At 32.5% G+C, this 126,150-nt stretch overlaps 12 protein-coding genes, 2 long non-coding RNA genes and 5 other non-coding genes across 27 annotated transcripts; 11 read left to right on the top strand and 8 right to left on the bottom strand.

The window, feature by feature from the left end:
• Positions 1-492: 492 nt before the first annotated feature.
• LOC123916550 (DNA replication licensing factor MCM4) lies at positions 493-5,910 on the top strand. 3 transcript variants are annotated; one of them, XM_045968025.1, is made up of 18 exons: positions 493-815; positions 890-1,558; positions 1,654-1,782; positions 1,878-1,959; positions 2,622-2,754; positions 2,849-2,920; positions 3,022-3,144; positions 3,223-3,336; positions 3,415-3,627; positions 3,707-3,805; positions 3,965-4,125; positions 4,435-4,531; positions 4,623-4,784; positions 4,918-4,998; positions 5,081-5,159; positions 5,243-5,379; positions 5,465-5,518; positions 5,617-5,910. In XM_045968025.1, exons 1-18 carry the CDS (start codon positions 779-781, stop codon positions 5,689-5,691), a joined length of 2,517 nt encoding a protein of 838 aa, XP_045823981.1. In that variant the 5' UTR covers positions 493-778; the 3' UTR covers positions 5,692-5,910. The 3 variants fall into 3 exon arrangements, with proteins under 3 accessions (XP_045823981.1, XP_045823979.1, XP_045823980.1); XM_045968023.1 differs by having other exon boundaries at positions 695-815; positions 3,223-3,627; XM_045968024.1 differs by having other exon boundaries at positions 695-815; positions 3,022-3,336.
• Positions 5,911-32,211: 26,301 nt separating this feature from the next.
• On the top strand, positions 32,212-43,540 carry LOC123914401 (V-type proton ATPase subunit a3-like). 2 transcript variants are annotated; one of them, XM_045965539.1, is made up of 18 exons: positions 32,212-32,664; positions 33,510-33,554; positions 34,342-34,461; positions 34,542-34,649; positions 35,684-35,794; positions 35,893-36,066; positions 36,735-36,872; positions 37,775-37,882; positions 38,335-38,442; positions 38,573-38,721; positions 39,320-39,473; positions 41,144-41,304; positions 41,398-41,604; positions 41,791-41,974; positions 42,068-42,151; positions 42,239-42,432; positions 42,593-42,652; positions 43,015-43,540. In XM_045965539.1, exons 1-18 carry the CDS (start codon positions 32,512-32,514, stop codon positions 43,223-43,225), a joined length of 2,469 nt encoding a protein of 822 aa, XP_045821495.1. In that variant the 5' UTR covers positions 32,212-32,511; the 3' UTR covers positions 43,226-43,540. The 2 variants fall into 2 exon arrangements, with proteins under 2 accessions (XP_045821495.1, XP_045821494.1); XM_045965538.1 differs by having other exon boundaries at positions 32,321-32,664; positions 42,068-42,432.
• Positions 43,541-45,680: 2,140 nt separating this feature from the next.
• Positions 45,681-47,644, bottom strand: LOC123918363 (probable cysteine protease RD19B). The gene is made up of 4 exons (XM_045970387.1): positions 47,111-47,644; positions 46,861-46,980; positions 46,170-46,416; positions 45,681-46,074 (listed from the first exon to the last, which is right to left on the bottom strand). Exons 1-4 carry the CDS (start codon positions 47,582-47,584, stop codon positions 45,797-45,799), a joined length of 1,119 nt encoding a protein of 372 aa, XP_045826343.1. The 5' UTR covers positions 47,585-47,644; the 3' UTR covers positions 45,681-45,796.
• Positions 47,645-51,782: 4,138 nt separating this feature from the next.
• On the top strand, positions 51,783-53,746 carry LOC123915779. 2 transcript variants are annotated; one of them, XM_045967016.1, is made up of 5 exons: positions 51,783-52,021; positions 52,222-52,502; positions 52,810-52,928; positions 53,020-53,141; positions 53,259-53,746. In XM_045967016.1, exons 2-5 carry the CDS (start codon positions 52,388-52,390, stop codon positions 53,566-53,568), a joined length of 666 nt encoding a protein of 221 aa, XP_045822972.1. In that variant the 5' UTR covers positions 51,783-52,021; positions 52,222-52,387; the 3' UTR covers positions 53,569-53,746. The 2 variants fall into 2 exon arrangements, with proteins under 2 accessions (XP_045822972.1, XP_045822971.1); XM_045967015.1 differs by having other exon boundaries at positions 51,785-52,021; positions 52,388-52,502.
• An 807-nt stretch (positions 53,747-54,553) lies between these two features.
• On the bottom strand, positions 54,554-57,734 carry LOC123916582. Its single transcript, XM_045968062.1, has one exon. It carries the CDS (start codon positions 57,240-57,242, stop codon positions 55,014-55,016), a length of 2,229 nt encoding a protein of 742 aa, XP_045824018.1. The 5' UTR covers positions 57,243-57,734; the 3' UTR covers positions 54,554-55,013.
• Positions 57,735-61,333: 3,599 nt separating this feature from the next.
• On the bottom strand, positions 61,334-62,444 carry LOC123916763. Its single transcript, XM_045968293.1, has 2 exons — positions 61,692-62,444; positions 61,334-61,579 (listed from the first exon to the last, which is right to left on the bottom strand). The coding sequence occupies exon 1, from the start codon at positions 62,323-62,325 to the stop codon at positions 61,711-61,713; it is 615 nt and encodes a 204-aa protein (XP_045824249.1). The 5' UTR covers positions 62,326-62,444; the 3' UTR covers positions 61,334-61,579; positions 61,692-61,710.
• A 1,953-nt stretch (positions 62,445-64,397) lies between these two features.
• Positions 64,398-70,797, bottom strand: LOC123916425. Of its 2 annotated transcripts, XM_045967882.1 has the most exons (9): positions 70,355-70,797; positions 69,577-69,735; positions 68,835-69,083; positions 67,723-68,063; positions 67,455-67,607; positions 66,595-66,687; positions 66,223-66,281; positions 65,632-65,725; positions 64,398-64,876 (listed from the first exon to the last, which is right to left on the bottom strand). In XM_045967882.1, the coding sequence occupies exons 1-9, from the start codon at positions 70,788-70,790 to the stop codon at positions 64,652-64,654; spliced, it is 1,809 nt and encodes a 602-aa protein (XP_045823838.1). In that variant the 5' UTR covers positions 70,791-70,797; the 3' UTR covers positions 64,398-64,651. The 2 variants fall into 2 exon arrangements, with proteins under 2 accessions (XP_045823838.1, XP_045823839.1); XM_045967883.1 differs by lacking the exons at positions 64,398-64,876; positions 65,632-65,725 and having other exon boundaries at positions 66,223-66,340; positions 70,355-70,790.
• Positions 70,798-70,968: 171 nt separating this feature from the next.
• On the top strand, positions 70,969-73,431 carry LOC123913923 (basic transcription factor 3-like). The gene is made up of 6 exons (XM_045964840.1): positions 70,969-71,107; positions 71,958-72,025; positions 72,381-72,529; positions 72,642-72,698; positions 72,942-72,980; positions 73,079-73,431. Exons 2-6 carry the CDS (start codon positions 71,958-71,960, stop codon positions 73,249-73,251), a joined length of 486 nt encoding a protein of 161 aa, XP_045820796.1. The 5' UTR covers positions 70,969-71,107; the 3' UTR covers positions 73,252-73,431.
• Positions 71,349-71,440, top strand: LOC123919202. Its single transcript, XR_006813114.1, has one exon. It is a non-coding gene; the product is annotated as a small nucleolar RNA Z159/U59 (small nucleolar RNA).
• Positions 73,432-74,822: 1,391 nt separating the features above from the next.
• Positions 74,823-74,893, top strand: TRNAG-GCC. The gene has a single exon. It is a non-coding gene; the product is annotated as a tRNA-Gly (tRNA).
• Positions 74,894-74,897: 4 nt separating this feature from the next.
• Positions 74,898-74,984, top strand: LOC123919249. The gene has a single exon (XR_006813157.1). It is a non-coding gene; the product is annotated as a small nucleolar RNA snoR114 (small nucleolar RNA).
• A 380-nt stretch (positions 74,985-75,364) lies between these two features.
• On the top strand, positions 75,365-75,435 carry TRNAG-GCC. The gene has a single exon. It is a non-coding gene; the product is annotated as a tRNA-Gly (tRNA).
• A 4-nt stretch (positions 75,436-75,439) lies between these two features.
• Positions 75,440-75,528, top strand: LOC123919250. Its single transcript, XR_006813158.1, has one exon. It is a non-coding gene; the product is annotated as a small nucleolar RNA snoR114 (small nucleolar RNA).
• Positions 75,529-76,798: 1,270 nt separating this feature from the next.
• Positions 76,799-80,530, bottom strand: LOC123913922 (leucine-rich repeat receptor-like kinase protein SUNN). Its single transcript, XM_045964839.1, has 2 exons — positions 77,675-80,530; positions 76,799-77,375 (listed from the first exon to the last, which is right to left on the bottom strand). The coding sequence occupies exons 1-2, from the start codon at positions 80,307-80,309 to the stop codon at positions 77,020-77,022; spliced, it is 2,991 nt and encodes a 996-aa protein (XP_045820795.1). The 5' UTR covers positions 80,310-80,530; the 3' UTR covers positions 76,799-77,019.
• Positions 80,531-92,995: 12,465 nt separating this feature from the next.
• Positions 92,996-94,531, bottom strand: LOC123914780. Its single transcript, XM_045965953.1, has one exon. It carries the CDS (start codon positions 94,529-94,531, stop codon positions 92,996-92,998), a length of 1,536 nt encoding a protein of 511 aa, XP_045821909.1.
• A 2,075-nt stretch (positions 94,532-96,606) lies between these two features.
• Positions 96,607-98,791, top strand: LOC123916391. The gene is made up of 4 exons (XR_006812120.1): positions 96,607-96,671; positions 96,826-96,931; positions 97,521-97,707; positions 98,482-98,791. It is a non-coding gene; the product is annotated as an uncharacterized LOC123916391 (long non-coding RNA).
• Positions 98,792-99,570: 779 nt separating this feature from the next.
• LOC123914779 (probable nucleolar protein 5-1) lies at positions 99,571-101,651 on the bottom strand. The gene is made up of 6 exons (XM_045965952.1): positions 101,592-101,651; positions 101,005-101,046; positions 100,730-100,912; positions 100,473-100,637; positions 99,996-100,196; positions 99,571-99,909 (listed from the first exon to the last, which is right to left on the bottom strand). The coding sequence occupies exons 1-6, from the start codon at positions 101,649-101,651 to the stop codon at positions 99,571-99,573; spliced, it is 990 nt and encodes a 329-aa protein (XP_045821908.1).
• A 6,388-nt stretch (positions 101,652-108,039) lies between these two features.
• LOC123917883 lies at positions 108,040-110,579 on the top strand. 4 transcript variants are annotated; one of them, XR_006812586.1, is made up of 4 exons: positions 108,040-108,195; positions 108,537-108,637; positions 109,280-109,923; positions 110,332-110,579. It is a non-coding gene; the product is annotated as an uncharacterized LOC123917883 (long non-coding RNA). The 4 variants fall into 4 exon arrangements; XR_006812589.1 differs by having other exon boundaries at positions 108,041-108,199; XR_006812588.1 differs by having other exon boundaries at positions 108,042-108,195; positions 108,525-108,637.
• Positions 110,580-118,221: 7,642 nt separating this feature from the next.
• Positions 118,222-119,690, bottom strand: LOC123917457 (bZIP transcription factor 11-like). The gene has a single exon (XM_045969183.1). The coding sequence runs from the start codon at positions 119,133-119,135 to the stop codon at positions 118,665-118,667; it is 471 nt and encodes a 156-aa protein (XP_045825139.1). The 5' UTR covers positions 119,136-119,690; the 3' UTR covers positions 118,222-118,664.
• Positions 119,691-126,150: the final 6,460 nt, after the last annotated feature.

Raw genomic sequence — 126,150 nt, 5'->3', positions numbered from 1 at the left:
CTTCTTCTCTTAAATAAAAACATTAGGTATAAAGTAAGTATGCAATAATATGAAATCTAAAATTTAAGCTTGAATTGAAGTATACTTATGTACAAGAAAAAAAAATTAAGTATACTTTCACATAGTTATTTTATACCAAAATCAATTTAACTCATATCATTAATCAAATAGATACAAAGAGAGATAAACTCAAAATTATAAAGTATAAAGACTACTCTAAGAAATGACCACAATTGCAAGGGTATGAGAAACCATATTTATTTGTCTTATAACAAATTTAACCTCAAAGTTTAAATTTGACGACATCAAATTAACAATACTAAAAACCATTCGCTCAAAACCTTTGTTATTAGCAATTCACATTGCCTCAATAAACGCAATTGTTTCGCCTTCAATAGTAGATAGTTTAGTGTGTTGTCATCCTATCTGAACCAACATGAAATGTTTGTCGTGATCTCTAAAACAACTTGCTACGTTGTAACAACTTCCTTCATTCTATCTGAACCAACATGAAATATTTTAGAGGTATTTTAGTTTTTGAGGGGAGGGGGTAAGAAGATTAGATACAGGGAGTATAGAAAGAAGGAAAATAAAAACTTCCGTTCCTTTTACTGTGCAAATTTAAATTTGAAAGCCCAAATGAAAGCCCAATAAGCCCACAAACTTCTGGCGGGAAAACAAGTACTCTTTCCGCGCCATATCTTGCAGTTTCATTGCATCTACTCATTGCTATACTCTCCATCTTCATTTCTTCCAATTTTCTGCACAAACCAAATCCATGGCTTCCGATTCTACTCCCATGGATACCAACAACGGTTAGTATCACTTCCACATTCTTATCATAATTTCTAATTTTCAATTTTCTCAAACCCTATTTTTCATTTTTCAGGTCCTTCCTCACCGGACAATTCTCTTTCAAGTCCGATCGCCAACACTTACTCATCTCCCAGCCGGAGACGCCGCCGTCAATCTTCTACTCCTTCAGGAACTCCACAGCCAAACAGATCTCGATTTGCTTCATCCGATGCCACACCGACACCGTCTCGCCACCGTGCTAGAGGCGGTGGTATCCCCTCAGGCCGTCGTGTTCCCGCTACTCCGACCTCTACTTCGGAGGATGTACCAATGTCGTCGGAAGGTGGTGACGGTTACGACATGGATGATGCTGGTCCTACTTACGTTTGGGGGACTAATATAAGTGTGGAAGATGTGAACGATGCGATTCAGAGGTTTTTGAAGCATTTTAGGGAAAAGTCTAGTTCGCAGGGTGGTGATGCTGATGATTTGGATTTGGATGTTGATGGGAAGTATGAGAAATTGATTAAACAGGTTATTGAATTAGAAGGTGAATCTATTGATGTTGATGCTCGTGATGTGTTTGATCATGATCCTGATTTGTATAATAAGATGGTGAGGTATCCTCTTGAGGTTCTTGCAATTTTTGATATGGTTTTGATGAATATGGTTACTAGAATGAAACCAATGTTTGAGAAACATGTTCAAACGAGGATTTACAATCTCAAAAGCTCAACTTCTATGAGAAATTTGAACCCTTCTGGTGAGATTTTATTGTTATTCAACCATGTGTGTGTGATTGTTAGCTATTAGATCGATATATACTGATTATATGTGGATTTTATTTTTGTTTTGAAGATATTGAGAGGATGGTATCAATGAAAGGTATGATTATTCGAAGTAGTTCAATTATACCAGAAATTAGGGAAGCTATATTTAGGTGTCTTGTGTGTGGATTCTGCTCTGACCCGGTTCCTGTGGAGAGAGGTACTTATATGAGTCATTTTCGGTTATTTGCTTAGTTAGCTGTCAGTGTTTATAAATTATATATGTAATGTTTTGCCGGCTATTTTGATTTTTAGGACGAATTGCTGAACCTACTGTATGCTTGAGGGAAGAGTGTCAGTCCAGGAATTCGATGACACTTGTTCACAACCGATGCAAGTAAGCCTGTTGGTTATATTTGCTTAAAGAAGTGATTTTTGAGTTGACGATTTAGAATTTTTAGTACTATATTTTGACTGTTGGATAGTGTTGTAACTTGCAAGCATGATATTTGATATTGAAGAGGCTATATTTTGAAGCAAGTTTCTTTTAACTTTTTTCCTTTTACCCATATGCTATGTATGATGGTTAGTTAGTTCCTTGTTCTTTCTGATTTTTTATTGTGAGCAATCGGTGGCAGAACTGAAAATTTTCCTGCAAAGTAAAAGATAGGCAAGAAACTGGACATGGAAGTTAACCTTTTGAACCCGTTTACAACTAATATCTTTCTATTAACAAATTAAATTAGCATGCTGTCAATTTAGATTTAAGTTGACCGTGTGTTAAGTCCAGTATGGTGACTCAATAATGTCTTCCTAAAATCAGGTAATTATTTACAAAGATCAATTCAATCTAGACGATGAGGACAATTTGAAATTTAATTATTTGAACTGTACTGGGTAGATTTTAGGGACACGTGATAAATGGGATGATGGCCATGATTATTAGTCCCTATTTTGAATATTTTTGATAATGTGACTATATTGTGTAGAAGTTTTTCACTTGGGGTTTCAGATCCAGAATCCTTGAAACCGCAATTAATATATTTGCCCTGAAATCAGGTTTACTGATAAACAAATTGTGAGGCTCCAGGAGACACCTGACGAGATTCCCGAAGGAGGAACACCTCATACTGTTAGCTTGCTGTTGCATGACAAACTGGTGGATACTGGAAAGCCAGGTGACAGAGTTGAGGTGAGACTATACCATGACATGCTTTGTGATAAATAGATGTTCGTATGCTTGTTCAATGTTCATTCATCTCATCAAGTGTTTTCTTTTACATCAGGTGACTGGTATATACAGGGCCATGAGTGTCAGGGTGGGACCAACTCAGAGAACTGTTAAGTCATTGTTCAAAGTATGGGTTACCTTCTCAAACTCATGTGCATTTAGAGGTTCACCTTTGCATTTTTCATCTTGTCTAATTGACATATTTGTTCTGCCACCTTCATGCTGTAGACGTATATTGATTGTCTTCACATAAAAAAGACATCAAAGTCCCGGATGCTAGTTGAGGATGATATGGAGGTTGACAATGGACTGGGCAGAAATGCCGAAGAAGTTATATTTAATGAAGAAAAGGTACAGTTTGTATATCTCTTGAATGAATTATCTGCTTGTTTTATTCTCCTGCTAATTGCATGCTTGTCTGAGTTTCAGGTTGCTCAACTGAAGGAGCTCTCCAAACAACCAGATATATATGAAAGACTGACAAAGTCATTGGCGCCAAACATCTGGGAGCTAGATGATGTAAAAAAAGGTCTTCTTTGCCAGGTAACACACCTTTCTGGCCACTCTTTCCTTTGTTGTTTGACAAATATTCTGAGGATTCTAGTTTTTATTTTCTTGCAGCTTTTTGGTGGCAATGCTTTGAAGTTGGCATCTGGTGCTAGCTTTCGTGGTGATATAAACATTCTCCTTGTTGGTGATCCTGGTACAAGTAAGTCGCAGCTACTTCAGTACATACACAAACTATCTCCACGTGGCATTTACACCAGTGGAAGGGGGAGCTCAGCTGTTGGATTGACTGCTTATGTGGCCAAAGATCCTGAAACAGGCGAAACTGTAAAGACCAAGTCCCTGATCTTTGTGTCTACTGTACAATAAACATGATGGAACCTAATTATTTCTGCTAAATCTTCAGGTTCTTGAGAGTGGTGCCCTTGTTTTGAGTGACCGAGGTATTTGCTGCATAGATGAATTTGACAAGATGTCTGACAATGCAAGGAGCATGTTACATGAGGTTGGTTTAATTTTTGTCTGCATGTATTTCTGCAGTCATATCTGTTTGTTCTTTCTTAAAACTTTGCATGGTTTAAAATATATACACTGACATTTCCTGTGTTACCATATTAGCTTTGTACTTTTGAGTAACTAATACACCTGTCTCTGTTTTTTCCAGGTGATGGAACAACAAACCGTCTCAATAGCAAAGGCGGGCATTATTGCTTCCCTCAATGCTAGGACTTCAGTTTTGGCTTGTGCAAACCCTAGTGGGTCACGATATAATCCCCGCTTGTCTGTCATTGACAACATACACCTTCCTCCCACTCTTTTATCCAGGTTAGTTGTTGGACATAAGCCATGATAACTAGGTTATGACTCTGGCTACATATTAATGCAATTGCTCATAGGCAACTAGATATTAATCATATTATTATCCATTTTATACCTTGGGCCTTACCTCTATATTTTAGGGTTTTCATTGTCATGCAATATAAGATTGAATCTGTTGCTGATTCTCTTTATCAAACCTAGTGTGAGGAGTAGGGGAGGAAATAAAGCAAAATTTCTCTTAAAAATATAAATGGAAGCTACTGACAGTTTTGCAAGTATTCCTGTGATTTGAGTTTATCTTTTTTTTTCTGGCAGGTTTGATTTGATTTACTTAATGCTTGACAAGGCTGATGAACAGACTGACAGACGACTTGCCAAACATATTGTTTCCCTACACTTTAAGGATTATGAGGTCTGGTTATAATCTTGTGATCATCTTATACAAGGTTAAGTTCCAAAGTGTTTCTGTATACTCACTTGGAATGATGTGACCATAATTGCAGAACATGGAGCACGATGTATTGGACCTTTCTACACTAACTGATTATGTTAGCTATGCCCGAAAGCACATACACCCACAGCTATCAGATGAAGCTGCTGATGAATTGATTACAGGCTATGTAAAAATAAGGGGCAGGGGAAAATTTACCGGAAGTAGCAAAAAGGTGATACAAAGTCTGATACAAATTGAATTACCTCTTGATATTGGAATATGCTGATTTTCAATTTTTCTTTTCTTTCTTTCTTTCATGTTTCTCTGTTTTGTATGCTGATCTTTCCTATCAATCAATTAAACAGGTAATAACAGCAACTCCGAGGCAGATTGAGAGTCTATTGCGCCTTAGTGAAGCATTGGCTCGGATTCGCTTCTCAGAATGGGTTAGTTAAGGTTGCTCAGTTTCTTCCTGATTTGTAGATATAAAATGGCATGCAGAATTATTAAGTAACTTGTTGCACACAGGTCGAAAAGCATGATGTAGTGGAGGCATTTCGGCTTCTGGAAGTTGCGATGCAGCAGTCTGCAATGGATATCAGAACTGGTAGTTATCCAAACAAGCTCCGTTACTCTATTGTATTTCACCAAACAAACTATATATCTGACCATATCCTTTTCTCTTCACAGGAACTATTGACATGGATCTTATTACTACTGGAGTTTCGTCAAGCGAAAGGATGAGACGAGAAAGTTTGATTCAAGATACTCGCAACTTAATCATGGAAAAGATGCAAATTGGGGGACGTTCCATGCGATTATTGGAGGTATTACCGTGCTTTCTAAAACCATTAAGTATAGACCATGTTCAGTTTGAGACAGTGATCTAATATAATTTAAATGATCACGTAGATATTGGAAGAATTGAAGAATCAGAGCCCTGGCAGCGAAATTCATCTTAATGATGTAAGCTTTTTCCCTTTGTAAAATAATTTTTTTACCGTTTATATGTTCTCCATCTCTAAAGATAAGTGAACAAATGAGCTAATTCATGTTCAATGCAGCTAAGAAGTGCAGTTGCTACTCTCGCCAGCGAGGGATTTCTTTCGATGCAGGGTGACAGTGTAAAAAGAACATGATACTATAAGGCAGGGACATCATTGGTTTTAGTGGACTGTTTGATACTAGCTAGTTTCATGTATTAATGTATTAAGTAACTGCAACAATTTTAGCTATCAATTCTCTACCCGGTTCCAGTGATGATACATGTATACATTCACACAGTAAATTAGTATTTAGTAATGTGTAACCCGTTTATTTTCTTGTGGTTTTTGAAAATGTCATTTGGTTTTCTTAAAGGCCCTTATCTTTGTTTTCCAGTGTAGCTTCTCACTCTTTAGGTTTATTACATTTAAACGTGTTTTAAGTTCAAGTTGAGTACGAAAATCTGTCAAACAAAAAGTATGATGATAGGGGGTTGACAATGATTTTCATAGGATTGGATTCTCGTGTTAAAAGTAACATAAAGAAATAACCTTTGGATATCTTGACACTTAAAATATTATTTTACTTCTTAAAAATAGACATAATTTAGTAACTTTTATGTATTTATTGTTTTTTTAAGGATTATTTTATTGTGTTATGTGTTAAAAAAAGTATTTATTTTATTAACATTAATATTATATATTATTAATGTATCGTTTTATAATAGAGTAATAAAGAAATGTAAAACTATCCAAATAATCAATGAAATAGATCACGAAAGCACAAATTTATTCATAGGGGCTTAATTAGTAAAATGGTCCCTTAAAGATATTTTTGGTTTCAGATTGGTCCCTTAAAGAAAAAAAAGTCCAAATAGGTCCCTTAAAGAAAAAAAAGTCCGAATAGGTCCCTTAAAGACATCTCCGTTAATCAGTTTGGTCCTATTTAGACCACTTTTTAGGGACCAAACTGATTAACGGAGATGTCTTTAAGGGACTTATTCGGACTTTTTTTTCTTTAAGGGACCTATTTGGACCTTTTTTTTTTTAAGGGACCAATCTGAAACCAAAAATATCTTTAAGGGACCATTTTACTAATTAAGCCTAAATAAATATTATGATGAGTAAATCCAAGTCTTGGGACATTGATAAAATCAGTAGCATGTTTGATAGCATCACTGTTAAACTCTCCGTAGATATTCTTCTCTTTATGAACTCTTTTTTGGAGTGGTGAATTGGTCAGATTTATACTTGGGTTGATGATGTGATCTTCAAGTACCAAGGGGGAAATGATACCTACAACAATTTTAACACTCCAACGTTCAAGTTAATATTTGCTTAAGGTGAGAGAAGCGTTAAATTGGATAAGAATGTGTATATCTTGAGAGTGAGTTTAGTGCGGTCCTCCATGTGCAAAGAATGAGTCAAAAATATCTCCTATGAGAGTCATGTTGATGTTTTCTCTTCCGTCCCCCGGTGTTTCTTTTATACCCCTAAATTTCCATTTTTTTCCTTGCAAAAAACTTCGGTTTCTAGAAACCGAATTTTTTTTTTCGGTTTCTAAAAACCGAAATTTACTCTGAATTTGAACTAGAAAAAAATCGGTTTCTACGAACCGAATTTTTCTGCAAGGGCAAAATTGGAATGTTGGGAGTATAAAAGAATCACGGGGGGTCGGAAGAGAAAACATCTTCAATGTTTGGTAACATGTATTAGAGCAATGCACTTCAACGTCTAATTGGGCTTTGGCCAACCCATAACACCTTGCATATGTTTGTATTGATAAGTTAGTTTGGAAACTAGTCGGCTCCCCGTGCGTTGCACAAGGTTTTGTGGAACGTTATTTATATGTCAATCATGGTTGTTGTCAATCATGGATATTGTTGATCATGGTAAATTAAACATAATTAAGTGGACTAAGTAGTAATATTCAAGAGATAATATAAAAGGTTCACAAAAGTCATGCCAAATTTTACAGTGGAGCTTTCGAAACACGTGACATGTATAAATTAAGTTGGTCAAATATTCTTATGAATAGTATGTTTACATGATGAAATTAAAAATCATTCATATAATCATTGATAATAAGATCAAGAAGTACATTGCATAATCGTTACATCCAAAAGAGTAAACAAACTTAAAAACCAAATCATGAGTACAATACAAAAGTGAACCACCATATTGTCGGATCGCTCGGTCAATTATAAATTTTACTCAGTAATAATTCATAATAGTGATTGTAAAACTTTTATCAGCAAAAAAAAATTGTCATCTCGTGAATTATAAATTTTTATAAGTAATACCATATATATTTCAATCATGGATGTTGTTAATCAAGTGAGTTAGGTATAATATATTATTGTAAATATAGATGCAAATCATATGAACACAACAAAATTAGGATAAGTATTCAAAAGATAATAGAAGTCAAGTTGGATACTAACATAAACAACATAAAATTAAAAACAAACAAACACATTTCTTCGTAAGAATGATACTTTGAATTTGATATAGAGGAAAACCTACAACATAAAAAGACCGTCATAATAACGTGAATCAAGTGAAGCATCACACCGAATTTTACAATGGAGTCTTCAAGACCCGTGACATGTATAAAAAATTTACACTGACAACGCATAAAATTAAACTTTTATTTTAAAATTTATATAAGTTAAGAAGGAGAGTTGAGTGAATATGGCTTAGAGAATTTGGGATAGAAAGATGTTTGGTTTATGGAAAAAGAGGGATAAATTAATAGTCAATGCATGTAAAGCTTGTGATGTCAATTTTACTCAAGGAAGTAGAGGAATCTACATTTTGCAAATGGCCATTAGTGAATAGATGAATATGTGAGACCGGTTAGAATGACATAACATGATTGGAACACTGTATTTATTTGGCACAAATTTTTATTAGCGATAAAAAATAGCATCTCTCCGGTAAATTATAAATTTTTTATCAGTAATAACTTGTTATAGTTATTCTAAAACTTTTGTTAGCGATCAAAATTGTCATCTCCCCGTGAATAATAATTTTTTATAAACAATAACTTGTAATAGTGATTTTAAAAGTTTTATTAGCGACCAAAATTGTCATCTACCCGTGAATAATAATTTTTTATCAGTAATAACTTGTAATGGTGATTTTATCAAAATTATCATCTCTCAGTGAAGGCAATAGTTGTGATGGAGATGATGATTGTTGATTTAAATTGGAGATTAGTTAATTTACCGAAGCACTTACTCTATGTATTTTCTTGTTTAATCAAATCTTGCTCATTTATACATAGAAATCATCTTGTTCATAAAAATAGTCTCAATTCAATTTTTTACAAACCACTCATATATTTCATGTTTATCAAAAGAAGCTAAAAAAAAATGACAAACAAAACACTTGCACTATGAAACTCGAACTCATAGGTTTCCATCTTAGAAAGTATGCATGACTCTCTTTTCATTGATTTCATGCTAATCCAATATGTTCAAAAAATAGGGAAGATTCTTTTTTCTCTTGTCAATGGTTTCAAGCTGTAACAAATATACAAATTTATTAGTATTAGCAAAAATAAAGCCACAATATTGTACTCAAAGTTAAAATAAAGTCATAATATATTAGCATATGATAGTTAAAAAAATTGTTAAGACTTGATATAAGATTTTATTTATAAAAATGTTAATATTAATATGTGTCCTAAAGGGACATATTATATAGCAACATTTTTTTTCAAAATTGTGTAATTAACTTTTTAAAAATGGACTTTTTATATTGTTTAATGCAAATTCATATCCAATAAGTAGAGACTATTCACATAACAAACACATCATAATAATTAATATTACTTTAATTTATATAATAATTATAATATTTTGCTATAAAAAAAATAATTATAATATTTTATTTGATTAAAATATATGTTAAAAAATTTAAAAATAGACAGCAGCTGCAGAAGCAGCGCTGCCCCCTCCCCTAATTTCAGTTTCTTGTTTTTTTTTATAATTATTAATAATCATAAATAATTAACAGATTAAAGAGAAAAAAAAGGAAAAAAGCAAGAACAACAACAATAAGCATAAAAAAAATAGGAAGCAACACTAAAAAATAGCAACAGATTAAATTCTGTTACATAAATAATTAGCTACAAAACATGAAATACCAATAAAAAAATAAAAACAGCAACATATTCAATGAATAAAAACATTAACTTGCAAGACAACAAAACAGCAAACATGCATAAAAAAACTGGCCCAGCAAGGGTAGAAAAATAGCAAGCAGCACTGCAAAATCTGGCACAAGAAGCACTGCAAAACAACATAAAAAATAGAAACAAACAGGATGAATTTTTTTTTACTAAAACAGAAAAGAAAGAAAAAAATCAAGCATGTGTTTGTGTTTATGGGGAGTACTCTTGAAAGTAACATCATTCTTACCAACCATAAATTTTTCAAAAACACTAGTAATAGACCCGTGCTATCGCACGGGTCGTAACGTTACGCCTATTTTTTTTTTTTAGTTCGACTTTGATAAGTCGACATTTGTAAAGTAACATTAATATATTAACACTAAAATTAACTTAATATTGAATCTCAAATCAAACATTTCAAATAAAACATCAATGTTTAACTGAATTACAAGATTGTTGTCAATGTATACTACAATTGAAAGGCAAACTTGAAAATAAAAATTAAACATTTAGGTACCATACATATGGATATCATATATATGAATCCAATTAAGTTGTAACCTTAAAAACTTTTCCAACATTGGGATAAACATGTTTGAATTCAATTCGAAGCCTATCACCGAATTGTATTCCGTTGTCAAAGCAAAAGTTTTTCCATCCTCCAACAATTTGGACATTTTCAGAAGGATTACTTGGATACCTTAAATGTACCTTCGAACTGTTTGTTCCTGGCACTTCAAGAATGAGGCTTTGCAACTTGAAATCACGAACATATGTTGATAATTCATTTGGCAAAGTCTATAATTCATTTGGCACTTCAATTAAAATTACAGATAATAAATATGATAGACATTTTAAAAAACAAACTTCAGATGTGAAAAATGAATAGAAAATTCATTTATTCTTTGCAAATGACCACTTCTTTTATGCATGATTATATCTCTTTCTGCGGCAGAGTCAATATCTCCCACTATGAGAGCAGCCACTTCGGAAACAGTTGGTTTATTATAAATCCTACCATTTGTAGTCCTCTCAGAAATTAATTTGAACTTTAGCTCTTGGAAAAAATTATTCTGCAATGTATGTCTAGCCATTCTAAATGATCTTGCATGGACATTGTGTTCATCAAGCATAACCTTCAACTTTCGTACTATATTTTCATCAAGTTCTTTGTTATCTCTGAAATTATAATAATTGAACAATATAAATGCTACAAATATTGAATGCAACACCATCATGATAACTAACATTGCGTAATGTAATTGTTAATTTCAATACCTGAAATTGTTCATTCTGTTTTTAATTTCGTTTTCAGTATCATAAATATATAGTTGTGCAAATTTAGGAGGTTGACCCTCGACTGGAAACATGCTCCCAATTCGATGACAAACCTATCCTTGAATTCTTAATGTTGGTGGACCTCTACCAATTCTCTTTTTGTCATCCAATTTCATTCCAGGAGATGTGAAAGCAAACATTGAATTATATATCCTTGTGTGTGCTTGGTAATTTTTGTTGTCTGCATTGTGATAGTTAAACAAAAGATGTTGAAGAAGTTCTGGTGGTTGGTCCAACAATGGCAGTTGAGCTTTACCTCCATGGCAACATTGTTGGAATTCAGGTGTAAGGGAATGTCTGCTTTTATTCTTTCTTTCTTGATACCACTTTAATGCACCACATTGTTGGCATTCCCATATAGGATCACCTATATCAAAATACCCTAGAAAATAAAAAATAACATATGCAATTAAGCAGTAACTAATTTAAGTTGTGACATTGTTGATGACAATAAATAAAACCAAAATTTCAACCTTGTTGATCATCTTCTTCTAAATCTTGCTCATCATCAGATTCTGAATACTCATCACTGCTACACCTGTCTTCTGATCCAGACTCATCAGAAGAAGATTCAATGACATGATTATCAAAAAGTGTGGAATATTGGGATTTTGTTTTGGTTCCAACTTCAGTATTCCCTAAAGATGTGTAATTTTGATTGAGTGTGGCAGTGAACTTGTTGTAGAGATTAACTCCTCTAGTTTGATAATGAGTTTTTTTGCAGGAGGTTCAATAATGTTGTTCAAGTCACATGCTTGTGTACCATTTGAAGTGCAGGTATGTCTTTTTGAACTTCTATTCATTTTAATTCCTGAAGAAGTTTCCCCTTGCATAGAGTTGGAGGATTGATGAGTTGGTTGTTTATCTTGTTGAGAGCTTGGCTGGTTCATTTCATCAAAACCTCTGTTTAGGGTTTTGAGGGTTGTTCTTCCTTTGATCCATTTGATATACTTAAGTTGCTATCATGTTTCAATGTTTGATTGACTATTATAGTATAATGTTAAGTAAAAGGACAAACATTATAAAACTGACTTATCTTTAAGTGTGTTTTGAGAAACCAAAATTTGAAATTTCAAATTGGAAATGGTATTCAAAATTCAAAATTTGGTGGGAAAAAATTAGGTTTTGATTTCACTTGTTGGTTCACGAATTCAAGCTGCAATATTTTTTAAAAATTAATAAGTGAAAAACGAATATAAACAATCACTATCATGCTATGTCTACATTGCATCTTGAAGTGGGTGATGTTTATTGAAGTTTACTTGTATAATACACTAAGTTGGTAGGAGCATTAAATGCACATCCCTTTCATTCACCTATATTGATCATATCATGGTGTAAAAGGAAGTCAAAACCTATGATGTAGGTTGTCCTTCAAAACTGCTACTCACAACTTGATGTACTAAGTTAATAATATAAAATTGGAACCACTTTAATGTGATTATGCAGAAATTGATCTAATCGATGCAAACTTAGTATCACAATAGCTGGATATGGGTAAGAGTGTATTACTTGTATGAACAGCAATGAAATAAGAGGAAACCTATTATTAATTTAGAATGAAAACCTCTTCATTAAGGAAACTAAATGACCGAATTACTATTAAACATGAAAACATGATTCTGCTAAACTATGAAAACAACATGTTGATTAAGTTGCAGTCAAAGAAGGAGTGATATTCATGTATGGATGTTCTTGAAACCTGTTGTGCAGAGATTGTGATACTAAGTTTCATTGCAACTACAACTATAAAGTATGGATGGTTATTATACAATAGTTCTTCCATTCGATGCAAAGTTAACATCAACAATAAATGGATATAGGTGAGACTTGATGTTTATGGACACAGGAACCCAAATCAATTTAAACTACAAACTAATAAATCTTCATTAATCAAATGCAATAACATCTTCATTAACCAAACACAATAACATAAAATCATAATTAAACATATCACTAATAATTATCCTTAAGTAGGGCAAGACTGTTTCATGATGCTAGATTAAAACAAATCATTAGAACACACAATAACATACCTAATAAGATGTTGTATTAATGACTAACCCAATCAACATCAACCTTATTACTATTCTCAATATCAAAGAAAGTGAACTTGACAATATCTCCATGACTGAAATAGTTTTCCCTGCAGAAAATAGGCCAACTATCCACTTCATATCTTGTGACTTGGTCTTGATCTACAGACTTAATTATCGGAGATAACATTGGCTCAGCTACTGGTCCTTCAAGCAGCAAGGAATCGTGATAAGAAGTAATGTATTCAACCAACTCTTTGTTTAGTATCTGAAAGGGGAAAAATTGAAAGGAGTTTAAAAATAATCCAGTTGATAAATTTGCTACTTATTATGTAAATTTCAATAATAATCAACTAATTGTATTGTGTTGTTAGGGTCATTAGGAATAGCAATTTCAAAACTCAATGAATCCTTTGGTTTAGCACTTAGAGAGTGAAATGAGGGTAATCCATAGGTTGATGAATCCCTAGTTGGATTAAGCACCAAATGAAATATGTTGTCACCATAATACTCTAAACCAATAAGATGATAATGGAACTGCAAATCCAAATGTTCACGAATCTCTGTCCATCCAGTTGTTAGTTTAGGTTGATTTACATCGCGATTCCAAGCAACTAAATACATGTAGTTGCAACACAAAATTTTCCATTGATCATCTAACTCATCAGAGTATTCTTGTGCAAAGCACAGATCAATTTCACCGTATGGCTGAACAATATCAGATGCAAATAACATAAGCATGAGAATTTCAAAACGGAACTTGGAAATAAAAGACATAAAAATAAACAATGTTACTTGAACTTACAACATTTTTGACATGAACTGTATAAGTAATGCTTTTTTGCATCCTTCTACCAAGAATGGTATTGATATCCTCTCATAATATGTTGGCATGTTCTATTCAGGTGAAGTGTATAATGAGTGAGCATACAATGTTATGAAAGTGTATTTAAAGGCAAAATTGGCATGTGATAGTCATAAATAAGTTGTTGTAGTTGGTATACTGTCTTTAAATGTTGGAGGTTGAATAAGCAATTAATATGGAGACACCATAAAGGGAGCAATAACTGATATAATGATATTATAGTTAATTGATGCATAATGTGTTTAAGTTCAGAGACAAAACATTCTCAAAACATAGGTACCTAAACCATAATATCATACACAACACATGCAGTGTTGGTATATGACAAAACATCAACAAATTAGTTAAGTAGCTACAACCATCAAGTTTTTTCAGCATAATAGTTAAACTAAATACTTAAGCTATCCAAAATACATTAAGTTGATTCACTCCTTTTTTGGAACTTTGAGACCCTTTTTGCTTGATGCCTTTCCTCCAACTTTCAACATTTTTGTGGATGATGCATTTGCTCCAATGATTTCTTCAAGTTCAGCATTCTGGGAAGTAGACATAAGGTCGTTCCCTGACCTCTTTGATGGTGTCTTCATTCCCAATATATCAAGATCAATTTCATCAGAAGCAGACAGAGAAAACTGAAATCATGATTTAAAGAAAACTGAATTCAATAACAATGTCAAGTATAAATAGTCGAACTATAATAAGTTAAGAGATAAACTTCATTGGACGTACAGTTGGGATAACAATATCATCACCATCGGCAACATCTGCATCAGTATGAGTAGGCTGCAATGAATCATGTAATTGTATTTAAGTTTGAATTAATGTTCTTACTAAGATAATAACCAATATTTGAAATTATTGTTTAAGATTTTTACTAACCTCGGCCTCATTTTTCTTTTGGACTACAGATTCAGCAGTGTTATGGTTCTGGAATCACAAACAACAATTGCATTATAAGATTGTAGATGTTTATGATACCAATATAATGAACAGTTAAGAATGACATGGTGAATTAATTTGTTACCTCAATACAAAATTTAGATTTATCATGTTGTAGTTGTTCTTGTGGACCCTTCAAAATTGCAACATACAAATGAGAGTTGCTTCATTTAATATGAATTCCAAGATGATGGTAAAACAAAAATGACAAAAGAGATATATAATATTAGATGGAAACATAGTAATAGACTTACATCAGCAGGTGAGAACATTGCAGAAATTTCATTGATAAATTCATCTCCTTGGTTGATTTGGATCACTGATCAAGTTTTCCACTTGGGTTGCCACTTAACTTTGACAGCCAATATTTTCGCAGTCATTAGATCGATGTCCTCAGGATAATCCAGAGGATCCGTTATTCCATCCTATTAAATTGAATAATATTAAATATAATCGGTATATACGTAGTTGACAAAATCATATAATCGGTATATATGTAGTTGACAAAAACAACTAAATAACAAAATCATATGGTATGTAAGTATAATTTTGACCTGCAACATTTGAGCACGTAGCACAGTCGCACTTTTGCCAATCAATTGCTCACACTCGCGGTCCCAGAAAACAAATGTTGCCTTAACATCTCCATCACCAACCTTAACATCCAACTTGTACCTGTAATATAGTAACTAATCAACTTTTGACAATACAATTTTATTCATGTATAATGTTTGATATTATACAGGGTGTTGATTAATTGACATACATAAGCTTTACCTCAGAATTTCTGCTTCAGTTTCATGACCATCTCCACATATAAAAGGAGGAGCAGCACCAAAACATTGTTTAGGCCATTTGAAGCAAGTCATATAGTACCATCCATACTTTGTAGGCCTAATCTTAATTGTGTTGACAATTGTCACACATTTGGTTTCCTGCCCAATTTAGAGTTACCCAATTGTCATACATAACTTTAATCTAAACTTTTACAAAAACTAAATCATCGTCGGTGTTACATAAAAATAGGGTACCTGTGGTAGTTGCACCATTTTCTTCAGAGTAATTAGTTCAGCATTGTTCATGAATGTTTGTTGTGGTGTGTACTGCGAACTTCCATATGATTGGCTGATCATTTGCGTTGGAGTTTCAGCAAAGCGATCAACAGTACCATTTTCAATCCCAGCAAGTAACCTATATAATATAACATATAGCATTTGTAAATAGTTTGTTCAAAATTCTATAAACTTAATCAAAGTAACACATAATTAGATAGACCTTTTCTTGAACTCAACAATTTCTGGAACTTCTTCATTGATGAAAAGCTTTGTGGTGCTCCATGTGTTTGAAATTGTCAATGGCCATTTGCCTACAAATATTATGTATCTATCAATAATGATTCATATTTGTTAAAATTTACAGAAATATACTGTAATATATTGTACCTTCTTTTTTGATTTTAGCATATTTCATGAAAACAATAATTGGATCACCCTTAGCTTCATTCTGAACATTGAAGAACTTAAGTGCATAGTTTTCCCATAGAGTGCAGGCAATCAGGGGCGGCCTAGGCCCATGTGCGACATGGGCCGTGGCACAAGGTCTCTTAAAATCGAGGGCCTCAAAAAAAAATTTATAGGGTAGTAGTATTTGTAAGTTAGGGGGTGTAAAAATTAATTATGTATGTTAGAAAATGTTGTAAAGGCCCAGCCCAACAATGTTTTCCTAACGGAATAAAAAAGCAACAATAGAAGCCTGCTTTTGCGTTTTTGCGTTTTGCGTTCTTTCAGAAAACCTACGACCTGCACCTGCCTCCATTAATTCACCACCAGGCCGGCGTCGACCTGCCTCCTGCCACCATCACCAGACGTCGGTTAACCACTTAACCTCTTTCCTTCTATTCTCAAAGGTAAAAACTAAATTTTACAAGTTAGGGTTTGTAAAATTTGCAATGTAAAATCACAATTTTGCTATTTTAATTGTGTTTCCCAATTCCCAATTCTCATCATTCTTTTTCTCCCAAAGTTAATTTTGCTATTTTAGTAATGATACCAATAGTGTTCCCATATAATTACCAATAGCCGTAGACTGTAGTTATGCAGTATAACGCCGGTAGCTACTGATTTAATTAAAACACAAAGTATAAAATTTTGGTATAAATTATAATCTACTTTCATCCTTATTATAAAATTTTGGTATTAAATTATAATCTACTTTGATAGAGTATTTGCAGAGGATTTAATTTCATTTTATGCATGTGTTGTCATTATGTGCAGTAGAAGTTACTAATACAGACAAAGCTACTGATTTTCTTTTAATTTCCACTAATGCTGAAACTATAGTAGCTATAATGTTAATCACAAATCCTACTCCCATTCTTTGTAAACATGTGATTCCAGCCGGAGATTCCTAGTTTCAACATGATAATGTTTTAATGTTTATTGTCCTATTTGGTTTGATAATGTGTTGTTCTATTTGGATTGTTTTAATTGCTAATTACGTTCTTTTTTTCTTCTTTTACCGGTTCAACTTCAATGTTGTCTATTTGGTTCTACTTCAATGTTGCGGTCCTGCGGAATCGATCCAGAACAGTGAGAATTTTCAGGTTCTATTTTTTTCCCTCAATGCCTCCTAAGTCACTTCCTAAGGGTAGGAAATATGATTGTGGATATGTAAAGCGTAAGAAAAAGATAAGACTTGAGAAATTAACTCAATCTCAATCAGGAGCTATCGAAAAATTTATAATAAAAGAACCACAAAATGTTGAAAATATTGATGTTGATATTGTTGATGTTCAAACTGTTGATATTGAAAATGCTGAAAATGTTAATAATAGTATTGATGTTGAAAATGTTGTTGATGATAATGAAAGTGTTGATGTTGAAAATGAAAATGTTGATGATGATAATGAAATTGTTCGTGCCGAAAATGTTGATGTGAATGATATTGGTCATGATATATTTGATCCAACTATTTGGGATTCACTTGATTCTAGAATGCGAGATTTGTTAGTTACAAAAGGTCATAAAAGAGATTGTTCTATTGTGAAGGGTCCTAAGGATAAATTTTCTAGACGCTTTTTAGCTAATTGGTATACTAGAGTTTTGCCAAATGGAGAGACATGTGATAGAGATTGGCTTGTTTATTCAAAAGAGCTTGATAGAGTATTTTGCTTTTGTTGTAAAGTTTTTAAAAGAGGGATTGCTATTGGTCAATTAGTAAATGAGGGTTTTAGTGATTGGATACATGTTAATCAAAGACTGAAAGAGCATGAGACTTGCATGGAACATGTTAAGAATATGACTACTTGGTATGAGTTGTAGGATATTTTATAATTTATTTTTTAAAGTTTATTATTATTATTATTGATTGGTCATACATGTTTCTAATTAATTGGTTACTTAGTGAAGATAGCTGTTGCTATTTTATTAGCATTATTACTCATCAATCCTATTTACTTGTGCACAATTCGGTTACCGTCTTAATAAATAAAATCATGATTTGGCTTGAAGATTAATATAGTGCAACGTTAACATATCATAGGAGGTATGACCTATATATAAGGGTTCTCTAGAAGCAGAACAAGATATATGATTATAAACCACACAAATATAATATAATACTAAGTTCCCATAAGCATCCAAAAAGTGGTTCTTGAGACCTTGCTAATTCACGTGCAGTGCTAGCAAGAAGTGATTGTTGTATCCTGGAGGGTATTAGCTATGAGACCAACTGTACCGGGTAACTTACCTGTGGTGGCGAAATACTCTTAAGCCCAGTGCATTGCACGCCTCAGTCATCAAATCGATAAGTTCTCCTTGTTCTAAATTATTTTATTATAAGTCTATTTATCTGTAATGATAATTTCTCTTATTTATTTATTTGATAATAATTATATGTCATAATATTTTTCCAACAATCTTAAGAGTATTTCTTTTGGCATAGAATTATTGTGAATTTTATTTTGATTTGTTAACCCAAACCAAATTATTGATTAAAGGACAAATTTTATTAGGTTCTAACTTACCTTTGAATTTGATTGGTGATACGAGTAAAGATTTTGGTTTTGTCATATACGTGGTTTTCAAACCAAAACATGGACACCGCATTGCTCAATATAGATTCAAAAACGGAAACAACCAGCCTGTTAATCCTAAATTTGATTTAGCTTTGATGGATGATATATTTGCGAAAGTTGTTTATGAAACTATACATGCGATGAAGGACAATTCATGGGTGGTAGACTCAGGGGCTACCACACATATATGTGTAAATAAAAATGTGTTTACTTCCTATAAAACTATAGGGAATGGAGAGGAATGTGTGACTTCAAGTGATTGTTGTTCTTGGTAAAGGAAAAGTGATTTTGAAACTCACTTCAGGAAAAATCCTCTCATTGAGTAATGTTCTTCATGTGCCTGATATGAATTATAATTTGGTGTCGGTATCTATTGAGCAAAGCAGGTATAAGAGTTATTTTTTATTCAGATAAAGTCTTACTCTCAAAATGTGGGGGTTTTATATGCAAATGTTTCTATATATAGTAATGGTTTAATTGTGTTAGATGTCTCTAACGTTATGAATGAAAATGTTTCTAATGCTTATCTAGCTGATTCTGTTGATTTATGGCATAGTGTGATTGACTAGATGCAAATTCTACACTCCTCTTTCCTTGAAACCATCCACAAGGGATAAGGTACATTTTTCTAATCTCTAAATCCTAGAAGTTTTGTTTTTGTGTATGTTGAAACCATGACTATGAGTTTAATTCTTATGGGAATTTCTTGAGTATATATTTTAATTGCCACTAAATCTCTTGCTGTAATTTATTCCGGTAGTTATTGACTCATTCGTTAGACTTGGAACACTTTGAGCTTATGTGATATAATTTTTAACTATGCTGGAAAAATTGTTGATACACTTGTTTTCAATATGTGATGAATGATGATCTTTGAATGTAGTTGGAGTTGGAAATTTTTGAAGAAAATCAATAGGCTTAATTTATTCTCAAATGTTGAACATATTTTTGTGTAGATTTGTATTACTGTAGAGTAATTCATTCTCTCGTGGTAATGAATATGATCTTATAAATTAATTAAACTTTGTTTGGTATGTGATCATGTGATTGAGTCTATTTCAAGTATTTTATTTATTAAAAAAAAAAAATTATTTTGTCAATGATGAATTATGATTTATATATTTATATTCGCGGGTGCTCTTCAAATATAAAATATATCAATATCAATGTTGTGGTTTTTAGAAGATCAGTTGTGAAATATTATTTTTATTCCTTAAAAGCAAATTGATGGAAAAATATAAATAAAAGTTTGTGTAATTCTTTACACTCGTGCTAGGTTTTTATTGTGCTTGTTTGTGTATTTCATTGTTATTTGCCCTCAATAGTTTAATTGATTTAATTGTGCAAAATTGATAATAAATTTATGGTTGAAATTTTATTGAGTAGAAATTAAATTGATGTTCACTTGAATTTGTGTGAAATATATTTTGATGTGGGGGCATATTTATATTGGAGAATTAAAGTTAATGTGTGTGTATATCAAAAGTATTGTTTGATAAAATATTATTTTATCATGAAAAATTATTTTGCCTAATATCTATTGTCTGCACTAATCATAATTTGAGTGATGCAGTAAGTTTTAGTTGCCACCGAAGCATAGCAATATTGAAATTTGGCAACGTTGAGTCTCTCCCTATTTAAAGAAAGGATAATTGCATCTGTTATGTATTGAAAAACCATTGGGCATATTTGAGCCCAAGATTTTAATATTTGAGAGATATTATGAAATATAGAAAAATATATATATTGTGGATTTATCCATTGTATATTAAAATAATACAATGATGATCAAATAAATTTTCGATAAGAAAATAAATATTTGTGTGGATTAATTTTTCCAATGTGGGGGTTTCTCGCTTGAAATTTTTTCAAGTAGACTTGGATAAATAATTTGTTTGGAAAATTAATTCTACCAATTGTGGGGCGTTGTCACTTGGAAATTTTCAAGTAGACATGTGCCAATAAATCTAAATATAGATTTAATTTCTCCCTTAGTGGAGGTGTTGTTGCTTAGGATTTATCTAAGTAAGCCTATGATAATATATCATAGATGTACATTTGAAAATAAATGATGAAATATTGATTAAAAGACGTCTTAGTCAATGTATTGTGATTTTGTGAAACAACGCGTTGTGAGTGATATATATAAAGGATCCTGTGATAATCCCACTGAGCAAGAAACTAGTGGATGATATATACATCGAGGGGGATGGATTTATGTCCAATACAAAAATTGAGAGTGATGGTAACCCAACATAGATTGTGAAAATTCGCAAGGCTATGTTCATATGGGTAAGAACAAGTCACTTGTCAATTTGAGGAGACACTATCCAATTTCTATTTGAGTTCATCCCTATGGTGTAGGATAGTGTATACTACAGCGATGAAGGTTGAGTTTTTCTCTTAATGAATCTATAGCTCATGAATGAGTGGTGTGCTTGACTGTGGTGTACACTTGATAGATTCACCTATATGAGTGTTGAGGTGAGGCCGCTTCTATGAAAGCTTGGGCAGACTTTCTAGAGCCACTCATGAAATCCAGGAATAGGTGCAAGGCCAAAATGCACCACACCGCGTTGAACAACTTTGGACGAAAGATCAAGGTGAGTGACGAAGTCACTGTTTCACATACGGAATGAGGTTCATAGAGGTTATAATCTCACCGACATTCTAGTGGATCAAATTTCATATGCTCTATGTGCTAGTTCATAGTCCAAAAGACACTAGTGCTTATGCGTTGATTTTTCACGCTCTTGGGAACATCTAAAACTTAAAACTTTAAAATAAATTGTGGGGGATTGTAGGATATTTTATAATTTATTTTTTAAAGTTTATTATTATTATTATTATTATTATTATTGATTGGTCATACATGTTTCTAATTAATTGGTTACTTAGTGAAGATAGCTGTTGCTATTTTATTAGCATTATTACTCATCAATCCTATTTACTTGTGCACAATTCGGTTACCGTCTTAATAAATAAAGGAGAATGTTAACTTGTGCCCTTAGGGCACATGTTAAGGAAGTAAAAATAGAAATTATTAAATGCTTATTTGTGTATTTTGACTTTTGAATCATTAAATTTATTGTATCATTAAATGTTGAATTTCTATTTTGGTATATCTTATCATGTGCCCTTAGGGCACATGTTAACAAGACCCATAAATAAAATTATGATTTGGCTTGAAGATTAATATAGTGCAACGTTAACATATCATAGGAGGTATGACCTATATATAAGGGTTCTCTAGAAGCAGAACAAGATATATGATTATTAGGGTTGGGAACAGGCCAGGCCAGGCCTTGACAGGCCTAAGTCTGGCCTACGATTTTTTTTCAGGCCTGAGCCTGGCCTGCGACCTATCAAATGTTAATTTTTTTTGCCTGGCCTGAGCCTTTTAAAAGCCTGGCCTGGCCTTGTAGCCTGTTTAAAAGTCTGTGTTACATTAAATCTCCTCTATATAGTTTTTTTAAATAGGCTAAACAGGCCTTAAAAAGTTCACATTTAAATTTTTATAATTTCTACAACATTAAGAAAAAGCTAATAATATGATTAACACAATAATTAAACACTAATAAAATAACAAATACGATTACGAAAAATAATAATTATTATAAATAATATTTTTTTTATAAGATATAAATAATAATATTATATAAATAATAATTATTATAAACAGGCCGGCCTATCAGGCTTCGTAGGCCTTTTTAGAAGCCTAAGCCTGGCCTATTTATGTAAACAGGCCGTTTTCAAAGCCTAAGCCTGACATTTTTAATAACCAGGCCAGGCTAGGCCAAGCTTATACAGGCCAGGCCGAAGGCCCCTGTAGGCCGTCTGGCCTATTCCCAACCCTAATGATTATAAACCACACAAATATAATATAATACTAAGTTCCCATAAGCATCCAAAAAGTGGTTCTTGAGACCTTGCTAATTCACGTGCAGTGCTAGCAAGAAGTGACTGTTGTATCCTGGAGGGTATTAGCTATGAGACCAACTGTACCGGGTAACTTACCTGTGGTGGCGAAATACTCTTAAGGCCAGTGCATTGCACGCCTCAGTCATCAAATCGATAAGTTCTCCTTGTTCTAAATTATTTTATTATAAGTCTATTTATCTGTAATGATAATTTCTCTTATTTATTTATTTGATAATAATTCTATGTCATAATATTTTTCCAACATGAGTTGCGTCAAAAGTTGAAAATTTTTCAAACTATTGATAAATCAATTCAAATATTGATTGATAAAGAAAAGGATCACTGGAAAAATGTTTTAAAAAGAATTATTTCAATAGTGAAATTCCTTGGTAGAAAAAATTTGGCCTTCCGTGGTCATAATGAGAAATTGTACCAAAATAGCAATGGTAATTTTTTAGGTTTAATTGAAATGGTAGCTGAATTTGACCAAATTGTCCAAGAACATGTAAGACGTATTACAGATGACAATCTTCATGTTCACTATCTTGGGCATAATATCCAAAATGAACTAATACTTTTGCTTGCTTCTGAAATTAAAAATGAAATTATTAGAAAAATAAAACAAGCAAAGTATTTTTCAGTGATACTTGATTGTACCCCTGATGTTAGTCATCAAGAACAAATGTCTTTGATAATACGATATGTGAATGTTTCTTCAAATAGGATTGAGGAATCTTTCTTAGGATTTTTGAATGTGGATGATACAACAGGGCAGGGTCTTTTTGATGTTTTACAAGATGAATTGAAAAAGCTTGATCTAGACCTATTTGATGTGCGAGGACAAGGTTATGACAATGGGTCGAATATGAAAGGAAAACATCAAGGTGTACAAAAGAGGTTTTTAGATATAAATCCAAGAGCCTTTTATACTCCTTGTGGTTGTCATAGTCTCAATTTGGTATTGTGTGATATGGCAAACTCTTGTCGCAAAGCTAAAGATTTTTTTGGAGTTGTTCAACGCATTTATACTATTTTTGCCAATTCTACCAAGAGATGGCAAATCTTAAAAGATAATGTAAAAGGGTTGACTCCGAAATCATTGTCATCCACTCGTTGGGAGAGTCATATAGATAGTGTCAAAGCTATAAGACTTCAAATGTCAGATTTTAGAGAAGCTTTACCTGAAGTGTCGGAAAATGATTCAGATTCTAAAATAGAAAGTGAAGCCAAATCCTTAGCAATTACAAATGAGCTTGGTGATTTTAAGTTTTTAGTGGCGATAGTTATTTGGTATGAAATATTATTTGCAATTAATACGGTTAGCAAACTCTTACAGTCAAGTGATATGCTTATTGATTTTGCTATGGAAAAAATAAAGGGGTTGATTTCATTTTTTGAGGAATATAGAGAAACTGGTTTTAAAAATGCCTTGAATTATGCTACGGAAATTGCTCTTGAATTGAACATTGATCCAGTATTTTCTCAAAAGCGTAAAATTCAAAGAAAAAGACAATTTGATGAGAATTTGAGTACCGCGTCAGTTGAGCTATCTGAAGAGGAATCTTTTAGGGTTAATTATTTTCTTTACCTTGTTGATCAAGCTGTTGTATCTCTTAAAACGAGATTTGAGCAATACCAACAATATGAAAGTGTTTTTGGTTTCTTGTTTAGTTCTCAAAATTTACAATTGTTGGATGATGCAACTTTGAACTCTTGTTGTAGTAATTTAGAGGAAAGGTTGAAACATAATGAGCAGTTTGATGTTGTTGGGAAAGAACTATGTGTGGAGTTAAGGTTACTAAGAAATATGTTGCCTGGAGGAAAGATGGGGCCTATTGATATATTAAATTTTTTGAAAGGCATGAATTGTTTTCCTAATACAATTATTGCATATAGAATTTTATTAACTATTCCTGTGACAGTTGCCTCTGCAGAAAGAAGCTTTTCAAAATTGAAGTTGTTGAAGTCTTACTTGCGGTCTACCATGTTACAAGAAAGACTTAACGGCTTAGCATTGATAGAAATTGAGAATAATCTCTTGGATGACATACAATATGAAGACTTGATTGATGAATTTGCTTCAAAAAATGCAGCAAGAATGAGTCGATTTAAGTAGCGAGAATTTTTTTTTATAAGCAAAGTAACTATAATGTATATTTTGTTGTTATTGTTAGACTATGAATCTTTTTTATGTTAATTACAAGAATGATTATAATTTTATGTTATTTGCAATTTAAATCGATGATGATTTTTTTATAAAAAAAAGTTACGTTTTTTTTTATTAAAGGCCCACTTTCATATTTCGCACAGAGCCCCCAAAAACTCAGAGACGCCACTGCAGGCAATTGGAGTGTTGCTACCAATAATACCATAGGAAAGTTAGTATACAATCAAGTCTAACATATCACAGTATATACAATAAAAAGTGGAAAAAATATCCAAGGTCTCGAAGAGTAAGGTTAACTTGAACTTTCCTATTTCCAGAAGTAGGTTGTGAATAACCAACTTGATCCACCAGTCCAATAACATCTGAACACAAAGAACAAAAGTTTTAAACCCTACAAATTGTTTTAATAAATAAATGTAAACAAATATGATAATATATCATATAATAGATCTTCATGAAAGTCAAGGTTGGCAATTTCAGTGAAAGGTTTAATGTTTGTGACTGGATCACCAATTTTACGAACATTGACATCCTTAACTATAGTTCCACCATTGAACCTCAGTTTGTACACATGATGTGATGCTTTGTAAAGGTCATCATTCTTTGAAACTTGAAAATTTTGCATTGTGTAGGTGTTGTTCACACTTAAATCATTTAGTTGTTCAGTATTTGTAATAACCTCATGAGGAATGAAAATGGAAATGTCATCACCCTGAAATACAAAGAAAAGGCTTTGTAATAATACTTGTTTGATAGTTTGATGTACCTAATGATTTGTAACTTAATAATTTGTTGATGAACACAGAAAATTCATTGATGTACAAAAATTTATCTATAAATCATTTCAGAAATTTAGTAAACTCAGAGATCAACAACTTGTTTTGATGAACACATACTTTTTTACAATGAGATTTTGAATACATACATTTTTTTAATAAGATTTTGAACACATACACTTTTGAACACATACTCAAAATACACTAATTTTTCAATGAGATGTTGAAGACATACTCTTGAACACATATTCAACTGTAATACCAACTGATTTTTTAGATTGCGTAACAATAGAAGTAAAAAATAGCAGACAAACTTTAATGTTTTATAAAATTTAATACCAACACATAACCACACAAATACTGTAATAAAGTAACAGTGTTAAATGTTAACCTTATCATCAACAACCAGCAGCTCAATGGACTGTTTTCCATCCTTATTGTTAGTCCATTTTTCTTTGACCTTAACTGAAATCTTCCAAAGATCTTTGCCATCGTTGATATCTTTCACACTTTCGAACTTTCTTGCCATTTTCCTGACCAAAACATCACCAAAACTTACATTAATCATTGTTCGTTGGTGTTATACAAAGAACATGAACTTTAAAATGATGTTTTAGTCAGTTTTAACAAACAATAATTTCATTAAGTTGTATCAAAATTGAAAGCATTGATCGTATAACATGAAGCATGAAGAAGATGATGAAGACTTGAAGAAGATGAAGAAGTATATGATGATGAAGACTTATTACCTTTTTTGAAAGGACACAAAAGATTTTCGGAGAGGAGAGATCAATTTGGTATTGGGCGATGTGAAGATAATATGAATGGAGAGGGAAGTAAGTAATACAGTTTTGTCAGTTTTGTTTTTTTGAAAGGAAAAGTTATGATGTGACATAAAGCCACCAATTGAAATCCAATTGGTATAGTTTAAGTGGAACCATTGCTTGCAATAAAGTGGTATTTTGTCTCACAAAATAGCTATTTGGCTTAGTTAGCCAGCAATATGGCTTGGTTAGGTAGAGATCTGGTTCCATTACCTAATTTTTGGACTCAAAATACCCTTCAAAAGGACAGGTGGCATTTTATTAAGCAAGGGCAAAACTGATTTTACCATTGTCATTAGTTTGCTTATATTGTAATAGATAAGCACATCCTTCTTCAAGTTGATCCTTAAATTGGGAGATCAAATTTTTCCTAACAGTTGCATGAATTGAGTCACCCTATATAAAAATAAAGAGATTCATAGAAACTTAGATTAATTGAAACTAAATTGGCAAAGAAAGCATAAGAATGAAATCGTAAATCTACCCTTTCATCAAGATAAATCATATGCATAAAAGATGTTCACCTGAGTTAGCCATCTTTGTGTCAAGAGAGATGATAGTTGATTTGTTGATGATAGATGAGTAGATTGGTGGTATTTATAGAGAAACATTGATACAATATGTTGGACAGATGAAATGTTGCATGAAAGATACAAGGAGAAATCTTCCATAGAAGACACATGGAAGACTGCATGAAAGGAATTTGCAGGTCTTCTGATCTGATAAATAGAATTTTTAGATTTTTAATTTTAGATAAGAGGGGACACATGGAAGATTGCATGAAAGGAATGTGAAGATCTCTGACTCTGAAATTTGCAGGTCTTCTCATCTGATCTGATAAATAAAATTTTCAGATTTTTAGAGTGGTATATATTTTACCGAGAAATCAAAGAAGGTGAGTAGGGTTAGAATTAGGTTTTGTATTATAGGGTTAGAATTAGGTTTGGTATTAGGTTTGGAAAAATGGGTTATTAGGTTTGGTATTAGGTTTGGGTGAATTAGGCTTGGATGGGTTCATAATTTATAAAGATGGAAGATGGTGTATATATGGTGCGCAATAGTGTAGGAAGTCGGGATAGTTTTGGTAGTGTAGGCAATTGGCACCAAATTTGGTGAACCAAAATCCCACCAAAAGTGAAGAATTTATTGTGGAGGATAGACCGTAATTTGTTACCCACACATGTAAGACTGAATAACTGAGGCGTACAATGTCTGAAGCATTGTGTTGTTTGTCATGACAGTGCATAAGGCAACATACATGTGTTGTTTCTCTGTCCACGTAGCATGGAATGTTGGCAGCAAATAGGGTTGTGGAATCACATTAATGTAGGCCTGAACACAAGTAATAATATTGCAGACATCTTGTTTTCCATTATGCAAAATTTTATCAAGGAACAACAAGAAATTTTCAGTGTTTTAGTGTGGAGCATTTGGAAGCGTATGAATAACAAAGTGTGGAATAATATCACTGAGTCTAACACAACCGTGTGTGAACGAGCTCGACAGTCGACACTTAATCACAAGCTGGAAATAAGCACAACAGATTAGCTCTTTTGCAAATACTCCACAGTCAATACATCAACATACCAATTGAGAAAAACCAAGTCACAAATACAAATGTAACATCGTATTTCTTCTACTTGCAACAAAGTGGGAATAAGTATGTGTATAAGGAACAATCATGGAAGATACGTGGCTGCAAAAAATGAATGGTTAGAAACTATTCTTATGTGGAGATTGGAGAAGCTATAAGGCTATTAAGCGCATTGAAGTGGGTGGATAAGTTACAATTAAAAGATATGAATTTTGAGATGAATTGCGAAAAAGCAGTTTACTGTCGTTACAGTAGCAAAACCTACCACTCAGACGTTGGTGATATTTTAAGAGATTGTAAATTCATTCTAGTTACAAACCTTTGTGAATTTCTATGTTAAGAGGTTGTAGTAGGGATGGGAAAAATATCCACACCCGCAAATATCTGCGGATAAAATCCGCCATTGATATGGGCGGATAACTTAATGGATATCCACGGATGAGATAAATGAATATTTTAATTACCCAATACTTAATGGATATAGATACAGATTTAATGGTATCCACGCCCGCGGATATCCGTACCCGCTAATAAATAATAAAATTACTTAAATATCCTTAGTTATTAAATATAAAAGAGGCTTTTATATTTCGCATAACTTTGTGATGCATTTTAAAGTGCTTGCTAATAGGTTGAAGATTTGTCTCGACAAATGTGTTTCCCAGGAGCAGTCAGCATTTGTGGAAGGTAGATCGATTCTTGATAATGCTATTATTGCGATCGAAGTGATTCATGCTTTGAAGAGGAAAACTACAGGGCATAGAGGCGAGTTAGCACTAAAGATTGATATTAGCAAAGCTTATGATAAGGTGGACTGGGGTTTTCTCCGTGGAGTTCTGACTAGAATGGGATTTGGTGACGTTTGGATACGCTGGATAATGATGTGTGTAAGCTCTGTCAATTACTCGGTACTCATGAATTATGACAGAGTTGGACCGATTATACCGGGTCGTGGGTTGCGACAAGGAGACCCTCTTTCTCCTTATCTGTTTATTCTGGTAGCAGAAGGCTTGACTTCTCTTATTCACCAGGCGGTTGGGAGGGGTGATGTTCATGGAGCGAGAATTTGTCGTGGCGCCCCAGAGGCGTCTCACCTTCTATTTGTGAATGATTGTTTCTTGTTTTGCTGGGCAAGTATAGCAGAGGTAAATCAGCTTATGAGCATTCTTCACACTTATGAACTAGCCTCTGGTCAGGAAATTAATTTGGCCAAATTCGAAGTATTTTTTAGTCGCAATATGTCTCCTGCCGATAAAGAAGACCTATCCCGTATACTTGGTGTCCGTCATGTTTTAGGAACAGGTATATATCTTGGTCTTCTGTCTATGATAGGAAGGAGCAAGAAAGTAATATTCTCTTACATTAAGGATCGTATCTGGAAGAAAATGAATTCTTGGCGAGGAAGAGCATTGTCTAAGGCCGGTAAGGAGGTTATGATAAAATCTGTGCTTCAAGCCATCCCATCATATGTTATGAGTATGTTTATCCTTCCTTCCTCACTCATTAACGATATCGAGAAAATGTTGAATGCCTTTTGGTGGGGAGGCGGAGGTAATAACAATAAGGGGATCCACTGGTTAGCTTGGGACAGACTCGCATGCCCTAAGGCGAAGGGTGGTTTAGGCTTTCGTAATTTTGAAGCGTTCAATATGGCTATGGTGGCTAAACAAGCATGGAACATCATTCAAAATCCGGACTCGTTGGTGGCTAAACTAGTTAAAGCAAGGTATTTCCCACGCTCATCGTTACTCGAAGCATCTTTGGGTTATAATCCTAGCTTTGCGTGGCGTAGCATTTGGAAGGCTAGACAAATTCTCTTACGTGGGTGTAGGTGACGGATTGGTAGTGGCGACAGAATCCATGTTATGTATGATCCATGGCTGCGTGGAAAGGTTGATCGATGGGTGTCCTCACCTCAAGTGGAAGATGTTTATCATTTAGTTGTTAAAGACTTGTTACTTGAGAATTATAAAGCGTGGGATATAGCCAAGATTCGTAGCTTGTTTACAGGTCAGGTAGTGGGCGAGATTATTGCAACCCCTCTTATTGGTTCGGTTAAAGAGGATAACGTGGTTTGGGAGGAGGAAAAGAATGGGTCTTATTCAGTTAAATCTGGTTACAATCTAGCCATGAGATATATTATTCGAAGCGATAGGCACCATGTAGAGGGCAATTGGAATGATATTTGGAAAGCTCAATCTCCTCACAAAACGTGACACTTACTATGGAGGTTGTGTAGGGGGTGCCTGCCGACGAGAGTTCGCTTGAGACAGCGTTATGTAGAATGTGAACTAAGTTATCCTGTGTGCAATGTTGAGGTCGAAGATGATACTCATGTGTTTTTTGGATGCGTAGCAACTCGCGAATGTTGGTCGGTCGCAGGCTTGTCACAGTTGCTTCATAATGCAACTTACCAGCATGGGACTGTCGCAGACATGGTATTTCGAATGTGCAGAAACGAGGACAGTGCAATGATAGGACGGGTTGCATCGTTATTTTGGTGCATTTGGCATAATCGAAATGACAAGATTTGGAATGATAATATTCAGTCCCCGAGCCAAGTTGGAAACATGGCGTTTGTCGTCTGGAATGAATGGTTTTCTGTCCACCAACTGCAGCGTCATACCGTTGCTCCGATTGAGGACCCTAGCCCGGTTCGGTAGAAGAAACCAGAAGCGGGATGGATAAAGTGTAATGTTGATGCTACGTTTGTGGTTGGGTCAGGTGTTACTTCTATAGGTCTTTGCTTTCGTGATACCAATGAGCATTTTGTGGCTGGCTTGACTCAATAGGAGCAGTCTTTTTATTCCATAGTAGAAGGCGAAGTATTGACACTATTACATGCAATGAAAGAGGCTATCCATCGTGGATTTGAGCGAGTCCAATTTGAAAGTGACTCAAAGTTGTTGGTTGACGCCATCCATTCGAGAAGACAGGGTAGTTCGGAATTTAGTTTAATTGTTAACGACATTATTCTTCTTATGTCATCTTCTGTAAACTTTGAGGTTAAGTTTGTTAGGAGACAAACGAATTTGGTTGCTCATACTCTTGCTAGGGCGGCCAATGTTTTGGCTAGTTTCCATAGATTTGAGAGTATTCCCTTATGTATTGAACATTTATTAGTTAATGATATGAATTAAGTTTGTTTGGTTAAAAAAAAAAAAAACTTTGTGATGATTTTTTTATTTTTTTTAGTTAGAAATGTATGTATATTATTCTTTTAAAGAAAAATATATGGATATTATATTAAGTTTTGAATTTTGTCAAAAAAAAAATAATCAAGTTTTGGTAAAAACAAGAAAAATGAATGTGGTGACATTGTTGTTAAATTGGAAGTGAAATGTATCAATATTATTATGTGTTAATATTTTTTTTTTACTTCTTTTAAGAAATTTTAGGTAATTAGAAAAAAATATTTTTTTTTAAAAAATTATCATCCATGGATATCTGTTAATATCCGCGGATACCTAAAAATCCGCGGATTACCCGTTCAGTGGATACCCGCACGGATATGGAGCGGATACGGATATTGTATTTATCTAATGGAATGGACATGAATATCATACTATTACTATACGCGTCCATGTATATCCATTGACATCCCTAGGTTGTAGATTCATTCTAGCCATAATCTTCTCTATTTTTTGAGCTTTGATGTTTCAACCCTGGGCTCGTTTGCCCCAACTTTTTTTAAAGCTTATGCAAACAGTTTATGCAATATAAATTAGATTTTATGTTATTTTATAAATTCACATTAGTGAAAATTGTATTTTTACAAGCTGTTTTATCATCAACTACACTGAAAAACTTATAATAATATATAAAAATATATAAAAATTGCATAATACTAATTTGAATGATCTAAATTCCACGTTATTTTCTCCATTCTCATCTTATGCACATACATACACCGAACATGTACGGTATTTAGCCCGTGGGTGAAAAAAGAGCAATTTAAGATGAACTTAAAAAACTAAAAACAGTATTATTATTAATTATTTTTAAAACAATATTGTTAATTTTGTGTCCAGGTGTCCAATAAAAAAAGCTGAAACATTTTCTACCAAAAAAAAAATCTGAAAAATAAAATCAATCTGATCAACAACGAAAGGAAATAATAAGAGAGAGAGAAAGGAAGGAACAATAAGAAGACGAAGAAGGAGAGAAAGTGTCGCTCTATATAGTTGAGACTGAGATCGTGTTCGTCTCGATCCTCCGTCTTATCTAAAATCATCATCAATCGAAATTCACAGCGGAGATAATGGGAGAGGTAGCGCCTGGAGGAGGTTGTTTACCTCCGATGGATCTATTCCGTTCGGAGCCGATGCAACTCATTCAGCTCATCATTCCCATCGAATCCGCTCATCGCACTGTTTCTTACCTCGGTGACCTTGGCCTCCTTCAGTTTAAAGATGTTAGTATTCATATATTCATCCATTCGATAAACCCTTCGTTTCAGAATTCAGATTCATTTTTTTATTTGTTTTTTCATAATTGTTACTATCTCATGATTAGGGTTCATGATTCTGTTTATTGATTGCTCGTTTGAGATTGTTATTATTTTTTGATCTGAATATGATGCAACTTGTTTTTCACGTTAAGGAGTTCAAATGCTCTGTCGTACTTAATTGGCGTATATGAAAACTTAATTATGATTTTTTTTTCATTAGAATTGATTAGTTCCGTTGAACTTCATCGCGGTGCTTCTGAAATTGTTGATTATAATTCATAATTGTCTTTGATAATAGAATTTTCACTGTTGGAGATCTTAATTTTGCATCATACTGTTATTGTACTTTGTTTGAGATTATTATCAATCTGCTTATATATATTTTTTTTATCTAAATAAGCTGCAACTTTTTTTTTCATGTTAAGGAGTTCAAATGTTCTGTTGTACTTAATTGGCGTATGTGAAAACTTAATTGTAATGTTTTTCATTAAAAATGATTAGTTCATTGAACTTTATTGTGGTGCTTATTAAATTGTTGATGAAAATTGTCTTTGATGATATAATTTTCACGTTAGAAGATCTTAATTTCGCATCATACTGTTATTGCAGTTTTTTTATAAATTTTTTTTTAGGTATATTTATATTTGATCGAGTTAAATAGGTCAGCGTAGAATATATATAATGCAAGTATGAATTTTTTCAGCAATCAATTATGCAATCCTGTTTCTTAATTTCTCTAAATTGAAGCACGGTGGTGTGCTGGTTTGAGAGGTTTTTCTAAGCTTAATGTGTTCTTATGATATTTTCAGCTCAATTCAGAGAAGAGCCCTTTTCAAAGGACTTATGCAGCTCAGGTGTGTTTTTTCTGCTATCATTAGTCACTTCTTCTTTTGCTTGCTTCTGGAGTCTGAATATAATGCTTTTCTTGTGGAGAGGATTTAAGTGATCTTGATAAATAATGCTTATTAAGTATTGCTAGCTTTGTCTGCATTACATGCCATCTTGCTGCCTCACGAGTCAGAAAACCTTTTGGAAGTCAATTAGTAATCAGCTGACCCACGCTGACGTTTTATGCGGAAATGTTCTGAATTTTTCTGTCAGCTCTGGTTTTGGATAGAGCTTTGATATTTGAAAATGGCATTCCATTTTTCCTTTACGTTGCACACTATTATCATTTCATTTTTATTATGGTGCTAAGAATTCTCCATAGGAATAATGACCAAGGTAGCATGTACTGATAGTATGATTGGAGCATAACTTGTATTTTTGGAGTGATTATAGACAAGCTTGTAGAGATGTTTCTTTGAAGTGATTATTTCAAACACATCCCTATAATTTGGAGTTTTGCTTTTGCTACATGTATTGATTGTATGGTTGGAGCGTAACTTGTATTTTTAAGGAGGCTTATTTGGCGCAACAGCTGAGCTGATATGACATGATATATGAGGAATCGGGATGCTGTTCAACAATGATGTTTTCTTTTGCTTTTGTATTTGTTCTTCCACTAAGGAGGATTTGTTGCCCTCCAAACTCATTTTATTTCCTTCTCTATATTACAATAATTTTTTATTTTTTATATACGAAAATACTGATATATTGCTTTTGAACATGTTTGGGGGGTAAATGTTGATTCTTGTGAAGATTAAAAGATGTGGAGAGATGGCTCGTAAATTGCGTTTTTTCAAGGAACAAATGATTAAGGCAGGTGTTTCACCAAAAGGTTCCACAACAGAGTTTGATGCGAACATCGATAACATTGAGGTATGTGAATACATTATTGACAAGGTTGTTTTCCCCATTTAATTTATTGTGTAAGTTGACTTATTGTGTGCTTGTAATAGATAAAACTTGCAGAAATTGAGTCAGAGTTATCTGAGATGAATGCAAATGGTGAAAAGTTGCAACGCACGTACAATGAACTTGTTGAGTACAAGCTTGTTTTGCAGAAGGTACAGTCTGTCTCTACTTATGCCACAAACTATTATGTGTCGTTTATTCAAGTATTGTGCTAGTAATGAGAGCGCAATGGTAATTATCTGCTGCATCATGCATTTAGCCTGATTGTTCTTTAAAGTGGCTCAGATTGTTACTTTGACCTTTCGAGATGCATATTTAAGGAAAGTAACAGAAAAAGAGGAAGTTGACGACATTTCCCTAATCTTATAAATGTTGAACTCTAATATATAAGCTTAACCCACTGTGTGTTTAGATTGTCTTACTTCTATCTATCCAGAAAAGCTTATCAAAATGCTGCAGAAATAGATATTCACTGAAAAACTATTTTTGTAAGAAAGAAAGGGCAACCTGGTGCTATAAAGCTTGTGCCATGGTGGGATCCAAAAAAGGATGAATGTCAATGTGGGTCTTTTCTGAAGGCCATTTTCGCGATCTCAAACCTATGACTTCCCAATCACATAAGAGCAATTTCATTCGTTGTACCAAGGCTCCCTTTCTTTTGTTGAAATTACGCAAAATTAAATATGCTTAATTGAGACACTTCCAGAATTTTTTTTTCTTCTTCCCTTTGTAGTCCTAAGTCAAACTCAATTTATTTCCATATGATTGCTTGCGGGTTTCCTAACTTACGATATTTGCAATCGTTGTTTAAATTGATGTGCTGAAGATAAATTTCACATAAGTAATGTTAGAAGGTTGTGTGAAACTAGGACGATAGAAGGCAAAATGAAGTTGACAATGTGCCGAGGCATGTATTTCTGCAAGCTAAAAAGAGATACTAAATATTGAATAATGCTTATAATATCTACCTGATTGTTTCTGTATATTGACTTGGGTATTAGCTAAGGAGATATTATCAATATTTCTCCGAATTCTAAAGTTTAATATGTTGACTCCAAATATAAGTGCATATGGTTTATATGATATTGTATACTTGTTATTTCATAGAATTGAAATCTTCGTCTTTTAGATATAGAGATCTTAATTATGGCAGGTTAATCAATGAATAGTTGTTCCCCCTTTTCAGGCTGGTGACTTTTTCCACTCAGCTCAAAGCCGTGCCGTAGAGCAGCAAAGAGAATATGAATCACGCCATCTGAGTGGGGAATCTATGGAAACACCTTTATTACAGGACCAAGTAGATACCTTACCTGCTCATATCTAACTTTTTTCTCATATGATGTTGGACAACCTTCATTTAAGAAATCTAATCCTGCAATATGTTTTGTTATAAAGGAATTACCAGGTGATTCATCAAAGCCGGTTAAGTTGGGGTTTTTAGCAGGTCTTGTTCCCAGGGAAAAATCGGTGGCATTTGAGAGAATTTTATTTCGTGCTACTAGAGGCAATGTGTTTTTGAGGCAGACTGCTGTTGAGAATCCGGTCACGGACCCTGTTTCTGGAGAAAAGGTTTGTACATATGTTCCTCCTGTCCAGATAAAATATATGAAATATCGAGTTGTGCTGCTGCAGACCATATTTAATGTTCATGTATTGTTGCTTTCATTAATGGTAATAGGTAGGTCATATTGAAATCTTGTCAAGAGGCAAGTTGGTTTAGATGCATTCAATGGTGATACTGTTAGTTTGTATCCATGATGTATGCTATCATACATAACTTCATAAAACAGACCAAATCAGGGTTCTTGTTTGTCTAATTACTTAGGTTTGTTGGCTGATGTTTTCTATTGATGACTTATTGTACACACATATATCACAGCTTGCCCTGCGCTTTTATCGACCACAGACTCTGTTAATATTGAAGTTTCAGTTGAAAATGAATCAGTGATCAAGTTCTTCAACTGTACTGTATCTGGGATATTCCAATTGTATTTAACGATCAGTTGATATACCTGTGTGTTTGGCCTGTTGGAATTGAAAAATTTGAGACGGAGGTGATCATTGAGTGATAAAGTTTAATCTCTAATTTTAATATGAAACTGACTATATGTTTCTCTGTATTATGCATCTAATTTTTGTGAGCACTGCATTTTCTTTTGAATAATTTTTTGCTCATTGCAATATATTCTCCTGTTATGTTTTCTATTATTTGCTCACTTATGGATGTTGATCTGCAGACTGAGAAAAATGTCTTTGTCGTCTTTTATGCTGGTGAAAAAGTGAAAGGCAAGATTCTAAAAATCTGTGATGCCTTTGGTGCTAATCGATACCCGTTTGCTGAGGAACTTGGAAAACAAGCTCAAATGATTTCTGAGGTATGCATATTGGTTGCTATTTCTCTTGAAGAAAAGTTTGTTTATCTGCCCCCATGTCACTCTAACTTTTTATCTCAAGCTTCCGCTGTACTACTGCTTTACTACAGTACATATGAATTTCTCGGAATCAAATGGATATAACTTCCTAGGTTAAGTATGGACAACACTGGCTTTACATTTTAATTGTTGGAGTGGGGGATATGGTTTAGTAATAGAGTACTGACTTTGATATTAGAAATTTGTGGCCTTCCTTTACTTAAACTACATGAAAATAAAGGGACTACCCTTCACGAAAAAGTACCCTTGTAACCCTGAACATTAACCTCATCTGTGTCCCTGGAGTCTGGCGAAGAGAGGATAGGCTCAATTTCTAAGTTTTTTTTGAGACATCTTCTTTTAACTGTCAGACATTGAGTGCATGTAGATTAGCCATTATCCAAAATGTAGTTAAGAATTATTTCCTTAAATATATCTTCCATAACCATCCTTGCTTACTGTGAATACTGAGTACTGGTAATATGTTATTGATTGTGTTGTTTACAAATGCTACTTTTTCGGTTCACAAGCATAGTCATGTTATTTGAATGTGCTGAATTAGTCAGAGCAATTTCTGATGGACTGATTATAATACTTAGATATTTCTTCCTTGACAGTTGCATTGCTCTGATTTTGTGTTCTTTAAATGATATGTACCAGTGAAAGAGATTGTTGAGAAATAATATTTCATCAATATAGTTTCTTGCAGATAATTATCTTTTCAGTTTGTTATGTGTAACAGTGACATTTATCTAGCTAGGTTGCTTTCGTATGATTCATTTACAAGAAGTCTTATCCTTTATTTGTTTCTGCAACTTTACAACTTTAACTATATGACTAAACAATCATAACAAATGAACCTGCAGGTTTCTGGAAAACTTGCAGAATTGAAGACCACCATAGATGCTGGACTTTTGCACCGAGTTAACTTGCTGCAAAATATTGGGACTCAATACGAGCAATGGAATCTTTTGGTATGTCAAAAAATGAACTAAAAATATTCTGTGTTATACGCCTAATGAACATAGTCTGATCGCCTACTTTTTCATCACATTTTTATTAATCGTTAATTGTTAATTTTTATCCTCCAATAGTCTCCATCTCACAATGAGTGTAATTTTAAACAAATTATCTTTATTAAGCATTGATGTATACACCATTGTGATAAATACAAAGTGAAATTTAATAATTTGGGAGTGATGCACATAATATTAAATTATTAATTAGAGGGTACAATTGGAAAAAATAATTTATATTACATTGAAAGTGAGATCGACATTCATTTTGGGACCATTTTTTCTTTACAAATGTGACACTCATTGCGGGACAGAGGGAGAAAATTATTTGTAGATTAATATTTTTCTTCTGTTGGCTTTAATGATTCATTTTTCTCTAGTCTTGACAATATTTCTTCAAACTCATGAAGGTGAGGAAGGAGAAATCCATTCACCATACCCTGAACATGCTAAGCCTTGATGTGACAAAAAAATGTCTTGTGGCTGAGGGGTGGAGTCCTGTTTTTGCAACAAAGCAGGTATTTGTTGTTCCTGTGTTCCATTGTTCTATAATTGATTTTCATTTTTAATTCTATCTAGCCAGCGTTAATACTGCCTATATGGTTACTGTAAAATAGTTTTAGCAAGAAAGTTACCTTGATATTTCAGGTCCAGGATGCGTTAAAGCGGGCTGCAAAGGACTCTAATTCTCAAGTCAGTGCCATTTTGCAAGTTTTGCATACCAGGGAGTCACCACCTACCTACTTTCGCACGAACAAATTTACGTCTCCGTATCAAGGAATTATAGACTCATATGGGTGAGTATTGTACTTCTTTTTTCCCTTTATCTGTATTTTGCATGTCCAACGAGGATGCATACTTTATTTATATTATGTGAGATGGTCTGGACTCTGGACAAGGGTTTATAAGTAAGAGGCAATCCTCACCTTACAAGCCGGTTTTGTAAGGATGAGTTAGACCCAATATCAAAATCTAAGATGGTATCAGAGCCTCTCCAAGATCCATTGGGCCACCCACCATTTATATCCACGCACCAAGCCCAATAGTGCTGGGCGTGAGGGGGTGTGTTAAGAAGTCCCACATCGGATGTGAGATGGTTTGGACAAGGGTTTATAAGTAAGAGGCAATCCTCACCTTACAAGTCGGTTTTGTAATGATGAGTTAGACCCAATATCAAAATCTAAGACAATATAATGTGCAGTGCAACATAGATTTGCATGATCACATTTTTGTTATATGTTTTAGTATTGAGCTAGCGGATGGTGTAATTATCTCAACAAATAATGTATTTTTTTTTATCAAAACAAATAATGTATTTGGTTTATTATTTGTTTTTACTTCTGTTTTTGAAAGACATGAATCTTATATTTTGAATGTTTTATATGAACATTTCAGGGTTGCCAAGTATCAAGAGGCGAATCCTACTGTGTTTACTGTTGTTACCTTTCCATTTCTTTTCGCCGTAATGTTTGGTGATTGGGGGCATGGAATATGTTTACTGCTTGCAGCTCTATATTTCATAGTCAGGGAGAAGAAACTTTCTAGCCAGGTACTCTTTTAGTTTGCATTGTAAATCAGTCCTTTTAAAAATATAAAAGGTAAGATTTTGTACTTCAATGGAGAAAATTAACTAGATTGTCTCCACATTTCTAGAAAATGTATGAGTATCTATCATGTGCTTTGCATGGTGAGTGTATATGTTGAAACATTTAGGGAGCACAGCACAATGGGCAGGATTTTGATAGGGTACTCTACAGTACTCATCTCCACACTCAAATTTAAGAAAAGGACCTTGATTTGAATCAAAATCCTCGTAAACTTTAGTGCCTACAGTCCTGTCCAATGGGTACCTATGTACCTGATCTGTTACACATTTTTGTTTAATGGAGTATTTTTTCCCTTTAATATGTTGTTTTTACAAACTAGTGAAATAATGCTAAAATTAAGTATGCATTTTTTTTCAGTTGACTAGTGAAAATCTCATGCAACCCCAAAAAATTTCCAAACTCTTAAATCCTAATTATAAAACAGAATTGACCTAGTAGATTGCTTGGGTATTTTAGTAATCAAGTCTATGCCGAAGCCCAAAAATTTTCGGCGGGTTGGACCTAAACCATTTGAAGCTGGTTTGAATTCAAATTACATTCCTAGAAACATTACATTGTTGATTAATGGAAAACCTTATGTAGCCTCGTTTGTGTTAATGTTGTCTTTATTAACTGTTTTTTCAAGTAGGCATTTGAGCTTATAGCTTTTTTCCATTTTCTTCCATATTTAATCTTATTCTTTTTTAAAATAAAATAACTACCAACTAACTTCAATCATAACCGTACACGCTCCTATGTACAACATAAAATTTTCTTCATCTTCTCTATTATCAGTATCACAGAAGGAACCAAAAATACTTGAACCAACTCAGTTTCTCAAACTGTTCAAGAAGCTCCATATCTCAATTTCTCTGCAATTTCTTCGGATCTTCAGCAAAGAACATACAAAGCTAGTAATAGACTCATGCCTCAGCTCCAATAAATCCGCACTAGAACACATAATAATTTAATCTGAAGTATGGATACGACAAATAATTCAACACTCACATGCAGAATCTTTAAAACCAAAAAATCTCCAACATTCATGAAAAACACACTCTCTCCAACCAGAAAAATGAAAACACATACATTGGATTGAAGTGAGGAAGTGGACATTGGATCAAAGTATTTTTTATTTTTTTTTACATTATATACTTTTCTGTCATTTTATATTTACAACAGCCAAATTTACCAAACATTTTAAATTCAATCGACTAGTTTTTCAGCTATAAGTCATCAGCTAGCTTGTAGCTTAGTTTTACTGAATGGAGCCCCAATCATTGAAGTGAACATTTTTACTGTAGAAGACGCATTTTTTGGTATATTAGTGCATAAGGTAGTCATTTCCCTCCTTAATGAAGGTCCTTTTAATCCTTGCAAATGACTTCACCAACAAAGGCAACTAAGACTTTTGACTACAGTTTCTTTTTTGCTGTTTTTCTAGAAACTTTTTTAATTTTGTTGATCAACAGTGAAAACTTTTTAGATTAATATTACAATTTATACTTCTCCATCAATCTCTGCTGGCCGCTGGGTGATATGTGTTACTTCTGCTCCTCTTTGCATAAATATTTCATGAACGCATGTGAGGTTTTACAACAGTCTTCTAACATGGAATCTTTGGGTGAAACAGAAGCTTGATGACATCACGGAGATGACTTTTGGAGGTCGTTATATTATTTTCATGATGGCACTCTTCTCAATCTACACTGGCTTTATCTATAATGAGTTCTTCTCTGTCCCTTTTCCACTCTTCGCCCCCTCTGCATATGAGTGCCGTGACCTTTCTTGCAGGTGAATCAAATCCCATAATTTGTAAATTCAATATTATCCTCTACGATTAGAAATTTAGTTACTGTTCTTTTATTCACACTCTTTTTGATGCAGGGATTCTACAACAATAGGACTGATAAAAACGGGTCCTACTTACCCTTTTGGATTGGATCCTGTATGGCATGGTACACGTAGTGAATTACCATTCCTGAACTCATTGAAAATGAAAATGTCAATTCTTCTTGGAGTTGCTCAAATGAACCTTGGAATTATAATGAGCTATTGCAATGCCAGGTTCTTCAAGAACAGCGTAAATGTATGGTAAGTTAATATGTATTTGAACGGTAACATTTATCACGGGTAATGGTTTTGAAAATTTTCTCATGCAGTTTTGCAGTTATTCTCATCTGCAATCATCATGAGTCGTTCTATTACTATGAGCTTGCTTTTGTATTTTAAATTGATGTATATAATTTTTATTTTTATTTCAATGTATCACCCTTTCAGGTTTCAATTTATCCCCCAGATGATATTTCTTAACAGTCTATTCGGCTACCTATCCCTTCTTATTATTGTGAAGTGGTGCACGGGTTCTCAAGCTGATTTGTACCACGTAATGATCTACATGTTCCTGAGCCCAACAGATGATTTGGGTGAGAACCAACTCTTTGCGGGTCAGAAAAATCTTCAGGTTGGTTAGCTCCTAAAACCCCCTCCCAAAAAAACACTTTTATTAGTCTGTCTACATGAACAATACTTACATGTTCTGTTCTGTTTGTACCAGCTCGTGCTTTTGCTTCTGGCCGGTGTTGCTGTGCCCTGGATGCTGTTGCCAAAACCCTTTATTTTGAAGAAGCAACATGAAGCTGTATGCTTGCTTTTATTATCTGAGTTTTCAATTTGTTCTTTCCGAAACATTCATTTTGTTCTCGATCTAATAGTTATGTTACTTCAGAGGCACGGGGATGAATCATATGCACCACTTCCAAACACAGAGGAGAGCTTGCAAGTGGAGTCAAATCATGATTCCCATGGTCATGAGGAGTTTGAGTTCAGTGAAATTTTTGTACATCAACTCATCCACACCATAGAATTTGTACTTGGAGCAGTATCTAATACAGCATCTTACCTTCGTCTGTGGGCCCTTAGGTATGTCTATAATTGGCTCAGTTGTTCTATTCTATTAATAATATGCTGGATCCCTGCAAGAGATACAAGATTAGAACCTTGCATGATTTTTGTGTATCTGCCTACCTATGGTTTTTATACTACAACTATGCATTTACTAATATTTTCCTTTTCGTGCCAGTCTTGCTCATTCAGAGTTATCAAGTGTATTCTACGAGAAGGTTCTGATGTTGGCATGGGGGTATGTCGAGTTTAGAAATTTCTGTTGCTTTTTCTTTTGTTTCATGATATGATTAAGGAAGGTCAGTGTTAGTATTCAACACATGATGAACCAATGGAAATTATTCAGAACATCTGGGCTATTACAAGACATATATGAGTAGAAACTCCCCCACCTTTTTTAAAATGTATCAGTATTTTTTTAAAAATCAAATGAAAATAGTATGCATTGGGCTTACTGAGTTACTGGTCCTGAGGCTCCCTGGTTGTTGATGCTCATTGTTCATTCTCTAGGATCAATTTGTTATCCTTAAGATTTGACTGTAGTTTGTCCTGATAATTAATGTGAGGAATAACTGGTAATCGCTCTGTCTGATGTTGCAGGTACAATAATGTGATTATCCTCATAGTTGGTTTAATTGTTTTCATTTTTGCTACCGTTGGAGTTTTACTTGTCATGGAAACTCTGAGTGCCTTCTTGCATGCATTGCGTCTTCACTGGGTGGAGTACCAAAACAAGTTTTATGAGGGTGATGGCTACTTGTTCCATCCTTTCTCGTTCTCATTGCTAGATGAAGAGGATGACGTGCTTTAAAATCACATAAATAAGAATGAGGAGTTATATAGCTTCGAACATGTATTGATTCTTTCATTTGCTGTAACTAGTCAGTGACTACCCGATTGGTATGCGGTATTGTTTTTGTATATGGTGGAATCCTGGGAGCCTTTCTTCCAACATCATGCCGTTTCTTGTCTATTTATCCGTTTAGGGAATAAATATATCCCAATTAGGGGAGTAACTTTCTACCAGCTACTAGGCAGGTTTGTTTAAAACAAAAAAGATACTTAGGCCGTTGTGGCCAAGTGTAATAATTATTACTCAATAAAATGATATGTTTATTTATTTTTATATTTTACCTAAAAATAGTGTTACATGCCATGATGTCTTATTTATTTTTTATATTTCTAGAAATTTTATTCTAAAAGGGTTGAGAAAAAAATATTTTCCTGGACTGAGAGAAAATATATTTTTAATTCCCATTAGTATCTCAACCTCACTTTTACACTAAAATATTAGCAATACTAAAGTTGTATTTGGATTCTTTGTTTTTTTGAAAATTAATTTCCAAAGTCAAAACAAAAAGTTCCTCATGTTATAGTTTTGTTATCTCGTTGTTTCAAACTGGTCATTACGAGACTACAATTTAAATATAAATAGACTCCTCTCAAATGTAAATTCTTGTTCATAAATAATAAAATTTAGAAATTGTTGTATACAAATTGCAACACTAATTTAAAACAAGAATATTTCGTTCTTTGCAAATCTTTGTAATATCCATTTTCTTCTTGGTTCTTGTCTCATGAGTTTTTAATCATCAATATGGCTTCTCCTTCATCCTAGTAGGCTCCAAAACCATATCCCACTAGTAACACTCCATGATCCAACTTCATTCTTTAGATATACTTATTTTTTTACAATAGTATATGTTAATGATATTTTTTATTTAATTTATTTTGTACATAACATTTTAAATTTTTGGTTTTTTTTACATAATATATTAAAAGAGAAAGTGTGTGAAAAAAAGAAAGAAATTTACTGGTGGATTAAAAAGTGGGTATAATAGGAAGATAAGTGCAAAAATACACTTTGTTAATTTGATGTTACTATTCTAAAAAGACTCTTAAAAAGAAACGGAGGAAATAATAAGTTACTACCTCCGTTTCTTTTTAAGTGTCTTTTCACATCGGATTTAACATTCCTATTTAATTGCCACTCTTTGTCAATTTTTTTAAGAGTACGATTTGTCAAGCGGGGTGGGCTAACTAGTGGTGGTGGGTTGAAAATCTCACCCCGCCGATTTTCTCGGTAGATGGCGGGTTGGCGGGAGTGCTCCGTCAATAAAATTAAAAAAATAAATCGATAAATTTGTAAAAATGTCGTAAAATTTTGTAAATAAAATAAAAACCATCCAAGGAAATCAAAATATAATAATCAACCAATAAGGTGACCAAAAAATAAAATTATCAATTCAAACTTCAAACATGATTTATAAAACCAAAGAAACCATAATAAAAACTTAAGAAAACACTCAATTTAAATAAAAAAACAAACAAAACTTGAATTCCATTTAAATCCACAAAAATGAGAAAGAAAAGTGAATATATATTAACCCTATTAGGTTAATTGAGATGATTTTCTATTTTTTGATATATGGACCAAAAATAGAAGATTAATTTATAATCGGTTGAGATTTTTTTTTTAAAAATAAAATTTAATTAGATCCGACGGGCCAACACGCGCTACCCCGTCGTCGTCCCGTGTTTTTGCGGGTTAGGCAGGATCGGACCCGCTACTTTTATGGATTGAAAATGTCAACTACCCCGCTAAAAATGACGAGTTAAACGGGCCGACCCGATGGGCTTGACCGGTTTGTCATCCCTGCATAACATATTAAATTTGTTTTTTTCCTCCATAATATATTAAATTTATCGAAAAGAGAAAATGTGTGCAAAAAATAGAAATTTACTGGTGAATTAAAACGAGAGTATAATAAGAAAATAAGGTGCAAAAATACACTTCGTTAATTTGGTGTTACTATTCTAAAAAGACAATTAAAAAGGAACAGAGTGAGTATTTAATAAATAATCAATCATATATATAATATTCAATCTCACATGACATGCATGATTCAAATAGTTATATTTAATACGTAAGATATTATTTCTTTACAAGATATATTGATGGACATATAATTGTTGTATTATTTGTTATTGAAATGCATGACTATAGTCATATTTAACCAATGAAAATAAAAGAAAATCAAAGAAGTGTGAATTGTCTAATATTTTAAATTTATTTCTAATTTAAAATTAATAAAATATTAATTTTGTCATCAAATAACTTAGTGGCTATAAATTTGAACCTTAAGGTGGATAAATGGAATGACCGAGATTCAAACTCTAGCCCTCTATATAATGCAATGTCACTTAGTTAAGCTCAAGTGACTTATTTTTCTTTAGTTAATATTCATAACATTTAAATTTTTAAATTAAAAATAAAATTATTAATTTCATATTAAATTCAAAATTAAACAAGTTAAATATATATTACATATGTTTGTTTAAGATATAAGAGAAACAAATGTCATTGGAAAAAAAGATCACACTACTGAGCAGTAGTGTGAACAGCGGCGACGGTAGACACCATGGAGTCCACTCCACAAACGTTTCTTCCTCTGCAGATCTTGTAATAGCCATTTTCTCCCCAGTTCTCACCCCATGAGTTTTTGATAATCCAGTACGGCTTCTCCTTCATCCTAATCGGTGAATAAGCTCCGGAACCATACCCCACCAACAAGACTCCATGATCCAGCTTTCTTGAACATATGTATGGACATGATACTCCACCCACATATGTCTGCATATATACTGCATTTATGGCAACTGCATTTGTACACATTGAAATTTACATAAATCAATATCCACACAACAATTAAACAGAAAAACAAAAATTGTTCAGACTATGAAGTAGTACTCACCAGCAAGAGGTCCATTTTTGACAAGATTGGCAGCAATCTGGTCTTCATCAAGTGAAACAACACTGAAATTTGCAACTGATGCTGCAATCTTTTTCTTATCAAATTTGCATGCGCCACGATCAGTGCCGGAATAAGGATAGTCTTCCTCTCGCATAACCCCACCAGATTTTAAAATATACTCAAAAGCACTATTCATCAATCCACCATTGCAACCGGCATCGCAAGAACCCTTCTCCTCTGGATCACACTGCACAAGAGAGTAAATCCAAGCCAATTAACACAACATCATAATTCAATAAGAAAAAGAAAATAAAAATTTCTGTAGCCCCAAATAGTAAATAGCACTCTTTTCCCTTTTTCTGTTTCTTAAATCTTTCCAATTATATGAAAGTTCAATCATGTTCCCACCAGAAATCTAACTAATTATATGACATAAGTGCCGAGATAAGTAAAATCGGACAAAAAATTGTTCCCATGTTCCCACCAGAAATCTAACTAATTTAATTAGACCTCTTACCATATGAGAGTTTGGTTACTAAATATAATCTTTCTTACTAATAATATTTCTAGAACGATTAATTAATTTAAAAAACACAGAACATATCAAACATAGTTCCTTAAAATCAAACATGTAATATCATGATATTTTCATGAATAATTAACAAGAAAATAGAAAAAGAAAGAGAAAAACCTCATGGTCACAATCAACAAGCTGTTGCTCACTAAGACTGACAAGCTTTCCGGTAGATAGGAAGTGAGCACCTTCAAGTGCACCAGTTGTGCTGAAACTCCAACATGATCCACAAGAACCCTAATTCATAATTACAAAAATCAAAATCAAAATCAAATAAATAACATCTAAACAAAACAATAATAAACATATAAATAACAATCATAGTAATAATCATATATATATATATATATTTAGAAACAAACAATACCTGATTCTTAACACCAGTAACCGCTCCATGTTCTCTCCAATCAAAATCAGCAGGAAGATTATCGGTAGGAAGAATCGGCGCGGCATTCGCATCAGAAGGCAACTTCACCCTTCTCAATCCCAAAACAGTCTCCCGAAACTCCCTCCCAGTCAAATCAGAGAATCTGGTAATACCATGAACCGCTGAAGGATCCATTCTCTGATGTCTCTTAGCACGGTGCAAATTAACCTTAAATATGAAAAACCTATAATCATGTTCTTCCTTGGAAGAATACACCTTCCCAAACCTATGCTTAAATTCATTAAAGTGATGCTCTGCTCCCAACCGCACTCCTCCATCACCGACCACCTGACGAATTAATGGATCTTCTTCTCCGTTGGGCGTAGATGAGATCGATGAGAACGTCGGCTTAAACGCCGAGGCGGAGAAGATGAAGAAGAAAAGAAACGAGAGAATGAAAGTTTGGTGATCCATGAGTTTAGGAGGAGAGGAGTATGGTGTGGTTGGTTAGTAAGGTATTTGGTGTGTAAGTCTATATATAAATAATAAAAGGTTACTTTTACGTTAAGAAAAGAATTTGTTTTGAAAGTACCGTAATTTAATGTTATCTATTAGTTTTGAAATTTTATCTTAATTGTTTTGATTTGATGATAAGATAAAGTTTTGAGAGAAAAAAAAAAAAAAGATAATAAGATTGAATAGAATTGAGTTGAGTACCGGCTAGCGGTTACTTAGGAGAGAGGCAAGGTTTGATAACCAATAGGTAAGTGACACGTGTGTTTAGATTTTCGTTCAAATTTGAATGACGGTTAAGAGAAACTGGTAGTTAGGATATGTGTTGGGTTGTTTTTTTGACAGTGTGTTGGGTTGTTGTTTCATCGGTGTGATATGAAGAAAAGCCCAATTTAGTTATGGGATTTTTTTTTGTCCCGAGATCGCGCCTATTTAATTTTATTCTTCTGTTATTTAAATAGTAAACGTTATCGTCTTATTTTTTTAAAGATTTAAAAGCTACTTTAAGAATAAAATTGAAAATAAAATCTTTAAGCTTAAAGTTGTTTGATATTCCCTCCGTTTCTTTTTATTTGTCATTTTAGAATAGTAACAACAAATTAAGAAAGTTGATTTTTGCACATTATCTTCGTATCTCTTATATTCTAAGCTTATTTCGATAAGCTAACCTTAAACCTAATAATTTTTCCTCTCTTTTTATTGCAGTTTTATATTAAAAAAAAATTAATCAAACCCGCATCTTTTGCTTACAATAAAGTTTTTCAACCACTAGAACATGTGCTTTAATTGTAATCAAAGTTAAAAATCCTAATATGTTAACCTAATATTAAATGCATTTATAATCTTCTCTTATCTCTTATCTTATAAGCTTGTATACACAAGCAGTGGCGGAGCCAGGACCTTAGGACAGGGGGTGCAAAAAAAAATTCTGGTAGAAGTGTAAAAATAATTTTAAATAATACTATTTTTTTTTTGAAAATTTGGTATTCGGCCCTATGACCGACTAATTCAAGGGGACCAATCCCACCGTCCACTTGCAGGAGCCCATTTAAATATTACTAGTAATAAATATTTTTAATATTTATTATTATATGTGGAGAAAAGTAAAATAGAAATGGGTCAAACAACGAAGTAAGCAAATTCATGACATTGAACCATGTTAATGAGATAAAATATCTTTGAGTTGGGTGCAACACAACAAACTCAGGGGGTTCAAATAGTAATAAAAGAGGATAATTGGTGTAAATGTTAAAGGTTCACGGGGTGCACTTGCATACCCTCAAAGGTATGTGGCTCCGCCTCTGTACACAAGCAAACCCTAAACCTAATTTGTTTTTACTCCACTTTTATATTACAATTTTGTCTTGACTAGGATTCGAACCCCCAACCTTTCGTTACAATACAACACTTTCAACCACTATGAAAAGTAAACCAGTCGTAATTAAAATTATGTTCACAAAATGTTAAACACTATCAATTTTCATAGCAAACATTTCATACGACAATTAAACACCATCAATTTTCATTGCACAGTTTAAACAATTAAAAACCGATAATTAGAAATCTATAGCAAATCATCAAATCTCTATTCCGATACGCTAACCCTAAACCTAATCCTTTTCCCGCTCATATTCTCTCTCATTTTAACCTTAATTTAATTCAAATAAAATGTTAAAAACTACCTCAACAAGAATCGAACCCATGATCTTTAAGATTTACTTGGTGAATTTGCCACGAAGCTATATGAATCAATCTAATATAATTTGGTAATCTACATGTAATAAATATGAAATCAATGCTTAATTTTGTTTAAATAGAAATCAACCCCGTTTTTTTTATACAACTCCAATTTTTTTTATGTAATACACAATCAATTTCTTTTTATACAATTTTTTTTTGTTTAAATAGAATTCAATTAATTTTTTTACTCTCATTTTTTTCCCAGTTTTTACATTAATTAATTTTCCATTGGATTTTTGTAACATTCAGTTCCAAATTAATTTAAATAAGATGCGTTATAGATTTGCATTTGAGTTATATCTCTTATATATTATAAGCTTGCTAACATAAGCTAACCCTAAACCTATTTTTTCCCCCTCTAATTTTCCCTATCTTTTTATTGTGGCTTTATATTTTAAAAAATATATAAATTTGTCTACAATAAAAATCGAATATGCATTTGCTTACAACAAAGTCTTTACCACTAGAATATGTGCTTCAATCGTGATAAAAGTTAGGAATTCTAATATGTTAACCCTGTTTTTCAATAAATTTGAACGGCGACATTCGTTATCTCTTATATTATAAGCTTGCTAACATAAGTTAACCGCAAACCAATTATAAAAAAAATTGGGATATGACGAAATGTGTATATAATTTTTACACGTCCGATTACAAAAAAATATTTACTCAATTTTAAAATTTTTTTTTTTACAAAACATGTCTCCTTTTTTTTTTCTTCGTTGCCACTATTTTTTTATGCAAAAAAAATCATAATTCAATTTAAGATCACAATGTGAACTTTTAATATTTAATCAAAATTTAAAATAAGAGTAAAGACAATCTCTTAAACATGTTAAGATATAACTTTCGTCGTCATTGTTTTCACATGGTCTTGCAACTTCAAAAGTTACTTCTAGAGAATGATTGAAGATTCTGATTATCGACAAATACAGTGAAGATGCAAATAAAATTTCTAGTGTAGTTTATAAGGAAGTATTTCATAATATATCATAATTTTCGTTGTATGAAAATTTATCCAAATTTATGGTTAATATTACTCCAATTTTTCATATACCTTTTAATCAGAGCTGTGCGTGCACGGGTCGGACGTTTTAGTTATACCCTAGTTTTTAATCCACCAATAAATATCTATGTTTTTGCACACACTTTTTCTTTTCAATAAATTTAATATTCAGTATTATGTAAAAAAAAATATTAATATGTTATGTAAAAAAAACAGTTTTCCAAATATATAGCATTAATTAGTTTTATTGAAAAAAATAAGAGTAATTGACAATGAGTATAATAGACAAAATATAACCTTAAATTATCAAAACGACAAATCACTTGAAACAAGTTTTTTTCTTGCTAAAACGACAAATAAAAGGAACGGAGGAAGTATTTAATATTTTTTCAACTTAATTACAATATCACTTTTAAATTAAATCTGTTTGGTAAAATATTTTTATAAAATTTTTGAAATTTTAATACAAATTTATCATAAATAATAGGATTATGAATTTTTTTTTTGATAAAAATATATTATATTATGTAGATAGGTGATTTTTAAAAGATTATGTTAATAATAACAAACTTATTGCTCAAAAAAATAAATAATAACAAACTTAAAAAGCGATGTAATATAGACAAAGATAATAATAACAAAGATAAAAAAGATAATAACATATAATTATACCAATCACAAACTTAAAAAATATAATAAAAACTTAATAAAGATTACAGTAAAAAAAACTTAAAAAAGATAATTATCATAAAAAAATAATAATAATTAAGTCTCTTATATTGTGTTTTTTCATTAAAAATTGATGCTTAGTATTATTTTAAGAAATTTATCAAAATTGCGTTTGGCCTTACTTCTCCTTAAAAGAAGTAGAAAAGTAGAAAATAAGTAGGGTCAAACGCACACTAAAAAATATATTTTGGAAATACCGTCCACTACATAATAAACTAACCAGACGGTGGTCAAATCTATTGCTATAGTTAAAGACCTTTCAAGTGGTCAATTTTGATTGGCCACCGGTGCGACTTGATATGACACTGGTAAATTAAAAGATTTCAAAAATCTACAAATACCACGTCTTTCTTGTTCATTTCACTTAAGGTCGGTCCTCTTATTTTTTCTATTTATATTCTTTATTTAAAAAAATTATATTGTAAAAAAAAATAGTTTTCAACTTTTACCCTTTTTATAATAAAAAATTACCAAAACTTAACTAAGTTTATATGGAAGTGAGACGGAATGAGAATACCCGAAATCGTTGAACATGAGTTTGAAGTTGTATTTTTCACATCCGTTGAAAATTGGAACAAGTTTGAAAAAACTCGAACTTTATGATTTTAGATTTGAGTTTGAGAAATGCAAAAGCCTCTTATCTATTTCAAACGGATCGTGTCATCAAAATAGAAAAATTCACATTGGGTTTAGGGATAATCTTATCTTATAAATAAAATAATTAAAACAGAGAAACCCAAAATAAATAAAAAAACTACGACCTCTCCTTTCCTTTCATTCCTCTGCCGCGCCGTTTACTGTTCACAGGAAAAAAGAGCTGGACAGTTGGTCGATCAGACGGACACGGTTACTGCTCCGGCGGCCGCTTTCTGGAAAATATTTGAACTGTTTTTGTTGATTTCAGTTTAACGATATTCTTACTGGTATTGTTATTATTATAATCTTTTCCCTCTCTTTAATTTGTTATCTACTTTTAATTACTAATATATATATGCGGATTTAGTTTTCCTTGTTACCCTTGTAAAGAGCATAACCCTATCAATATTGTGAGTTTATGGTTACAGAACATTTAAAGAGAAAATTTATTGTAATATAAAATTAACTATACTCCACCTATGGTTAGTTGGATCAGTGATGATTGACGCTCAACTTGATAAGGAGGACCACAGTTCGATCACCCGCAACTGCGATCGGGAGGGGCTGGAACCGGGACTGACCCTGGACCAATTAACTATTATTAACTATAGCCCTTTTGTTAGCTTATTGATGATAATTTGCTTACATTGCAGATGGAGGATACTGAGGGTAGGCTTGCTCAGGAACTGTATGCTGAAAGTTTACAATTCTCAAAATTGGAATTGAGTTCAAATCATGCTGATGACGAGCACCAAGATAAGTTAAAGGGTAAAAATATTCTGTATGATTCAATGATTGAATTAATTTGGACAATCTACTAAATGCATTAAATGGTTTATTTGGTCTATCCCATACAAAGGGTGTTGTAGTATTATATATAAATTATTGAAATTGGTTTGGTTTAGTCCAAAAAGCATTAAACAAATACATTATCTTTTTAATTACAAAAGGATGAATTATAGAATTTGCGGTGTTATGTAAAGTATCGAAGTTGGTTTTCTAAATGCATCCGAGTTATTGTTTTCCAGTATGTTGCTTTAACTTTAAGGCATCTAATTGTATGTTATGCTTTCAGCTTGTGATGATGGTGATAATTCGAACCTTGATGATTCTCCGTGGTATGATTCTGATGACGAGTTACATACGGAGTGGCAGAAGAGGCGTGACGAGATTATGACTAACGAGTTCCATACGGTATTTTAACAATTTAGAACTCATTTTCCTTTTTAATTTCTTACATCTATAGAATGATTAACTAGTAATTTTCATTCCTCATATGCTTTAGATTGGGTATCGGGAAGGTCTTATGGCAGCGAAAGAAACTTCTGCACAAGAGGGATTCAATATCGGTTTTAAACAATCAGTCCACGCTGGTTATCGCTGGGGTGTTGTAAGAGGTGTAGCCAGGTATTTGAGAGGCAATACATAAAGATGATTATTAATTTTAATTGAATTCAATACTGTTACTAGTTCACTAACTTATTTTTTGATTATTTTCTTTTACACTTTTTGGTCCCTATGAAGTGCTTTTGCTCATCTTCCAGACCAGTTAAAAGAGAAGTTGGTTGAAAAACTAGAGAAGAGAAATGAATTTCAAGGGCTGTATCATTCAGTGCAATCTTTGACGACAACAGATTCCCTTAAGTTGTTTCATGAAGACATCATAGCACAAGAAGCTTCGGAACAAAATGTACACGTAGATGTTAGCTGCAACACAGTAAGTTTGCAGGAGAAAACTTCACACAACTCTCCTCTGGTAAAGTATCGTGAACAACTTGAATCTCTGATTAGTGATTCTCCTGCCATTGACAGTCATTTACCTGAACCCAAGTAAATGGTTATACCTTGTATGTAAAACACTTTAGCCTAGAATGGTAATGGCTTCTTGTGGAAAAAATATCTTCTATTTACATGATTGTAAAAACTTTTAAGTTGCTGTAATTGAGCTCCATTCAAATACTCTTTTTTGGTAATGAAAGTCGGACTTTTTATACAAACAAGTGTTTCTCTTACCTTTTTCTTGACTTTAGTTGTAATCATATACTCGGTAACTAATCTTAAATGGTAGAAACAAAAGATGTGTTGTTAGCTTTTACTTTTCATCAAGTCTACCATTGTTATCAAGTAAACAAATAATGTTTAACCTGTAATCTCTGCTTAATTTAAACACAGTCGAACTCAACTAAACAAGTTGGAATTCAGTTGTAAATTTCTTTGTCATCCATAGTTAACAAAACTATATTGCCAGTGTAGTTCATTATCATGTTGGTTTTTCATTTTTTTCATAAATATATTTACTTTTATAAGTCTATATAGAAAAAATTATAGCTTACGATGCCCCCTATTGGATTATCTGTATATTTATTGCTGTTTGTTCATTAGTAGGAGCTTAATAAGATATGGTTTTTGTTGTTTACTTCATGTCATCACATCAAGCTCATCACGAATTAATATATTTTAACTTGTGGATTAGAAAAGGTTTGTTATTTATTGATCTCTACAAATATTAAGTCGCTATGGTTTATAATTTCTAGCTGCACATATATGTGAACTAAACTACCTATCAGAATTTGAGCAACGAAAGCTGAATATTGTTATATTTTACGTTTTTACTTGGATCCGGATTCCGTGCAGTCGGTTTGTTGGTGCAGTCATGAATTCACGCTATTTATAGCCGTCCGATCAAGATCGGATGGTCATGATTTAAAATTTGTATTAATTGACTGAATTTGTTTAAACCGTCCGATCATGATCGGATGGCTATAAAGTGACTGCATAGAAAAATCAACTGCACAGAATCCATTTCCTTTTTACTTGCTATAGATTCTTCCATTGGTAATGTAACCTCGAAACTGTTCACTTGAATTTATCATTGAAGGCAGCATTCACCAGTCGTATTTCAGTATTCTATTAGTTTTTGATAATGAGCCATAGAAGAAAAATAAAAACAAAAGTATATATAGCATATAATTAAAACACCAGAATACAGCAAACCAATTGGTGGAGAAAGTCCACAAAGCTTAGTGGAAATCACAAACTCCCATTCTTATGTTTCTGTTTCCATATAAAAAATTGTCAGACATTCTTCCCTTAATTCTGCAAGCTGAATTTTCTCTATGCTTCGGAATGGAGTTGTAGAACATGGTACTAATTGTAATAGGCTTGCAAATTTCTCCTGGAGATTGGCTTTCTCTTGGTTGCCTTACTCCTTTGCTTCCTGAGCAAGACAACACTTTCAAAAAAGAATTAGGCCTATTTTTTTTATCTCGGCAGCATACATTAGCTACAAGCTTGAATAGGTCTTGCATGCACTAAGGGTGAATTGTTTCTCGTATGAGTTTCACATTCCGGTGTTGACATTACTGTTTCAAAAGCTTCAACAAGTAATGCAACCTTCTTTTTCCTGGCTGGAGCAAGTTTTGTGACAGCTTGTCTGAGTGAAAAATCAAGCATCCATTCCTCTGCATTTTTTCTATCGTCCATCATTTGATGCTTCAATTCAACCCTCTCTGGTTCTGCGTCGGGAACAAAGGGCAGGAAATTTGGCTTTCTAGGGTTGATCTTTCTCATTTGCTCAGAATCTTTCATAGGTCTCTTGTTCTTAGCTGGCCATTGCCTATTATTGCTCGTATTCTGCCCTTCACCACCTATGCTGCTTATGATCTGGAACTCAGTAGATGCAACTTGAGCTTCCTCCAGAAATTCATGGTCCTGAACAATAATGGTTCTCTCTTTAGGCACATTAGATAAGGGAATTTGGTTTCTTTGGCTAATTTCTTTTTCATTACTCTCTAGGTTTGTGTTGCTGTCTTCACGACTCTCTTCAATCTTGCGAGTTTCACAGATATTGTGAACTTCACTAGTGTCAATTGTATCTTCATCAAGTACCACCGAGGCACAAATGACCTCCTTATCCACATGCTTTTCAATTTCTCTATTATTGTCTTCTGTGTTTCTCAGATACTGCAATTCTTCCTCTTCCAAATAAGATTGGTCATACTCGTGATCTATGCTCTTAGATGGATAGTCAGTCTGTATGCTTTCACTTGTGCTTTCCTGGACAGAGTTTGTGTCATGATGTTGTGCATCAAAATCTGTGATTTTCTCTTCTTTGCCGTGCAATGATTTTTCAACTATAATGTTTGCATAATGGTTGCTAGGGATGTCACCTAGCCACATTTCAAATATATCATGTGAACCCTCTGATAAGGACTTAAATTTTGAGTCAGTCTCATGTGTGATGACAGAAGAGCCAATATCCTCTTTATGGTTGATTGGACAAAATTGTTTCTCCTCCCACTCCATATCAGCACCTTGGGATTCAGAATCATCCAATTCAATATTCTCCACATGTTCCTCGTCGTCACTAACCTCATGGCAGTAGCTTCCGGTGCATATTTCTTCATGAAAACAGCTAGGTGGGTGGTTTTTGTGTGCATCTTCAGAGTTTAGTTCATGGTGAAAGCTTTCCTTGGTATCTACTTCAATTTCAGAAGTGTCAAAGTAGTTTTTGAATTCCACCTTGGGATTGATCTCAGACTTCGTAAGATCATCACAAGGCAAACATGGAGTTACTTGACAAATACCTTCCTTTTCTGCTATGTTGCCATCCACCGCCATTGCAAACTTGATACCTTCTTGATCCTCAAGGTGCTTGGCAGTGTCAGATTTTCCCACTTTGTATGCTTTTTCCCTTTCCTCGGCATATACTTCATTCAAAAAATCTATACCAATTTCTGGTATTAAGGGAATGATTATTGGATTACCCTTACCAGCTTCATCGCATGCAGGTTTTCCATCATAGTCAGTCTGTTCAATATCAAAGTTCTTCCTCTTCTCACAAGGCACCTTCAATCTTTCAGAAGCTTCCAGCTTTATACTTTTTCGATTCTCCAGAAAGCGCCTCCTTCCATGAGCACGGTGGTTTCCATTGAGAGAGCAATATGTATATGGACAAACCTTCATGACCGAAACTCCCTCTGACTCACTTCCTCCAGTATTAAGCACAAGGTGTGCAGGGAACTTGGAATCTTTCAATGTTGAAGAGCAGGTAGCTCTGTATGTTGCATTAATATCTGCACGCAGCACTGCCGTTGGACTTGGCTTAAAACTAGTCTTTGCTAATGTTCTCACCAATTTCATACTAGATGATTTTGACATAGTTTTTGCCGTGTTTTTGTTAGAAACAGAACTAGATTTTGAACTACTCGAACATTTTGGTCGCAGATTCTTACTATCTGAACCACATTGGTTATTCTGAAGAGTCACTGGCAAAAGCACCTTTTTTGCATCTGAACTTCTGGTGGGTTTCATATAATTGACCGACTTTCTCATCGAAGGCTTCTGCTTTTGTGGGGCTGCTGCAGTGGTTGGAACATGAAGTGGTAACAACTTTCTTGATTGAGATAAGCTCCTCCTTGGAAGTGATGATTGTATAGCCTCCAAATCCGAAAGCTTAACCGAATTCGACCTTTTCATTTTCTTTATTCCATCCGTTCCTCTTCCCATGTCAGATTTGACACGATCAGCTAAAATACCAAGTTCACTGCAAACCTTTTATTGGACCATATTCTAACAATAATCACAAGAAGAAACATTCTTATGATTTTGCTTTCATAAAAAGGAAGTTCACATTGCAAAGAGAAGAGTCGATGAAATCAAACCAGAAATATTCTCCCTTATTTGTTTAGTTTGCTTTGTTTGCAGAGGTTTTTTTTTTTTTGCTTATTCTCAATTGTTTGACTGATGTTGAAATTTGAATGAAGCTAATATGTTTCATTCTGACAAGTACTAACAGAGGGTTTAGGGACCCTTTCTGCTTGAGCATTATTAGTATTTGTAACATGGGAACACTCTATTTGAATGTGGCTTGTTTCTTATATTTAAAACATAATATTGTTGTTGGTTTGCTAATAAAACATCACTAAATTATGCCTTTTTTGATTCCACAACTCATCAATATCCAAATGACTGAATTACCCTCTTGATTTGGATAATGAAAACCTTGAGGCCTTTTCTAGGTGATAGATGAATGAATACCTAATACATTTTCCACTTACTTTCTCATACTATTATTTATTGGTAATCAATTTCTATTAAGGCAACCCTTTTGTTGGGAAATACTTCAGCTGTTTTTGCCTTCCAATCAATTTGCTAATAATGTTACATAAATAATAAAATAAATATTATAGCACTGGGAAGAAATCACATTGCGTCAACATCCGCAGGGACCATCGCAATACTTTGTTTTAATTAAACAACCGGATTCCCCTTGTCCGTACTAATTATGAGTTGACTGTTCGATGCCCGGGGAAGAGGCCCCGAAGGGCCCGTTCCCAATCCGTCCAAGTTTCACATCTGTTGCGAGATTGTCCATGTTTATAAGTGGGGACACCGATCAAATGAGTGTCAAAGTAAAAGAAAAATTGGATTTTTTCTGACACCGATATGAGCTATCCGACACGTGTCTGACGAGTGTCATACAAGTGTCGGACACCGCGACACGCCTAATCATAGAGGTGTCGGTGCTTCATAGCTAGTAAAAGATAAGATAATTAATGACACAAGACTTTAACATCATGACAAATTTTTAAGGATTGAACAATTTTTTATCTTATAAGATGTTTGGTAGATAAAAATTACTATTTTGATATTTAAAACAATTTGTAGTTGTTACGTAATTTAGGGCTCGTTTGGCCCAATTTTGTTAGAGCTTATGCAAACAGTTTATGCAATATAAATTAAATTTTATGTTATTTTATAAGTTCACATTAGTGAAAATTGTATTTCTATAAACTATTTTATCGTAAACTACATTGAAAAACTTATAATAATATATAAAAATTGCACAAACTGTTTACATAAGCTCTAAAAAAAGCCGAGCCAAACAGGCCTTTAGTGTGGACAAAAATCATTTGGTTCACAGTTTGTCCAATTCCAATAATATATAAAAATGAAAATTTCTCAACGCACCCACCCACTTTCTCCCCCACTCCCCAAAAAATTCGGAAAACGTTTTCCGAATTTTTTATAGTGTAAATTTTACACTAAAAAACAGTTCGGAACGTATTTTCCGAATTTTTTTAGGTGCGCTAGGGAGTGGGGGAGAAATGTTGAGGTGCGTTGAGAAATTTTCTATAAAAATTGCACAAACTGATTGCATAAGCTCTAAAAAAAGCCAAGCCAAACGGGCCTTTAGTGTGGACAAAAATCATTTGGTTCACAGTTTGTCCAATTCCACACACAATTTAAAATCAAACTTATATCAAATCTCTTATAATTAAACTTACCCTTGGAGTCAAAATGATTGTTCATACGATAATTATTCCTAACAGAAATCTCCATTAATTGTTTGTACTTCTCGATTAATTTTTCCTTTGGAAAATTCTTGCATAAAAATCCAGTGATCGGCATTGTTTAACGCTTTGTACAGCTATTTGCGAACATGACAAATTCAAATAAATAATTGAATATATAATGGAAAAAGAACATCAACGTTGATCCTTATGCTATAATAATTTTTAAAATTAAGAGTTGGGTTCAACTTAAATCTACAAAATCGACTTTTAATTAATAATTGTCTCTATTTTATAAACATATGTTCGGTTTAGGTCAGTTTAGGTTATTACTTATTACCTAACAATGTTGAAAGACTTTGTCTAACATGCACCACTTGATTAAGTGGTGCATGGTGCACAATTTATCATTTATACTATAACGAATGTGAATTTTATAAAATCTATCGTCGGATTGAAAGTTTATATCATATAGATTATCCATGAAAATTTTGAAAGAAATTGAAAATATTTTTATGTTTTATTTAGACTCATCAAGATTAATGATATTCATTAAAAACTCATAAACCGTTAAACTTGATGAGTCTTAATAACATATAAAATGATTTTCAATTTTTTATAATTTTTTTTATGGATGATCTATATGATATAAAGTTTCAATCCAACGATGAATTTTGTAAAATTCTTATTCAGTATAATGTTATTTATAACTTGGGTACCATGAACCATTTAACCAAGTGGTGCACCATAGACATCGCTTGAAATAGATAAAAAAGGTAAATAAATAACTTTTTGGGTCATGTAACATGTGTCCATGACACACGTTAAAGATGTTTTAAATATAGTAATTATATCTTAAATAAAACAATTTTTAACTTCTAAACAAATGAATACACAATTTTCAACACAAAATTACTGCTAGTTGGTGTCATTTGATTTATAGCACACTAATAAATGTCATAGACTACCTTGATAAACTTATAATAATACATAAAAATTGTATAGGCTGGTTGCATAAGCTCAAAAATAAGCTAATTCAAACGGGACCTTAAAGACACATGTTAGCTTTTGGCACAACTTTTAAATGAATTAGAAAAATCTTTAAAATTTCTTATGTTTGGTTTCACTCTTATCATTTTGATCATTTGCTTGACTTAATGTCATCTATGAATTCAACCGTATAACTCTTTCACAATCCAACAAAGCCTACACTCTGTCACTATTGATGGCCACACCCTTCCTTTCCATCTCAGCTTATACATTTGCACCACTAAAAAGCTGCTTACTTCTCCATCAATAATGACTGAAACCACCCGTTGCTCTACCCTAATATTTAGAATGAATAAAACACTAGACGCTTACCCGTGCGATGCACGGGTCTTATGTTATGCTCTATTTTATATTATAATGTCAAAAAAGTATTTGTATAAGTAGTAATTTCAAATTGAAATAATTGGTATTATCAAAATAATAGTAACAATAAAAGTTATCTAAATGTGATATAGATGTTAAATATGTGTTTATACATTTAAAAAACTTATTTATTTATACATCACATTTGAAGTTACTTTGGTATTTTCTTCGTTAACATTGGTTAGCAATATCTTTAACTCATTCTTTAAAATAACTTTGGAAATGACAACATATAATTGACCATGAAAAACAATTGACGTTGAATAAGGCATGATTATGAGTTGGATAAACTACTTTATTATTGAATTTGTCATTTATATTAATTTGAAACTCATTGGAGCAACGATAAATCAACTTAACTCATACTCAAAATCGAATATGATAAAAATCATGCGATGCATACCAACCATTAGTATTTTTTTTTTTACTAACATTAGGAAGTAGTCCTAACAATCGACCAACTCCTTATATACACAAAGAATAGACAAATTTTGAACATTAACTATTTTGAAAAAAAAACAATAAAATACACAAAATAATAAAATTTAAAAAAATTAAAATGGATAAAAACCCAAAACAATAATAATAATAATAATAATAATAATAATAATAATAATTATTATTATTATTATTATTATTATAATTATAATTAGTACCACACATTAAATGGATGTAAGTGATGTGGCTAAATGAAAGGTTTTGATTGGTTTGTGGATTAGGGTTTAGATAGACAATTGGACAACTATCTAGGATTTATATATATAGATATTTGCAATGAACATTGAACAACCCTAATATTTATAATGAATACAACATATTTGCAATGAATATTTGTAACGTTAGGAATTATATAAATAAATTACTATGTTTAATAACTCTTCTCATCCAGTCATAAAAATAACTATAGATTATATTAAAAAAACTTTGTTTCTAATACAACAAAAAAGAAAAGCAATGCAAAGCAAAGCAGAAAAACAAGCTAGGCTCGAAGGTGAACAACACCTAAAGCATAAGCTATCAAAACATTATTAAGCTTAAGGGAATAACTATGCCAAATCTTCAGAGACATTTGAGGTAGCGCCCTTTTTGGCAAGCCAATCTGCACACCCGTTGTCTTCTCTAAAAGTATGATGTAAACTACAATGTTGAATAAATCTCAGAAATTTGTAATTATTAAGACAAATTAGAAAACAAATATCAACAAGATTAAGAGAAAAGCAAAAGATGATGTAATGTAAATTTATTTTACCTTCAAAGGGCATCTTTAATCAATTCAGCAGGGGCCTGAAAGTTTGTTGGGACGGCACCTGGGCTTGTCCCGGGGCTTGGCCTAGGGCTTGAGAATCTTTGGTCATAGCCTTACTAATGGCAACAGCAATTTCGCACAATTGACGAAAAACTACACTCTGTTTAGATATAATATCATCATCACCAGGAATTGAAGCATCACATGTATCAATTGCAGCCAAAGCTGCTTTCAGCCATACTTGAGCATCCTGTTTTGACTTCGACAAAAGAGCAGCCATGGTATCCTCAAGCTGACTTTCCGCATCTAATAACGTCGCCTTGCAATCAGCCAAACCTTGTTGAATTCCAGGGTTCAAATCCGGATCATTGATCATCAATTTCACCTCGGTTAGTATCCCGGTCGCATTTGCAGAGGCCACCTTTAGCGATATCATACCCAAGTCTTGTAGAGACGCGTGTTGGCTCAATGGGTCTGATGTAAGGACCTGGACACATAGATCCTTGTTTGGTACTCGTGCACATACTTTGTTAATATTGTCATTGGGTACAATTTCATATGCAATGGTGATTTGGTGATGTAGTAAAATAAGGTAGATAGCCAAGAGAGGTAAGTATTTTGTAGTAATGACTTCCATTTTTATTTTCTTCTATGTGAATTTAGTTTAATTTTATGAAACTGATTATTTCATGTTTCTGTTTATAAAGTAGTGTTAGGAAATCCAATAGAGGGATTAAATGGTTTGTAATGTGAGAAATGCGCTTGACCTCAATTTTATTGGATGGTTATCCCTTCATGTTGTTGCTAAATTTAGAATGTTAATTTAGTGATAGATATGTAGTTCACTAATTGCTTTTCTATTTTGGGATAAACTACCATACTTTTTGTGGTGCTTCTTTCTTCTTTTACAACTTGACTTAGGTCTGTATAGAGTCACATGTTTGTTTGCGATCATTATTTAACAATATTATATACCTATGCTTATTTGTTTTGTTTATAAGTAGCCTCGATTAACACGCATTTAGGGTAGGTGGAGAATTTCGGGTTTAAACATAGGTTTATGTATATTAATTTCTCTATAATTATCAACTGAGTTGTACTTACAAAACATATGCTAATGATTTTTTAACTATTTTAAGACTGTTGTTTTCAATCATGATACATAAACATATGTCTCCTATACACGTGATAAAATAAAATAATATATACTTCAAACCATTCTTTCGTAGAAATAAAAATTGAGTGGTGATTGACACTAAATTTGATAGGAAGAACCACAGTTCGATCCCCGCAACTGCGATCGGGAGGGGGTTGGAATCACTTGATGTCAGAATTGACCCCCGAACCAGATTAAACCGGTGGTGAAAAGCCAAAATAAAAAAAATTGAATTTGGTACCAATGAAACATTTAAAATATTAAGTGTTCTTATGGTTAATAATATTAGTAACACAATACATCCAAAATAATGTAGTTGTACCTTGTCTTTTTGGGCAGTTGGTAATGGTCAAAGCAATGCTTGGGAGGATTGTTGGATTCAACATGAGATAAAAGTTGCAGAATTAGAAGTTAATATTCAGGATGGCTCCCGGAGAATATCACCGACTAAACTGCTTGCTATTAGTCTTCGAAATGATCTTAATGGTGATGATGTGCGGCTTTGCCACGATGGTAAGTCTAGCCCCTTTCGGCTTACTTTTTGTTATGCAACTATAATGGAGTAGTGGACAGTGGTTGAGTGGTTTTGTAAAATGTTTGAAAAGTTGCAGTGCGTTGGTGGTAGAGTTGTGGGGGTGTTTTTGGAAGATTTACGTTGTGCTTAGAGATTGAGGTATCAATTAGTGGAGTTTAAGGTTGATTTGTAAGTAATGGTGGCCATGCTCAATAAAGGAAATATAAAGTTGTCCATCTGGGTGAAGTGTAGTGTTTTTCCCTCTGGACTTCATCCTTTTTTTTTTTTTTGCAGTTTTATCTTACATTAGATTTATTTTTTTTTGAAGACATCCGTAGTCTTGTTTATCTTGGTTTGGATGTGCAAAATTATTCATTGTTAGTTTTAACTTCTTTTTTCTTTCTTGAATCTATTTTTAACTCCCAAATATCACAATTGAATGTAAATATTAGAAAATAAATAGAAAGACTACTAAATTATAAGCTTAAATAATGAGGGGTCAAAATTTGCACAATTGTGATACTTAGAACTTAGAAGATTATTAGTTCATTTAAGCTTAAAAACAACAGTGTTAAAATCCACTTTTGAGACTACCTATCACTATTGAACGTAAATTTTAGAAGAAAAAAAAATAGTGACTACTAAATTATACGCTAAAAAAATGAGGGTCAGTATTGCACAATCGTAATAATTAGAGGGCTAACGGTGCATTTTAAACTTAAAAATAACAATATTAAAATAAGATTTAAACAAACATCTATTCGTATTTCATCATGGTATTGAACAATTTATACACTTTATAAAATTTCTACATAAATATATACAATAAGATATAATTTGACGATTATATGATTTCATTTGTGCTTAAAAGCACAGTTATTAAAACTAATTTTTTACTTAAGCTATGCATACATTTTTGCTAAAACTGTTTATAAACACATCATACATTATTTTTATAAATTATTTCAAACATTTTTACAAGTACTTAAATTATCATATAAACTCTTCCAAACGTGCATTGATCCGACAAAAAATATTCTGAATAAAAACTAAAAGGATCTCAACATTTTTTGTTTCCAGGTGAGAGGTTGAAATGGTACCTGCATGATTCTTACATCTTCCATCCAATCTTATGTCATATCCTACCATATACATATTTTCTATAAAAAAAAAAAGAAGAAAAAAAAAATACCTATACATTATATCTATTACTAATCTTGTATTCCAAGGACTTGATCATTAGCAATTAAAATAAAGAAATATTGTACTTGTATACAAACAAAAGAAAGAAATTTATATTCTTTTCTGCACTGCAAGAAGTAGTACAACAAAAATAGGAGAAATGAGAAAAAGAATATACAGAAAAACCTGATTCATATCACTTTCTTGAGCCACTTCATCTTTAACTTTAAGGGGGTAGTATGATTTATTTTCTACAAATGCATCAAAATAACTCTGGTAGAATGTGTTCTTTGTATAACGCGAAGATCCTCCCTTCACCTTCATCATTTCCATAGCCTGCAAGAGTTCATATATAAGCAATATTCAAAAAAACAGTGTAGCAAAAAATTCATTACTGTGGAAAGAATCAAAGCTTAAGCACAAGGTGTGCAGAAGCAAGCAATACAGAGGTAGATTCAAATGCATTTAGATGCAGGAAAAAATATACGATTTTCCTTTCTAAGAATTTCACATTTTAACTTCTATCATTTGCAAAGTTAAATTGGATAATGGATGTCAACTTACAAGCTTTCATGTAAAAAAAAGGAATCAACATTATAAAATTGCCTATTAATTTTATGCTATACACTGTTAAGACTCTTACACTTTATCTTCTTAAAAGATTATCCATTTGTTAATAAATATTTTTCTCATTAAAATTATACTCTTATATTCTATGTTCCATTATGTTAATTTTGTAATAATACCATTTTATTTTATTTTATTTGCCAATTTTATAAAAATATGATGATTTAATATATTTTATATTTTTAATTAACTTAGATTTAATTTTACCATCTAATGTACTAATATTGGATGAAGACAATCACATTTCTTCCTATGAGTAATTGAGTATGCACCGACAGTATAAAAAAGTTTTGCACGTGTGTCCAATGACATCTCATCACAATGTTACTTGGGTATATGATTGAATACACACATAAAATTGTTTTATGCATGATCAGCGAGCTCAATAAAGAAAGAGTTAGGTTTTACTGTTATTTCTCAAATCATTTTACATAAATTCCCAAACTCAATCAATCAGAAATTACCTGAAAGCTGTACGCGAAGTGTCTTGCTTTCTTGCCTACTTTAACACTTGGGTGAGATTTTAGCTTTTCATACATACTTTGAGCTTCTTTAGGCCTGTCAATCATCAAAATATATGGAATTAACAAGTCCCCTTTACGTGTATGCAGTATTCAACAATGGATAAGTGGAATTAATTACTTCTCATAGTATCAAGATCTTTTGAAAATTCACACCCCATTCTTTCAAAGCATTAAAGACAAATGAGAGCTTTTCAATAGTCAAAATAATATTTCCAATAAAGAACAGGAGATAAACAAATTTGAATCCAAATTTTCCGAGTTAAGCCTGATTGTGACAACAAGGCAACACAATATAAACATATTGAACTGAACACAATGCAATATTATGACCTGTTTTAGAAACAACTCAGTTTTTTAACCTTTTAAGTAAAACTATAGGCATTATAGATAGTTTTAAGACAAAAAACAGCTGTGAACATATCATAACCTTGCATATGCATATTAGGGAGTCTTCAATTCTATGTAAAAGTAGAACACAACATGGTAGATTCCATGAGAATTTTAGATATGTCAAGAGCTTTGCAAACATACCTACTAAGAGAGTCTTGACAAATCGCCCATTGTAAAGCAGCTAATCCATGGATCTCACTCTGCACAAACATTTCAATCTCATACATAATTTCTCCATATATATCTTTTCCTAGTTTTCCTGTTAGAGTATATTGCATGACATTCAAAATTCGAAATATTAAACATAAAATGCAATGCTCAATAAAGCTAAAAAGAATAAAAAAAGGGTAATCAAAATGCCCTTTTGGTTTGAAGAAAAAATAAGTTCATCTCATTCCACTGGTGCTTGTGTCTACCTTCAACAAGCATGATATTACATTCTTACTGAAAAGATATGCATTTCTGCCATCTCTAAACAACTGGTACGTAAGTAATTTCAATTTAAAAGTTTACCTGGAAAGGTAATTTGTCGATAACCTTCTCATAGTAGGGTAATGCATCCCTCAGTTTTCCCGCATCCATTAACAAGTCACCGTCCTTCAATATCTATAAGTATTATATATATTACCACATTAGCATTTTGAAGTTGTTTAATTTCATATAAGCCAGGCAAAAAGAATTGGAAAAGAAATAATGTTTCCTTAAAAGCACGATTTTATGACTGCTTTGAGATGAAAACAGTTAAAAGGCTCAAAATAACAGTCAACTTTTATGACCACTTCTGGAGCATTTTAGGAACATGAGGAAAGTTGAATGTCAATCTAGCGTGTGTTTGGTTCTGCGGCGGAGAGAATTGATTTTGGCAGAATTGATTCTGTAAAATTGATTCTGGCCAAAATTGATTTTAAGCTGAAGTGGTTTATGTTTGGATATATTCATGAAAAAGTGAGTTGAACAAAAAATTTGAGTGTAAAAATCAATTCTAGAATCAGAAGCTACGATTTCTAGCTTCAAGTAGAATCAATTCTGGAGGCAGAATCAATTCTACTTTTGAGAAACCAAACAAGTCAGAATCAATTCTACACGTCCAGAATCAATTCTGGATGCTCCAGAATTGAAACCAAACATACACCTAATGATCTATCTCATTCTATATCATCCAAGTGAATGACTTCATTTCAATAAACCAAGAAACTTTATCAGCTTGAGCCATCAAATTATTTTCCCTATTGGCAATTGCCCTACAATCAAGGACTATAAAATAAAAAATATACTCACATGCATACAAACATTGCAAAGAAGAAAAAAGCACACATGCTTAAAAGAAGGAAATGATGGAAGTAATATTTTGGCATAGCAAAAGGTATGCTTACCTCCTCACACTCGGATTTTAGCTTTGGGTCAATATATAATCCATATTTTTTCTTGTAAGCAGCAAGCTGCGTCTTTGTGCGCTCTTCTTTAGCAGCTTTTTCTTCATCAGTCTCTAAAATATCTCCAGGACGTATAACTCTTCCACCTCCAAACTGAATAGGTCAACAAAAAAAGGTAAATTTGAAAGAGATATCATATCACAAACAATTGAACTATGTAGGAATCCATTTTGAAAGATGATGATTTGGCAAACACTAAATACCATACTGTTTTTGAAATATTGGCAGGTCTAGGGAATACACCCCATGTAGAAACTTTTGGCTTGTACAGTTCTGACTCATCTTCCATTGTCTGTTCAGGTTGTGGAGCTGTTGTTTTTGCATTGAAGTTGTCTGCATTTCCAACAATAAGCTCCACCTCAGGCAAATCACTATCTAAAAAGGAGTCTGTAAAAGGAACCAATCCAGGTGGCAATCCCCTTGTCTTCTTATTATCCGCAAAGTCAAGCCCCACAAAATCAATCCTTGAAACAGACAGTCCTCCCTTCTTGCCAACATTATTGTCATTCACGTTTTCTTCCCAAGTCCTCTCACTCCCTCCTGGCAATCCTAAAATTGAATTAACATACCCATTTTAGCACGAACCACATGACCAAAATTGCACACTTTATCATTATAAAGGTTTTTTAAAAATGGCCTGCAACCACAAATGTCGATGCGACTTAGGTTGTTGATGAATCTGCGACTTCATTTATTTAAGGTTGCATCAGAACGATGGCATAGTCACACCTAAATCCTTAATTGTAGATAGGTAGACTTCTGCGATCATCTGTATTTAACTACAATTTTTTGTAATATAAGAATAGCAATGCGACCTCAAAGACATCAACTAACACTGAACTAATCAAAGACATCAACTAAAACTCCCTTACAGTAATACAATACTCCCTAAGGCTTGAAACATACATAATGTCACTCTAGGTTGTTTTTATTTTCATTTTTTTTTTTTAGTTTTAAAATAATGGAAGAAGAAATCAAAACACATCAATGACTTAATTTTATAATATACTGTATAACATTACCCTGTTTGGAAAACAACTTAAATTCTTCATTAAACACTTGTAGCATAAGCAAAGCAGGTGCTTATTTATAATTATAAGCTATTTCTATAACAAAAAATAAAGTAAAATCAAACTATTCACATATAAGCTTATAAGTTGTTTTCACTAGCTATCATCAAGAACTTATGCAAATAAGCTGAAAACAACTAATGTACATGTCAACACGTCATAACCAGTTTTCATAAGTTAACATATTCACAAGTGCTAAGTTCAGTGGATAAACTCAAATAAACCAATTCAAACCGACCATAAGTATTACCTTCATTTGTTTCACTAACTTCAACTCCTTTATTCTGCTTATACTTTTTCGCCTTCTCCATAGCAATCTTCAAAGCAACCGGCACATCCTTTTTCCCTCCATCAACTGCATTACTCTCTTTAACTGAATTTTCTTCGCCAACAACACTTTGCTCAACTCCCAAATCGGAATTAGATTTAATCGTTTCTTTATAAGCTTTAGCCTTATTAAATGCGAGCTTTATAGGATCAACGTCACTTGTTTTTTCAGCTTCAAAGCACAACAATAACATTATTTTATAGTAAATAGATAATGCCTACTACCTAGCTTGCTTTTTTTCAACTTTTTTGTTTTGAAATAAGAAAGCAAAAATCAAAGCACAGCAATAACATTATTTTATAATAAATAAAATGATATAACCATGTACCAATTTTTTTTTTAATATAACCCGGTTTAGAAAACTAACTTAATTGAGCTATTATAGCATAAGCAAGTGCTTATATATGTATGTATAAGCTATTTCAATAACAAACCATAAACACAACTTAAAGTCAAACTATCTTGATATAAGCTTATAAGTTGTTCTCATTAGCTATCATAAAGAACTTATGCAAACAAGTTGAAAATAACTAAGGTACATGTCAATATGTCATAACCTATTTTCATAAGTTCTTTCAAACATATTCACAAACATATATTCACAAGTGTTAGAGCTCAGTAGATAAGCTCAAATAAATCAATTCAAACCGACCATAAGTATTACCTTGATTTGTTTCACTAATTTCAACTCCTTTATTCTGCTTATACTTTTTCGCCTTCTCCATAGCAATCTTTAGAGAAACCGGCATATCCTTTTTCCCTCCATCAACAGCATTACTCTCTTTAACCGAATTTTCTTCCCCAACACCACTTTTCTCAACTCCTAAAATGAATTCACATACCTATTTTAGCATGAACCAAATGACAAAAAAAAATACACCTTTTCATCATCAAGGTTTTTGAAAACCGCCTGCAACCACAATTGCAGCTGCGACTGCGATTGAGGTGACATCAGCTGTATTTAAGTACAATTGAGGTGACATTATTGTAATATGAAGGATATCAATGCGACCTCAAAGGTATCAACTAACACTGAAATAATCAAAGACATAAACCAAAACACTTCCTTACAGTTACACAATACTCACTAAGGCTTGAAAAATAGCTGATTTCGTAAGTTCTGGTTTCACAAGTGTTAATACTATATAATCTCAAATAATCCATTTCAAAAGGACTATTACATACCTGTTTGGATAAACAACTTCTTTGCAACTTATAGCACAAATAAGTGCTTATGTAATATGTATAAACTTACATAAACTATTTTTATAACAAAAAATAATGTTTTTATTATTTTATATATGCCAAAAACTGTTTTTATAAGCTATATTGACAAACTTTTGAAAGTAAGCTGAAAATCTTTTATGACAATTGTCATAAGCCATTTTCATAAGTTCTACCAAAGAGTCTCACAAAAGTATATAAGCTCAAATAAGTGTTACCTAGATCAGTTTCACTAACAACTACTCCTTTATTTTGCTTATACTTTTTCGCCTTCTCCATAGCAATCTTTAAAGAATCCGGCACTTCCTTTTTCACTCCATCAACAACATTACTCTCTTTAACTAAACTATCTCCATCAGCACCATTTTGCTTAATTCCAAACCCGTCCTTAGATTTAATCGATTCTTTATAAGCTTTAGCTTTATTAAATGCAAGCTTAATAGGATCAACACCACTCGTTTTTTCACCTTCATTCGAATTAACTTCAGAAAACTCTTCTTTATCTGAGCTCATAACACAACACAGCTTCACAGGTTTCAACGTTGATGGAGAAAATGGCATCACCACCATTCCCACGTTTACGTTTGGTTTCATCCTCAATGAAGAGAACCATGAACACGATGAAGAAGAAGATTGTAACAAAGAAGAAGCCATTAAAATATAATTCAAAAAAATAATAATAATATTCATCCTTTTATTGTTGCTGTTAGATAATTCGGATTCGGGTTTTTGATAATAACCACACATTTCGGTTCGGGTAATGGACTTTTATTATTGGGCCTACAAACCCGGCCCAACTTTATAAGTTTTTTATTTTTTGAGTTATAAAAATCAAATAAAAAATTGAACTAGGGTTTTGTAGGTATAAGAAGGTCCTTATCTTGTTTCGTTGTTCTTCTTCTTCTTCATTCACACTGAGGCTTACCCTTTTGTCCTAAATCATCACTCACCTTAAACCAACTTCACCAAAGGTACTTTCTTTACTTCTACATAATTTCATTTCACTCATTTTTAGTTTCGTTGAATCTTGCAATTGGTTTTTTGATTGTTTTTCTTTCAACTTTTCAGATTTTGACCTATTTAATATGTCTTGTGTTGATTTGAAGTTCTATCAATTTTTTTGTTTCATTTTTATTATCAATTTAGGTTTTTAGGTTTCTATTTTCCCAAATCAATCATTTTTTGTTTTAGTTGGAGTTTACTGTTGATATTCTCTCTGATGATGAATAATAAAGATATAACTTTCGTTCTTCTGAGATTTTTCTATGCGGAAGAAAATTATTGGAGACCTGAACTGAGGAGACTTTTTAGGATTTTATATTTTGTGAGATTTTAGGTTTCTTTTTTATTATTTTTTTTATTGTATGCTGTGGTTTTTTATGTGGCATAGGATTTTCGGCTGTATTTTTTTTTAAATGGATTTAGAGAAATATGTATATGTATGTGTGAACTGAATTTAGCTTCATTTCACTTGGATTTTCGGTTGCCGTTAAATGATTTTGATTTAGTTCAATTTATGTAATGGATGTTCGGCTTGTCCCACTAATCGGCTAGTGATGTTATTGTTGTGCCTTGATATGAAATATGTTTTGTTGTGCTATTAGCAATTGTTTCATGCATATTTTAATTATACAGTACATGTAATCTTTTTAGCCTTTCCATTGATCGCTGTTGTGTTTCTATTGTGACTATTTAACCAACTTAGATTTCTTAACATTTTTCTGTAAATTTCTTCTAGTTTTGTTACAAATAATTTTGCATCTTTTATTTGGTGTAGTTTGTTGGCATGAAATTTATGTTTTTCTTTTACTTTTTACTCAGATGAATCGTGAAAAGTTGATGAAGATGGCCGGTTCAGTTCGAACTGGTGGAAAGGGTACAGTTAGAAGGTACTATATTGTAATATAACTTGGTTTACTTAGTGATTGCCAATGTTATTTATATAACATTGCTTTGTTCTTCTTATTGTTTGGATTGATCTGTCGTTTGTTGTTGGAGTTACTAGCAATATGTTAACTTGATTCTTGAGCTTATATTAATGTTGAAGCTTTCCCCATTTCCTCTTAATGCATATGTATTTAATGATGTACAATCAACACTTCACAATTTCTTATTCTTTCTTTTTTATTGTACTAATTATTCATTTTGTTGTGAATCCATTGTTTAAAGAATGTTTCTTCAACACAGAATGCTTTTATTGAGTTGAATTATTTCTTGATGTTCTGTGACTTCTGTTTACCTTAGAAAGAAGAAGGCTGTCCACAAGACAACAACTACCGATGACAAAAGGCTTCAGAGCACCCTTAAGAGAATAGGTGTGAATGCCATCCCTCAAATTGAGGAAGTCAATATCTTTAAGGATGATGTTGTTATCCAGTTCTTAAACCCCAAAGGTAATATCAGTCCGTAATATGTAAATCATTTATTTTCTATACATCAGTTTATGCATTTATATATGGCTTTTCAAATTTTGCTGATTATTATGTTGGATTGTTTTCTTTCCAGTTCAAGCATCTATTGCTGCTAATACATGGGTTGTTAGTGGTACTCCTCAAACAAAGAGTAAGAAACTACATCCTTTTTCTTCATTTATTTATTTGCTGTAGTCTATTACACGAGAGATTACTTAGATAGCATACATGTTTCCAAAGTGTATCCAAATGATAACTCGAGTTGCATCAATCTTACATTAGGGATTTTCCTGCAATTTATGGACAACTAGACTTTCTATAATGTGTAGTTTTTTTCTTGGCCGATTATTTACTGTTTTGTCATAAAAAACTGACATAGATTTCCTTTCTACAGAGTTGCAGGATATTCTCCCTAGCATTATCCATCAATTAGGTACGTGATTTGAACTTTTTCAAAGTTGTGTTTGGTGTTTCTAATTTCTTCCGATAACACACTCTAATGTAACACTCTAATATATTATTCAAATACAGGACCAGATAATTTGGAAAATTTGAAGAAGCTAGCGGAGCAATACCAGAAGCAAGCTCCTGAAGCAGGTGCTGCTGGTTCAGCCACAGCACAAGAGGAGAATGATGATGATGTTCCAGAGCTTGTCCCAGGAGAGACTTTTGAGACAGCTGCTGAGGAGGCCAAGGATAGTTAGAGTGTGTTATTGTGCCATCTGTTTTTTTTTTTTTTTCAAAAAAAAAAAGAAAATCTTGATTTTCATATTTAAGTATTTCAGGTTGTTTAGTTCTCCTGTCATATACTTTTAAACAGTCCGAATACTTGAATTAAATCTGTTTTCCTTCATTTAATTTGAAGTATTGCTTATTCGACCACACTTGATATCTTCATCCATCTCTTAGGTGCTTCTGGTATAGCTGTATCCTTCCGGAAGTGACACGAGAAATGAACTTTCTTATAATTGGTATACCTAAAAAAATCTTAGGTACACGAACATAGTATCTGGAGAATATGACTTTGTAAGCTGTAGTTTGATTCACCTTTATAATCAGTACAGTACCTTTTTGGGTTTTAATACAGCAGCTTTGCATGGCTTGGTTGTCATTGTCAGTATAGTCATTTATGGTTTTGCATAAATGAATTCATGAGGATGCGTTTTCATTTTAAATTTAGTTAAAACTGTGTTAACTTATAAAGTTAGAACACACATGGGCAATAGAGAATGGTGTATGAATGAATATATAGTTAAGTAACATCCATTGATGAAGTAAAGACTTGAAAGTCATAATATGATTGTTTCCTCTTACTAAAGCAAGAACTGAACTACTGCAAATAGAAGGCCAATGAATCAAGGCCCTCAATTTGAGTTCCAGCAACATGAAATTAGTATGGTGATTGAGATTCTCAAGTTGAGAATTGGTGTACCATGTTGCATAATATAAGGACAAAATTGGCAGCGACAAAATGGTGGAACAGTGTTTATAACACTAAACTTTGCTTTAGTTTCTATTGTGGTCACATAAATTCCTCTCTACAACTCATAAATTAAGAACCGACGATAAGGTCTACTTGACATACCATAACTTACAAGTTAATAAAACTTTTTACAAATGATCAATCAACTAATATTATTAATTAATCCAAATGGTTCGTAGTTCAATTTAACCATAGTATTTGATTTGGCAAATCCATCATTGTTTCATACTCTCTTGCACATATATGGCACAACTTAATCTTTTCGTTTTTTCAAATTTTGAGTCTCTTACTCTTTTTTAAGAATTTTTTTAATTGAATTTTCTAATCTAAATAACAAAAATGTACTCATAACCTTGACTGTGATATATATTGTATATGTAAATCGTATTGATGTAAAATTGAATAGTAAACAAAGTTTAGGTTGGAATTTCATTGATAATATGGATAGTCTGGTCTATATCTATGATCTATGATGATAGATAAAAGACTTGCAAAAGATACATGTTCTAAATACATATATTGCTAGTAATTACATTATCTTTATAATCATTAATTAATCATGCTTTGGATAGTCCTATCATACTTAAGTGAACTGATGTTAGTTATAAAGTGGATGCTTTGATACAAGTTGTTGCCCATAGAAAGGAAAAAGCATCCATGATTCTCTATCTATATATTCTCATTTCTGAAGTTGTTCTCCTCAACATTTTCCACTAAAATTGCCGCACATATGAGGGTTTTAGACGGAGTATAAAGTATCTATAGCGAGAAGTATCTAAAATTAACATCAAAGCACCAGTGGTCTAGTGGTAGAATAGTACCCTGCCACGGTACAGACCCGGGTTCGATTCCCGGCTGGTGCAAAATTAGCTGTGACGATAATTGTGTCAAATGTGGTAATGGGTTTATCACAAATAGTTCATTTCGGTGGCTAAAACTGGCACATCTGAGCTTAATTTTTTGTTATTTTTGTTTTACTCTTTTAATGTCATCATTGGAAGCAACAATAATACATCCAATATTCCAAGAGAAAATAATTATAAGTCGAAAACAATAAAACATTTCATCATTATTTCCGGATTATATCTCAATACTTGTTAGTGTTTTGAAAGATACCAGTACCAAGTAATTCTCCACATATCCCACCACATAATTTGTTTTCTGGGTCCTCCAAACTCCACTAAATAACATCCATTATGCACATCAAGTGCTTAATTATGAGAGTATGAGAATGACAAGAGCTATAGCCATATTCCTAATAATCATATCAATAGAGTTTTGTATATATTTTCAGACGGAGTATATAGAGAGCAGTATCTAACATTAACATTAAAGCACCAGTGGTCTAGTGGTAGAATGGTACCCTGCCACGGTACAGACCCGGGTTTGATTCCCGGCTGGTGCAAAATTAGCTGTGATGATATTTGTGTCAAATGGTGGTAACGGGTTTATCACATAAATGTCCCCTTTGGTGGCTAAAACTGGCACATCTGAGCTTATTTTTTTGTTAATTGTTATTTTTGTTTTAGTCTTTTTAATGTCTTCATTGGAAGCAAGAATAATACAACCAATATTCCAAGAGAAAATAATTATAAGTGGAAAATAATAACACTTTTCATCATCATTTCCGGATTATATCTCCATAGTTGTTAGTGTTTTGAAAGATACTAGTACTAAGTAATTCTCCACATATTTTGTTTTCTGGGTCCTCCACTTTCCACTAAATAACATCCATTATGCACATCTAGGGATGACAACGGGCGCCCATGGGTGCGGGTTTGACACTTATCAAACCCACACCCGAAATCATCACCCAAACCCAAACCCAAAGGTTGTTCGGGTGGCAAAACAACACCCACGCCCACACCCATTGAGTTCGGGTTTTTTCCACCCAAACCCAAACCCGCAGCACATTTGAAAATAATTTGAAAATTTAAGAAATTAAATTTCAACATAGACTTTGAATTAAATTACAACTAAAATTAAGGTCTTCCAAGAAAATTCAAACATAGACTTTCAAGAAATTACAACATAGACTTTCAAGAAATTAAATTACAACTAAAATTTAAGGTCTCCAAGGAAATTGAGGGAGACTATGGGGGTAATTAGGTAATTATAAAATATTTCGGGTGGGTGTATGGGTTTCGGGTGTGGGTTTGACTGATACCAAACCCACACCCATATTATCGGGTGTCACCCGAACCCAAACCCAAACCCAAACCCAGTCAAATCGGGTTTCGCCCGTTGACTTGGGTTTGGGTTCGGGTGGGTCTCTCGGGTTTGGGTTTTTTTGCCATCCCTATGCACATCAAGTGCTTAATTATGAGAGTATGAGAATGACCCCTAAATATGCTTCCAATAATCATATCAGTATAGTTTTGTATTTATTTTTTGAAAACAACCAGAGCCAGCAGCTAGGTAGCATAATGCAACTATGCAACCAATAACTTCGAATCTCCTTTTAATTTAATAAAGGCAAGGTCGAATAATTTGTATATCAATGAACAAATATTGTTGCACAAGATTTTTGCCACTTTATGCCTCCCACACTTTATCTATTGTCCTTTATGTTATGTCCTTTATGTTATGTCATCTCTGCTGCTCTTCATACAATGACTAATAGTAAAAGAAACAGTTTTAAAGAGAAAGAAAAAACATGAATGAACGGTTGAAATGATGGTAGAACGAATAACCGGAGAAAATGAGCCGGAGATGGTCCAGGTCCACAAATTTTATATTTTGGAAAAGAAAAAAAAAAAAAACAGTAATACCACTCAAAACCCATTTTCAAATAATAATCCTATTATACAAAATTTCTTCAAACACAATGTGGAAAATATTTCCTATAACTCAACATCAATGTGAAACTCAAACTTGATTTGTTCATTCACTTCTAACAAACTACTAAATACATATGCAAATTATTTGCACACTTTTTTCTCTATTAATTTATTTTCAAAGAAGTGAACTTTGTTCATCTAATCTAATTCTAGAGATTAATTAAATTTTGAGTGATAGAGTGAGGTGGATTAGTGAGCATATGAACAACTTCTCTCATGGTAGGTCTTGCAGGTCCCATTTCTTTAACACACATCATAGCTATGTTGAACATGTAGATAACACTTGTTAATGGGTATCCAGTGAGTCGCGGGTCTACTACAGCCGATACTAATGCTTTATCGGACGGCTGATAAAGTTCTAGTTCAGTTTTATTGATCCATCCAACGATGTCTACACCATCTCCAAATTCACCCACTGGTTTTCTTCCTATAATCAGCTCCAATAGGACCACTCCAAAACTATACACATCACTTTTCTCATCCACTTTCAATGTGTATGCATACTCTGTTTATCCATTCAACATTTCCATTATTAGAAATAATGTAAATCATATCATCATATATATGGCACGAATAGAAATACTTATATTGTTTTGACAAAAAAAAAAAAATACGTATATTGTCACGAGTATTTTGTCACTCTATTTAGTCACACTCACGTAAAAATATATATATCATTCAATTAATTATATAAAAATATAAATTATTTAATTATTTTCTTTTTCTAGCTTTTATCAAACATGTATGTGTGACCAAATAGAGTTAACTATCTTTGTGAATGATAATAGAATGTAAGGAATTAACCTGGAGCAATGTAGCCGTAGGAGCCTGCAATAGAGGACATGGATTGAGAAGCACCAGGATCATACAAGAACTTAGCAAGTCCAAAATCAGCAACATGAGCCTCAAAATCAGCATCAAGCAATATATTATTAGACTTAACATCCCTATGAATAATAAGAGGTGAACAATCATGATGCAAATAGCAAAGTCCCTTAGCAGCTTCCACAGCAATTTTATACCTCATTTCCCAACTCAAATGACAACCTTTTGCACCATGAAGCCATTCTCCTAAACTACCATTAGGCATGTACTCATACAACAACAAATTTGTGTCCTTATTTGAAACATAACCCAAAAGTCTCATTATGTTTCTGTGTCTGATTCTTCCCAATGTTTCTATCTCAGCTTTGAAACCATAGTCATTTCTACCACTTCCTTGTCCAACTAAACGCTTTATCGCGACGTCCGTTCCATTTGGCATGGACCCTCGGTACACGATCCCGGCTCCTCCTTTTCCTATTATGTTCTCTTCTTTCAGACACTCCACTACTTCCTCTGCTTTGAAGTCTAACCTTTGAAACGCCGTTAACTTCCACGCTTTTGCCATCTGGCGTTTCCTCTTCCTCATCATGTGCATAGTCACAATTACTAGTAATACCGCGGTTGCGAGAGCAATTGCGGTAATAATGGCCTTGATCTTCGTGTGGCTTTTTCTCAAAGGGTATAGAAGGGAAATGCATGAAGATTGGTGTGGGAAGCAGAGGTTAGGGTTTCCGGAAAACGACCTGTCGTTGAAGACTAAAAACTGACCACCCGTGGGGAGACTTCCGGTGAAATTGTTGTAAGAAAGATCCAATGTGGTGAGGCTTGTCATGAATCGAATCTCATCGGGGATTAATCCCGACATATTGTTATGTGAAATATTCAAAATGCTTAAAACCTTTAGATTCTTTATCCCCTTTGGAACCTCACCGGTAAACATGTTCCGACTAAAGTCAACGGCGGTCAATGAGTTACACCGAATGACTGTAGTTGGAATACCACCGGTGAGATTGTTGCCACTTATGTTGAAATTTGTTAACACCGGTAGGTCAAAGATTTCCTCGGGAATTTCTCCGAGAAATTGATTGGAGTCAAGCAATAGAGTCTGTAGTGACCGGAGATTCTTCATGGAAGCGGGAATCCTCCCGGTGAATAAGTTGTTAGAGAGAGTGAGAATCCCGAGAGAATCTCCGAAAACTTGAGAAGGTAGTTGGCCGTTAAAACGGTTATTTCCCAGCTCCATTATCTGAACATTAGGCAATTGGAAAATTCCTTGTGGGACCGGCCCGTCCAAGAAGTTATTAGCTACTCGGATTTTGAACAGTGAGTTGCACGCGCCAATTCCTTTAGGAATCGGGCCGTGAAAGAAGTTATCTGTAATAATAAATGTTTTTAACCTCTTTGATTTGCACAAATCCGGTGGAATCAATCCGGTGAGGTGGTTTTTTGTAACATCAAAGTAAATGAACTTTCCGTTGGAACCGAGATTCTGTGGCAACACAAAAGAGAAATTGTTTTCCCAAACCTGAAGTGTTTCGAGATTAGGAAGATCCCCGATGAACGCTGGAAGTGAACCGCGAAACTTGTTCTCGAAGAAATTCAAGAGAGTAAGGTTTTTCAGTTTTGAGAAGCTCTCAGGAATCTCTCCCGATAGCTCGTTGATGGAGAGATCCAACGACATGAGACTTCTCATGGAAGAGAGTTCTGGTGGAATTGTTCCGGTGAGGTTGTTCCCTTGCAAGAACAAACTATCAAGGTTTTCCAAATTTCCAAGACTCGGTGGAATCTCTCCGGTCAGGTTACAGCTTGGCATTTCAAGGTATCGGAGATATTTCATCGAACCAAACTCCGGTGGAACTCCACCTTCGTAAGCGTTGTTGTAACCAAGGCGTAGTTCCTTCAGCGTCTTTAACTTAGACAAATTCTTCGGAATCTTCCCCGATAAACTGTTTAAGTTTAAGGCTAAAACCTCCAACCTTTGAAACTCCGAGTAACTCTCCGGTATAGTACCGGAGAAATAGTTCCCGCCCAGATATAACAACTTTAGTTGCTCAAGCCTAACGATTTCCTCCGGTAGAGGACCGTCGAAGCTATTGTCATAAGCATCCAGAACCTCCAATTTCTTCATACCGAGCGTCATGTTACCGGGGAAGTTTCCGGAGAACATGTTGTGAGAGATGTTGAGGATTTTAAGAGAAGTAAGTTTGGAAATCTCAACCGGAAGCTCTCCGGTGAGATTGTCCATTGTGATGATCAAACTCTCAAGCTTGTCCAAAGCTCCAATCTCTTTCGAAAGGTGTCCGAAGAGTGGAACTTGCGTGATGTTCAGCGCAATCACTCGTTGATCTTGATCACATGTTACACCAGAAAATGAACAGTGAGCTGAAAAGGAAGTTGAAAACTTCCAGTCTTTGAGTAAATCTTCTTTGGTTTTCTCTCCTTTCATTGATTTCTTCAGCTTTAGCAAAGCATCAAGATCGGTTAATGAAGAAGAAGATGTAAATAGTAAGCAGAAGAATGCAAGCAAATAATATGTAATGTGTTTCATCTCTGTTTTGTAGCTATGAAATGGTTTGCATTTGGGTGTATTTAATTTCTCTTTTTGGTACCACATACTACAACAAATGATTTCAATCTGTATTTATAATATATACAATTATAGTTAATTTAATTAATGTTATCTTATTGGTTATAACATTTTGTGGTGGAGTTGAGTATAATGTTTATGTTATGTAATATCCTTGTTTCCACTAGTTAGGTCCAAGAGTGGACTTAATTAACTTTTGTGAAGACAAAGATGCAATTTGGAAGTAAACCAAAGTTGATGGATGTATTTTGCTAAATTAAAAATGAAAACCGAGAGTTCAATTTATGGTCGGAACAATTCTTGGTTAGACTTTACTTATCTGATGGGAGAACTTTGGATTACCGAAGCTTCTTTTTCCTGAAAACCAGATGGTTAATACTAAAAAAAAATGAAAATGGAGAGAAGAAAAAGTGTTTTACGTGGATGAATTGGAACTATGTATATGACACTTGAGATAATTGTATGCTTGTGAAAAGGCAAAGGAATTGATTCTATGTTTTCAAGTTATTTCCACCATCCTCCACTTGATATTGCAGAATCATATTCTATATATTGTTAAAGTGTATTATGCATTTAGTTAAATTTTAAATTGTTTTTATAGTGTATGATTATGTTCCTAACATTTCCATGTTTAATGTAAATTAGTACGAGTATCAAGTGCTTAAGTTTTAGCTTATACTAGAGTAATTAGATGTAAAATAGCATATGCTATGAAAATTGAACACAAGTTTTTGAATGATTGTGTTTTTGGCCTTGTTATATAGAGCATTCATTTGAGTCCAATAATATTAATGAACTCGTTGTTATAGATCAGTGATTATTATGATTGATGAAATTTTGTGCACAATATTCTCCAAGTTTGATAAGACATCGATGGTCCATTGTGGCCGTGGACACTAGAATTACAAAAAGGTGTTAAGACTAGAATAACAATCATCTTTACTTATTTGACTATACTCTTGGCCTCAAGTAAAATGCATGTTGGGAAGAATAGTTTCAATGAACATGACTCTTTTGTATAACTATCGTTGATGATATTAAAGTTTTGAGTTGGGAATGGTGCTTAGCACGAACAAAAATATCGCCATGTATGTTTTATGAATGGACATGGGACCCTGGAGAGTGTTTCCTTCGATGAGTTGTTGGAGGCTCCAAGATCGGGCTGCTGCGCTGTTGTTTTTGGCATGTCCTGATGTATTTTTCGGCTTGCTTTTGTGTTGTGTTGTAGGCATTTGTTGCTAAGGTGCTGCTTGTTGTTTGTTTTTGTAAGCAGGGACCTTTTCTTTGCTTTAGGTGTAGCCTTTTCTTCGCTTTCTGGTGTAAGAATTCTCGTTTACTGCTCCTCTAATATGTCTTATATTGGAGGATGCCTAATAAATTTTGCCGATTAAAAAAAAAACAAATTTTTGGGGGTAACACTTAATGCTTCACAGTTCCGAATGCGCTCTATTTAATTTCTAGTGGCAAATGAATGCCCATGAAGCAGACGAAACGGGCTTCCCTGCAGTCTGAAAAAGCAGGGAAGCCCTTATTGTAGTGACTCTGTCACGCTCTCTTTTTATATCTTGTTAGACCCCCTATAGTGATGTTCACATCCGCAAAAGACCAACACTCCCTCCACATAGCTCCTCCATGGCACAAAACAACCAGCATCGTCGAAACCTAGATGCACCATCCTCTTCGCTACTAGGCAATGCCCTCAATAGGGGCCAATTCTCGTAATTTTACGCACAATTAATCATCTTTGCTTATCACAGCCCTATAACATCGCTCTTCCACCATCCACACTAATGATAATCGTCTTCCCCGAATTAATTTTCATTCACAAGGATAACACCATTATGGAAACTCCGCGAACTCGTCAACAACTCCTCACTGGTTCCAAAACTCCTCCCTTGTTGCAAGTGACACTACCATGGCCATAAACCCCGAAGAGATGAAAACTTAATGTTTGGAGACAAAAATGAAACTTTTAAGCCAAAATTTAATAGTAAAGGAAGAAATATATTATTATATGAAAAATAATATTGTATAAATGTGTGAAGTTTTATTTACTATAATAACATGAACACAAAAAGAGAATATCATATGTAGCTTTAATATATATTTTTAACAAATACGAATATTGCTAAGAAAATGTATTTTAATTTACTTTTTAATCAAGATTTTTAAATTCATCAAACAGTAGGTCAAGATTCTTACATAGCAATATGAATGTTTCTAAAATGGATTCTTGTAACGCTTTCAACATTTCTTTCATAGATTTTGGAATTGGGATCCACTCATAAATGAATGGGTGGTATGGTACATACATGCTCCCAAAAAATGTTCTATGCATATTGTCATTTGTCAACCCCTCCAATGATAGTGACTACTACTTTAGTGTACGTGAAGCGACCAAAATTATCTTCCATCATGCACTTCAACATTTCGCTATACATCTTATTTGGATATGCACCGGTATACTGCTAACGTGGATAATTTCTAATTTTAGTAGTTCAAAATTTAATAAACATTATTTATGAACCTATCAAAATTATTCACCTCAGTATACTAATACTTATCTAAATAAGATGTGTACCGAAAAAATTTACGAGTTTTTTACAATGGCAGACACTTTTTATTCTCTAAGCCAAGCCTATGTAGTGTACTTCGCTACAATGGCGGATCTACTCTTAAGCTAATGGCCAATTTCCCCCACACTTTATACTTTTGTTACCATAAAAGATGGATGTTGTCTCATATCTTGATCTTTAATGGTAGAAATGTCGAATGGTACCGTGTAATTTCAGTCATTCATTTCGGTTTATCGCATCGCATGCAATAATATAGTTTTGTAATATCACAGATTTTTTGCTTAATCATAATAATATCATCATTACGTTATTGTCACTACAACATTTTTGGCTTTAGACCACATTTTACTTGTCCATGGGTAGAAAAGAGTGGTTAAAATAGGAATAGGCGACGGTTTTAAAATTGTTGCTTATAACTTTCATATTACTAATATTAAAAAACCGCCTCCTATTCCATATTAAACCGTAGTTAAGAATCGCTGATGCTTCTGACTAAAAAAAAAAAAAACGTGGCCTATGCTTTTTTAATAGCCACTGATTTTTTTTCGGTTGTGGCCACGCTTTGTCCTATATTTAAAAATGTTTTAGTGTGTTTATTGGTTAAGGTAATTTTAGTGTATAATGTTGCTCTCATTTAGCAAAATTATACTCCTAATAATTATTTTTATCTAAATTGGCTTGATCTATAAGTTGTTCCTTTTGAATAATTGAGTTTCATATTAACTTATAACAATCTCACACTTTTAACTATCACTAACGTATAGAACTCTTTTTTCTTTTACGAAATGAAGATAATCTAGGCACCACCCAATTATGGTATTATTTTATGCTCCTTTTATAAAAATATAAAAATTTTAATTTTTTTTTAAACCGGGTATCCTCTGCGCGTAATAGGAAAAATTAATCCCTCGAATCTTGTGGGACCCAAATAAGTGACAACTCTCCCTGAGAAATTTTAAATTTATTTTAAGAAGTTTAAAAAATATTGTTTTTTTTTAGCAAAAAGAAATTTTTTTTTGTTGTTAAATTGGATTTTTTATCGCTCAACTTATTTGTTGGTTTCATTTTACCCCGTAATTAATTATTGTTTCATCTAGGTCCCTTAACTATACTCTCGTCTACCAGATAGGTCTTTTTCATTAAATTTTGTGTAAAAAAAACTATTAATCTTCATCGCCACACACAAAAGCACGGAAAAAATCATCATCTCCATCACCTCATTACCTTCATCACCAAATCCAAAAATATGAAAAACTCAATCAACCCAATAACCTAATTTAAACTTTAATGGTCAATTTTCCCCAAAATTTAAAACCCTAAATTCAAGGTGAAATTCATGGCTTGTTGCTGTTAAAGTTGTTGCATTCAATTCAATGATGAAATACAATTGCATCAAAAACTAAAATGAATAACTCATAAAAAAACGAAGCAAAATCAAAATACCATCAAAATCAAAACTTAGTGTGTGTTTGGTTTGGCGGTGACTAAAATTGAGTTTGATAGAATTGAGTTTGACAAAATTAATTTTAGTTAGAAGTGAGTATTCTTCAAAAAAAGTTAGAAGTGAGTTAATGTAAATTGATTTACGTTTCGATATATTCGTATAAAAGTGATTCTTATAAACTGATGTTGTTTGGCTAGTTCAAATCAAAATTGATTTTGAAAGTATAATTACCAGATTATCCTTTTGCAGATTATCGATTTAGGCAAACTCATAAGCTCCAAATTGCAGCTTCAGGTGAACGTGAGTTTGGGGACATAATCGATTTTCATTGTATTCAAACCAAACATAAAATTTTAGGATGAAACCACGTTTGACCTTTCAAACTCACGTTTGGGGTATTCTAACGCCAAACCAAAGAGATACTTACTCAACATCTTTGACTCGGGTAATGAAATTTTGAGGTGAGAAGGCTTAATAGCAGAAGAACTGGCAACATGAGAGTGAGACATTTGCTTGACTATTTTTAATGTTTTAGTTTTTAAATCTAAAAATCTAGAGCAGTTTAGAGATGTTCTGGTTTTCTAGTCTTGTTTTTACTTTCCAAACAACATTCACCCCTTCTCTTCTTGTATAATTTTTATTATTTTAAAAAAGTCCCCCCGCAACTGCGATCGGCAGGGGGCTGAAACCACTTGATGCTAGAACCGATCCCCGAAGCGGATTAAACTAGTGGTGAAAGCCAAAAAAAAATAAATTATTTTTAGGCTTAATTGCAGTTTTGACCCCGAAGTTTCACAATTGTGCGAATTTTGTCCCCCAACCCCAAGTTTTAATTGTGTGATTTTAACCCCCTAAGTTTGACAATTGTGGGATTTTAGCCCCCCAAGTTTCAACTGTGCGATTTTAGCCTCCAAGTTTACCCTATTTTGTATTTGCTAGTCCCCGTTGACTTATTTTAACTAAAAATTGTTCAAGTGACATTTAAATATTAAAAAAAATAAAATTACATTTAAAATTGAAAAGATGTATTAATTCAACAAAAGTCCTCATCAAGGAGGCAAAACTACAAGGTAAAGATGGAGTGTTAAAGTCGTAATTAATAGTATCAAATTAAAATATATAAATTTCGACTTAGGGATGGCAACAGGCGTCCATGGGTGCGGGTTTGACACTTACCAAACTCACACCCGAAATCATCACCCAAACCCAAACCCAAACTCAAATGCTATTCGGGTGGCAAAACAACACTCACGCCCACACCCATTGGGTTCGGGTTTTTTCCACCCAAACCCAAACCCGCAGCACATTTGAAAATAATTTGCAAATTACAGAAATTAAATTACAACATAGACTTTGAATTAAATTACAACTAAAATTAAGGTATTCCAAGGAAATTCAAACATAGACTTTCAAGAAATTATAACATAGACTTTCAAGAAATTAAATTACAACTAAAATTTAAGGTTTTCCAAGAAAATTGAGGGAGACTATGGGGGTAATTAGGTAATTATAAAATATTTCGGGTGGGTATATGGGTTTCGGGTGTGGGTTTGACTGATACCAAACCCACACCCATATTATCAGGTGTCACCCGAACTCAAACCCAAACCCAGTCAAATCGGGTTTCGCCCGTTGATTTGGGTTTGAGTTCGGGTGGTCTCTCGGGTTTGGGTTTTTTTGCCATCCCTATTTGGACTTGATGCAATAAAAAAATTGTACTGGTGTTTTACCACATTATATATTGTCCAAAATTTTTTTAGAAAAAGTTGTATTTAAGTATTCCATAACAAGAAACATATATAATCAAATACTATTACTTTGTCATCATTGATTTTTAACAATAATGCCGCATGGAACAAATCAAGAACATTTATCATTTTCCTTCAAAAAAATTTATTAAAATAAATTTTATAAATTGTTAAGTAAAAGACAATATTGTTATAAAAGAATGAATCTTAATAATATACAAACTCAAAACCATGTTAGGGAAAGAAAGCTTATTTGTCCACCTCTAACCACATTCTTGCCAAATCATCATTAATTAATATTACTTTCATTCCATATTTAGCTTATGGTGCTAACTTGGATGCTTGAGTTGGAAGAAAATTTTAAATTTTGAATGTCCCTCTTCTTTTGGTTTTGTTGGGTCTTATTTTTGCATTCAAACAAGTGAAAAACTGATTTGGCCCAATTGTTGAAGCCCATTTCGCTACCAAACAAAAAAATACTTACCTGGAAAGGAAAAAAAGAAGCACGCGTAAACATTTTGGGCAATTCCTTTCTCCCTCCACGCGACCCAACCAGAAAAACACTATCAAATTGATGCAAGCCTACAGAAATCCTCTCTGACTCTTATCGGTACACTCCCAGCGGATTTTATGGCTTTAATCGATCTCTCTTCAACGTTGAACAGAACAGAGCAACCAAATTCAAATTTCCCCTTCAATCACTCACTCTGTTCTTTATCTTCTCTCATTTTTTTTAGAAGGTTTGTCACAAGGAAGGGGGGTTTGAATTGTGACCCTTTAAAATTTTCTACTGCAAAATAAAGTTAGACAATAACAGCCTACAAAAGCTTGATGGTTAGATCAACTGGAGAACGTTCTCCTTAAAATGTAAGTGCAAATAATCAAGTGATTAGTGTGTATAGTGTTTGCATAAAATAAAAGAGTAAGGGAGAAGAGAATCACACAAAGAATTTATCCTGGTTCACCCCTTAATAGTATGGGCTACTCCAGTCCCCACTTGCGTGAGATTATCCACTATAATCTAGACCAAGATTACAGAAACTTCCCTTTGATCTAAGCCCAGATCAAAGAACCCTTTATGACCTAAATCCAGATCACAAAGTATCCAGCTATATTCAGCTGATCTACCTTTACAAGGTAACCTCAATCAATTATACCCAATTGACTTGAGAGAATCCTAAAGATTTAACAATGATTCTTTTGGATCTAAGCTTATACACCTAACCGGATGTGAAGCTTACAAATTGATACACTCAAAGTACTCTTACAAAATATGATCCTAGATTTCTAGAGAGCTTTAGAGTATGAGTGAAAAGAAGAGCTTGATTGCTTGAGATGGAATGTATTTAGATTGCTTTGTATGCTTCAAGTTCTTGCTCTTCCAATTAAACCAACGTGCTATTTATAGATGGAGATGCTCCTTTGTTGCTTGGACATCACACATATCCGTTGTGAGTGAAGAAATAGCCGTTGAGAGACAAACAAAACAGCCCATGTGATTCTGTCCTTCAGATGCTTCAGGAGATCGTTCTTCTCATGGTCTCTGACAGTCACTTGTACTTGTTGGTCAGAAATATTCTTTGGCCAACTGTAAATGGGTTGTCTCTGAGTGTATATCCGTTGCAAATGTATTTCCCATGTGGGAAAATAAGATTTGAATTCATTTGGATAAGATTGCCACCTAAGTGCAGAAACTGGGAGATCATTCTCCAGGACGTTGGAGACCATTCTCTGAGATGGTGTGGATAAGGTCCAACGAAAATATAGCTGTTGCAAGTTGTTGCAAGTTGTCAACCAGCTGTAAACTCTTCATCAAAGGCATAGAGTAGCCACTGTTCACTTGTCCTTCAAAGGACACATGAATAGTAAGATGAGTACTTTTTTATGGGGGAATGTAGCCACCCTTGTCATAAGCTTTGTACTTGATTCAGATGTGAGGCTTCTATGCAAGCTGTATGTACTTGTTGCTGAGTTCTTATTGGTCTAGATTATCTTCTTTAATGATGTTCTATGAGAACATAAAGCCTTGTTGCAAGATGTGAAGTTATTATTCCTTAAAGAAGCTTATTTGAGTAAGCTCAAGAACCAAAATTAATTCCTTGCCTTAAATGACTTATTTGTACTGTTATGATCCTTTAATAAGTCCAACTTAAAAGTTCTTTCTTGTCTTGTACCAGTTGACTTGAATAAGTGCTTATGCTTTAGAACGCATAAGTCTGGAGACCAATCTGAGATCATTCTTCTACTGCAGATTTGTCTAAAACTTGTTTGATTCTTTTCTTATGAGTGAAACAAGGTTAATTTAATCCATTGCATCTGTTCTTAAATTAAATCACTCAAGAGCACTTGTTAGATCACAAAATGATCAGAATCAAATTAAAATTTAATTAAGGGTTGTTATCTTTAAAACATCAAAATAGGATTTTGTCTCAACAATCTCCCCCTTTTTGATGATGACAAAACCTTTAATTAATTTTTGATTGTGATTCTGATTAAACCATATTCAGTAATAATACTTGTGATTTAATCATATAAAGCTCCCCCTCAATTTTAGCATTCTTTATCAATTTATAAAATATGCAAATGCAAATTGAGTAAAAATATGTAAAGACATAAATTTGAATCAAACATAACATTCATTAATCAAACTCATAATCAGAGAATATGACATTGTTCAGGTACATGATTAATGATTCAAAAAGGTGATTCAAAATATAATCTAAGTTCTTAGAATTCAAACAACATACAATTAGAAGTTGAAACCAAAACAACTTCCAATTATATCTACAAATTCTAAGACTGAAGTACATAAGGCAAACAACAACATAATCAAAAGAGTTTTTAAAACATTTCAAAATATCACAATCTCCCCCTAATTACTACAGAATTCATTCTCCCCCTTTTGTCAACAGCAAAAAGGCTTGGGAGGTATGAAGGAGTGCTACTGAGGATCTGCAGGAGAGGAAGGATCAGAGTTAGAGTCTTTGCCAAGTTCTGGAAAATCTGGAACTTGTGGAGGAGGATTTGATGGAGGTGGATTGATACGCATTGCTGGGCAAAATTCTTCAATGAGCCAGGTCCTAAAGAGCTGGTGCTCATGGATAGTGTAGTTCATCAGAGTGTTGTTGATCTTGATGGCTTGAAAGAGCTTAGCCATATCTTTCTCAACTTTTGACTTTTTGATGGGTCTTGAGTCAAAAGGAGGTATATTTGCAGAGTTTTGGAATGCAGCAGAATCAGTTGATGGGTAGCTAGTGCAGAAAGAGTTCATGGAAGCAAAGTTTTGAGGGAAGGATGGCAGAGATGGACCAGCATCAGTATAGATAGGCTGATGGATTTTTGAAAAATCTGAAGGAGTTGAAATGAAATTTTTCAGAAAATCTGTGGTGTCAAAGGAGGTTTGTGGAGAGGTTAATAAAGGTGAGAAGATGGATGTATTGACAGGATTATTAATGGTGGAAAAGTCATTATCCAAGACAGAGGTGTGAGGATTTTGAGGGTTGCCAAAATCATTTCTTAGGTTATCAAACTCTAGGGATACAAAAGGATTGAACTGAGCAGAAGTGGTTTTTTCACTTACAGTTTCTTTGGTTTGTTCTGTTGGAGCTGAGACTGGGAGAATGATCTCTGGATGGTCTCCCTGCTGTGTTGTCACAGCTTCAGCTAGAAGGTTCAGATTGCTATCCTTTTCAAAATCTTCTCTTTTTCTTTTCTGGCTTGGATCAGGAATGGTGTGGTCTTCAATATCTCCTATGAACTTCATTCTTCCAATATTCTTTAGGGAGAATGTGGTAGATGAATTCTTTCCTTCTTCTCCTTCAAAGCTTACTTTGAATTTGTTAAAGACTCTTGTTAGAAACATTCCATAAGGAAGAGTGACTTTTCTGGATTCATTTTCAATGACAGAAACCATATGTTTGAGCATGACAAAGGGTAGGTTGAGAGGAATTTTGTTGAACATATGATACATTATCAACATATCATTGTCAGTGACTTTATCCTTGCTGCCTTTTCTGGGAAAGATGGCATGAAGACACATGTTGTGGAACATTTTGAACACAAGTTTAAGTTTGGAAGAGGATGGATTTTTGAGAGAGGTTCCGGGTTCATAGATTTCAGACATGAATGTTTCCTTGTTCACTCCTGCCATGGAGAACCAGCTTTCTCCATACAGTTTGTGACCAGATGAGGGTACATCTAAGAGTTCACTGAGGAGTTGTTCAGTGACCTTGAATTTGATTCCTTTGAGTTCAGAAGCAATGTAGGTTTGTTCAGAGGAAATAACAGCATTGAAGTAAAAAGCTGAGATAAGGTTAGGATAATGAGTTTCTCTAATGTTGAACAAGTTTGTCCATCCAAGAGGGTTGGTATATTGGGTTAGGTCATGATCTGTGTTGATAAGATCATCAAAGTTATACACTCTACCAGGAAGAACAGGTTTTTTCTTTGAAAAAATTTCAAAACTTTATTGACAATCCTCATGAATAAGAGGAGCAGGTTTTTTGAGTTTTCTAATCATGATATCTTCTTCAGAAGATTCAGATTTTGAAGGTTTGGTGTGGTGTTTGGACGATGAAGGTCTTTTTGAGTAGGTTTTAATTTCAGGAACAGATTTGGCTTTTGGAGAGCCTGAGTGTGTATTTTCTGAATCATCATCAGAGAGAGAGTACACAGTTTTATCTATTGCTGGTCTTCTCCCAGCACCTGAGGCTAATCTACTTGATTTTCTGACTTTTGAAGCATCAAGTGATTTTGATTTTTTGGTTTTGGTTGAAGTTGAAGTTTTCTTAGTGATAGGGTTAGTTTTGATTTTTGGAGTGGTGGTTTTGATTTCAGCAGAGGTTTGAGAACATTGAATGGGTTCAATGACGGTTTTACAAGTAATTGGAATGGTTCCAATTAAAACTTCAGAGATTTGAATGGTTGTTGGTGGTGGTGATTGTGTTTCAATAGAGGGTTGGTTTGTTTGAGGCGTATTTGAGGGATTTGATTGAACTTCAATCTCATTTTCACGAGTTGAAAGGGATTTAGAAGAGGTAGAGGAGGATGATTTGGTACCTGACTTTTGAGAAGAGGATGAACAATTTTCCATTTTGTTCTTGTTTGCAGGTTTCTTCAAACGAGCCATGGAAGCAAAATTTGATTTTGGAAGATGAACAGTGGAGAAGAGATAAGGGTTTTACGGAAGTGATGATGAAAGAGTGTAGATTTTGTTTTGATTAAATAAACCACTAATGAGAGAGTGTCTAGAGAATAGGAAAGGATTTGATAGATAGGTTAGGTGTAGCTTAGTACAATTATGAATAGTTGCAAATTGTACTTAGGAAAACTAAAAGGAGAGAGAGAGATAGTTAAGGCGTGAGAAAGAGAGAGACAAATGTCATGGGAAGAGTAAAGGACTTAAAAATTATAATTAATTTGAGAAATAAACATTTAAGAGTTTTCAGCCAAAACTTAGATCATTTTTTTTAAGACCTGATTTTTTGTTCAGGGAAAGAATGTTCTCCTGACGTTCTCCAAGAGGAGAAACTTTGTCTCAACAATATTCAGCTGGGATTTTTTATAATTCTTAAATTTTCTTTAATAAAATTAAAACGATCTTCAGTTAGAGGTTTTGTAAAAATATCAGCTAATTGAGATTCAGTATCAACAAATATTAATTCAACATCTTTTTTGCAAACATGGTCACGTATGAAATGATGTTTAATTTCAATATGTTTAGATCTAGAATGCTGAATGGGATTCTTTGATAAATTAATGGCACTAGTATTATCACAAAGAATTTTAATATTTGTGTACCTTAGGGAAAAGTCCTCAAGTTGGTTTTTGATCCATATCACTTGTGAACAACAATTTGCAGCTGATACATATTCTGCTTCAGTTGTTGAGAGTGCTATGGTGTTTTGCTTCCTACAGCACCAACTTACAAGAGCTTCACCAAGAAATTGACAAGCACCACTTGTGCTTTTTCTTTCAAGCTTGTCACCAGCATAGTCAGCATCACAATAGGCTTTTAGGTCAAAATGAGATCCCTTTTTGTACCATAGACCAACATCTGGTGTTCCCACCAAATATCTAAAAATCCTTTTGACTGCTGTAAGGTGAGATTCCCTTGGAGATGTTTGAAATCTTGCACAAAGACCAACTGAGAATACAATGTCTGGTCTACTTGCAGTTAAATATAGAAGTGATCCAATCATTCCTCTATATTCTTTTTCAGACACAGTTTTACCACTTTCATCTTTGTCTAAATTTGTTGATGGATGCATTGGAGTAGTCATGATCTTTGCTTCATTCATGTTGTACTTCTTGAGAAGATCTTTGATATATTTTTCTTGACTAATAAAGATTCCATCATCTTGTTGCTTGATTTGCAAGCCAAGAAAGAAACTGAGTTCTCCCATCATGCTCATTTCAAATTCACTTTGCATAAGGTTTGAAAAATCCTCGCACATTTTTTCGTTAGTAGCACCAAATATAATATCATCAACATATACTTGCACAATTAATAAATCATTTTCATTTGTTTTTCTAAAAAGTGTTGTATCAATTTTTCCTCTAGAAAAACCATTTTCAATTAAAAATGAGCTTAATCTATCATACCATGCTCTTGGGGCTTGTTTAAGTCCATATAAAGCTTTGGTAAGTTTAAAAACATGATTAGGTTTGTGTTCATCTAGATATATGACATATACATTCTTTTTTCTTGATCCATTAAAAAGAGTTTTTCCAGAAGATATTTGTTTAATTTCGCATGTATGAGTTTTAAAAATAACTTCAAGACCATTATCACATAGTTGACTAATACTTATTAAGTTATGTTCTAGACCCTCTACATAATGAACATTTTCTAATTTAGCAGAATTAATTTTACCTATTATACCTTTACCTTTGATACTAGCTTTTTCATTATTTCCAAAGGTAACAGTTCCTCCTTCCTTTTCTTCAAGGGAAAGGAAGCTGTGTCTGTCTCCAGTCATGTGCCTCGAGCAGCCACTGTCCAAGTACCATGGCTTTTTCTTGACTGCTAGCATACATTCCTGTATTTGAGTTTAGTAAGACTTTTGGTACCCATATGGATTTGGGTCCTTGTTGGTTAGTGTTTTTAAAATGTATTCTCTTATGAGATGGTTTTGTGTATGCATTCCTTTGAGACCAGTTTTGGAGATTATCTGGAGAATGATCTCTCACAGAATTTTTTGATCTTTTCTTAAAACAGAAGTATCTTATATGTCCATGTTTATGACAGAAGGAACAAAACAGTTTTTTTACTTTTTGATCTTTTTTAGGTAAGAAAACTTTATCATAAATTGTTTGATGAGTTTTGAAGCCTATTCCATTTTTATCAATTACTCTTTGTTGAACACCTAGGATGTTTTCAAAGGTTTCAGTTGCTTTTACATATTTGGCTATGTCTTTTTCTAAAAGTGAAATATTCTGTTTTAGTCCTAAGTTTTCTTGTTGAACAATAATTTCTTCTTTACTTAACTTAGCTACTTTATCTAGATCATTTTGAACTCTTTTTAAAGTGTCTTTTAAGGTTTTATTTTTAGTTTCATACTCATCTTTTTCTTTGATGACTTTAGTAAGTTCAAATTTATACTCATCTCTTTCTTTAATAATTTCAGTGAGTTCATTTTTAAGTTGATCATACTTTTGAGCAGTAATTTGTGAATCATACAAGAGATTATCAAATAGTTGTTCAGTTTTCATGCATGATGAACAAGGTTCAAGATTTACCTCATCAAAGTTGGTTCTGGTCATTAGGCAGACATTTGCTTCTTCTTCTTCTGGTAATTCTTCTAGATCGTCCCATGTAGCCATCATGGATTTGTTGTAGGGAGGTTTTCTTTGCTTCAGCTTTGGACATTCATTTTTGTAATGTCCAGTTTGATTGCATCCGTAACACTTTACTTGGCTTAAATCAGTTTCATTTCTTCTTGGTGGAAATGAATTTTTGATTTGATTTCTTCTCATCATCAGCCTTTGGATTCTTCTTGAGAGAAAAGCCATTTCTTCCTCATCATCTTGTTGAAGGGGATTCTCTTCATCACATGTCATTTCTCTTTTAAGGTTCTCTTTTACTTGTGATTCTAGAGCAATCATTTTGTTATTTGCTGGTTTCTTTTCTTGAAGTATTGCTTCATGAGCTTTTAAAGATCCAATGAAATCTTCTAGATCCATTGTTTTGAGATCTTTTGCTACAGTTATTGCAGTTACTATGTGTCTCCATTCTTCTGGTAGACATCTTAGTAGCTTTCTTATTCTCTCATGTGTGGTATACTTTTTGCCAAGAGAATTTAGCTCATTTATGATGACTGTAAACCTTCCATACATTTGATCTATAGTTTCACTATTACTCATTTCAAACAGTTCAAACTTTCTTACTCCTATGTCAATCCTTGTTTCTTTTATGTGGCTGGTTCCTTCATGGTGTGTTTGAAGAGTGGTCCACATTTCTTTGGCGTTCTTGCATTCCATGATCCTGTCATATTCTTCCCTGCACAAAGCACTTTTAATAAATAATTGAGCTTTAGTGTTTAGTAGTACCCTGTCAGATTCTTGAGTTGTCCATTCAAGTTGTGGTTTTGGTGTGAATGAATCTTTGACCAGTGGAGCATAGTCTCCAACTTCAACTACAGCCCACATGTTGATGTCTTGTGACCTAAGAAATAGTTCCATCTTGTCTTTCCAGTAGTAGTAGTCATTTCCTTCAAAAAGAGGTGGTCTATTTGATGATCCTCCTTCTGAGATGAATTTTGCAGGTTTAGACATTACTTCCTTCCTGAATCTTTTCCTCAAGCACTTGTTAGATGCTTAGATTTTAGAGGCAGTGCTCTGATGCCAATTGAAGTAACAAGGTTTGTCACAAGGAAGGGGGGTTTGAATTGTGACCCTTTAAAATTTTCTACTGCAAAATAAAGTTAGACAATAACAGCCTACAAAAGCTTGATGGTTAGATCAACTGGAGAACGTTCTCCTTAAAATGTAAGTGCAAATAATCAAGTGATTAGTGTGTATAGTGTTTGCATAAAATAAAAGAGTAAGGGAGAAGAGAATCACACAAAGAATTTATCCTGGTTCACCCCTTAATAGTATGGGCTACTCCAGTCCCCACTTGCGTGAGATTATCCACTATAATCTAGACCAAGATTACAGAAACTTCCCTTTGATCTAAGCCCAGATCAAAGAACCCTTTATGACCTAAATCCAGATCACAAAGTATCCAGCTATATTCAGCTGATCTACCTTTACAAGGTAACCTCAATCAATTATACCCAATTGACTTGAGAGAATCCTAAAGATTTAACAATGATTCTTTTGGATCTAAGCTTATACACCTAACCGGATGTGAAGCTTACAAATTGATACACTCAAAGTACTCTTACAAAATATGATCCTAGATTTCTAGAGAGCTTTAGAGTATGAGTGAAAAGAAGAGCTTGATTGCTTGAGATGGAATGTATTTAGATTGCTTTGTATGCTTCAAGTTCTTGCTCTTCCAATTAAACCAACGTGCTATTTATAGATGGAGATGCTCCTTTGTTGCTTGGACATCACACATATCCGTTGTGAGTGAAGAAATAGCCGTTGAGAGACAAACAAAACAGCCCATGTGATTCTGTCCTTCAGATGCTTCAGGAGATCGTTCTTCTCATGGTCTCTGACAGTCACTTGTACTTGTTGGTCAGAAATATTCTTTGGCCAACTGTAAATGGGTTGTCTCTGAGTGTATATCCGTTGCAAATGTATTTCCCATGTGGGAAAATAAGATTTGAATTCATTTGGATAAGATTGCCACCTAAGTGCAGAAACTGGGAGATCATTCTCCAGGACGTTGGAGACCATTCTCTGAGATGGTGTGGATCAGGTCCAACGAAAATATAGCTGTTGCAAGTTGTTGCAAGTTGTCAACCAGCTGTAAACTCTTCATCAAAGGCATAGAGTAGCCACTGTTCACTTGTCCTTCAAAGGACACATGAATAGTAAGATGAGTACTTTTTTATGGGGGAATGTAGCCACCCTTGTCATAAGCTTTGTACTTGATTCAGATGTGAGGCTTCTATGCAAGCTGTATGTACTTGTTGCTGAGTTCTTATTGGTCTAGATTATCTTCTTTAATGATGTTCTATGAGAACATAAAGCCTTGTTGCAAGATGTGAAGTTATTATTCCTTAAAGAAGCTTATTTGAGTAAGCTCAAGAACCAAAATTAATTCCTTGCCTTAAATGACTTATTTGTACTGTTATGATCCTTTAATAAGTCCAACTTAAAAGTTCTTTCTTGTCTTGTACCAGTTGACTTGAATAAGTGCTTATGCTTTAGAACGCATAAGTCTGGAGACCAATCTGAGATCATTCTTCTACTGCAGATTTGTCTAAAACTTGTTTGATTCTTTTCTTATGAGTGAAACAAGGTTAATTTAATCCATTGCATCTGTTCTTAAATTAAATCACTCAAGAGCACTTGTTAGATCACAAAATGATCAGAATCAAATTAAAATTTAATTAAGGGTTGTTATCTTTAAAACATCAAAATAGGATTTTGTCTCAACAGAGTTCCTCTGTGTTTAAAGGAATTTGATCCCTTTTAGGAAAGAAAGTTCTTAGAACTCATAAAGGTCTCAAACTTTTGGTCATTTTGTTTTATTTCATTGCTTTTTATGTTTCAGTAATTATATAGTTTTGTATTTTACATGAAACAAGCTTTTGAAATGGTATTTTTTTTTTTTTTTTGCATCAATTCATTTCTTTCTTGGTGCTTGAAATATGCAGGAGCTAAAAGTAATGGAAATAAGAAAAATTATAGCTTTTTGGGATTTTGTTCATCAATCATTTCATAAAGGATGTTTCGGGTAACATAAAGCATATGCAATTTTAGGTAACACATGAAGCATGAGATTAAATATGTATTTACTGTTATAAACATAAAGCAAAAGCAATTTCAGGAAACACATGATTGAATGTTTAAGAAACATGAGATTAATTGCTTTTGTGAACTTCTCGATACTTTTTTAGTACTTTTTTGAAAAGAATGACAGACAAACAGAAATTTTGATCATAAAAATTTTTTTTTAAAATTCTTGGACACTATCATTGTTTGATTACTATACAGAGATTTTGTTGATTTTCAAAGTTGAATCCTTTCTCATGAATGAATATTGTTCTATTCTCAATCCTTTGATTTTATAATTCTTGAAGAAGCTTCTTTTATGTATTTAAACGATTTATTTGTTCAAATATGTGCTTTATGACTTATGAATTTGTATTTAAATGATTTTTAGGGTTTTGATTTGAAATTCAAAATTTTCCCTTTTTTATCTGCTCCTATTTTTTCTGTATAAATATGTGTTTTGGGGTTTGTAAATCCACACCTACACTCGATAGTTGCTTTCATTGTGATATAAAAGATTTTGAGTTTTATTTGTTCATTTAGATTTACAAAATAGATCTTCTGTTTCTTTTTCTAGGTGTTTTAGAAAAAAGGAACATGTGAGTGGCCATGGATAGAGTTGTTCTCAAGTAAGTTTTAAGCTTTCTGCAGCTTTATTTATTTATGTTTTTCATTTTTTGTTTGTTTCAAGTGACTGTTCCCTATTTTTTTGAAACATGACTATTCATACCTTTGACATCATCGGTACAATTGAAGTGAAATTTGTAAGCATTCACATCCACCATTTATTGTGTCTCTATTTCTTTGTTTACTGCAACTAATTTGAACTTTATAATTGATATTTTTTATATTTGTTTTGGTATATAAGTTTGGATTGTTGGAAAACTTGAGTTCCTAATATTTCTCAAGTAACCCATATTTATAGCAACCACTTTTAAATTTGATTTCAAATTAGCAACTAATATAAAATATCCTATCAATGGGTTGTTACCTATTTTTATGTGTTTACATGGAGTTTTGATAACATCTTTAATTATAAAATTTCTTATGATAATTCTTTTGATTTTTTTCCCTTCTTTGAGTTAACCACACGGCAACAATATCTTTTTTGCCCTTATTTCTTCTATTCTTCAATCTGTTTTATGTTTTAGTTTTGATTCAATTTCATTTTTTTTTCCTGTTTAGTGATTTTGATTTCGCATGAGATTGACCGTTCATTTCCTATGTAATTCTTATAATCCATGAGATTGGGTAGTGCTTTGTGTCAAGACGGTTAGTATTGAAGTTGTAAGAGGGTTGTTGGTTTGCTGCATTTATTCCATTTGCTTACCTTCATAACATGGCCTTAATTATGTACATTAGGCAACTACCCATAACCTAGCCAACTTTCGAATAAACCAATGCAAAAAATCTATATGAAGTCACTTCTTTTTATGAGCTATGAAATATAGTAGTGAATGTACTTCTTTAATGATTTCCACTTTGAGTTTCTATGAATCTAATTAAGCAGTGTTAACAAGAATGTGAAATTGTTGCAGATGTGTACAACTAATGGTACAAAGTCAAATGTTTACAAAGGTTGTTTTTGAAGGTTCGAGAAAGATAGCAAGATCACCATGGAGCAAAAGTAGAAACGATATACCAAATTTTTAACTTCATATATCAGCAATTAGATTGCTGGTTGTTATAAGCCAATTGATATACTTGGCATTGAAACACCAAGCAAAAAAACCACTTTGGTTATAGTAGTCTTAGTAGATAATATTATTGTTGACTTCACCTGATAGAATAAAAGTTCAAAATACATATTGTTCATTATTTTATTTTTTTATTGAGTTTTGGTTTGATTGTTTGCTTTGTAAGAGTCTTTAACATAGTAAGCAAAGAGAGGGGTATTATGTAACTTTAGTATAATTAAGTTCCAAATTTATATTTAGAAAAAACATGGGCGGCGTCCCGGAAGGGTTATGTTTATGCATATATCAACTTTGTTAAATATTATAGAGGGATGATGTTATGTAACTTTATGATAATTAAGTTTCAAGTTTTATATCTAGAAAAAACACGGGAGGCATCCCAGAAAGAAAGGTTATGTTTATGCATGTATCGACTTTGTTAATATTTGATTTGATTGAATATAGTAATTTGTACTTCATACTTCCTGTTAAATGATAAGAGTAACTACCAAGTAAGCCATCTAAATTGAGGGGTGAAACTAAAACACAATATTTTGCCATTTGATTGAATTTAGTTAATAATTTGTACTATATGCTTCCCGTAATTCTTAATGGTAACCAAGAAATATTTTATCTAAATTGTGGGGTGAAACTAAGAAACAATATTTTGCCATTTTATTTATCACAAATTTATATAGCATTTGCAAATTGATAATTGTGTACGAAATTACTAAAAGACGGTGTTTCCCGTGCGTCAGCACGGGCACTAGAACTAGTAAAATGTTAGTCGAGTACAATGTTGTTTAACGTGTAAAAATTCTCACTTGTTCTTCATACATTCATTTATCGATGAACTCTTGAAAAACTACAAATAAATCACATAAAATAAAATATATGCACTGGAAGCAGATTCAGTCTAAACTACATTACTACTAATAGCAGACTGACTGGTCAGCGTTTAAACAACGTCATAATCATGTTTAATGTCTGGACTTGACGTTGAGATGCAGCATTTGGTAGACGTGGAGAAGATTTAGTGATTGTTTTGCTATTTCGTGAAATTAGGCGGGCGCCAACAATCTCCTCAACCATAGCTATCAAATCGGGTGCAATGGCGTTGATCCTACTCTTGAGACAATCATACGGTGTAGCCCTGTATTCTAATAGACATAAAACTTCATCACAAAGCATACTAATTTTTCCCAATCTAACCTCACCAATTTCTGTTCCCATGGATATAATAGATGCTTCTTTCAGCTCTTTCTCAATCTCAACTTCCTCTGACAAAATCTGAAATTCAATTGTGTTACTATCTATCTGCTATGCAATGCAATGCAAGAGAGTAAAATCAAAATTGAAAACCAAAATAACTTAACCTTAGAGAAATGAAGTTTTGCAACATTAATGCATTCACACATCATCTTGACTGTCCTTGCATATTGGTTGTTGTCCATTGTGATTTTGGTAAGTTCTGGAAAATGCTTACTATACTGTTTGCGAAGCCTCCCGGCAATTCTGTTCAGCTCTATATCAATGTCACCAAGTAAGCCGATCGCTTGGATGATGATAGTATCCAGCTATAATAAAAAAGCATCTTAAAGTCAGCAAATACTTTAAGTTGCATATATTCTCATTATAAGCTAGTAAAATAAAGCTATAAGCTCTTTTTGAAAAACATTTACCAAACAAGTCTTTTTTGGTCATATGTGCTTATAAGCTATAAGCTCAAAATCTGACCTTACCAAACAGAGCCTAAGTGACTTCAATATCTTGATCATAACATGAAAAATTTTGAGCAATAACAGTGATAAACAACTAGTGCTTATATATTCAAAGGGAACAAGAAAATACACCTTGTGAGTACTAAACTTGTTCTTGTATTTGGATAATCTATGAGACAAACCTAAGCTCATAGGGGCCATGTCTTGAGAAGCTAGACATACTACTAATTCAGTCAGTTGATTTCTAACACCTCTCATCAACTCCATAACATCATTGTTGTGAACACAGTCAATTTTCTGAAATGTTTCAAACAACAAAAATTAGCTATTTGATCAATGGTATAAATAAGTAAATTGTCTGTCATGAAAAATTTCTAAGATTAGCACACCAATTTATCCTTAATGATATTCGCAAGCTTTGAATCGGCTACACCTAACGTTTCATTTGCACAATGAACACGTAGAAACTTGCGCAGATGCTTTCTAAATTGTCTATTACTGATCGGCAAAGTAGTTTCCGGTGTAGTTTTTGAAATAGTGTTAAATTTGGAAAATGCCTTCAACTCGAACGCCTAGGTAAGCATCATAATGGGTTACTTCATAAGCTCAAGAAATGCAAATATATATAAGAAAAATATATGCAAATAAATAAATTGAGTATAACCATTCTAGCAGGATTTGAACCGGAAAACACGTTCTGTAAGTCCTGTTTAAAGAAGTTGGTAAAATATAAATCGATTAGGCCAATAAGAAGATTGTATAGAGAAAGTAGTTAAATGAAACAAAGTTCACTGCAATTAGGTTTATGGATTAGGGAATTGTGTTAAGTTGTAGTCCATAAACTAGGTAGTTAGAAAGTTAGTTAAAAACAGTTTTTATTTTCACCACTAGTATTCAGCCCACTAGACCGCCTAATCTGGTTCGGGGGTCAATTCTAGCATCAAGTGGTTTCAGCCCCCTCCCGATCGCAGTTGTGGGGATCGAACTGTGGTTCTCCCTACCAAGTAGGGCGTAAATACCACTAAACCAACTAACGATTGGTCTTAAAAACAGTGTTTAGTTAGTTAAGTTTTGAGTTACTTAACTAACAAGGCATTGCATACTCCTATAAATTCTCAATAAGAGTAAGACATTACATTGCAATCATTCTCATTCTCTCGATCTCTCTAATTTCTTAACCATTTCTTGTGAAGCAAGAAATTGTGTGCTGCACTAACAAATATGACCTAAACTTTTGAAAGGTTTACTTACCTCATCAAGTACTTTGAAAATTGCATACCCACCAGCGGTTGTTTGAAACAGAAGAAGCATATTTTATCACCTTAAATAAACTTGAAAAAAAAAAAAAAAACATCATTCATATTAATTAATAACCGAACTAAAAAAAAGCACAAACAACTCTCAAAACGTTAATTGAGCACTCCTAAATACAGAAAGCAAAGTAAGAAAGCAAGAAGCATTGGTTCACCTTAAGTACCAGAGACTAGTTGTAGAACGAATGATACAGAATTGTTGTTTGGGATTTTGATATTGAATTTGTTGAAGATACAAAGAAATTACGACAACATAGGAGGCGCTGGTTAATTTGAGTGTTTGAGGGTTATAAATATAAATAAATAAATAAATTAGATTATTATTAATGGGCCATCATCACTACCTTGTAAGCCCAATTATTTCGATGAAAGTTGTTGCGAAGTTAAAATCATTTTTTAAAATAATTTTTCGGCCACAAAAGAGTTACTTTGATGAGTCGAGGATTAAGTCGATATCTCAAAGATGTCAAAATTATTCAAGCGTTCTAAAAATACACCCTCGGTAAAAAAAAAAAAAACCACACTCATGATACTAAACGAGTGTATGGATTGAGATTTCAAAAAAGAATTTGGAGTATTGAATCAAAACTTTTATGAAATACTAGCGAGCTAGACAGACGGGTTCCGCGTCTGCCTGTGTCTAACTTATGTCCAAAAAACAAAAGACATATCTTATGTTATGGTGAGTTTGTTAATAAAATATTTTTTGTGCTAAAAAAAAGATGGGTCTTATGTTATGGTCAGTTTGTTAATAATTTTTTTTTGTTGCTACTAAAAAAATCAAGGGTATTGTTAGTATTATGAGAAGTCGACACCAAAACTTTTATATCCTCTTTATATATAGGTATAGATAAATAAACCATGTGGTATTCAATTAAGACAATTAAGTTTTTTTTCCGGAGCAACGAAATCTGTTGGTATTATTTCTCACAACTTATAAAATGTCTCTTGATATTCAAAAGTATACAAATTTTGATGGATTATTGTGAGAAGTGGATTTATGAGATTTTTTAGTTAAAAATATAAATACTAACAATCTCATCCAAACCCTTGAAACTTTTTCATACTCCCAAAGACTTTTTCCTATTGGTTGATATTCTTCCTTTTCTTTTCTATTGACGTCTGGAATGGTTTTTGAGTGGCTAAGGCTTATGCACCATGCTTAAATACTCCAGATTGCTTAGAGCGCCCCTCAGATTGCTTAGCGTGCCCCCCAGATTTTATTTTTTTAAAAAAAATTTTGATTAATTTTGATTAATTGAATTTTAGTTTATTGATTAGGGATAATTTTCAGATTATTATGTATGGTTAAATGTTTTAGTAGTTAGTTTTAAACTAAAATCATTGCAAAACCATTTTGCGGTGGAATTGTTTCAGAGATTTGTACTCCAAAATCATTTTGCTGTGGAATAATTTCAGATATATGTACTCAAAAACCATTAGATGTACTTAATAGTTTTTATATTAATTGTGATAAATTAAACCACAATTACAGTACATGTTTTAGTATGTAATTTTAAATTAAAATATGGCTATATAATCATCCAACACAATTAATTTAAAATGGGTTCTTATAGCATATACTTCAAAGAAATAAATGTAATTATTTAATTGGAAATGAGGGCGTGCTAGAAATTTGGGAGAAGAAAAAAAACAGGGGGGTACTAAACAATTTGGGGGGCGCATTAAACAATTTTCATTATTTATGTATGATGCATAAGGAAAAAACTTATGTACCATAACCGCTCTCAACATTAGCAATTTTGAATCAATTTTGAATGCCTCAAAGAAACTCATCCTTATTCATATTAAATTATTAATTGGTTATTATGCAACATCATATGCCAATTCATCGACTATTTATTTTACTTTTTTTACTTAAAGATATTTATAGTATTCCATTCATATGGATCAACGTTTTTTTCTTGTCTTGGGATTCAATTAAATTTGATTTTTCCTATGGTTCTGGTAAATGTACCGTAAAGCTGCATCATTCAAATATATTCAATTAAGATAAACATGGCCAATTTTATTTTATTTGTGTATACAATAATTTTATTTTTATCGACCTCACAAACACCGTAATACAATAATATATATTTTTTATAGAATACATCGAATCTTAAAAATCAATAAAATGTTTTGAAATCTTAAAAATCTGTATTCATGAATTTATTCTATACCACATAATCTACACGAAACCTTATACTGTCCAGTTCGGTTTAAAACATAATAACTACTGAATTCTCTTGTTCACCTAATTATTTGATTTGGAGAGCAACTTAAATTGACAAATTTTATATCTTTGGCTATACTATATATTCCCATTACTGTAACAAACCTTAAATTAGATCCCAACCAAAATCGAATCTCCTACAAAATAAACACAAAAATGGTAGTACAACTTTCTATAGAAGCATGTGAACCATTCAACAAACATTCTCTCCCCCTTTGACATAAATAAATAAATGTACCAAACCAACTTTAATTCCTAACATATGCAAAAATAAAATCCAAAAAGATGAAAACTTTGTGGTAGATTTCATCACCCTTTTTTACAAGTTGGGCTTACATATATAAAATTGAATAAAAGTTTATTTTGGTACTCGCAATTTATTCACAATGCAATTCAGTCTCTGACAAAATATATATTAAAATTATGTTAATCAATGATATTTTTATAAAATTAATTTGTCCCCCACATAAAAATGGAAAAGAATAATTTGATATTAGTTTTGTGAGAGATTGAATTGAGTCGCAAGCAAATTGTGAGACTAAATTAAGTGTTTAGTCTATATATTATAATAATATATAACCTCCTTGTTTACTTTTTCTTCTAGACGCGTGATCATAAATCAGAATACCTACTTAAGAGCACTTGCATTAGATGATAACAGATCTCTTTCAATGTAACCAAGATTATGTGTTCAAATTCAACAATAAGAATGTAGCAATGTTAAATATTTTAAATTTGTTTATCATTTATTGTGATCCTATCATTTTTTTTAGCATTATAGTTTATGCAATTGCTTATCCGATTTATAATTATAAATGCCAAAAAATGCCACAACTTTCACCCTTTTTGCTTATTAAATCTAATGCCTTTTCACTTATATGTTATTTTGTTTTTATCAAAGCAGAAGAAAGTTTTAAAATGTAGACATAAGTGTCACGTTCTTTTTATATAATTTTTGTTGTTGTTGTTGTTAATTAGTCTATCAGATTATTGAGACTCGTGACATTTTTTGTGCTTAGCCTAATATTGTATGTGTTGGATAGTTATTGGTTACATTTTTTATATAAAAGTGAAGAATCAGTCTACTAATTGTTTTTTCTCCAGATTTGCAGCTCAAGCCTCAAAGTCTATATAAGCTTCTAGAAGGGAATAACTAAAAGTAAATAGAAAAACAAAGGTGACAAATTAATAATACAGCTTATCTTTATCAAGTGAAAAAAATAAATAAATGGCTGATCATGTAATTTCATCTCTTTTATAGCTTAAGGAATGTATTTTCACCTTAGTCAGTGCTCTGCTTATTGAAATTATCTTCAGTCGGATTTGAAGTACCTCATTTTGAAAGATTGTTTGATAAGCTAAGAAATAAAGATTTCACAAAAAAATTTCAGTTATACTGCGTTTGATTTTAAAATTGTCAAACTGAATGTCATGAGATAAGACAAAAACTAAAATATCAAAATAATATTTTATCTACTAAATACTGTGTAATATAAAGTTTGTTCAATACATTAATTATAATACATTAAACGTTTGTCTTATGTTGTTTTGTCTTGTACTATTCTGTCCAATACCTACATTTTACGAATCAAACGGATAAGTTTGAAATTTAACTTCCAATTATATTTTTTTTTCATGTTACTTTGTAACCATGGGATGGGAGGCCTTGAGCAAGGGGAAGGCACGCTGTATAGCCAGCTTCATTTTTTTTGGGCACAAAAATAAATTTATATGATAATAGGTCTCTAAAACAAATATACAAAAGACTTATTAAAAAAAGTCAAGTTTTTTTTGTTAGATGCAATTTGAAAGGTCTAATTTAAAGTGGTTAGATTTAAGAAGCTAAAAAATATTTTATTTTTATTAATAAGAATATGAATATTTTGTATGTTAGCTACAAAGTTGACTATTTTTTTATGTTATTAATCCTTATTTTATTTATTTTCATCATAAAAATATTTTAAATAAAAATTATTTTTTTCAAGTTTTTTACATTTTTTTATTAAAGAGACCATTTTCAACATAAAAACCGAACCTCCAAATAATCGTAACCACTAGCTTGTAACACCATCAAAATATGTGACTTAAGATTTTTTTTACGAAAATATGTGACTTAAGATTGAAACACATATAATATTACCAAAGTATCTTAGAAGTAAATATATAGTCTCTCTTTTTTGTTTTTAATACTCCTGCAAAATATATAGTCTCTTTACTTTCATCCGTTTGATACCCACCAAATTATTATTATTATTATTTTTTTTTGAAGGATACCCACCAAAATATTGTCCGTTCATTTCATGTACATTTTTCGTATAGTATTGGGAAATATTCTTTCCATTTAAATATGCATGCAATTAAGAGGATGAAAACAAGTTGTCAGCTAAAGAAAGAAAAAGATATATGGATACTCACTTAAAAAAGATGGATGGATAAGATTTTTATTCTTTAACTAAATTGCAGATAACTCCAAACCACAAATTATAATTTATTGTTTAATATTTATTAAAAGTTTCAAATTATTCTCCCAAACTTGTTGTCAACCTTCAATATAAAATCTTATTATATTCAATGAAATATATGTCAACTTAGCTATTTGTATAAAATCTTTAGGATATGTTTGAGTTTATTTGTTGAACTTATCTATTTGTATAATTAGTATTTGTGAGATTATTTAAAAGGGTATAAGAAAATAATTTATAATATTTTTTTAAGTTGTTTTTATCTTATCTTATATCTATAAAACCTAACTTAATTATAAAAATTTCTTATAACTTATAAAAAAAATCATTTGAAAGAATTATTAAAATAACTTATACACAAACATTCATTTAATAAACATTTAGGTATACATATTTAATTAAATTATTTATTAAATATAAGCAACTTCATGGATCGTCCCAATTAAGAACAACCGAGAAATCCATTAATTATATTTGATTTAATTGCACATTTAATCTCTTATGTTTTTTTCCTTATATTTTAATTTTTAATATATTTAATTTTCTATTAAAATAATAAACTACGGAGAGATTAATGAATCAGACCTCGTGCACCAATTTACCTTTTTTTCTAACAGTATGCTCACTACTAGAAAAAGTTCAAATACCGACGGAATTTAGAGACGGAATTTAATTCTTCTCTATTAGAGACAAAATTAGAGACCAAAAAAACAATCAGAGACGGAAAATAAAATATATGTATTAGTGACAGATGTTAGAGACGGAATATTCTGTCTCTAAATGATTTTGTCTCTAAATCTGTCTCTACTTGATTATTTTTTTAATTATAAATAGAAAACAATAGTTGGAGACGGATTTTAGAGACAAACTTTAGCCGTATCTAATATTTTTCGTCTCTATATTTGTCTCTAATCGGTCAACTTGTTTTAAAATAGTCAAATTTTTGTTAGAGACAGAAAATATCTGTCTCCATGTATTGTTGTCTCTATTAAATTAATACAATATTATTTCATTTTGCGCCAATTTTTTGCCCGCCTAGACATTAGAATTTTAAGATAATTTTGCTTCATTATCCACCCAAACTAATTATATTATTTCATTAGACATAATTCTTTTTGTTTTTTTTTTAACCCTAAGTCACTTTTTGCCCACTTCACACCAGTCCACCGGTTCCTCTCGTTTTCACCCTTCACACCACTACTCCGTCACGGCCATTATGTAAGTTATCGCTCACTAATCCTCACTTTCAATGTGTTTGCCTTGCAAAAATAAAAATAAAAAATACAACTTAGCATCTGTCTTGTTAAACTCAAATATTTTATTTTTCCTCTATCTCAACCCAAATTATAAATGAAAAAAATAAAAATCACATTTATTAAGAAAAATTAAAACATGATAATTTGAAGTATATTTTATTTTATTTTTTTGAAATAATTTTATAGGAAGACATAAAAATAATTTTAATTGACTATTGTTTGATGAAAAAACGAAAAGAGATAAATTAAATGCAATTTTCCACTCTCAAAACAAAGAAACCCTTTATTATCCCTTATTATTTTTCCATTATATCCTTTGTATTCCCTCTCAATCAAGCAAGTGAAATGTTGAAAACAACGGGATAATAATAATAATAATAATAATAATAATAATAATAATAATAATAAAGGGATAATTTGAAACAAAGAAAAACTCTTAAAGGAGGGAAACCAAATTTTCATTCCCTCTGTTATTTCCCTCAAATATTTTCCCCTTTTTATTTCAGTTTCAGTCAAAAACAAAAACGAATCAAACTTCTATCTCTCGCAGCCCCATACCTATCATCGCCGCCGTAGATACTCTTCATCGTAGGTTTCACTACTCTCTCTCTTCCTCTTTCGCTCTTTCTATCTCTCTCTACATCTCTCTCTCTTTGTGTATGCGTGTTTGTCACAATTTGGATGTGGATTCTTCAACTGTTAATTGATTTTGTCTTCAATTTCTGGGTTTATGTTAATTTGTTGATATTTTGATTACTATGATTTAGGATTTTGAGTTTATGTGTTCAATTTATGTATTCTTCATTTTAGGGTTTGATTCATTGGTTCTTTTTGGGGTTTGATTCATGGGTTCTTTTTTAAAGTCTAAGTGTGTGGAGATTGTCCATTTCTTGTTTCATACTTTCCTGATCCTTTAGCATCAACCTCAGGAGCAGATGGCAGCTTGTCGATATCTAGATCTAGTGTTGATCATGAAATCAATTTGAGGATTTATTTGTAGATGGATGCTGTTGTAAATTCAACCAATGAGGTGTGAACTATCCTTCTTTCTTTTTTTTCATTAGTTTGTTAAGTTAAATTTTCCTTCATTGATTGTTAGGTAGGAGTAGGAATGTAGAAAAGAGAAATGGGAAATTGATAGAAACAAACAATTATAACGATCAATTTTATTGAAGGATTTAGAATTCTCCGCCTATAGCTTTCCATAAAACAGAGCCCTTGCTCAAATCGCTAACCTGATTCAAACATTCTTATTTATATAGGTAAATAGGCAATCTTCTCTGATTAACTAACTGCTATATAACTAATTGGTCTAACTAGTAACTTCCCTAAATACTTTTGCATCTTAGCTTTATAATTTACAAGAACATGTAGGGCACTAGTCTTAGAGTAAACACTACAAAGGACAAGCATAAAAAATGTTACTTACATGTCATTGAGGATAAACTGTTATGCCTTAGAAAAATAGAATTGTATTTTGGTATTTTCAATAGGTTCCATCTATTTTCATTTGGTGTTTACTTATTTATTTATATACTGAAGTTTTTCTATTGCAAAAAACTAAGGTATGTTCTCAAATTTAATCTCTTATTCTTTTAATCTTTTACGATTTTACTTTGAATTCCCCAATTTAGAATTCACATTAAGATTTTTTTTTTTGCTTTGTGACCAGGTTTAGCATTTGAATGAGGGATTATATTTTTCAAATGGAGGACAAGGAACTTGATTTCTTGCCGCTGGGTTTGTGTTCATCTTCGCGCCGCTAGGTTTGTGTTCATCTTCCTCTCACCATTGGGTTTGCATTCATAGCTCTCGTCGATGGGTTTACATTCAGTTTCCTTCACTAGTGATTATATTCAGGCCATGTCAGGTGCATTGCTTGTTTGTTTACCATTGAATTTCAAATCAACATTAGTTTATCATCACCTACAATGTTTAAGGTTTCATTATGTTGTTATTTATTATTACAGAAGGCTTAAATAATTAAGGGTTAGAGAGAAGGGAACCAAAGTATTTTGAAGGTTGATTAATAGAGGAAGACAAGAAGCAAGGATCTAGGAGTTCATTATAATTCTTGTGTTATTTCATATATCTATGTTTTTTCTATAAATGTATAAAATTGATCTTCTGTAGGGGAAAGTTACTTATTTTGTTGTGAAGTTAATGAAGAGTGTGTGTGTGTTGTGTTTACCTGTCAAACTGAATGTGGCCTTATATCGCGCAGGTTTACCTTTGTAGAACCCATTCATCCGAAGATTGTAGGAAACCTGTAAGATGCTCAAGCTTTTGCTCGTAATCAAGCCAACAAGGGAACTGGTGAGAGTTGAAACATGAATTTTAGCATTCATTGGACACTGTTAAGTGACTGTTGTTTGTGGTCTATTAATTGATTATTATATATGTGGAGTATCATTTGTTTGGGAATGATACGGATGAATCGCTTTTGGGGTCAAATTTTAGTGACTTATATCTTGATGTAAACTGAATTTTCTTGCTTTGTTTGTTATGATGGTGATATCTTTGTGTTTTTGGTTTGTTACTTGATTATTGATGTTTGTACATATGGTTGGTTATAATTATTTGCTTCATAAGACTAGTAAGTTATTAGTTATTTTATATGCATTACAAGTGATTTGAAACTCACCTGGTTATTTTATATGCCTATTCCAATTCCAATATAATTTGCTTTACTAATTAGTTACTCTGTTTTTTGAAAATACACAGTTTGATTCAACATGGTGTTGCTACCTCTAATCCGCTGCTGCGATTAATTCGGTGCTAAATAGATGGATGCTAATGAAAATAATGTGATGGGTGGTGAAGTTTAGCTTTAGTTACTTTCCTTCCGTTATGTAGTTTTTTCAAAACAATTATATGTATTTGATATAACTATCTAAGTGTTATAGTGTTGCAGTTGATACTTTGTAAGAATGACATAAATTTTTATGTTAATGTTGCAAATTTGGTGTCAATTGAAGTTTAATTTCCATACACAATTATATAAATTACATATAGTAAATAAAAATTAATATTTGAAAAATTGTATAAGCATTTAATTGCTAAATAGACAAAAATAAATAACTTATTAGAGACGGAAAATGTGTTTTGTCTCTGTGGAGACGGAATTCTATGTTTAGAGACGGAATTTCAGAGACAGAATTATTTGAATTTAGAGACGGATAAATCTGTCTCCAATAGAGACGGATTTATTGTTTTATGAATTCAACATATAGAGACGGATTTTTATTTTTTAGTGACAGATAAATTCTGTCTCCAATCAGAGACGGAATATAAAATCCGTCTCCAATAGTTTAGAGACGAGGAAATTAACGACAGAATTAAATCCGTCTCCAATTCTGTCTCTAACATGCTTAGTCACGGAATTTTTGCATTTTAGAGACAGATTTCGCCCGTCGGTATTTAAGATTTTTCTAGTAGTGGCTGCAGTTTGTACGGTTTTAAAATAACTTATATAATTGTTTAATTTTTCTTATTTTTTTGGTCAAGTAGCCTATATATAACTTAGTTGATAGTTCTCCACAAAATTATTTGACAAAAAAAAATATAGTCAGTTGCGTAGGTGGCCACAAGACTATAACTTTAAAATAGAGAATGCTACCAATTCCTAGCACTCTTCTTATGCTTCAACTTTTTAAGTTGTTGGGGATATCAAAGCATGAGTAAATTGTTGATGAAAATATGAGTGTCTAATAACATATATGAATGAGATATGATATAAAAAATCATAAAACTACCAACAATTGTCTACATATTGAAACTAGTCAAGTATTGCTTAGTTGCTCTGAGAAGTTTGTCCCTTAGGTACATTTGCACGTGGAGCTTGTACCCTTACCACATGAGTGTGATCATATTCATATCTTTATATTTTTCCAAGAACTTGGGCTAGCAACTTTAATTTAATGTACCCCATGTTCAATTCTTACCTTTGCTTTCAGTTTTTGTCGCCACTTCTTTTGTTGGTTGATCATTTTGTTGTGTCCCTTTACATCTAAATTATTAAACCATCTTTGTTTCCTTAGAAAAACCGAAAGGAATTGTTATTCATCCAAAAAAGAAACCTATAGATCAAAAACATTTGTAGAGTTGAGATGACATTGATCTCTTTAGCTTTTTTATAGATCTTCAAGTAGCATTAAAATATTTGGGAGATTTATTCAAAAAATAATATTTGGGAGATAGTTTTTCATTGATGTGAACCTACCTAACTTGGTTTTTTTTTTTAATGCAATTCATCATGTCTAATACTATTAAGTTTGGTGTGTAGATATAAACGACAAGTCTTCAAATCGAGAGATTCTAAGAACATTTATATTTTTATGTTAAATCTAACTCACCTGTATAAATCTAACATATAAAGTGTGGGTTGTGGGGTGTCAATTTTATAAACTCATTTCAAATCTTATCATCAATATATCTTATGTGAGACTAGGGTTTTACCTAATGTGCCTTGATCGGTACCAAATAGACAAAAACAAGAGAACACAAATATAAGAGTCTCAAAGCTCAATACATTCCGTTTTGTTTTATTTTTGTCAGATTGACATCAATTAGATCAACATTGATAACACCTATAATTAAGAACTATGAACTTCTACTTTTAATGGATGATATTGACTGTCGTTAGAATTTCGAGCAATTTTTAAGTATTAATTTATGGTAGACTATTTAATAAAGTGGTCTATGTAAAGAAAACTCAATTTTAATAAAATGCAACAAAAGGTATTAAAAGGAATTTGAGAAAATAATAAGATTTAGAGCATTGGAAGTGCGTTTAGATAGTTACAAGGCAAATCCAACATCCTATTAAAAGGAATTCTCCTTTGAAAATGCAACCACTATATGGGGAGAAAAGAAAAGTGGCACAAACACAACCTACTAATTAACTTCTTTTGTCTTTTTCTTTTGCTGGTCACTTTTGGACCTTTCTTTCAATCAAATGTAATAATTAATAATTTAGAGATCGATATATTATATGAAATTAGAACACACTTACTTGGTAGTCAGCAATCATGTTTACCGGAATAGCAGATATCGGAACCACCGATATGTTAGACAAGGTCTTCCTTTGCCTATCACATGCTCCGGTCTTTGAGGTCTTTGATGGGTAAAACCACAAATGAGCTTATTGCCTTTGTCCGTGACGGCAAAGGGGACCTAGCCAATCTTATATAAGATCACAACCCTAGTACCACCCATCATGGACTCTAGAGTTGGGCCTACACTTTGTTTCTACACAAATCAGAATTAGTGTTCAAGCCCATTATTACTGATCACAATTATCGGGCTTAAGCATCATCAAATGGATCACAACAACATCAACCCGTTTTTATTAAAATCAAAAGCCACAATTGATTGCAGCCCACAAAATATCAGAAAATATTCTAACATTCTCCCACTTGGGCAAAATCAATTGTGTATATTTAATTTAAAGAAAACACTTTGAAAATGACTCTCGGGTTGATAACATATTTTAACGTGGTCACATTGATCCCAAGATGCAACATCTAATTAAGACTCCGTCCAACAAAAGTTAAATGATATCGAATCATAGCGGTAATTATATCATTATCGATACAACACCTTCCATGGTTACAAATACCACCAAACTCCGTCGACTAGTCATTTATGTAGAGTGTAGCGAGAAAATGATATGTTTGTGATCTCAACCATACTATCATTTTCTTCGTCAGTCCTCAATTTCTCTCAAATGCCTTAAAGCCAGAGAAATTCTATGGTCCATAAGATACCACAAGTCCAAGCTCCAAAACAATGTTGACTACCGCGGTATAATGATCTAATCAACATCGAGCTCCAATATTTTAGACATAATTTCTCTCAAATGCCTCAAAGCCAGAGAAATTACATGGTTCTTAAGATACCATAATGCCTCAGCTCCAAAATAGTGTTGATCACCGGCTAAGTGATCCCGACAACACTGAGCTTATTTATTTATGTTTTCACATAATGCCTCAGCTCCAAAATAGTGTTGATCACCGGCATAGTGATCCCAACAACACTGAGCTATAATATTTATTTATATAATGCCTCAGCTCCAAAATAGTGTTGATCACCGGCATAGTGATCCCAACAACACTGAGCTCAAATATTTTTATATTTCAAATAATTTCAAATTTATAAAAGGAGTTAATAAAATTCAAACTCCCACTAATCAAGCATATCAAAAGAATATGAGTTATCTCCCACTAATCAAGTGGTATATTAAAACTCCCACTTATCCAAACGTTCCTTCACAATTTTTAAAGAAAACTCCAATAATTGCTTTCATTTCTTATAATTTTTAAGATGTTCAACATTTCAATGGAAACATAATTATGAGTGGAGAAATCCATTTTGTAGTATTATCATAAGAGGCCAATATAATAGTACAATCACCTTTGGGCAGAATGCACTCACTAGGGATAAAAAACCCTAGTCAAAACTTAATCAATGAGTATACATTGAACTTTGAAATTTGTCACCTTTAGGCAGGCAAATTCCTCCGATCAATACATCCTCCAATAACTTCATCTAAAATTAATTTTTAATCGTAACATATAATAATCACCTTTGGGCAGAAAACTACATGTTACAATTAAAATCATTCCTCAAACTACAAAGAAAATCTCATCAATCAATATAAGCGGTCCCACTTTGGTGGTAACGGCCTATACCAACCCACAAAATCTCTTGCATAGGAATCAATAATTAAAAGTTTTCAGATATAACTATATGTATTTAGTTGGGGAGAGAGATCATTACTGTTAAACAATCAACTCAATATAATAATATATGCAAATTTACGCAGCGGAAAAAATAAAATAAGAGACTTCCACTTTTATATTATTGAGGATATAAAACAAATTGTCCTGAACTTTTATAAATATCATAGGACCATGTTTCCTCAATTTAAGTCTCCATACACATTTATAGATAATTGACATGTAAAACTCTCCCACTTGATAGAGAATTATAGTTGAATTACCAATCCAAAAGTGTTAAAATATTTAAACAAATATTCAACTATTTTCTCTATCACACAATGGACATGTCAAACAATGTCACACTAAATTTATATTTTTCCAGAATAGAACTCTCAAAATATTAAACTTGAAATACTCCCACTCAATATAGTAAAATTTAAAATAATGGAGTATGTAACAAATTAATTAATGATTATATTGAGAGTTTCTAATTTAGAATATTCTGGAAAAACAATAAAACTTTAGTATATAATTGCACATTTATTATTTCAAAAGGAGTAGACATCCTTGCAAATAGAGTCAATGAACTTTGATGATTCGAGAGTATCATGAAGTCTTTTACGGTGTCATCTCAAACAATTCACAAATTAACAATAAACCGTTATATCATAATAAAACGACTCTAATAATAAACAATGTAAGGATAATTCAATTTCCAATTGCCTTAATTAATAATTGCTCACAAACATTATAAGTAATATTTTAAAAGTGAACATGTATAGAAAACACAAGGCAACTTAAAATATTTGGTGTTGATTAACGTGAGAATCATATACAATTTATTTATTTTTTTTTATTATATTCTCAATATTTGTTTTCAATATTGTCTACTCCTTTTGAAATAATAAATGTGCAATTATATACTAAAGTTTTATTGTTTTTCCAGAATATTCTAAATTAGAAACTCTCAATATAATCATTAATTAATTTGTTACATACTCCATTATTTTAAATTTTACTATATTGAGTGGGAGTATTTCAAGTTTAATATTTTGAGAGTTCTATTCTGGAAAAATATAAATTTAGTGTGACATTGTTTGACATGTCCATTGTGTGATAGAGAAAATAGTTGAATATTTGTTTAAATATTTTAACACTTTTGGATTGGTAATTCAACTATAATTCTCTATCAAGTGGGAGAGTTTTACATGTCAATTATCTATAAATGTGTATGGAGACTTAAATTGAGGAAACATGGTCCTATGGTATTTATAAAGCACAAACCGCAAAACTAAATGATTTGATCGGAAAAATTCATAAACAATAACATAACCAAAACTTGAAACTTGTATGTGGCAACTTCTAAGGCAATCAATGAAAAAGATAAGCCAAATAACCAAACACGGCATAAATAATTATTTTTCTGAATTATCAATTAGAGGAATGATCCCCCATAATTGCAACAAATTCCAATAAATAAAGATTGTCATACAATATTTTGAAACCAACAAATAAGTTTATAGCATATGCCAGTTTCAGGTCAATCAAAATTAAATAAACGTGATTGACTGGAAAAATAAAATAAAATAAAATAAAAAAAAAACAAATAAAGCCGAATAAGAATTTCTCAGTGATCAGACGGACATCGCTATTATTCACAAACGCACCAAATATTCACAAAGCATTCAGCAACAAGAGAAGCATATATATGATACACTAATCCATGAACCGAAATCAATTTATTTATTTCCAATATAGCATATGAATCAAAAAAGGATGATTTCGGGAAAAGGATGAATTTCGGCTCAATAAAATTAGGGTTCTAACTCATATAATACTAGCTCTGATACCACATGTAATAATTAATAATTTAGAGATCGATATATTATATGAAATTAGAACACACTTACTTGGTAGTCAGCAATCATGTTTACCGGAATAGCAGATATCGGAACCACCGATATGTTAGACAAGGTCTTCCTTTGCCTATCACATGCTCCGGTCTTTGAGGTCTTTGATGGGTAAAACCACAAATGAGCTTATTGCCTTTGTCCGTGACGGCAAAGGGGACCTAGCCAATCTTATATAAGATCACAACCCTAGTACCACCCATCATGGACTCTAGAGTTGGGCCTACACTTTGTTTCTACACAAATCAGAATTAGTGTTCAAGCCCATTATTACTGATCACAATTATCGGGCTTAAGCATCATCAAATGGATCACAACAACATCAACCCGTTTTTATTAAAATCAAAAGCCACAATTGATTGCAGCCCACAAAATATCAGAAAATATTCTAACATCAAACACAACACAACACACACGGCACACATCTCTAACATGAAGATTCTCGACAATTCAAAAGGGATGGGTGTCCTTCAATTTCCTTATGGCAAATGCTAAATAGTGCCCCCGGGGCACTCTTTAAGCCCTTAAATAGTAAGTTTTTTATAGAATTTTTATCGGAATGCGTAAAGTCAACGCATTGGAAATTGTAGTGTTTAACTTTTTGAATAAAAAGTTTCTTTAAATGGAATGCTTAAAGAGTGCCCCGGGGGCACTCGTTAGCAAGACCCTTTCCTTATTAATCAAAAAATGAAGATTAAAGTAATAAAAAAATAGAAATAATAAATAAAAAGTATAGTACCGTAAAAACAATTTAGAATCTGCTTTCTAAATTCTAAAATATTTTATTTTTATTTTTTTAAATAAGATGACGAGAGACTCTTGAAATGAAACATTGAGTGTGATAGAGAAAAGACATATTGCTAATTTGAAACGATCCATTTCTCTATTAATAATGAAAAGAAAAGAAAATTGACATATTCATTACTTTAGAAAATGCAGAATATTGTTCACTTCAATAAATTTTCTGTTTTCTAAAACAATTTAGAATCTATTTACTAAAATATGTTTTTTATTTTTTTTAAATAATTTGATGTGAGATTCTTGAAATGAAACATTGAGTGTGATAGAAAAAGACGTAATGCTAATTTGAAATGATCCGTATTAATAAATTTTCTCTCTTTAGTATCAAGTAAAATTTAGAAAATAACACAAATTTTGTAATTAAAAATATTAAAAAAATTTAGAAAATGAAAATAAAAAGATACTTTCACAAAATAAACAAACTTTTAACTACCCTAAAATATATTATCATTATTGGAGTTAAATTTTGAGAGTCAATCCAAATTCATCTGACATTGGAGTTTCATCACATTGTAAATAATTATAAGATGTAAAATGTATATACGTATTTAAATTAAACGCCCTTATCCTTCGAGATAGTTTTAGAAGTGAACCAAATAAAAAGAATTGCAAATTACTCACCCAAAAAAAAAAAGAATTGCAAATTATGTGATGTGTTTATGATTTTTTTTAGTATTTGCAGCTTTCATTGTTTACATAATAATAACTAATAATACTAATTTTATCCCAGAAAATGTAATTGTCCAGCTTCTTAGTTTGTATGAAGCCCAAGCACAGACACATACATTGATAATGATACGTTGACACCGATAATAATTTGAAGAAAAAAAATAACATTATTCAGTATAATCATAAGTATTAGTGTCGTATTGATGTCTGACATTAACGAACTCACCATCAAGATCTGCCTAATGTGAAGAGTGCATGTACTACTTCATAGCTCAAGAAAAATATCCACTTGCATTAAAAAAAAATCCCTAAAAAAAACTACCAAAATACAAAAGAGAAAGCATTTTCTCATGATTCAAAGAATGCATCATTCATTTCTATCTAATTTCAAAGGAAACTTTGTTACTGTATTGAATTCAACTATGTCCACTTTCACAATACAACTTTCAGCATATTACTCCAAATTATAAAGAACATTCAGTTTTATAAAAGAGAAAAAATAAAAATAACACTAAAAGACAAGAGATAATTATTAATTAAATGCATGAAAAACTTGGTAAATATTACAATATTAATAATATAATATAGCAATGGTAGGTGACAAACAAATAATATATTGGCCAATGCCTCCATTAGACCCCATTCAAAGAACCAACACCTAACAACCCTTTGCTCTTTATGATACACACAATTCACTTATTCCTTATCACCATTTTTGGTATTATAGGTCATTACAATTACTCATCAACTAACTCAAATCAAAAGAAATCAACAATTCTTGAAGTAGGTTCCCAAGAGCATAACCCTTTCACACAGTTTTCAATCTCGACCATCGTAGAATATTTTAAATTAATTTTGTCATTGTTAATTTGAGGTGTCTGATCTCAAATTAATGGTCGACATTATTTACTATGTTGCAATGTGATTTTGTTACAGCAGGGAATCCAGATCCGTCTCAGTACTGCAAAATGTCTGCAGAAGCCATAATAGGTTGATTCATATAAGACATATTATTCAAAGAGTTGAAGAAAAAACCATTATTTGGCTCAACAAAAGTAGTTGAAGCTCCAAAAACTCCATTGCTTGAATTCATAGCACCAACAATTTCATTCAAAGATTCCAACCTATTACTCAACTCATTCATCTGTGCCTTCAAAACTGAATTTTCAGCTTCAACACTCAAACACTGTTGAGTAGTGATATTAACACTTGTGAGTATTTCTTGATTCTCTTTTCTCAGTTTAGAAACTTGAGAAACAAGATCATCCAAATGCTTCTGTTTCCTCATCCGTGACCGACGAGCTGATTCGCGGTTCGATATCATCCTCTTCCTCTTTCTCTGATCCATCAACAACTGTAAATCTTCTTCTGAACCTGAGTTTTGTAGCAGAGATGAACCTGAAGATGTTCCACTTGATGAAGCCATGATGAGATATATATTAATTAACTTAATGACCCTTTTAATAATAATTAGTACTAATAACAAAAATAAAAACACTAGCAGGACCCAAATACTAGAAATTTAACTAACAAACTCAGAAAAATACAGCAGAAATATTATTATGTAGTTTTATTATATAGATATATTAATTAATTATTATGATATAGGATTAAACTAAGAGAGATTAAAAATCATGAAACGTAGTAAAGCCAATAGAGAAAAGCAACAGAGAAAGATTGAACTAAATGGGTCCTGCGCCTAACAGTGGAATTGATCATGCAACCAGAAAAGAAAATTTCACTGAGAATTGGATACATGAGTATCAAACAATAACAATAAGATGTTGGACATTTAATTAATTATATTATATGATAAAATTTTTGTAATATGAATATTTTTTGAGAGGAGGAAGAAATGAAAGAGAAGTTTTGGTAGAGAAATGATGGACCATATGATATATAAAAAAAAAATATCTTAGTGGTATTTGGAAAGTTTGAGTGATATGATAAGAAAAAATGTGAAAGTGGAAGAGGACTCTATGTGATTTGAGTAGGGAATTTATAGAATGCCAAACAAGTTGGTGGAGAATATTTAATATTTAATTTTATGTATACAAGAAAGAAACAATTAAACAAAGAAGTAAAAGTAGGGTCTATTTTAATTTTGGGGTCATTGCTTAATAATGGCAAAATAAATATTGAAATGACAAAAAAGAGAAAAGGTTATTTTAAAAGGTTGGTATGATAAAGGGGTTAGGGAAAAGAAAGGGACACAAGCGGTGGATTTTTATGAGAGGTTAACTTTTTAAATGAATCTCAGTTATTTCGAGAAAATAATATTTTGTCAGGTTTTATTTAGTTTGCGGCCGAACTCTAAATTACTTGTAGTTTGTCTCTAGGAAGGTTAATACTGAAAAAAAATCTTTCAATAAATAAAAAGGATGGTTTTGAACAATTGGTAGAAGAAGAGCAATTACCAAGAAAGAGTGAAGTGAAAATAGAGAGAGAGGGTGAAAGAAGACAAGAGAAGGGTCCAATTACAGCTGGGAAGCAACAATGATGCATGCACAAAATGCTTTATATTATAGTAGTATTTGAAAATACTTCCAAATAGTCTCATTCTCACAGAACACGACTGTTTGGTTGTAGCCTGTCCTGTTCAGCTAAGTGTCTCCTATGTCAAGAGATTTTCTAAACTTTGAGTTTTAAAATTTGACATAGTTTAAACTGTAAATAAAATGAGGTTGGGTTGGGTTAGGTAGTTTATCAAATTTGAGCTAAGGATTAAAAGAGTTAAAAGTTCGGGAATTAAGTCTCGAAAGTGAAAGATATTATTAACTAATTATTAATTTTAGCCGTCTAATAAGAAGTTCAACTTTGTTTTGTTTAATTTGTGCATATGGAAACAAATCCGGTTGAGAAGAAAACATACCTTGTGTGCAAATTAAATTCTCTTACGAAGATTAATTAACGTCAAATAGTTACTAGATGTTCAACCTAAAATTTTACAAAAGGTGATTAAAAAATATAAGCACCTTGAGAAAAAAATGATGGAATATGCCCTGATTGAACGTGTCTTTAGGACGTTTTTACAAGATGATCCATCTTAGTGCTAATGATTTAGGGATGACCAGTCCAATACGAAATTTGGTCTCGCCTTAATTCGGAACAATGTCTTCTTTAAAAATATATATATAATTGTATTTTTTTTAAAATAATTTATCGCAAAACATTTTATTCGAGATATATTGAACACTAAATGTATACCTCTTTCAACCAAAATTCATACTTCTATTTGTTTTTTTTTAAAGAGAATATTATTATTTGTATGTAAAAAATTTTATTAAAAGAAAACTCCATGATTAAGAAAATATTGGCAATTTGGTTGGGCTAAGTAACTTGGTCCATCTTTTTCACTTGTCCCGTACACAATTAATGAAAAGTGTTCCATGATAAGACACAATGAGCTGTTGCAAGAATTATATGATTCCTAGCTTATAGAATCTCATTCTCAAAATAATTGTACTAGATTTTTTTTTCTCCCCTAAATTGTTTTCTGCAGAAACGTTAAATTTAGTTTTTTTTTTTTTTTTTTTGAGGATTTAAATGCATTTTGAATTCAGTTTTGTAATGGTTGCATCATTTGATTGATAGATAACGAGATTTTTAGAATATGTGATTACAGGGCAATGTATCTAATTTGTCAATATTAATATAATTTCTTGTGGTGTGGATGTTGTGTTACATTGTGATTTTAATAGATTCAATGAACTAATTCGACTGTGATTTATAATCGTTAGACTACTTAAAAAAAAAACTTATTCATATAATCTATTCAAGAGTAATAACTAACATCCATACATTGATTTTTTTTTTTTTATGAACAAAAGTGGCTAAGCCCAAATAAAAGGTTTCTAGGGAAGCTAATACAAGCAAAATCAGCCGACATGGACAACGAAACAACATTAGGAACGACATTAAAAATCTTTAAATTAACATCGAAGGATAAACCGTTCTTCACCAGAAGATCTGCCACTTGATCGGCCTCTCTTAAAACATGAACCCAATCCACCAAACCATCTTGGTTGTGAACCGTGAATATTCTCCACAAGAGTGTGCTGAAGATGAGTAGGAGGACATCCATCTTTAAGAATCTTGATAACGGTCAAGGAATAATAATAGACTTTAACTTTCCGAAACCCATGTTCCCAAGCTATCGTAAGACCGTGAAAGATTCCCCAAAGCTCAGCGTCAAGCACCAACGAATTTTTTAAAGGAGCTGCAAAACCACATATGCTGCTTTAGTCCCATGCTCAACAACCGAACCATCAGAATTGAGAGCTTTCCTTGTCAAACTTATGTTAGCTACACTGTCTCCGTAGCTTTCTTTCTCAACTGGATATTCCCAACAAATTTATTATTAAAAACAAATTCAATTCTTCTCCACCAGAGAAGATCCATCACAACTCCAAAGGTCATGCTCCATTGATTATTATTGTCCACTGATCCATACATTGAACTTAATTATTTAAAACAACGACATTCAACATTTTACAATTAGGACATGTATTCCAATTGGCTTTTATTTATTTTTTTTGGTAACTCCAATTTTTGACGAAAAGGACTTAAAGCATTTCATTAGGTATCGTTTGGCCGAACTTTTTTATGACTTATTTTTTATTTTAAGGAGAAGTCTGGCCAAACACAAATTTAAAAAAGCTCTACACAAAATTAAGGACTTATTTTTTATGAAGAAAAACAATATATAAGGAGTCCAAAAAAAAGTCAAAAATATCAACTTTAGAAGACTGACGCCTCCTTTTTCTCTGGTTCCCCGTTCGATACCCACTTGGAACCATTCAATATTTTAATTTGTTTTTTGGAAATGCCAGTATAGCCTATTTATTATTTAAGGTAACCACATCATTTTTTTGTTTGTCCAATATATAATCGTCTTTTTCATTTTATTTTTTGAATTCATTTCATTTTTTTATTTCATTACAGTATTCCTTTTTTTTTATAGAAATAAATGATTATATATACTTTTTGACGATTATTATTATATTAAAAAAAACCTTATTTTAAAAAAAACCTTATTCACAATTTCATATACTAGAATATTTTTATTGACAAATAAAATAGCAATATTTAAATGGTAGTATAAAATTCACAAAAGAAATAAAATGATAAATTATATGAAATTAGAATTTATTATCCGCTTGCTAAAGTTCGAAAACTAGAATCCAAACATGTACTTTATATACACCCAACTATTATCTCTAGTACTTCACTTCGTCTTCTTTAAATTCCGAACTAATTTTTTATTTTTTTACGGTTCTTAAATATTAAGAAAATACAACTTCATTAGAGTTCTTACATAAAATGAATAATACAATAGATTTTATTTTGTATAAAAAAATTATTTATCCATTGACATACTTCTGAATAATATTCTCAGTTTTAAAAGTAATAGTTTTTCTATAAATATTTCATCACAGTGAAACAATTGTTTTAAAAGTAACTTTAATGTTAATTTTTTTTTTAAAATCCAAACAGCTTTAACTTTATCTTTTAAGTTGTGTTTTTTAACTTTAAGCTGAAAGTAACTTATAAGTTGAAAATAAGTCGGGCCAAACGTAACCTAAGAATGTGTTCGATACAATGTGGTATGTAAATCTATACTTGGAAACTAGTTAAAGATATGGCCGCTTTACTTCCAAAACCTTCTAGTGGTGTGTGCCATTATTAGAATATTCTTTTTCTGATCCGAGCAATTTGGGTATTATATTTAATATTTGATTTCATATGGTGTAAATATATCTATAAGTTTTAATGTACCAAATAATGAAGGTCAATGTAATTCGCACTCTTTATGACAAAATATCAAATATTTTTGTAAATTTTTTTTTTTTTAGTGTACCCGATCAATTCGACCTAAACCAACTTGAGGTGCAAGTCTGCCTACAACTAAATTACATTGACGTTCATTGTTAAATCCTCTATATAATTTGGTATGATTTTATTGAGTTCATGTGTTAAATCAAGTAATTGAAGTCAAATGGTTAATAAACTCTCTTTAAGATCAAATGGTAAATCTGAGTTTGATTCCTAGTGAAAACAAGTCTTAACCAGATTTTATTTATCTCGCTACTGAACTATCGGCTCTCTTTTTCTGAGAGTTAAGTGAATTAATACAAAAAAATACATGTGTTAATTTGCTGATAAATTTAAAATACAACCTTCAGTAAAAAAAAATGTAAAATACAATCGTTAATGAATTAATTTAAATGAAAGACAAATATGAGAAGAAACATCAACTTTTTTTCTTTTTGGTTGCTTATATAAATACGTAAACGTGTTCTAAAAATGTGGGAGTGGATACAACTTTGCATTGTGTCCTGCACTTGCCCACAAAAAGGGAAATTAAATAAAAGATAATGAAAGGTTTTATTTATGTGTGTTGTTTGAAGTTGAATGTTTTGGATTTGGGTGGCATTTAGCATGGTCAACTAAGGTTTTTGTTCACCATGGTCAAGTTCGATTTTAGCCAATAGATCATTTAGAGAACACAATCTTAACATAGGTTGTCAACACTAGATTTTTTCTCCTTTCACCATCATTCTCCCTCTCCTTCATACTCCGGTCCACTCATCCACCACCACCGGTCCACCGCCAACATCAAGCCCACCTTCACTACTTCACTTAATTTATATTGTGATTATTTTTGTGAATATGTAGTTAAAGTCTTTAATTTTGTATACAATTTTTTTAGACATTGAATACAAAAAGTTGTTAGTGCTCATCGGTATGTTGATGTATGTATAAAGTGTTGGTTAAAGTTTTAGATTTTTGGCTAACAAGTTGAAGTTGGTTATTGGTAGTGTTATATTTGAGGTTCATTGTGCATTTGTTAAGAGTAGACAAATTTCAAATATGATCTTTATAGCTAATAAGGTGGTGGATGAGGCGAGAAAGTTAAATAAGGAGCTCATTCTTTTTATAGTCAATTTTGAGAATGCTTACGATTCATTTGAATGGGAGTGTTTGGAAGCGGTGATAGTTAAAAATGAATGTTCATGTGGTGTGGAAAAGATGAATTATGGATTGTTTCAGTTCGACGTTAACTTCTCTGTTAGTCAATGATTGTTCAACTGATGAGTTTAATTTGATAAGAGGATTGAGACAAGATGACATATTTTCTCCTTATTTGTTTTTTTATTGTTGCAGAGGGGTTGGATGTTGTTTTGAATGCCTCAGTGGAGGCTGGGAATTGGATCTGGTGCAGTCACTTTTCCATGCAGTCGTTTTATAGCCGTCCGATTAGATCGGACGGCTTAAACAAATGCAGTCAATAAATAAGTTTTTAAATCATAACCGTCTGATCTTGATCAGACGGCTGTAGATGGCCTGAATGCATGACTGCACCAAAAAGGTGACTGCACGGAATCCGGGTCCGTGGAGGCTGGTTTGTTTACTAGGTATAAAGTAGGGACTTCAGTAGTTCTCACTTTCAATTTATAGATGATACTTTGATTTTGGATGAAAAGACTTGTGTGAATAGTAAGGCCCTGAATGCTACTCTTAATCTTTTTTAGATTATTTTTGGATCTAAAGTGAATTTTCATAAAAGTTTGGTGGCCGATGTGAATGTGGCTAAATCTTGGTGAAAGCATGTGTCATTCTTAAATCTTAATTGTAGAATTGGTTAGGTTCCTATTTTGTATCTTACCCTTCCTTTAGAAGGTAATCCCCTGCACGTTTATAGCTTCTAGCTTTTATCCTTTACGAAAGCATGTTTACATTTGATATGACTGACTTGTGATAGGTTCATTTGGAAGGAAATAAATTCTTTTTTTTTTTTTGTAATAAGGAGTTATCTTTATCGCATTTGTTGGACAAAGTGATATATTAGTGTCTTTTAGTGGTTGAAATCTAAGAGCTTGCGCTTTTCTTATGAGTTAAACTCTTGATGGCTTAATCCCTTACCTTGTCTTGGAATGCCCACTTTATGGGTCCGTTTGGTGCGCATGATAAGATAGAGATATGATAAGATAAGAAGGTAAATAAGGATAATATATGATAGTGACAGGATAAACACATATTCTGTCGTGTGTTTGGTACACACATGATAAGAAATATGATATCATTATTTTATCATATCTTGTGTTTAGTGCACACTTTATATTGACATGATAAGATACATATTTATTTAAATGAAAAAATTATTCTCGTAAAAAAATACATTTTTTTTATAAAAAAAAAAACAATTATATCTATCTATCTATCTATATATATTTTATATTATAAGCTTGTATACACAAGCAAACTCTAAACCCTAAGGGTGTGTTTGTTTCAAGGTTTGTAATGTTATTCCTGGGAATATGAGATCTGGAATGTAACATTACTATGTTTGTTTCAAGTTTTGAAAATTTGTTCCAGAAATTTTTTAATCCCAGGAATGTTAATTACACATAACTTCTACACTTGTTATTCCCATGCTA

This window comes from Trifolium pratense, linkage group LG3, assembly GCF_020283565.1.
Source record: "Trifolium pratense cultivar HEN17-A07 linkage group LG3, ARS_RC_1.1, whole genome shotgun sequence".
Lineage (NCBI taxonomy): Eukaryota > Viridiplantae > Streptophyta > Magnoliopsida > Fabales > Fabaceae > Trifolium > Trifolium pratense.
This window is presented reverse-complemented; position numbering and strand designations above follow the sequence as displayed.

Bases quoted from the DNA above. Each gene is read 5' to 3' on its own strand.
- LOC123916550 (XM_045968023.1), top strand. From the start codon at position 779: ATGGCTTCCGATTCTACTCCCATGGATACCAACAACG. The intron at 1,960-2,621 runs GTAAGCCTGTTG...CCCTGAAATCAG, and splicing joins CTTGTTCACAACCGATGCAA to GTTTACTGATAAACAAATTG. The intron at 2,921-3,021 runs GTATGGGTTACC...TTCATGCTGTAG, and splicing joins CTGTTAAGTCATTGTTCAAA to ACGTATATTGATTGTCTTCA.
- LOC123914401 (XM_045965538.1), top strand. From the start codon at position 32,512: ATGGGAGAGGTAGCGCCTGGAGGAGGTTGTTTACCTCCGATGGATCTA. The intron at 35,795-35,892 runs GTAGATACCTTA...TTTGTTATAAAG, and splicing joins CACCTTTATTACAGGACCAA to GAATTACCAGGTGATTCATC. The intron at 42,433-42,592 runs GTATGTCTATAA...TTTTCGTGCCAG, and splicing joins CTTCGTCTGTGGGCCCTTAG to TCTTGCTCATTCAGAGTTAT.
- LOC123918363 (XM_045970387.1), bottom strand. From the start codon at position 47,584: ATGGATCACCAAACTTTCATTCTCTCGTTTCTTTTCTTCTTCATCTTC. The intron at 46,417-46,860 runs GTTTTTCTCTTT...TCTCTTGTGCAG, and splicing joins TTGTTGATTGTGACCATGAG to TGTGATCCAGAGGAGAAGGG. The intron at 46,075-46,169 runs GTGAGTACTACT...GTACAAATGCAG, and splicing joins CAAAAATGGACCTCTTGCTG to TTGCCATAAATGCAGTATAT.
- LOC123915779 (XM_045967016.1), top strand. From the start codon at position 52,388: ATGGAGGATACTGAGGGTAGGCTTGCTCAGGAACTGTATGCTGAAAGT. The intron at 52,503-52,809 runs GTAAAAATATTC...TTATGCTTTCAG, and splicing joins GCACCAAGATAAGTTAAAGG to CTTGTGATGATGGTGATAAT. The intron at 52,929-53,019 runs GTATTTTAACAA...CATATGCTTTAG, and splicing joins TGACTAACGAGTTCCATACG to ATTGGGTATCGGGAAGGTCT.
- LOC123916582 (XM_045968062.1), bottom strand. From the start codon at position 57,242: ATGGGAAGAGGAACGGATGGAATAAAGAAAATGAAAAGGTCGAATTCG.
- LOC123916763 (XM_045968293.1), bottom strand. From the start codon at position 62,325: ATGGAAGTCATTACTACAAAATACTTACCTCTCTTGGCTATCTACCTT.
- LOC123916425 (XM_045967882.1), bottom strand. From the start codon at position 70,790: ATGGCTTCTTCTTTGTTACAATCTTCTTCTTCATCGTGTTCATGGTTC. The intron at 68,064-68,834 runs GTAATACTTATG...ATTCAATTTTAG, and splicing joins AGTTAGTGAAACAAATGAAG to GATTGCCAGGAGGGAGTGAG. The intron at 66,688-67,454 runs GTAAGCATACCT...TAATACTTATAG, and splicing joins TAAAATCCGAGTGTGAGGAG to ATATTGAAGGACGGTGACTT.
- LOC123913923 (XM_045964840.1), top strand. From the start codon at position 71,958: ATGAATCGTGAAAAGTTGATGAAGATGGCCGGTTCAGTTCGAACTGGT. The intron at 72,026-72,380 runs GTACTATATTGT...TGTTTACCTTAG, and splicing joins GGAAAGGGTACAGTTAGAAG to AAAGAAGAAGGCTGTCCACA. The intron at 72,981-73,078 runs GTACGTGATTTG...ATTCAAATACAG, and splicing joins TAGCATTATCCATCAATTAG to GACCAGATAATTTGGAAAAT.
- LOC123913922 (XM_045964839.1), bottom strand. From the start codon at position 80,309: ATGTGGTACCAAAAAGAGAAATTAAATACACCCAAATGCAAACCATTT. The intron at 77,376-77,674 runs GTTAATTCCTTA...ATGGATAAACAG, and splicing joins CTACGGCTACATTGCTCCAG to AGTATGCATACACATTGAAA.
- LOC123914780 (XM_045965953.1), bottom strand. From the start codon at position 94,531: ATGGAATGCAAGAACGCCAAAGAAATGTGGACCACTCTTCAAACACAC.
- LOC123914779 (XM_045965952.1), bottom strand. From the start codon at position 101,651: ATGCTTCTTCTGTTTCAAACAACCGCTGGTGGGTATGCAATTTTCAAA. The intron at 101,047-101,591 runs GTAAGTAAACCT...TTCTTTAAACAG, and splicing joins TTTTCAAAGTACTTGATGAG to GACTTACAGAACGTGTTTTC. The intron at 100,638-100,729 runs GTGTGCTAATCT...GAAACATTTCAG, and splicing joins ATATCATTAAGGATAAATTG to AAAATTGACTGTGTTCACAA.
- LOC123917457 (XM_045969183.1), bottom strand. From the start codon at position 119,135: ATGGCTTCATCAAGTGGAACATCTTCAGGTTCATCTCTGCTACAAAAC.